The 135,005-nt window shown below is 33.5% G+C and overlaps 13 protein-coding genes, 4 long non-coding RNA genes and 1 pseudogene across 34 annotated transcripts; 5 read left to right on the forward strand and 13 right to left on the reverse strand.

Moving 5' to 3' along the window:
- Positions 1–3,217: 3,217 nt before the first annotated feature.
- Positions 3,218–5,713, forward strand: LOC148760572 (uncharacterized). 2 transcript variants are annotated; one of them, XR_016028864.1, is made up of 3 exons: positions 3,218–3,678; positions 3,787–4,280; positions 5,462–5,713. It is a non-coding gene; the product is annotated as an uncharacterized LOC148760572 (long non-coding RNA). The 2 variants fall into 2 exon arrangements; XR_016028863.1 differs by lacking the exons at positions 3,218–3,678; positions 3,787–4,280 and adding an exon at positions 4,298–4,698.
- Positions 5,714–6,059: 346 nt separating this feature from the next.
- LOC18587377 (uncharacterized) lies at positions 6,060–8,719 on the reverse strand. The gene is made up of 5 exons (XM_088810542.1): positions 8,586–8,719; positions 8,023–8,173; positions 7,762–7,890; positions 6,407–7,516; positions 6,060–6,098 (listed from the first exon to the last, which is right to left on the reverse strand). Coding segments are annotated over exons 1-5 (1,431 nt in total). The 5' UTR covers positions 8,588–8,719.
- LOC18587378 (protein trichome birefringence-like 4) lies at positions 8,703–17,217 on the reverse strand. Of its 6 annotated transcripts, none has more exons than XR_016028862.1 (8): positions 16,331–17,217; positions 15,861–16,053; positions 15,532–15,725; positions 15,289–15,447; positions 14,830–15,205; positions 13,019–13,243; positions 12,463–12,532; positions 8,705–8,821 (listed from the first exon to the last, which is right to left on the reverse strand). XR_016028862.1 is itself a non-coding variant. In XM_088810675.1 (6 exons), exons 1-5 carry the CDS (start codon positions 17,215–17,217, stop codon positions 14,830–14,832), a joined length of 1,809 nt encoding a protein of 602 aa, XP_088666801.1. In that variant the 3' UTR covers positions 8,703–8,821. The 6 variants fall into 6 exon arrangements, 2 of the variants coding, with proteins under 2 accessions (XP_088666801.1, XP_017984633.2); XR_016028860.1 differs by lacking the exon at positions 8,705–8,821 and adding an exon at positions 11,204–11,422 and having other exon boundaries at positions 13,019–13,173; XR_016028859.1 differs by lacking the exon at positions 8,705–8,821 and adding an exon at positions 11,204–11,422.
- Positions 17,080–23,136, forward strand: LOC18587376 (serine/threonine-protein kinase GRIK1-like). The gene is made up of 12 exons (XM_088810676.1): positions 17,080–17,309; positions 19,102–19,274; positions 19,535–19,609; positions 19,694–19,738; positions 20,333–20,407; positions 20,588–20,675; positions 20,821–20,945; positions 21,833–21,928; positions 22,214–22,280; positions 22,460–22,575; positions 22,658–22,736; positions 22,826–23,136. Exons 2-12 carry the CDS (start codon positions 19,104–19,106, stop codon positions 22,933–22,935), a joined length of 1,047 nt encoding a protein of 348 aa, XP_088666802.1. The 5' UTR covers positions 17,080–17,309; positions 19,102–19,103; the 3' UTR covers positions 22,936–23,136.
- Positions 23,137–24,040: 904 nt separating this feature from the next.
- LOC18587379 (Translation elongation factor EF1B/ribosomal protein S6 family protein) lies at positions 24,041–25,914 on the forward strand. Its single transcript, XM_007011122.3, has 3 exons — positions 24,041–24,244; positions 24,373–24,563; positions 25,360–25,914. The coding sequence occupies exons 2-3, from the start codon at positions 24,381–24,383 to the stop codon at positions 25,657–25,659; spliced, it is 483 nt and encodes a 160-aa protein (XP_007011184.3). The 5' UTR covers positions 24,041–24,244; positions 24,373–24,380; the 3' UTR covers positions 25,660–25,914.
- Positions 25,915–27,165: 1,251 nt separating this feature from the next.
- Positions 27,166–27,770, reverse strand: LOC18587380 (uncharacterized). The gene has a single exon (XM_007011124.3). The coding sequence runs from the start codon at positions 27,565–27,567 to the stop codon at positions 27,289–27,291; it is 279 nt and encodes a 92-aa protein (XP_007011186.1). The 5' UTR covers positions 27,568–27,770; the 3' UTR covers positions 27,166–27,288.
- Positions 27,771–31,946: 4,176 nt separating this feature from the next.
- On the forward strand, positions 31,947–35,762 carry LOC18587381 (E3 ubiquitin-protein ligase SINAT2-like). 4 transcript variants are annotated; one of them, XM_018129461.2, is made up of 5 exons: positions 31,947–32,272; positions 32,704–33,259; positions 33,507–33,880; positions 34,416–34,802; positions 35,255–35,762. In XM_018129461.2, the coding sequence occupies exons 3-5, from the start codon at positions 33,662–33,664 to the stop codon at positions 35,573–35,575; spliced, it is 927 nt and encodes a 308-aa protein (XP_017984950.1). In that variant the 5' UTR covers positions 31,947–32,272; positions 32,704–33,259; positions 33,507–33,661; the 3' UTR covers positions 35,576–35,762. The 4 variants fall into 4 exon arrangements, with proteins under 4 accessions (XP_017984950.1, XP_017984951.1, XP_088658590.1 ...); XM_018129462.2 differs by having other exon boundaries at positions 32,724–33,259; XM_088802464.1 differs by lacking the exon at positions 32,704–33,259 and having other exon boundaries at positions 31,947–32,282.
- Positions 35,763–36,605: 843 nt separating this feature from the next.
- LOC18587382 (uncharacterized) lies at positions 36,606–37,425 on the reverse strand. Its single transcript, XR_001929726.2, has 3 exons — positions 37,299–37,425; positions 37,140–37,206; positions 36,606–37,004 (listed from the first exon to the last, which is right to left on the reverse strand). It is a non-coding gene; the product is annotated as an uncharacterized LOC18587382 (long non-coding RNA).
- A 4,406-nt stretch (positions 37,426–41,831) lies between these two features.
- Positions 41,832–43,938, reverse strand: LOC108663812 (uncharacterized). Of its 2 annotated transcripts, XR_016023162.1 has the most exons (4): positions 43,782–43,938; positions 43,634–43,700; positions 43,414–43,541; positions 41,832–42,088 (listed from the first exon to the last, which is right to left on the reverse strand). It is a non-coding gene; the product is annotated as an uncharacterized LOC108663812 (long non-coding RNA). The 2 variants fall into 2 exon arrangements; XR_001929913.2 differs by lacking the exon at positions 41,832–42,088 and having other exon boundaries at positions 43,246–43,541; positions 43,782–43,937.
- Positions 43,939–44,300: 362 nt separating this feature from the next.
- Positions 44,301–52,175, reverse strand: LOC148760573 (BTB/POZ domain-containing protein At3g56230-like). The gene is made up of 6 exons (XM_088810543.1): positions 52,118–52,175; positions 47,511–47,747; positions 46,902–46,980; positions 46,200–46,233; positions 45,112–45,285; positions 44,301–45,035 (listed from the first exon to the last, which is right to left on the reverse strand). Exons 1-6 carry the CDS (start codon positions 52,173–52,175, stop codon positions 44,586–44,588), a joined length of 1,032 nt encoding a protein of 343 aa, XP_088666669.1. The 3' UTR covers positions 44,301–44,585.
- Positions 52,176–56,030: 3,855 nt separating this feature from the next.
- Positions 56,031–56,688, reverse strand: LOC18587383 (uncharacterized). The gene is made up of 3 exons (XR_001929724.2): positions 56,552–56,688; positions 56,404–56,470; positions 56,031–56,311 (listed from the first exon to the last, which is right to left on the reverse strand). It is a non-coding gene; the product is annotated as an uncharacterized LOC18587383 (long non-coding RNA).
- A 382-nt stretch (positions 56,689–57,070) lies between these two features.
- LOC108663811 (BTB/POZ domain-containing protein At1g01640-like) lies at positions 57,071–60,706 on the reverse strand. Its single transcript, XM_018129441.2, has 5 exons — positions 60,502–60,706; positions 59,677–59,755; positions 58,975–59,008; positions 57,882–58,055; positions 57,071–57,805 (listed from the first exon to the last, which is right to left on the reverse strand). Exons 1-5 carry the CDS (start codon positions 60,668–60,670, stop codon positions 57,356–57,358), a joined length of 906 nt encoding a protein of 301 aa, XP_017984930.2. The 5' UTR covers positions 60,671–60,706; the 3' UTR covers positions 57,071–57,355.
- An 11,663-nt stretch (positions 60,707–72,369) lies between these two features.
- Positions 72,370–76,717, reverse strand: LOC18587384 (BTB/POZ domain-containing protein At1g01640-like). Of its 2 annotated transcripts, XM_018129440.2 has the most exons (6): positions 76,514–76,717; positions 76,216–76,260; positions 75,492–75,570; positions 74,790–74,823; positions 73,701–73,874; positions 72,370–73,624 (listed from the first exon to the last, which is right to left on the reverse strand). In XM_018129440.2, the coding sequence occupies exons 1-6, from the start codon at positions 76,680–76,682 to the stop codon at positions 73,175–73,177; spliced, it is 951 nt and encodes a 316-aa protein (XP_017984929.2). In that variant the 5' UTR covers positions 76,683–76,717; the 3' UTR covers positions 72,370–73,174. The 2 variants fall into 2 exon arrangements, with proteins under 2 accessions (XP_017984929.2, XP_088658754.1); XM_088802628.1 differs by lacking the exon at positions 76,216–76,260 and having other exon boundaries at positions 72,371–73,624.
- A 1,378-nt stretch (positions 76,718–78,095) lies between these two features.
- Positions 78,096–80,631, reverse strand: LOC18587385 (BTB/POZ domain-containing protein At3g56230-like). 4 transcript variants are annotated; one of them, XM_007011136.3, is made up of 4 exons: positions 80,461–80,631; positions 80,131–80,350; positions 78,910–79,086; positions 78,096–78,823 (listed from the first exon to the last, which is right to left on the reverse strand). In XM_007011136.3, the coding sequence occupies exons 1-4, from the start codon at positions 80,487–80,489 to the stop codon at positions 78,362–78,364; spliced, it is 888 nt and encodes a 295-aa protein (XP_007011198.3). In that variant the 5' UTR covers positions 80,490–80,631; the 3' UTR covers positions 78,096–78,361. The 4 variants fall into 4 exon arrangements, with proteins under 4 accessions (XP_007011198.3, XP_007011197.3, XP_088658889.1 ...); XM_007011135.3 differs by having other exon boundaries at positions 78,910–79,092; XM_088802763.1 differs by lacking the exon at positions 80,461–80,631 and having other exon boundaries at positions 80,136–80,334.
- Positions 80,632–80,866: 235 nt separating this feature from the next.
- LOC18587386 (putative disease resistance RPP13-like protein 1) lies at positions 80,867–86,985 on the reverse strand. Of its 4 annotated transcripts, none has more exons than XM_018129152.2 (3): positions 82,034–86,985; positions 81,871–81,923; positions 80,867–80,954 (listed from the first exon to the last, which is right to left on the reverse strand). In XM_018129152.2, the coding sequence occupies exons 1-2, from the start codon at positions 86,840–86,842 to the stop codon at positions 81,912–81,914; spliced, it is 4,821 nt and encodes a 1,606-aa protein (XP_017984641.2). In that variant the 5' UTR covers positions 86,843–86,985; the 3' UTR covers positions 80,867–80,954; positions 81,871–81,911. The 4 variants fall into 4 exon arrangements, with proteins under 4 accessions (XP_017984641.2, XP_007011200.3, XP_088658888.1 ...); XM_007011138.3 differs by lacking the exon at positions 80,867–80,954 and adding an exon at positions 81,260–81,533; XM_088802762.1 differs by lacking the exon at positions 80,867–80,954 and adding an exon at positions 81,260–81,657.
- Positions 86,986–94,177: 7,192 nt separating this feature from the next.
- Positions 94,178–97,829, reverse strand: LOC108663793 (putative disease resistance RPP13-like protein 1 pseudogene; annotated as a pseudogene).
- Positions 97,830–118,492: 20,663 nt separating this feature from the next.
- LOC18587389 (putative disease resistance RPP13-like protein 1) lies at positions 118,493–121,310 on the forward strand. The gene is made up of 2 exons (XM_018128923.2): positions 118,493–120,768; positions 120,887–121,310. Exon 1 carries the CDS (start codon positions 118,493–118,495, stop codon positions 120,467–120,469), a length of 1,977 nt encoding a protein of 658 aa, XP_017984412.2. The 3' UTR covers positions 120,470–120,768; positions 120,887–121,310.
- Positions 121,311–123,927: 2,617 nt separating this feature from the next.
- LOC18587391 (putative disease resistance protein At3g14460) lies at positions 123,928–128,559 on the reverse strand. The gene is given in 4 exon segments (XM_088810544.1): positions 123,928–124,269; positions 124,494–126,545; positions 126,548–128,119; positions 128,223–128,559. Coding segments are annotated over 3 exon segments (3,960 nt in total). The 3' UTR covers positions 123,928–124,269; position 124,494.
- Positions 128,560–135,005: the final 6,446 nt, after the last annotated feature.

Raw genomic sequence — 135,005 nt, forward strand, 5'->3', positions numbered from 1 at the left:
ATTGTTGATGGCTCTTTTCTAAGGATTCTTGGCAAGGGGACGGTAGCAGTTGAGACTCAGCAAGGCAAGAAGTTTATTTCAAATGTCTACTTTGTACTTGATGCCAATCAAAATTGATTGAGTGTTGGACAATTGACTCAAAATAATTATGCTATTTTGTTCAAAGATAAATTTTGCACAATCTTTGATCCTAAAGGAGAAGAAATACTTACTGTGGAAATAAGGAACAAGTGTTATCCTATAGATTGGCAACAATCTGATCATGCTTTCTTTAGCTGTGTTAATGATTCTGAGCTGTGGCATAACAGATTTGGACACGTGAACTTTAGTTCTCTTCAAACCATGGTAACTAAAGAATTGGTCACTGGATTACCCAAGATAGCTAAACCGGATACAGTGTGCAAGATCTGTTAATATGGGAAGCAATGTAGGGTACCTTTTCCAAAGCAGAGAAGCTGGAAAGCTACAGCTATGTTGGAGCTTATTCACACAGATTTAGGGGGTCCTATGAAGACTCATTCTCTTGGAGGCAGTAAGTATTATCTGTTTTTTATTAATGATCTGACTAGGTATTGTTAGGTTTATTTTTTGAAGGCCAAGTTTGAAGTCTTGAGCAACTTTGTGAAATTCAGAAATACAGTAGAGAATTAGGCAACTGAAACTATCAAGATACTAAGGAGTGATACTAGTGCAGAATTTGAGAAGTATCTGACACACTTTGGTATTGCTCACCAATTAACTGTCCCACATAGCCCACAGCAAAATGGGATTTCTGAAAAGAAGAATAGAACACTGTTGGAAATGGCTAGATGCCTTTTATTTCAGAAGAAGCTACCTAAAAATTTTTGGGCAAAAGCAATTAACACTACTAACTATATTTTGAATATATCTTAGACAAGAGTCTTAATGTAGACAACTCCCTATGAGAGTTGGTTTGGAAGAAAACCATTTGTAGAACACTTAAAGATCTTTGGATCTGTCTGTTATGCAAAAATTCCTGATGAGAAGAGATCAAAACTTGATGAAAAGAGTGTTATTGCTATTCTGATCAGTTATAGTGACCTTATCAAAGGTTACAAACTATATAATGTTGAAACCAAAGGAATTTTCCTCAGCAGGGATACACGGTTTAATGAACGAGCAATTTGGGATTGGGAGAAATCTATGGTAGAAAACACTGGGAATTATAATCTGCTGCAGGATGGAGTGCCAGAAGAATTTGATGAAGAAACTAATATAGAAGATGAAAGCCTAGCAGTGAGAGGAACTAGATCTTTGCAAGAAATATATGCTAGATGTAGTGTGGCTATTATTGAGCTGGCAAGCTTCACTGAAGCTGTGAAAGATGACAGATGGGTCCAAGCTATGAATCAAGAGATGGAAATGATTAAAAAGAATGGGACTTGGATGTTAGTTAATAAACCAACAGATCAACATATTATTGGAGTGAAATGGATTTATAAAACTAAACTCAATGCAGATGGTTCGATTAATAAACTGAAAGCTAGACTTGTGGTGAAAGGCTATTAACAGATCTATGGTGTTGACTACTTGGAAACTTTTGCCCCAGTAACCAAACTTGATATAATCAGATTGTTAACAGCACTAGTTGCCAAAGAAGGGTGGAAGATTTAGCATCTTGATGTGAAGTCAACATTCCTTAATGGATATCTCATTGAAGATATTTATGTTCATCAGCCTGAAGGTTTTATTGAACCTGGTAATGAAGAGTAGGTCTGTAAACTAATCAAAGCTCTGTATGGCTTAAAATAGGTTCCTAGAGCCTAGTATGCTCGGATATACAATTTTCTTACTTTAAAAGGGTATTGCAAGAGTGCAAGTGAGCCTACTTTTATGTTTATAATCCTATTGAATCAGTGAAGGTAATAATTTCTTTATATGTTGATGATCTGTTGCTTACTGGGACAGATGAGTCAACTTTAATGAACTGTAAAGAGAAGCTGAAAAAAGAATTTAAGATGTCTGATCTGGGAAAGATGAACTACTTTCTGGGGTTGCAATTTATACAAGATTCAGACTATATTTGCCTTCACCAGAGCAAGTATACTTTAGAATTATTGAAGAAATTCCATATGGAAAATTGTAAGGCAGTGGAATCTCCCTTGGCTACAAACTGTAAGTTGAGCAAAGATGATGGGGCTCCAGATGCTGCAGGCACATCTTACAGAAGCTTGATTGTTAGTTTATTATATTTAACTACCTCAAGACCAGATATCATGTTCTCAATAAGTTTGTTGTCTTGCCTTATGCAGAAGCCATCTCAGATTCACTATACAACTGCCAAATGAGTACTTAGATATGTCAAGAATACAGTAGATTATGGATTGAAGTTTGACAAGGCAAACGACAATGAACTTGTTGATTATTGTGATAGTGATTGGGCAGGGAGCATTGATGACTCAAAGAGTACTGGAGGCTATTGTTTTTTGTTTGGAAGTGGGGTTTTTTCATGGATCTCCAAGAAGCAAAAGGTAGTTGCTCAATCCTCTACTGAGGCTAAGTATATATCTGCAGCAGCAACAGCTAATCAAGCTATTTGGCTTAGAAAAATTCTGTGTGATTTGGGATTCAAGCAGGAAAAGGGGACTACCTTGTTCATAGACAATCAATCTACAATTTCAATTGCCAGAAATCCAGTAAATCATGGGAGAACCAAGCACATCAAGGTGCAGTTTCACACAATTTGTGAAGCTGTAAAGGATGAGGAGATTCAGCTTAAACACTGTGGATCTGATGCTTAGCTTGTTGACATATTTACTAAGAATTTAAACAAAGAAAGATTCTTGTGGTTGAGGAAGGAAATTGGAGTTTGCAAAACAAAATCCAAGGGGGGTGTGTTGAAATATTGGCTTTTGTTTCTGGTAGGAAGGTACTGCACTAGTTTTGTAGCTGAGGTTCATAGAAGAAGAAAAGCACGTGATTTACAAATGTCTCATTTAAATGCCTTGCCGTTTAGTATATTACTAATGTCGTTTTTCATATCTCTAAATGATTCTTCAAATTAGCAAAACTATGTCATATCAATTTTTCCTCTGATTTCGTGAGCTGTCAGAAAGAAATATTTTGCACTCTCCAACGCAAAATATTTTTGGTAATTTTGGTATAGCCAGTTGTTTTTATTTTTTGTCATTTTCTCTTTCTCTCCTTTGTGTATAAAAACAAAAGGCACATGATTTAATAGAATGTGTGGGCGTCTTTTGTCCTTTAGTGCCTGATAGTTTTTCTCTCACATCTCTCTCGATTTCTTTCTTCTTCTTCCTCTATAATTGTTCATCTATTTTTTCCCAGAAAATTGCTATTTTCTTGACAACTAATAATGTTATTTTTTCCCATTTTATAGATATTAAAAAAATTGTCGATTTTTTGATCGATTTCGGGGCAAGGTTTCCTCGCAGAGAATCGAGCTGATCAATCGTGTTTACTGACTAAAGAAACTGAGGAGATAACCAGCACCAACCACCTGGTTGAGAACCGTTGGCACCGATCGGTTCCTCGATTTCCGCCGACCGATACTCAGTCCACTGTCAATGTCACTAGGAAGAACAAAGAAACACGAAAATGATTTCTTCAAAAAGACAGTTGTACAAACATTTCCTGATTTGCAGATACCCAGTTGGGAAATTTTGGTGGCGGCACAAGATCTTTTCTCACAACAAAGTATTAAATTCATGCCTAAAATTAGTCTAGATGTTTATCTAACTGATTTTTATAGGATATTCCTACCAACTTCTGATTAGTTTCAACTTTGTTAATTACTCATTTCAGATTTTTCAAGCCCTCTATAAAGCATACTGAAAGCTGTGGTTGGTTTCTGTCATTTCTTTAGGTTGCGTGTCCCATTGTCTAATTGGTTATCCCCATTGAAGGAGTTTGTACATCTAGCATCACTGTCTCTCTGCTACATAAGTATTTGAAACCCTCTTCAGAAGTGTTAATTTTTGCAACCTGTGTCGAATTGGTTTTCCTCTCAAGTGTAATGATTAATATGAACATTGATAAATAACTGCAATTCGCTTATGGTTTGCCGGTATCCCAAGGAGCCATTGTTATTGATTACTCCAACATCCAATTGCTTCTCTCTAGAACATATGGACAATGGTGTGCTAGACAATACAGATGATATTTCCAATGAGCAGGTTTGGTCTAGAAGTTTATTTGCTGGAGCAGACAGAAAGCAATCAATCCCAAACGTGCCAAGGAAGAATCAAACTTGTAAGAAGATTCCTGTCAAAGAAACTACTTCCATCAAAATTTTCAAGGTAATTCTTTTGAAAGATCTTTTCTTTTCCCATGTGAAATAATGCTGATAATATAGCAATGTTGCAGGATTGTTTTTCTTTCATTCAGAGTTACATAAAAAAATCACCAAATTTGCCTACTACATCATAGTATTTAGAATTGTCTTATTATTATTTAGAGACTTTTCGACATTCTTTTACCTTTGAGCACTTTGTATTTTGGCCAATTGTAGCAAAGTTAGGTTTGAATACTCACCATATTCTGTATTTTGAAATGTGGCCTGTGAATGGGAAGAAGATGATCAATGATTTTGTAAAAGAGCAAAAGATTAGTCAGGGAAGTTATGGAAAAGTGGTATGCAAGTATCATACTCGTTTTTGGCCTGGTTAGATGCTTTTCTGCATAAGCAGTGACAATCAATCTGTTGACTCAGTGCAGGTATTGTATCCAAACAAAAATGATGGAACCGCATATGCTATTAAGATAGCTGTCGTTTTCATATACTCCATAAGATACCTTATCCAGTATTAATCTGTTCAATATCTTTTCAAGCTGAATTTCTTCTCTAGTATTAGAAAGTTATGTGATATACAAGTAAGTTTTAGAAATCTTATTGAACATCATGCTATGTAAATCTACTTATCTGTTAGTAGTAGTTACATTGTTCTTATGTAGCCATGGAATCAAGATTTGCGGCATGGGACTAAATGAAATATCACTCCTCATTGATATCTGATACAAGAAATGTATAGCACTATCTAAATTAAACTATAATCTTTGATTAACATTAAGAATGCATCAAATGACTTCTGGTCTTAATGATATAGCCAGGTTCCACAACCATGGCTCTAAAACATGGTGTGGGGATCAGTTGCTTTAGATGACAAAAAGAGTTTTGTATTTTATTTTACCAGTCTTTCAAGGCTTGATGTGGTTTCTTTTCCCAATAGCTTGAACATATTGATGTCAAAATAGATTGCCTTTGTGATTATGTAATAATCTTATCAGTTCCAAACACTGTTGAATATTTGCTAGTTATCCTACTAAGGACGTGGTGTTTGAATTTTGAAGGCTGTCATGCATAATATCTTTATCTTTAGTATTACTATATATAAATTGCTTGATCAAACTGGAGATTTTATTAATCCAAACGAGATACAACGCAACTTAAACGAGTAACAACATAACTTTCCACCAACAGAAACGAACAGCAGCAGCATAGCCATTCACAGCGGACGAAACTCATGGCTTAAAACCAATCTCCACAATCAGGGCAACAGGATTGGTCAGAAGAAGAGAACAACCCCTCCATACAACATTCTTTCTGCTCCTTCAATCTCTGTGTAAGGAGCTTCTGATACTTTGCCTTTGCCTTTTCAATTCTCTTATTTTTCTCAGCAATTCTTTCTGTCTTCCTCTGCAACGTTAATGGAGTGATCAAAAGATTTCTCTACTTTCACCAATAATTCAATAACAAAAGATTTTTACCTAAACAATCATTATAAATTATAGATACTGAAGCAATTTAAATAAGAATTTTAATTTAGGAATTTTAAATTTGAATATTAAAAAGAGAAGTGAAAGACGAGGTTTATAGGATGAGAGATAGCAGGTAACATTCATTAATCATCTCTATATAGATATTTATTTATTTTTAAAGGCAATTTTTTTTATCATTATTAAGGTGGTTCAATTTCTTTTTTCACAAATTGCTGTTAAGATTAAAACAAAACTAATTCATATGAGAATTAAAATTATTATTACCTGGGCAGAGTTCTTCTCAAAGTCTAACTCCAAACCTATTGGGATTGCATAAGTACTGTTGTATAATCTTCAACCTGCTAAAACAAATTAAGATATTAGTCTCACAACGAGGACTTAACTAATTATGTTATATCATCTCAAAATGGTTACACTAATAAATTCCTTTATTAACAATATGAATGGATGTGCATATTTTTATATGCACTTGTATGGAGCATGAAAATAATTAATTTCATTATATTTTGCTTTGAAAACTTGAAATCATATTCATATTCATAGATTTTGATTATTCGATTCTAAAGTTTCCAAATAAGTTTAGAGCTATGTTTGAGCAAAAAGTATTAAATGTTTCAATTTAAAAAAGTTATAGATGTAAACTTACCTTAGTAAGCACGCATTCTACATGAACGGCAAATAAACCGTTGCATTCTTCACAATAATATACATGATCATTTGGACATCTTTCTTTCTCACAAATATCGCAGTAAAACTCTCCTGAATCATCTTCAAGAAATGAATCCTTCATACTTAAATGATGAACATGGCGTTTGGAGTGAACAATACGAGGTATGGGTACACAATCCAAGTGAAAATTGATGGCACATTCTAGACAACGAATAAAGGCTCCTGTACAAGGTTTCTCACATACACGACAAAAGGGACGCTCACTATATGTTCCAAAGTGTAGCTGAAAATTTGTCCCAAAATAATAAAGATTGTGCGCGTGGGATACACAGTTTAGAGGCCGCCTTAATGAATTGGCACATGAAGGATGGAGTTTAAGGCCACATTGTTCACAACTATATATATAAAAGTGCATGCTCATGCTCAAATGGCAAGCATAGCAGTCATATGATTTCTCTGGTCTGAAAAAAGTCAACATGTGTTCCAAATGAAATGGGACTTGAATCTTTTGTGGTAATTCAAGACAAGATTTATGAGCTTGATAGGTGCAGTTGCTGTTGGGGCACAAATAGACTGGACCAAAGATTCGCGCGCCGCAAACGAGACAATTTGCTGTCCATGAAGGGTCAATAAAATTGACAAGGACAAGCTTATGTGGGTGTGTGAAATGGTGTAACTCGACCACTTTCTCCATCTCTTTAAGTTGCGAAACACCAGTTTTATGAGCTGTTAGAGCAGCACATTTCACATCGAGCTTGAAATCACACTCATTACAACTATAAAAGAAGCCAAAACATACCTCTCTACACTCATCACATATAATGTTAGGGAAATGAGAATTATAGAGGCCAAGACGATGGCTGGAATGAAAAGGGAATTGTATCTCAAGTGGTAATGTAGCGCATTTTTCATGTAGGTAGTACCTTGTTTTTGGAAATTGAAATGTGACTGTATCATCTGAGCATGTTTCACACATGTAATAAGGACCACTAATTACCATACGACAAGCTTCGCAGTATTGATTTTTCTTTAACTTTTCAGTAACTTCATAGAATCTCATGGAGTGTTCATGAAAGATAAATTTATTCTGCATTTACAGAGAAATGTGAATAATCAAATAATGAATAAGCTCCTTTCTTAAAGATTATATATATATATATTTCTCTACATAACAGGTACAATGTATATAAATTGTAACATATCTATCTAATTTTAAATAAAAATTAATATTGAATTTAATTTAAGTTGAAATTCTTTTTGTGGAGTCTAAACTCTTCCTAATTTTAATGAAGTTAGCAAAATATATTCAATGAAAGTTGCAAATTAACAAACCAGAAGTTGCCGAGGAGTGTGGATGGCATCAATCACTTCATTATGCTCCATTTCGTCCACTAACAAAGTGTTACTATAAATGGATTGAGGAACCGAGGATGAGACGTCCTTCTCAGATGAAATTTTATCCTATTGAAACATGCATTTATCACTATCACATCAAGACGTATCAAATAGACAAAAACATATGTATGTTGTTAAACATGAGAAAGGGGAAGGGTGTGGCAAGTAACTAGGCAAAGTAATGCAAACAATTATTACCTCATTGAGGACACAATCAGCATGAGCAGTAAATGTGCATTCTTCACAACAATAAACATGATCCATTGGATTCCTTTCATTCTCACAAACATCACAATAATATTCTCCAGAATCATCTTCATTAATCTTGTCCATATGAGTGAGTGGATGCCTGTGATATCTATGTTTAATTGAAGATGGTATTGGAACACAAAAAAGATGGACGCTGAAATCGCATTGCACACAACGGTAGAAATTATCATCGCAAAACCCTTTACAGACATGACAACGAAAACGACTTCTCCATTCGTATCTCATGATATTGAAATAAGTGAGAGGGTGGTCGTGACACTTTGCTCTAAGGGTGGGTAAGAGTTTAGCACAGTGAAAATGAAGGAAAAAGCTGCATATTAGGCAGCAATAGTTAGCAGTCCCATAATCTTCTGTACCATAAAAATATTTTCCACAAGCATTGCAACGGCTGCCGAATATGGAGTGCAAGCGAAGAGGGTGCGAAGGATGAAAAGGATGATAAAGTGTTCTCTGTACCTTATCCCTACACAACTCATGAAGGAAGAACTTACATTTTACACAGCCATAGCACACTTCTGATAGACGCTTTCCACACCAACTACAATTGTAGTCATCTGCTCCTATCTTCCTATATTTGAAGATGGCCAGCTTGTGAAGGTGGCAGTAATGTTGAATTTCCTTTTTCTTGCCGTCTTTAAGTCTCTGCCACTTCTCTTCAAGTAATAGATCATTAGTTGAAGAAGCGCATGCTAAATCCAGATTGAAATTGCATTCATCGCACGAGTATCTGGAGAAAGCAGAAATATACCAACATTTATCACAAATGAAACTTTTCTCGTCTGCCGAGAATTTTAGTTGAAGATGGTGCTGCGAGTGGAGAGGGTGAATAATCTCAAGAGGCAGATGTTGCAATTCTTTCACGCATGATTCATGGAACAGATACTCAAACCCGTCAAGTCCATAAGTATTGGCTGTATTCGAGATTTCCTTTAAACATGCATTACAGTATTTTTTCAAAGCATTATTCTTCAGATTGCGGAAGTACAAGTGATGGCCATGAAAATCAAGTTTGATATCCATATCAAAGAAGATAGAAAATGGATAAACAAAGCGATGGATAGAAAGATAGAACAAAGATTATTGTATAACAATTTAGCCTATATGTAAAGGCAATCAAGATTAGTAAGAGGATTGAGATCCAAGGATGGAATCTCAACTCCCTTACTTCTCATATTAAAGGAACAATCCCTTTCTTGATTAGTGATGGAAACACAATATTATAAAGAATATTATAAATAATCCCTTTCTTGATCAAATCAAGAATTTGAATTAAATCCCATGACTTTCCATTGAAAAGGCAAGCAGACCATGGATTTCATGTTACATTCTTTTGAGTACAATAATATAATCTAAAGTTAAGAAGCATTCTAAAATAATGCTTATTCCAAATTAAAAACTTAGATGAATCTTATTAATATTTATTACAATAACATTTTTAATGATAGTCATTTGATGCAATAGAATTCTTATCACAAATTAGAAAATCGTATTAATATTTAATAATAAAAATTAAAAATTTTAACATATCAATTTAAAAATATAATAAATACAAATATCAATTTTCATCCTTCCAAAGATTTTTCAAGAAGCATACTTTTATATATATAATATCATAAATTAAAAGTAAAGTTGCAATCCAAATAAAGGAAAAGAATAATGATTTCTTAGTAACTGGGGCTCCACTTAGGATTTGTTTTCCTCTTTAATTAAAAGGATTGAGATCCAAGGATGGAATCTCAACTCCCCTTACTTCTCATACTATTATGTAAAAGAACAACCCCTTTTTTGAGTGATAGAAACAGACAAGGTATATATTTGCTTTTCATTAAATTAATAAATTAGTGCTTGAGTTTGCTTTTTCTCTAATTAAAGAATGTTCTTTTTGAATGAAAGTAAAGAAACAATTCCAATTTTAATGCTAGAGAATGACTTCTTTTTGCCCAAAGAAGTCACTTTTAAGTTTCCTTAAGCTGCCTCGTCAATGAATATTTTATTATTTCTTATTTAAAAAATATGTAAATTAATTAAAGAAGGAAAAGAAGAGAGGATAAAGGAAAAGTATGTCATCAAGAAACAACATTGGTTTTCCCTAATAAAGCATAAAGTTATTTAATAATAATACTTCTTTTACGATTTTACACATCTTTTAGAAACGTTTAATTTAAATTTGTTAATATCGAATATAAATTAGTCTTTAAATTATAATAAAGTGGTGAATTTAGTTCTTCTACAATAATTTATGAAAATTAAATCTTTATACTTTTTAAAATTGATAATGTCAGTCCAATATGTTAAATTTTTTTATTATCCATGCTGATATGATAGTTTTTTGCTAATATAACATTTAATCTAATGGCATAATAATGATGATGGAACATTTCACAAATGATGCAATAGTAATACTGAAATGACATGACCAAACACTGATATAGATTTTATAAGTACGAACATGAAATTATTCAAAGTGAACTACGAGTTTTAAACAAGATTGGACAAGAAATAGATAAAAAATACAACGAAGTTTTAAACAAGATTTAGAAAAAGAGTGTTGTGAGATAAAAAAAATTAAATTTTTATAATTATAATTTAAAGCTGTGAAAATAATGTTGTGAAATAAAAAAAAATGTCATGTCAACATTAACACATAATTATATATATTCAATATCACATGAACAAGAAAATGTCATATGAGCATAAATAACAAAAAATTGTAACATATTGGATTAACATTGTCGATTTTGAAAAATACATGATTCAATTTTTACAAATTATTGTATAAAGATTAAATCTACCACTTTGTTAGAATACAGAGACTAATTGTATACTTTAATCTATAAATAAACATATGAATATATGAAGCAACGTTTTATGTTTAATGATGAGTACAATTTTCTTCGACCCTTTTCCATTTCTTGAAAGACAAAGAGAACAATATTTCCTTAAAAACGTATGTCTTAATTAAATTATTTTAACGTACGAAAGATTAGTAAAATCATTAAAACAGTATTTACTGTCATATTCTCACAATAATTAAACAATTTCTTTTTCTAAATAATGTTTTTATTACAACTCAATTATTAATTAATTTAAAGATAAAGCTTATATTGTGATTTACGCTTATAAACCACTCAACAGAAACAAGCCTTTTTGTGTATTAAAAGAGAAAATACAAATATTATTTTGTGTTACATTCTTTTGGATACAAATACAAAGTGATTTGCTATTTTCTTAAACAAATATTACAATCGAAAGTTATGTGAATTCTCCTTAATTATTCCATAGATCAAAGCAAGCATCCCACAACTAGCAGCAGCACAAGGCATAGAGACTGCACATATAGTTGAAGGCCAAATATAATTAATTTGGTTTTGAATTAGTTACAAAATCAATTATCAATCAATTATGGTTAACAGGACTAATGGTAACTACACAAGGTAATCTTCAATAAATATGTATCTGAATCTTTTAATTTTAGTAGTGACCATTTACTAATTTTTATTATCATGTTTTTTTACATGGAAAAAATAGAAAATGTTGCATTTTAATTTAAATGAAATAGGTATAATGTTTGAAAAAAAGGTACTTAAACTACTCAAAAAATTTTAAATAAACATTTATTCATCTATTACGTTCAATCAAGTTCTTATATTTTTATTTTTGATCAAATAAGTCCTTATTACTAACGATTGACTAATTAACATTAATTAAAATGTCATTTGTCAATTTTATACTCACTTAGTGTTGACATGGAAAATGAAAATATCATATAGTCATGTCATGATGTCATTTTATCATAACACGTTATAATCGATTATGATATGTCAATACCATATGATTTAAAATGAGAAATGATATTTTAACTAACAATAGTAGTCAACCATTAATCATAAGGTGCACTTAAGCATTTGGCTCATTGATTGGTGCATAATCTCTACTTAAAAAGTAAAGTTCGAATCTCCTTCTCTCAATTAAAAAAAAAACCATTAATCATAAAGTTTTATTTAACTTAAAATAAAAATATAAAAACTTGATTGAACCTAATAAAGAATGAAAATTTATTTAAAATTTTCTAAATATTTCAACTACTTTTTAAAGTGTTACGTTAACAAATAATAAGTCGAATCCTAAAATGAGCCTTTAATAAAAATTTATTGGTAATTTTGAAGAAAAGTTAAGAGAGAATTGTTTAATATTACAGTGTGTATATACATAATAGTTTGAAAAAAACATGTTTAGGAAATATGGTTGTTGATTTTGAAAGAAAAGCTAGAAGAAGTTATACACATTACACAAAATTGGTTTGAAGACCTGGGGTTGAGTTGATGTGGACACATAAATTCGGCAGTAATTATAAAAGACTAGACTTACCATCGTGTAAGAAATCTTCTTGTCCTGGATTCTTCATGAGGGGAATTCCTTCCTTGCACTTTCAATTGTTCTGTTTAGATATGTCAGAAACGGAAATGTTTCAACTAAGTCTACAACTAGCCACTAGCCTGGGAAAAGCATAAAACAAAGGGGACTGGTGCAAACAAGAACAAAGCAGAAAGACCATGGAAGGAAAGATAGGGCAGCCACTATTAAAGCTGTAACAGTATTAGCCCACTACACCCTTTACCCTTAACATATTCGTGTTCGGTTTATCTTGAATCACCTAAATTTTTTTTAAAAAAATTCTTGAATCAGTTAAATTGATATGAATATATAATGCTTGGATTCTCAAAATTTCGGTAAAAATTGGTTAAAAATTAACATTATGTACTCGTATCCAACCCTCTATCCTGAGTCCATGTAACATAGCACTATATCCAAAAAAATGTAAGAAAACAATGAGGTATAGAATTAAATTAACCACCAAAACGATGAGCCAAGAGCAAAATAACAGATAAAACAGAAAGAAAAAAGTTTGAGATTGTGGAGAAACCTGTTGGTCTAGGTGCATGACAGTTTTTATCCATTTTCAAGAAGCAATTGCGGCTCTGGCCATGAGTTGATGTATATTGCTCCTTCACTGCTGAGTTTGCATTAACATTCTTATACCAGCAAGGAGCTACTCGCTACTCTGGCTAGCCTAATTTCCTAGAGTGTAAATGCGTTAGGGAATTGGATTCGAAATAACTTTTCTGTCAGATTAGAAGATTCCATGTTCCTGCAGCCAGATGCCAAATTTGTACATTGCTTATAAAATTGATATTAAGGGAGAATCACTTTAAATATTTATTGCTTTTGGGTAAATCAATGGTGAAAAGGGAAGATGGAGGGAATAAGGGCAAATGATATGACACAAAGTGCTAAGGAAAATGGAAAAGGAACGAGCAACCAGAACAAGTTAGTGGAGAAGAAAGAGCACAGACAACCCTAGAGAGCTCTAGATAGCTTACTACTGACGATGACCAACGACAATGTAGTTTGAGGAGCTGATGACAATTAGTTGGAAAAGTAAAACTGAATTCTAGTCCATGAATAGTAAAGAATGATGCATTAATCTCTGAGGTGACAACTTGAAGGGATGACAAATTTGTTTACCCATTTAAGCTTTACTTAATCCATAAAGTGAGCTCATGTTTTCCTCCTCATAAGAGCTGAAATATCCAAGGCAAGCAACTGAAATTATAGTAAGATTTAAAAGATGGGCCTCTTTTCCCCATACTTCCTTTGGTTGACAGATAATGCAGTACATTGTGGTGATACAAATCAGAACAATTTGTTTCGTGTCTCTAACCTGTTTACTCATGCAGATTGTTTGATCATATTTGATCATACCTACCCTTTTCCCCTTTAAATCTGAAATTAGTCTTTGCATATCCCAAAATGATAAAAAAGTCTAGCACAATACAGATGTTTTTAACTTATAACACAAAGAAACTCAGTTTCTTGACAAATAATTCATATTCAACACTTCAACCTCAGTCCAATTTCACCTCTAGTGAACTGAAATCTGAGGTGTCGGCCATTGGCCTCAAGAACAGTACTGATCTGTTAGCTCTATATGGTATTGGTCATCATTCTCTAGCTCAGTTTAATTATCAAGAAACCAAAGAAAACAGAAACAAGATAACAAACAAGCAGAAACTTCTTCAAATCTCACCAAAACCATATAGAGCCTGGATGATTCATATTACATTAGAGTGACATTAAGGAGGCTGATAGAACAAGGTGTAAACCCACCTTTGGGATCGAATTCACTATATTAAAAGAGCATAATCTCAACTGATATCCATCTCTAGCATTGTAATTCCAAACTGTTAAAAGATCTTTAACACAAATCCAGAAGCATACAGATCAAATAGATATCACTTTCCAAATAAAATACAGGCCCAATTTATTCAGACCTCTGTTCTAGCAGCGAAATTCATAAAGAATCAGGCAAAGATTCATTAACGATTTGTGTACTGTAAGTAAACATATTTTTTATAAGAGATACAAACTGATTGCAGCTCATATTATAAAAGATAACTAACCATAATATTACTTTCAATAACAAAATCATGAGAGCCTTATAGGCTGCTAGCAAATAGAGGCTAAATGAGTGTAATTGGGTAGGAAGAACCTTACAGCCAACTATTGACAAAAGCTTTTATGTATTCTTACCTTTTTTTCATCCAAAGAATAGTATCATTTTACACTTCTCCCTTGGAAGTAAACTTTTCACTGAGAAATAAACATATACTAATCGATCTAGATAAATTTAGTGAATAAACAAGAATTTACAAACTTAAATTGCATTAATTTTACCTATGCCCTTCTCTGTTGTAGTTCTTGATGCAGAAGTTGTTCCTGATGTTGATTATGTTTGACAAAGAGTTGAGCATAAACCAGTTCATTCCAAGTATCCGGAACACCAGGGAGACACCAGTGGCTACAATCCTGGATTCTTGTTGGTGAACTTCTCTCCTCCTCTGTTAAGTTCTGCTTCCTGTATATTGATGGATGTGCATCCTTCCGGAAACCAGTCATTCTCGAAACATTAAGATACAATACTGGTTTATTCATACCCTTTATCACTGACTCAAAAATTCGCATTTTTGATGGATATTTCTTCAAGTACTTCTCATTTGTAATAGGTTCTGTTTCACCATCACATTGACCACCAGAATTCCATCTTCCACCCCTGTGAACAAGCAAAATGAATTAAAAGGTACTCTGTTTCCCTATCTTAGGGGTTTAACTTGACATATTTTGCATTCAATTTACCTGAAGTGTGATGCAGAAAAGCCCCTAAAGAAAACAAGGGTCTTCATAGGATCTATATTGGTATCTATCCATCTTGCCCATGTAGTCAAAGCTTTTCGAAATGCCTCTTTAACATTTAATCGGTCATAGATAGTGGTACCCTCTTGATAGTAACCCTTCCTGCAAATTTTTAAACTGTTAGGAGCTTCTCCACTTAAGATTATTTTATCAACAACATGGACAAATAGGTGGCATCAACATTACCCTTTGGAAGTTTTTTCATGAGTCCACCAATGTCCTGTGTTGAAGATGAGAACATCTGCCTTTTTGTACTTATAAGATAATTTATCCATCATATCAAGTCGGAGTGTTTCCCTCTTTGATCCATTTTTCTCAAGTGATTTCCATTCTTGAACTAGAAATGGCGATCGGAAGTACTCGATAGAGCAATTATAATCCTGTTCATCCATCCATCCAAAATTAGTAACAAATTAAATGCAAGAAAAAGAGTTCTCTATCTCTTTAAGCAGGAAAGAAAAGCATCTGACTGCAAGTAGCATACATCAAAAGAGAAGGATAAAGGACAAACATACATTGAATAAAATGGAGTAAGAACCCTCTGTTTGCAATTCATGCCTATCAGAGTCTTCAAAAACATTGCTTTTCTCCTCAGCTGAATTTTGAAGGACACAAACCAGAGATTCCCACATATTTCTACCAAGTGAGTCACCAACAAAAACTACACGCTTCCCTCTCAATAATTCCAGCATATGCTTGCCATTCAACCTGCAACACAAGTCCACCCAAAACCAATCTGACTACAGTAAAAGCCAAAAATAAATAAAATAGACATGTACAAAAAACGATCACATCCACCAAATATTGTTTATAATTACATATGAATATGAAGACACCCTGCACAGCTTTTGCACTCCTTAACATGGTCAAGAAACCAAGTCTCAATATGTAACTACTACCAAAATAGATAGAAATTAGCACGATTTCATTTACATATAAACGTATACACAAATGTAAATCTAAATACCAGCACTTGGTAAATTACCTTGGCATGTTGCATCCGCTGGGTTGCCATCTGTATTTCTCATACCCCCTATCAGGCCTACCATTAAGAAAGCAATTGAAAGACTCATCAATATGAGGACAAGAACCTGGGGCATAAAGAGGGTAAGAATCATCTCTCACCCATTTACCATCAAATATTCTACAATGACTCATTATATCCACAAAATTCCCCTTTCTCAACTTCTCAAGAAATTCATCACTGCTTCCATCCAGTGTCACATTGCTAGACACCCTCCCCTTCTCTAAAATCCCTTCCTTTAATTCTTTTCCGCTTTCTATAATATCCAAAGTCTGAGAAGAACTGCCAGGACTGTTGGTTGCATTAGCATTGAAACTTTGTGACGTGTGATTGGGTTCTTGGGAGAAAGTAACAGTATGAGTGTTAAAAGCATTACCCTCGAAAGGAATCTTTGACCCTCCACTGTTGACTTCACTGGAAAAAGACTCATCGTTTCCACCAAAATCCTCGCTTTCGGGAGAAATCTGAAACGGGCCTCCACTGTTATTTTCACTTGATAAAGACCAATCTTTTTTTCCACGAAATCTTTCATTTTCCTGCGAAATCTGAATAGGGTTGTCTCGGAGTTGAGAAGCAGGAAGGGGGTAGTAATTGGATTGGGAAGAGTTGGGAAGAAAGTGAGAGAAAAGAGAGGAAAAGTGGGATCTGTAAGAGGAAGTTTGGAGGAAAGTTTTGAGCCAAGGAGAGGAGTAAGAAGAAGGGTTGAGGAGTAACAAAGTGGTGAAACCAACAACAAATACAGAAGTGAAAGTAAAAGCAAAAGTCACTGTTTTCCTTGTGGCGAAAAGTGAAAATGTTGTTCTCTTTGTTTCTGTTTTAGTTGATGAAGGGTACTTTGCATCAGCCATTGCAAGGACCAGAAGAGGAAAGAGACAGGGTGAAAGGCCTTCAGCTTTGCATCAAGATCAGTGTCTTTTATTTTGCATAATCCAGTGCTACAGTAAGTAAAAACCTGGTAAGAACTTGATCTAATACTTGTAATTGCAACATGGAAATCTGGAAAAAAATTACCTGACGTGGGACCAGGTGTAGGACTCTTGTTCTGATAGAGTAATAGTTCAACTGTATATGCTCTCCTTCCGCCACCTCTATTATTGCCTTCCGTGTCTAAAAATGCAGTTAGACTTATTACTTAATGTCCGGATGATCCCAGGAGCTTAAACCTGCCAGATGGTATATTCTACAGTTGAATGTACAAAGTGCCAGATGGTATATCCCCGGAAGGTAAGCCTGCCACACTATTAACTGTATAAAGTGCAAGAGCGAATGATCCTACAATTGTAAAACCTAGAGTTAGACCATGAAAAAGTAGAGGCAAGCTGAGTCAAAGCCAAGCCTCAACCAGAAAAGGGGGACAGCCATGCCAGGTTCCCTTAGTTATAGTTGAACTGCTAATAATAATTTGGTTAACAAATTAGGCAAGATTCCATGGATTTCATTGAAAAAACTTCAAACAACATACTTCTGAAATACTTTCTACTATTATATTCAACATGGGTGACATAGGTAAACCACTTCGGGATCCCAAGTGAAATACTTGGTATAATTAATCTTTGACCTTTGTGATTTGTATGCAGCAACACAAGACATTCTTTCCTTGAAAAATCTGAGTTGGATCCAACATCCAAGTCTATAGAAAACAGTTATAATTCCCTTTCCTGCCTTGGTTTCTACATATTAAAAGAGGTTTTGAAAAATGTTTGTACTCTGTAATATTGCAACAGATGAGCTTTACTGTACAAGGAAGGATCTAATCTAATAAACCCAAAACTGATCTCCTATCAGTGTTTAGTTGGTTAGCTATAAATTATTGTAATTGTTTAGTTACATGTAAATTGTTCTGCCCTTTCATTAATATATATATTTCTTTAATCTCCTTGCACACAAATAAATTAATTGCATCTAGATTCGTGTTTGGCAGGCTCTAGGATTTAGTTTCTTAGTGCAGATGAAGCTGAAAAGATCATCTAGTTAATAAAACCACTAGGAAGAACAAAGAAACACGAAAAAGATTTCTTCAATGAGACGGTTGTACAATCATTTCCTGATTTGCAGATAACTAAGTTGGGAAAATTTGGTGGTGGCCCATGATTTTTACTAACAAGAAAGTATTAAATTCATGGCTAAAATTAGTCCAGATGTTTAGCTACCAGTCAAACACTCAATCACAATGTTGAAAGTATGGTTTATACTGTTTTCTTTTTTTTTTTTTTTGATTGGCAACCCATCCATGGAGGGTGGGGTAACTACGGTTTGTCCTGTTTCATCCTTTAAACTTTATTAATTTTTATTGAGCTTCTTAGACCTGTTTTTAGTTCCCCAATGAGGGATCTTGACCATATATCTAACTGATTTTTTTACTATATTCCTACCAACTTCTGATTTGTTTCAACTTTGTTAATTTACTCATTTTAGATTTTTCAAGTCCTCTATGAAGCATATTGAGAGCGGCGGTAGGTTTTTGTCATTTCTTTAGGTTGTTTATCCCAATGTCTAATTGGTTATCCCCATTGAAAGAGTTTGTTCATCTAGCATCATTGTCTCTCCGATACATAAGTACTTGAAACCCTCTTCAGAAAAGTTAACTTCTACAACCTGTGTCGAATTGGTTTTTCTCTCAAGTATATGATTAATATGAACATTGATAAATAACTGCAATTTGCTTGTGATTCACCGGAATCCCAAGGAGCCATTGTTATTGATCACTCCAACATCCGGTTGCTTCTCTCTAGATATGGACAATGGTGTGCAACGCAATGCAGAAGATATTTCCAATGAGCAGGTCTGGTCTAGAAGTTTATTTGCTGGTAGAGACAGAAAGCAACCAATCACAAACATGCCAAGGAAGAATCAAACTTGTAAGAAGATCCCTGTAACAGAAACTACTTCCATCAAAATTTCCAAGGTAATTCTTCTGAAACATCTTTTCTTTTAACATGTAAAATAGTTCTGATAATATAGCAGTGATGCAGGATTGTTTTTCTTTCATTCAGAGTTACATAAAAAAAATCACCAAATTTGCCTACTACATCATTGTATTTAGAATTGTCTTATTATTATTTAGAGATTTTTGGACATTCTTTTACCTTTAAGCACTTTGTATTTTAGCCAATTGTAGCAAAGTTAGGTTTGAATACTCACCATATTCTGTCTTTTGAAATGTAGCATGTGAATGGGAAGAAGATGATCAATGACTTTGTAAAAGAGCAAAAGATTAGTCATGGAAGTTATGGAAAAGTGGTATGAATGTATCATAATGGTTTTTGGCTTGGTTAGATGCTTTTTTGCATAAGCAGTGATAATCAATCTGCTGACTCGGTGCAGGTATTGTATCGAAACAAAAATGATGGAACCCCATATGCTATTAAGGTAGCTATCATTCTTATCTACTCCATAAGATACCTTATCCAGTATTAATCTGTTCATTATTGCTTAAAATTGTAAGTTACTTTTCAAGCTGAATTTCGTCTCTAGTATTAAAAAATTATCTGATATACATACAAGTAAGTTTTAGAAATCTTATTGAACATCATGCTATGTAAATCTACTTGTCTGTTAGCAGTAGTTACATTGTTCTTATGTAGCCATGGACAGTTAATATCAAGATTTGCAGCATGGGACTAATGAAATATCACTTCTCATTGATATCTGATAGAAGAAATGCATAGCACTATCTAAATTTAACTATAATCTTCGATTAACATTAAGAATGCATCAAATGACTTCTGGTCTTAATGATATAGCCAGGTTCCACAACGATGGCTCTAAAATATGGTGTGGGGATCAGTTGCTATAGATGACAGAAAAGAGTTTGTGTTTTATTTTACCAGCCTTTCAAGGCTTGATGTGGTTTCTTTTCCCCATTTCTTGAACATGTTGATGTCAAAAATAGATTGCCTATGTGATTATGTAATTATCTTATCAGTTCCAGACAATGCTGATATACTTTGTTGTTTATTGCAGAAAATCTGCAAGTCTAGATTGTGCAAGGTGCGTGTGACACTGTCTGAAACAGCTATGACCAATGTTTTTAGAGAGGTAAGGTGCATTTTTACATGCAACAAACAAGTTTGCGCCTAATTATCTTTGCTTTACAGGCTTAATCTTTGTTCTGAACTCCCTATTGCACTTTTCTATCTTAAAGTTGTGATAACCTTTGAAATTCCAATATTTGCTCCATTTTGAACTTGCCAGTGATGAAACTAAATCCTTTTACAGGTTTCAATAATGAAGATGTTGGATCATCCAAACATAGTGAACCTTGTTGAAGTAATAGATGACCCCAAATCTGATTATCTCTATATGGGTATCAACATCCCTTTGCACTTCTAGGTTTTACAGAAGAAGTTCTATCCAGAACAAAAAATATGCATGGTGGAGTTTTTTTTTTTTTTTTGGATTCTGGTTTTGTTCTTTATTCTTGATATATATGAATCTTTGTAATTTTGCAGTGCTTGAGTATGTCGAAGGTAATGGCATAAGAAACCTTTCTGAAATACAAGGACACCTTGATGAGACAACTGCAAGAGGGTACTTCAAAGATATAATCGCAGGCCTCACTTATTTGCATAGTCATGTAAGTTTTTTCTAGGCGAACCAACTACCAAGCAACATAGTTTTAAGACATCTTCCATCTGAAAATGGAAAAAGTACTAAAGTTTAGTGCCAGTGGTGACTTATGAAACTGGCTAAACAGTTAGATGTTCAAGGCAATTTGTGATGCTATGCTTTGTGCTTGGGAAAAGATGATACCTGAAGTGGTGAATGTTACAAGTAACCCAAGAAATTAACAAATACAGCTTCCTATTTCGTGATGATCATAGAAAACTACTGGTTTTATGACTTAATCAAAATGAAACAATTTGGACTCAAGGATTGTTTCTGCAGATTGCATTAAACTATGGTCTATGAAAAACTGACTCAACACTGAGGTTCTTACTGTTAAAAGTTTTTCTTTTTCCCTTTTAAACAACTTGGAGACAGGTAAGCATGAATTTCTTGATGGATTGTAACTCATTCTAATGGACATAATAGTTCTCATAGAATCTGTTATATTTTCTTAGCTTGTTTATAATTAGCATGTATCAATAATTTGTTCCGGTCTCATATTATTATATCTAGTGAAACTATAAACTGGATATCATGCCATAGATAATGGTGTGTGTCACAGACTCTTCATTGTCTCATGTTCAAAGCTCTTTCAAAGTCATTAGAGCTTTGCAAGCATGGGCTGTGACAGTCTCACAAATGCAGTCTCACCAGATATGACAACCCGATTATCTGTCTTAAATTCTTGTCATTAGTACTTTCAGCTCAGTGACTATTATACGATCAAGTTCAGTCAAAAGTTAAGGTATAATACAAAGCTAATGTATTGATTATCTTTTCTTAAACTTTAATGTCTTTTATTGCTCCTACATATGTGACTTCAGCTAAAAACTTTTACCTTGCTTACTGTGACAGAATATCATTCATGGTGATATCAAGCCCGAAAATCTTCTGCTCACTAGAAGTGGGAGGGTGAAAATTGGTGATTTCAGTGTGAGCCAGGCTTTTGAGGTAAATTAGATGCTCATTTTTGAGAATAGAAGATATTAAGCATACCCTTAGACTACAACCAATATGGTCCTTCACTACTGAAAATGATTCAGAATTGAAAGCTATAATATAATCCTCAGATAATCTTATATGTACATGTTATGAACAGAAAAGGAATGTTGACAGGTCAACAACATTGTTCAACCAGCATATGTTTACGCAGTGAGAAGCTGTATCACAGATGGAAATGTTTCTGTTTTTATCTAGGAAAGAGATTCATTCTTCTAACAAGCTGTCATTTTGCAGGATGACAATGATGAGCTCTGGAGATGCCCTGGAACTCCTGCTTTTACTCCACCTGAGTGCTGCTTTGGTATGTTTAATGTACATTAATATGGTTCAAAATTGTTCACTGAAACTCCTTCAAAAGAGACTTTATGCAAGAAACTTCACCACGGACAACCAAAAGAATTTTTTAAGAGATAAATATGGGATAAATTTCAAGGATGAACTTTATTACACTTTTGAAATCTTTGTTACAATTGGTAACAGGTACAGTTTATCATGGAAAAGCAGCAGACATATGGGCTACAGGTGTTACCCTGCACTACATGGTGGTAGGCTGCTACCCCTTTCTTGCTGATAGTTTACCTGAGACTTACAACAATGTAAAAATCTTTTCCCACCACTTTCCTGCTTATATTACCTTGCTCCACTTCTGCAGCATTTCTAACTTCATCATTGTTGCAGATTGTAAACAGCCCTTTATTACTCCCAAAGGAACTAGATCCAATGCTCAAAGATCTGCTCCAAGACCTTTTCTGCAAAGGTCATTTATGTTTCTCCATGCTTTTTTTATTTCTTACAATGTCCAAAAACAGTAGGTCTCATTGGTAGAATTTTGTTTCTGATATGCAGACCCTAAGCTGCGAATAACCTTAGACATTGTTGCTGAGCATCCTTGGGTGGTCAAAGAGGGTGCTATGGTCCTTCCAAGGTGCCCCTGCTGCTGCAGGCTTGGTGTTTGATACCTTTTCCATGTTTAATTAATTAATAATACATTTTGTTCTTGAACTATAGTGAAATATATAAATTGAAATAGTGTTAAACTCAAATTCTAACACCATTAATTCTCGTCGGCTTGTCTTGTGACACCCGACGGCGGACTAATATGTTCTTGTAGGTTGTACCATTTTTCTTTTTCAATACCAGATACGTAATTAACTTTATTTTTATAAATTTATATAATATAAATATATGGAAAAGATATTTAAAATGTATATGATTATGTTGAACTAAATTAAATATTACATTAATTATTTTCGACGAGAGTAATTAGGATTGTCAATGGAGAAGGTAATTAGTAATTTTGAAATACTTTACTCCAAACTTATAGTATTTGAACTCTATAACTATGCAGTTATTTTTGAAATTTTTTTACCCAAATTCATACCCGAATTCCTTATCCTTGAATCCATTTAAATATTCGATTGTGCAAAAAAAATTTTATTAACCTCTTAATATGTACTTAATTATTCGAAATTATACCCATAATAATTATATTTCATAATTCACATTCATATAATTCATTAATAATTGAATCTATAAATGCAAAGAACATTAAAATTAAAATTAAAATAATAAATTATTATAAAAATATCTCAAACAATAATTTTAAATTATAAAAAAATAAATAAATATTCATGATTAGATTTGGATATGGAATAACTAAGAGGTGATACCTTTATCCTAACTAAATCCAAAACGAGTATAAATTTTAATATTTGAATTTATTTCAAAATTCAATGTAAAATACTCATCTTATATATATAATCAAATTAAATACTCGTGAATATCGATTAAAGAATACTCATTTTCATTACTAAGAACAATGAATAACAAATTTCTTGAAGAGTACAATGCCCAAAAGATTAAAAAAAAAAATGTTTTGCTCAATCACAAAATAGCTAACATATTTGATCTAAGCACTTGAACATGAGAATTACTTGTAAGTTTCATGTTCTTGAGTTGGTGACCTTGAGCTCCATGACAATGGTGATTTCCTAATTGTATGAGGGTAATAAGGTAATAATGTAATAAAAAAATTTATTTCTTTAATTATTATTCCCCTGAAAAACCCAGAAACCTCACCTTCCCAACGTTGTCTTCTCCTCCAAGCGGCGGCGCACTCATCAGTCACCCCGCCCACCTTCTTCGTCTTATTCTTCGCCGATCACAGCCGTCCATCACTGCTGCATCACGGTCGTCTTCCTCTCTCTCTGTCACGAGCTTGGGTCCGGTTCCCTCTCTGTCACGTGTCCTTGATTGGTTTCGAAGGTAAAAAGACCATACTCTAATCATTCAATGATTCAGATTCGATATCTTATTTTGCATTTCTGTTAGTGTTATTGGTATCTAGGGGGAAAATGGTTTATTGGGTTTGTTTGGTTTTTTTAATTTGACAGAGAAAGAAATGCCTCTGTATGATTGTGTGCTTCTATTTAAGCCCCATGTGCAAAAGGAGCTTTCGATGGACTTGATAAGACGAGTAGGAAAACATGTTTGTAGCAGAAATGGGGTTCTCACTGAGATGAAATCGTTTGGGACAGTTCAGTTGGGGTATGGCATCAGGAAGCTTGATGGAAGATACTATCAGGTCACAAAATCTTAACTCTCACATTTCTTTTTTGCTTTTTAAATAAAAAGAGTATAGACTTATGCTTTTAAAGAATGAAGCTTCAACCAAGCTAAAAATTGTGTATTTATTGTTTGATTTTTTGCCTTTTTCCTTTTGAAGTTTATCTTGCTTTGCTGGTCTGTAACCAGCCTGTGACCATAAGCAGATTGTGCATTGTTGAAACATAGTTGCAATTTAGAAACAAATGAAGGGTGCAACTCCAACAGATATAGTTGCAATGAAATATGGAACATGTTGAAAGACTGTTAGATAGACTGAAAGGCATGGGGTACTAAAATGCTTGATATGGTGGTGCTCTGTTCTACATATCATGATATATGGACTTGTTTTGTTGAAGTCCATCTTCATATGGGAAATACTAACCAATTTTGTTTCTTGTTTCAATGATTGTGAGTAGTGTTCGGTTGTAGAGGGAGAGAGTCTTCTCTAATGAAACTTAATAATAAAAAATTTACTGATTTATGTCAGTAATGAAGGAGAATTGATTGATTTACATGATTTTTGGTCTTGATATAAAATATTTTACCTAAAGCAACCCACATGAAAATACTCATTGATCATCATTATTTAAGCCGAAAACTTCTGTGGTTTTTGAGCTGATGATGTTTGTGATTTTGTGTTGAAAATTTCTTGCTGTTTTTGCAAGTTACTGAATGAGCTAGAACTGTCTAGATGGATTGGTCATTTTGGACTAGAAATTTATTAATGAAATGATCAATTGAACAAACTGCTGTTCCTGTTGTGTACGGTACAGGGTCAACTCATGCAGATGACAATGATGGCGACACCCAATTTTAACAAGGAGTTGCACTACTTGAACAAGGAAGACAGGCTGTTGCGTTGGCTTTTAGTTAAGCATCGTGACACAAAACATGGGCTGGAGTTCCTTAGTGAAGAGGATGGGAACTTGGAGCTCAGCAAACTCCCTCGAGGCAATATATTTAATGACGTCGACGAGGAAGAGGACGATGATGAGGATGAGGATGAGGATGATGATGATGATGATGATGATGATGAATATGATGAGAACCAAGAGAATAGTGGAGAACACTGATGGGTAAAAGAATTTGATTGTCTGAGGATAAGGCAGAACATTGATAGACAATAGAAGTTCATAGTTTATGTTCTTTGTCATTGTAGTTTGCTGTGACTTATGTTCTGCTTGGGTCTTAAGCAGCCAGAAGAGTTACATTTCACTAACTTAGCCTGTCCATGTATTTTCTGCATTTTCCCAGTAGCCTTCAAAGTATTTTGTATTTTTTATCAGCAGGCACATTTCTTGAAAAATAAAAATTCAGCCTATTACATCTGTGATGCTCAACAGGAAATTGACATGCTAATGAATGTTTGTGACAAGAATTTGTAAATTTAGGATGAGGAGCAAGAGGCATTTGGCTCAAGGCAATGTTTAGCTTTGGGCCTGTTTATTAAACCAGTTCTTGGTGAACTCAGATACAAAGTTATGTTTCCAGCCTATTCCCATCCAAAACTGCCTCAAGAAGTCCTTTCTCAGTTGAGGCAGCAAAGAACAGGGTAGGTTGGAATGTCTATGGAGGTGCAGTTTTTGTTGGCAGTTAAAAGGTAGCCTGCTTGTTGTTTGTCCAGGGTATAGAGAAATTAGACTGAGATAAATTTGGTACGAGAACAAAACCAAAATCAACTTAGCATACAATAAGATCTACATTTACGTGTGTTAAAATGAAATACTAAGCTGTCACAAGTCTTTCTTTGAGAACCATTATTTATCGTTTATTTAAACAGCTTGGCACTGGTTCATCCTGCTGCTGCTGTAGTCCTTCCAATATGCTCCTGCTGCTGCAGACATGGTATCTGGTACTTCTTGTCTATGTTACTCGAACTCAGGATGAGTGTTACATAAGGATATATGTCCAACATGAATTTGTTCAAATTTTTTTGAGCTTTTCTATATATTTGAGGGTCGGATCTTTATATCATATCCGTTGGATACATGTTGAACATATGATATTTCAAAAAAACGAAAAAAAAGAAATGAAGAGTCGGAATTTCTTAAGTTCTTATAAATGTACGAAGTTTCATAAGTTCTTATAAATTTTTATGTTTTTTAGTTTTGTCTTTGTTATTCTGGGTAATTTTCATGACAAGTCTTTCCATATTTCTTTGAGAACCATTATTTATCATTTACTTTAGCAGCTTTGATTTGGCTCATTCTGTTGCTGCTGTAGTCTTACCAAAGTGCTCCTGCTAGCTGCTGCAGACAAGGTATCTGATAGTTCTTAGCTATAGCTATGTGACTCGAACTCAAAGTGATTGTTGGATACAGGTATGTGTTTAACATGAATACATCCAAATATTTTTGAGTATTTTTATATATTTAAAAGGTCGAATCTTTATATTCATGTATGTTGGATATACATCGGACATCATATTTCAGAGAAAATGAAGACTCGGAGTATCATAAATTCTTTAAATGTACATAGTATCTGCTTCCTAGCCTACATATACATGGAAAAGGTATTTAATGTGTATATGATTACAGAAACCATATGCAATGGAACTAAAGTACTTGATGCATTAAGTCTTTACAATCAGAACAAACGAATAGTAAATTTCTTTCATTAGACAGTACCCAAAGAATAAAAAAATGGTTTCACACACAAGCACAATAGCTAACTAATTTGATCCTAGTACCATAACATGAGAATCAGTAACTTTCATATTCTTCAATTGTGGGATATTCCTGAGCTGGTGACCTCAAACTCCTCGATGGTGGTGATGGCTCGACACCTTGGGGTAAGTCAGAGATGGAAGCCAGGATCCTGCGAATGCTTAAAGAACGAGCACGTTTGAAGCTCAATGATCTCATCTTGTTCTTGGAGAAAATATCAGATGACTTAGAAAGGATGAGATAAACCAGTCCTTGAACAATCAGGAACATAAGCACCTTCATCAAGGAATCTGCCAGGGACATCTCTACTTCCATTTTCTTCAACAAATTAACAAGAATTCGGATGATCAGAGGGTTACCAAGTATTTTGTAGGCAAGCTTTTGCAAAGTTGGGAAGATGGGGATTACAGGAAAATATGAAGAAGCAAACCCTAGGGAAGCTGCTTATATAGAGGGGGAAGATGTTTGCCAGATTGGAGAAGACTTGGCACATGAAACCGCCTGTTTGACTTGTAGCCGAAGCCTGGAAGTTATATATTGACTACACGCAATTGGATTAGGAGAAAAGCCTAAGTAGAATAAGACATGGGAAATGGCTGCGGGTTTCTTGAAAGAAAAAAATATTTCTAGTAACCATTTTCACGTGCTTGTTTTTGCTTTACCTTAATCATTTCTCAAATCTTGATACCCTTTTGTCTGATTAGAGCTAGCTATGTCTTCTAAAAAGATAGCCAAAGCTGACCAGTACTGTAAACCCAAGATGGTCAAATCTCAAATTCAACACTTGTTTATGTTCTTACCTTTGCTTGCTTCAATAGCAGAATTCTTCCATTTAACTTCCTGTCTCCATTTCGATGGGCTTATCTATGTTGTTCCAACTCAGGGTAACTACTAAAAGGTTGTTAGCAACTTGAAAACGGGTTAGTTTGAAAAGATTAGTTTCTGAATAATTTTGAATCTCGTGGAGGAAAAGAAGAGGAAATTATTGTCCCAAAAATTGTAAAACATGATCAAAACATGAAGAAGTTTTCAATGTCTATACCCTTAATGACATGACTCTTATATTCTGCAGTTATCATCCTGATTGATTTTTTATATTAAAAGCCTCATAAAATTGATTATAAACCACAATATTACTTCAGAATAAGTGTTGTAGCAGATTTACCATAACCATGTTGCAAAAAAAAAAACATTTGAAGATCAAAAGGACTAGAATACCTTAATCTATTTACTTGTCCACATTGTTCCTTGATGTCACCATCGACTCTGTTACTTGGACCATTGTCCTTGAATGAAATGGTCCTGGCTGATGCTGGCTTGGCTAGGTATATCGACCCAAAAAATTTAATACTGTGGATGGAGTTTTGTCAGCTTACCTCCACAAAAACATGGTTCAAAGTGGAATTTGACCATGCTTGGACGGCTAAGGGATTAGATGCATGATTATGAAAGGAAAATGCCACCAAGGAAAGCAAAAGTGGGCCCCTGCTGCTTGATTAGGATGGGGAAAATAATGTGAACCCTATTGAAGATAAAGCTTGTTTGTTAGGCTGAGTTGGCTCCATGACGTGTACGGTTTTTGTTGGAAAGCTAAAAAGGAAACAAGTCATCATTTTTCCTCTTCAATGTGATTATGTATTAGGTAATAATGCAAAGCTTTATCCCAACGTGGCTTAATTAATTTGTTTATGTTATGTCATATTGGAATTCCTACAAGATTCCCAATCAGCATACTTGCTTGGGGATGTTGCCCTTTTGAGTTTTGAGCTAATAATTTTTTTTTCTCATTCAAATAAAAATTTATTAGTATCAAAAACGAAATAAAATCATTTCAAATTACCATTGCGTATAAAATTTATCAACTTGATCAATATCAAAGCTAACAAGGAGTTAATGAAAACATATGCATAAAAACAACATTATTGATAATTTTTCTCGCGTTGTGAATTTTAATTATCATTTGTCCCACGATCTAAGCAATTTTATAATTAATACACCTTTTTTGAGCTAATAATTAAAGCACCCTTTTTATGATTTTGATTTCTACCTAAATCCCATCATTCCCTTTCTCTCCCTATCTCAATCCCTTTTTTTTTTGTTTTCTAAATGATAAGCTTGTCCTGGAAATAACAATGAATTATGCCCTAGACTTTCAATTTCTAGGGTCAAGGTAAATCATTAAAGAAATACTACTAGCCTTTATGTCTTAAAGTTTCAACTTTTTGGTGCCATTAAGGAAATAGAATTTGAAGTGGAACTAGAATAGATTTAAATGTATATTCTTATCCTCTTACAAGACTATTAAGAGAGTGTAGAAGGGATTTTTAGATCAGTTTGAAAAATTATAAGTAAAATTTTTATCATATTTTAATTTATCGATAAGTAAAAACTATTTTACAGACGTTATTGAATCAAATAAATTTATATATTTTTTGTTTATTTAATTTCTATGAAGTTATCGTTTTTCCAGCAATTTCACAACAGTTTTGACTGTAACAAGTATAGCATTCAGAACTCATCTTATCATATTATTAAGGGAAGTCCTTTCTTTTAGCTATCTTGAACTTCCTTGCCACATTTAAACCTAATTTTCAAGGCTTTGGCATGTTTTCAAGACGATTTTCTCACTGAGTATGCCGAACCATTCTAAGTTTTAACTAGTTTGAGTGGCTGAAGGGGGTATCACACTGGGAAAAAGTTGCAGAGGTTACTTGATAACCCATTAATAGAAATTTGGTTCAAGGGGTAGGAGTTTTTTCTTTTCTTCTCTTTTATTTTTTATGGCAAAGCTAGATAGTGTGAGGTTCATTGTTTCTAGATTAGGCAGAGTTGGATTTAAATTTGACACAAATGGAAATCCCACTTCCATGATCCATGATGAAATTTCGTAAATTTTCGAATTTACGGAAGTATTAGATATGAAGATATCATAGATGTAAAGTCTAACTATAATATCAAAATTTAAGTAATTTAAATTTGAACCTTATTTTCACATCTAGAAGTATGAAATCAATACTATAATTGAAACGTAGATACGAAGATTGTACCTGATCTAATTTGCTCTTAAGCTTGCTGGGAATCTAATAATTATCATAACAAACAATCTAGGCCCCTGAAGAAAAATCTCTCAAATTCCCTTTTGATCACTCAAAATTTTCCCCTACTTGAAATGTTCTTGATTGGCCTTTAATGAAGGAAAAGTTTTGGGGCCAAAGATGCTAAAACATTGCAAAGTGGGGGTCACCTAATGTACTTAACAATTTTAAGCCACTACTAAAGGAAACCTACTTGAATACTAAAATAAAGATGCTTCCAAGAGTCTATGGATAACTTCTCTTTATGCAGGGGACTAATTAATTTTGAGAGTATTTCAATCTTCGATTCAATAATAAGTATATATTTAGCTGATTAGACATGATAGTTTATATTTTTTTATATACTTGACATATGATATATCTTGATAATACGATCATATGATTTTTGTTATACGAACAAAAAATAATAAATAATATTAAGTTTGACTATTGTTAATTTTATATTATAATTAAAAATTTATGTAAATACAAATCAAAATATAAAAATTTATTTAAATATAATAAAAAAAATTAATTACATGAATTTATCGAACAGCATATTTTTGTGCTTGAAAGGGTCACCTCAACCATGCAAAAGGACCATATCAATGTTCAACTTGAAGGGCTTGAACCCTTCAACCTGAACATGACCCATCAACTTGGGCCATGCCAGGTATGACCCAATCGACCTGAGCATGATAGTTAAACTGCCATGTACCTTACTCTGAAGCCTCTCTATCTCCATGAACAACACAATAGTAAAAATCTTCTGCTTGACTTGTATGATCTTCATTGGATTTCCTTTGCATAACAAAACCCAATTGACCTGAACAAGATACCTACAAATGCCATGTGCCTTGCCTCATCTTGCTCTAAACCTCCCCTATCTTTAAGAACTAACGGTCTGATTGACTGTAAAATCAAATCAAATTGGAAATTTTAAAACGTTGCGTGCTGGAAATGTCACCCTCAGGTTGAAAATCTCGAAGCTCAGGCAAATCAAATCACCTTTTCTATGCTTTTTTTATGTTGAAAATGACGACTCCTACGCCATTAGATTTGTTCAAATTATTGACTTACGAATGCCCACGAGCATGCTCTTTTATCTTATCATTTAAACATTGCTAAAATCGATCATTTGTTTTGTCAGGCTGCAACAATTTGAACCCAAAGAATGATTCTAGATTCAAAGCTTTATAATGGGTTTTTTACTAGCATTCATGTCAAATATTACATCAGTATCATTTTGTAAATGTATAAATGTAAAAATCTAATGGCTTTTTTTATGAAAAAGGGTTATAATTCGTTGAAATTCAAATGTAATACGGGTTTTGCATTAACTAAAAGTTGATTTGAAGGGTTAAAATTCTTTCAATCTTTTAACATTGAATGATCTCGAAATTTGAATGAACAACTCTATCCTGAATTAAATATCATTCTTGAATGCATTATTAATGGTGAAACATGGTGTGTTTTGTCTTGTTTTAAAGCAGTGGACAATCTATTTATTTCATGTTTCATTATAAAAATAAAAATAAAATCTTTTTTTTATTTTTTAAAGAAAAGGAGAGCCATTCAATAACTCATAAGCCAACAACATATGTAGTTTAGTTTGGTTTTGTCCAAGTGCAAAGTTGTATAGTTAGATGTCAGTATGCGAATAGAGGGGAGATCCCAAATCCAAAAATCTTTTGACTCTGGTTAAGGTTTTAAGGCACGCAATTTGCGGAGCCAACTTTCACGGTCTTTCCTCCACGTTTACCCTATCTTACCTTTCTCTCTTTCTTTCTTGTCTGAAATGATTCAATTATTTTAGTGGGGGCTTAGAAAAGGGAACTGAATTGAATATTCCTATGCAATTGTAAACTGGGTTTGGTCTGGCTGTTACCGTTATTTAGTCAGCTGCAACTGGATGACCTGAGTACAAAAAAAAAAATTCAATCTTGGTAAGCTTTGGTGAGTTTGTTTTTGTTGATTGATTTGAGCTGTTGAGCTTGGATTCTGATCTGGGTATTGCTCTTTTTGATTGGATTTTTTGATCTATTTTGATTTTTTGGTTGCATACTTGAACTGGGTTTTGGTTCATTGGCCTGGAAAAGAAGGGGGTAACATGGGGGGAAATGATTTTCCATATTCAAAAGTTTGATTTGCTGGTAAATTTACCATTTTTGGGCTGTTTCAGTTAATTGAGCCTCATGAGTATCCCCTAAACACCATTTATGGTGTTTTCTTTTTTCTTTTAAATAATTATGTTTTATTTTGGTTTTCTTTTCTTTCCTTTGTTGGTTGCTTGCTGCAAGTTGTCTTTTAAAATATGCTCTTTGACAAGTAGTTGGATCCCTTAATGGTTTATACTCTTCTTGATTTATGTATTGAGGTGTTCCATTCCTAAGATAGGTAGATCACTAGTGGAAAGAGGAAAGGAGGAAAACAGGAATCCTGCCATTGGGTTTGAGCTTGAGAAACAGCATGCATCAAACTGCAATTTCATTCTGATGCTAAACCAATATGTTGCCTTGGTTAATTGGAAGTTGAGATCTTTAGTCTGTCGGTGACAGAACTGTTGTTTCCAATGCGTTGTATTGGCCTTCCAATGGTGGTTGTAATAGCACAGATTTAAAACTGGATCGTTTGAAGGAAACATCTTTTCACTTTTGAGCTTGATTACTGTTTTGAGCTTTATCCATCTTGTTCACTTTAATGTTTACTGGTAGCATTCCAGTATGTGAAGAGTTTTGGCTGCTTCTAAGACAAGAAGCTGGAACCTCTTCCTCATCTTCCTATGTAAGAACCTAGTTAAATAGTAGTCTTGGGAGACTTGAATGCCAATCAAGATTTTCCTCGAGCATTGCAGGCGTCATCTTGAACTTATAACATATTACATACTTGTACCGCTGGAAATTTGGCACTTCTTAAGCTACTATAATGACAAGGTTGGTGCTTCATTATTAACCACTGTACTTATATGTGTTAAATAAGAGTATGGCTATCATGTATCTAATAACAGTGTTCAATGCATCTTCGTGGTCTAATTCACTGGTTCATCACTCTTCTCCTATCTTTATCTTGAACTCTCTGTCAAGATGAATTCTAAAGTGCATGGCTGCCCTTTAACTTTTTGCTGGTTGTCCTTGATTCAGATAGATTGAACTTCTAATGTCTAATGTTATTTTTTGGCAGGCAAGTGAGAGAATTGCAGAAAAGGTTATGAAACTTTTGCAGATGGGGAGTTAAGAGTGAAGGCCCAACTCATCTTCCGTCCTCCCCTCCATGGTTATCAATAAACTAGATCTAACAAAGAGTGTGTGCTGGCATTAACATTCAAAGTTACAATTATGGCGCCTGGTGGTGGTATCTGCAAAGATGTGATCGAGTCTCGCGTTGCATTTGCTGATTATGATATGGCAACTTCAAGTATGGAGTTAAGAGGTTCCCCTTTAAGAAAAGCTGCAACTGGTTTAGGGGGAAATCTGGGAGCAACATCAACAAACGATGTGCATGAACTACTTGAGTGTCCTGTTTGCGTAAATTTGATGTATCCTCCAATTTACCAGGTACGTTTACTTTCCATGCCGAAAATAAAAATTCAGAAAGCATTTCGAATTGCATTCTCCTTGAGATTTTATACTTGTATCATTGTCAAACCAAACAACATTGGCATTTGACATTGTATATCATGCAAAATGAAATAAATTATATATTTCTTGATCAATCAAGATTGAAGAAATTGGCATCATGGATAATTTGTAATACCACCGAGGCAGAAACTTTTTCCCAAATCTTTAAGCAGAAGAAAGTGGGATTATCGTCTAACATTGTAAAAGTAATTGAGAAGATGGCAATATTTTAAATGCTATTCTGGTGTATGCACATTGTGATTATGATACTCCTTAATTGAACTATTTTGGATGCTTAAAGGCTAGGCAGCTGACAGATATATGGACACCATAATACTTCAGTATGCATGTGTAAAAGTGTCTTAGGGAAGAAGTTTTGCATTTGCATCTCCTGCATCAATGCTTTACAATCATAACATAAAGTTTCTACTTAAACATTCTTTTAATGACAGCTTTTAATCTCTATGTTTAGTGTCCGAATGGCCACACTGTATGTTCAATTTGCAAGGCCAGAGTTCACAACTCTTGTCCAACTTGCCGCAATGAGCTTGGAAATATAAGGTGTTTGGCTCTGGAGAAAGTAGCTGAGTCACTGGAACTTCCTTGCAGATACCAGACTCTGGGTTGTCATGATATTTTTCCATACTACAGCAAGCTCAAGCATGAAAAAAACTGTAGATATCGCCCATATAATTGCCCTTATGCTGGAGCTGAATGCTCTGTCACTGGTAATATATCATTTCTTGTCATGCATCTCAAGAACGATCACAAGGTTGACATGCATGATGGGTGTACATTCAACCACAGATATGTCAAATCCAATCCCCATGAAGTGGAAAATGCCACATGGATGTTAACTGTAAGATCTCTTGCCCTCTCTTTCCCTCCTCCTTCTCTCTGTGACATAGACATACTTGCAACAAGTTCGCAAACTTTTGTAAATCTTCTCACATGGGTGTCTTGTCTGATCCTTTCCACAAATGATTAATGTAGTGACAGATGTTGAGAATGAGATTTCTAAGAAACCTTAATGATTGCATTCTTTATTTCACTTCTAACATGTTCTGCTTCTTTGATCAATTAATTCTTGAACCTTGCAAATCACTTGATACTTTCAACTAATTAATTATATTAATGCTTAGATGACATATGAACATCAGAAATCTTGACTATTACCAAACAAAAAATGCTCTAAAATGCTAGAACACATTTTCGTTTTCCAGGATAATGAGTAGTATAGTATGTATTTATGAAACTCCATTCAGTTTGATCCATACTTAAAGGCATTGATGATTTTCCTATACGCTGCAGGTTTTCAACTGTTTTGGTCGACAATTTTGCTTGCACTTTGAGGCTTTTCACATAGGAATGGCACCAGTTTACATGGCCTTCCTGCGATTCATGGGCGATGAAGACGAGGCGAGGCAATTCAGTTACAGTCTAGAAGTTGGCGGCAATGGCAGGAAGTTTATATGGCAAGGAGTTCCTAGAAGCATCCGTGATAGTCATAGGAAAGTTCGAGATAGTCAAGACGGACTAATCATTCAGAGAAATCTGGCACTCTTCTTCTCTGGCGGTGATAGACAGGAACTGAAGCTGAAAGTGGCCGGCCGAATTTGGAAAGAACAATGAGATTAAGTCCGGATTGAAATCTATGATATTGTAGTTTAAATTTGCAGGGGAAATGATATTTAATATATATAAAATAAAAGGTTGCAAGAGAATTTATGCATTTTTCTGTAAATTTTGTAGATAAAGATGCCACATTGTGAGGAAAACTGTGATTTGCAATGGAGTTTACTATTAATTTTTATTGAAATTTCAGCACTATGCAAATTTGCAGCAATTGATAGGCATAAATTGCTTTGTTGATTGCCCCTGACTCATCCTGCTAAGCAGCCATGAGCAATCCTTTCTGCACAGGTCCTCAAATGAAGCCTATGCTGTCCATTGCAATGAGATCAACAATATTTGGTCAATAGCAAACATTTTAAAGCTTGTCAACCCCATTTAATAAGAATTTAAGTTTCACGGTTAAGCATTTGATTTAATAATTGATAAGCATTCGTTTCAATGATAAGTGTACGATTTTTTCTTTAAATAACAAAAAATAATTTGGAATCTCGACTTTTTCAAATGAATATTAGGTTTTAATTGCTTTGAAACCCAGCTTTACGAGACTTCCAAAAATTAACGCAAGCTTTTTATATATTATTATTAACTCTTCAAAAATATATTTACTTATGTCCAAAATGGATTTTTTTTATAAAAGTTAAATTTAAATAATTAGTTATAAAAATAATAATCAAAAGAAATTTTAACTTTTCCTTAGGATAGGATGAGAAAAATAGTAACAAAGGCATTACATTTGGAATAAAAATCTTCCATACTTATTTAGTACTCTGTTTGATGTCTCTTTTCATAATTTTACGTCACATATTTAATTTAATATTATTAATACAAAATTTTAAATTCTTAATCCTAAATTATCAAATTTAAATTTTAATAAAAAAAATTTTAAAAACATGTGACATAAAATTATGAAAGATTACACTAAACAAGACATTGAGTAAATATAATTTCTATTTCTCCATTCATGCCTTTCCCCCTTTCTCTTTTAGTATTATAAAAGCCATCAATTTTGGAACTAGAATATGTACTCTTTGTGCCATCAAAACCCACTTTCTTCTTTTGAAATGAGAGATTTTGTCTTAAAAAAGGTGGATTTAAATAATATATATGGTACTGCAAGCTTCCCAACAATCTTGCTTCATTCTATGACTTCCAATATTCTTAAATTTGACAGTATTTTGAGGACCCCAAGAATATAGTATATGTCTTCCATGGAAGACAAGGTTACTACATGCACTTGCTCATAGTAGTCTCCCTCATTACATAAATTTGTTAGAGAAATAGACATAATTTTGGGATGTTCTTTCCTCACACCATTGAATGCCAGCAGATGAGAACAGATCATGCAATTGCCTTTGTGCATTCGGTCTGAGATGTTTGAGGCTCATGGCAAGCTGAAAAGAGTCCACAGCAGCCCAAAGCTTTGCAGCTGAATGAACTTGTTAGCAGAAATATTAATTTCTTGATTATATAAAAGAAAAAAAAATTCATTTAGAAGTATGGGTAAACAATTTCAGGTTAAAACTAAATGAACCAAATTAATCAAAAACAAGGTTAGACTTACAACATATTCATGAAGCCTCCTTCCCCTTCCCTTGTTGTACTTGGGCAACATTTTGTCTTCCTTTCTCCTGTTGGAAACTAATTTTTCCATCATATAATCCAACTTAAAAAGCCCAAAGAAATTACCAGAAATGAAACAAAACATAAAATCAAAACAGACCTGATGGCTTGTCCACCTGAGGCTTATCATTTGCATCGACAATTGCCTTTACTTCCATAAGAGCAATTTCGTTCCTTTCTAACTCTTTTTGTGGTCAAGGAATGATTTCTTTTGGCTTCAGTTTTCATGTCTTTGCATGTATTTATAAGCACGGTAATGGATGAAAGGGAATATAAAGGTGGGCTGTCTTACTTTAACTTTTAATCTCTTAATTATTAGTCCAAACTTGATCATGGAATAAGATTCTTAGGTAATTCTCCATCAAGGGAAACAGCTAATAATGGCAGCAAAATCAGTGTCAACATCTAAGCATAAAAAGAATATTACATATCATCCATTATATTAATTTGGTTTAGATTCCTGGCAAAAGAAGAGGAGGAAAAAAAAAAAAGAAGTGAACAAATGTGCAACACGAATGTGCTTCATTTAGATTAAAAGTTCATATGTCAGGTTGCTAAGTCAGCATTGTTAAGATAGTGAACGTTAGTGAAGTTACATGATATTCCATCTCATATCTGATATGAACACGAATAATAGATACATATGAAATTTTAAACCGATAGACTTTTATCAATATTTACATATGTATATACATATATATAAATAAAATACGTAAATATACATATATAAATCAAAGCAGGAAGTAGCCAAACAGATAAAAGCAAAACAAAACACAATATTGACATATACATACTTGCAATAAGTTCACAAACTTTGATATGCTTAACATGGTAGTACCCGTTTTCCCTTTCCAAAATAATGATTAGTATAGTATGTATCCATGAAATTCCATTCAGTTTGATCCATACTTAAAGCTAGTGGCGGAGCTAGGATTTTGCGTTTAGGGGCGAAGACAATGTCTATAAAAAAGTTATATTAGAAATTCAATGTTTGACAAAAATATAAAGTAACTTAAATGGAAAAAGTTCATATGAAAATTACAAAAGTAATTTTAATTTTGTATCAAGTACAAAATAAAGATATTTTTTAACAACTTTTGCATGCTAAGATTGAATATCTTTAATTGAGCTCAACGGTCTTTTATAGAATTGAGGGCATTTATCATTGAATAATCATTATCAAAGCCTCGAATGATTTCCTTTTCGATGAAAATAATCAACGAATTTTTAAGGGAATCATCTGATATTCTTTTATGAGTCTTGTTCTTAACGAGTTTCATAACAAAAATTACACGTTCTAATATTACAGTGAAATCTGGAAGAGTTAAAACAAGCCGGATTGTACTCCACAGGAGCAGTTTTCACTGCTTTCTTATTGCTTTAAGTAGATTTTAATGAAATACACTTTTATTGGCCGAGCAAAAAAAAAAAAAAAAGACAAGCTGGATAATTCTATCAATAAGGAAGTAAGCTTTTGATATTTTCGTCTTTTCCAACACTAGACATAGATCAGAAAGTGTAGATACATTTTTCAGAGCCTAATTATGAAGAACGTTAAGCTTGAATAGACCCAATTAATAGCTTAAGTGCATTTTATCATACTTAGTAAAGTCATCTAGGTAATATTTATTTGCAATGTTGCAAATACTTTCAACATCAAATGATTTGAAATCATTCCGAGAGTCCAAAAATGTGCCAAAAGTGAGCAACTCTACTAAATTCTTATTAAATTTAGAATCCAATTCTTACAATAGTAAGTCTATTAAAATTAGTTGTTAATTAATTGTTATAGGGCATCTCACCAAACAAAAAATTATTGTAGGTGCAAAATTATAAAATTTCAAAAAATAAAAGCATATAAGAAAATTTTTAAAATTCTTGTAAGGGTAAAATTATAAAATTTCAAAAAATAAAAGTAAATTATAAAAATTTTAAAATTGTTTGGAGATAGGGCCCTACTAACCCTCACTCCCTTTCGTCTCTGTTTAAAGCCATTGATGATGAAGATGGCCTTTGCTTGCACTTTGAAGCTTTTCACATAGGAATGACATGGGTTCACATGGCCTTCCTGTGATTCAGGGGTAAAGAAGATGAGGCAAGGCAATTCAGTTACAATCTAAGTAGTTAGTGGCAATGACAGAAGGTTTATGTTTGGTACTTAACTATTTAATTTAACGGTTGATGCATGATTTTTTCTTTAAATAGTAAGATTTGGAATCTCACCTTTTTTATTAGGTTTTAATTGCTTTAAAACCCAAAATTGTAATACTTACAAAAATTAACCCAAATATTTTTCTATATTATTATTAATTATTCAAAACTATATTTATTTTTATATCCAAGATGGATTTTTATTTTTTTTCTTGGAAAAGGTTGAATTTAACTAATTAATAATAAAAAATAATATCAAAAGAAGTTTTAACTTTTACTTTGAATGGGATTTAAAAAATAGTAGAGAAATTTCAAAAAAAGACTGTCAAAGTAACAAAGCATCAATCAAATTCGGAACAAAAATTCTTGTGTCTCAATTTGGTGTTTTCTTCCATATATATAGTGGATCAAACACACACCTCAAGACCAAATGGTATAAGAACCATTCTAACTCTCATCTAGTCAAGCTAACTTTTTCTGGTTAAAATGTTATTAAAGCTAAGGTCACAAGTTTGATCCCCGTGAAATCCTTGGGCCTTCAAGGGAGGGAGGCCATGTGAAGACTGTAATACTACCAAGATGGGTGACCTTAGTGGGGTGGGATCCATTAGTAATGTGTTGTCCTTTGGAGAGCATAGTGGGGGATTGGGGACACTCCTTGAGACCAAACAGTATAAAGATAATTTTGAGTCTCATCCAGACAAGTTAACTTTTCTGGTTGAAATATATATATATATATTATGTTTTTCTATTCTTCTTTTTGTACTACAATGGGGAAAGGACGAGAAAAGAGAGAGCAGAAAATTCAAAGGGGAGAAAGGAAAAGTCTTGAACCATGGCAGTAGGAAAAGATGAAAATGCCTTGGCCATTTTATGAAAGTCCAAGAATAACCTCTTTTTAAAGAACAAAGTTAGGATAAAAAGACCAAAACAGCCCTTAATTTCCAAAATACCTTGAAGAAGTGAAAAGAAAAGGCAAGAAAATCAATGAGGAAGAGAGGAGGAATCTAGAAGCATGGCAGGAGGAAAAGACTAATATGCCATAGTACATATATACTCTTACTCTTTAATGACAACCCAAAATTACCCTCATCAATTTTAATAGTATAAATTGAAATATCAGAAAATTAACCTCATCAATTTCCAAAATTCCTTAATGGGGTGGGTGCATTTTACCCTATTTAATAGTAATTACCCCCCAACAATGTTTATGTTGAAAGTTGCAGTTAATTTAAACGGAAAATTTTCTGCACTTGGATTGGAAAAAATGTTGGATTTATATAAAGAAAATGACAAGTCCTCTTGGCATATTAGCGAAGAATAATGAATGAATGACATATTTATCTTATGCATTGATACGCAAGAGACTTGGATCCAGATTCCTTGAGAAACGATTAACCTAGAGTTGTTTCTTCATTCTCGAGGGAAAAGGAAATGTATATGTGCATTGCACAGCTAGGTTAAGAAGAGCTCTTGCAGTGGCTATGGCCTATTGTTAGAAAAGGGTATTGATATAGCAGTAGTAACAACACAAAATAAAGCCTTTCTTGCTTGAAAGAACTTGTAAGGAGCAAATATCCAACCAACAAAAAATATTTTAGATAACAGATATAATTATAAATGTATAAAATAAAATCACAAGAGAATACACAATTTTTAATGTAAAAAATATTTTCAACGTGAGAGGTAGAAACCACATGACCTAATCCAAAAAAATAATTCACTATAAAAAATCAATAAGTACAACAAAAAGTCATTTAACAATTCTAAAACTCATGACAGTCCCTATTCACTGTCAACAAAATGGAAATCATCACACAACAATGCATAAGACCCAATTAAAGGGTATCATAACCAACAAATAGAGAAGAGAAAAATACAATTTGACTGAAAAGATTGAAGCTCACAATGTGAAAAATAACATATTGAAATTTCATAAAAAATGAACCACAAATCACATTTTGGTCGATGCCACAAAACAAGCCAAAAATTTTCCCCCTTCTTATTCTTTTGTCAACACTTTTTCTCTCTTTTTAAAAACAGTTCCTTAACCCTAAAATGCAGAAGCTCTTTTTTTTTCTTTTACTTATTATTATTATTATTATTGATTTAAGTTATGGGTTTTACTTGAGGAGGACTCACAACAAACTCTCTCTCGAATCAAGTGAAGGCAACTGCCAAACTGGTAACCAAACGACAAGCTTCGAACTTTCCCTCGGTGTTCTTGCTTCTTTCTCCGTTGTCACTTGTGCTTTAGATTATTGCAAGAATTGGGTTTTGTATGATAGTTGCTTTGGCTTCTATAGGATTTGTATTAGAATACTACTAGATTGTAATACAATGTAATTCCATCTCATCTTATAAACTTGGTTATAAGATAGGTTTGTCTATCTTGTGTGGTAATTTGGTTTCACTTTATGATTTTAATTAACAATAATTTTCTATGTTGAATGAAAATTTACCCAGTTTGTATTTCTTTTTTATTACTTATCAAGTGCATAAATTTCAACAGGGACACAGGCAGCATAAAGTATCATAATTACATGAATGAAAAACACTTGGAGCTGACACTGACAAAACAGGAAAGGTGGCAACTCTTTTAACAGAATTTTAAGAGCCCCTTCCCATTTTATGGTATTTCTATAAGTTCCTCTCTTATTGTACATTCTTCCATCTTGGTGATGCTGGAAAATGAGTTCCTGCCAAATGGTTGCCACTACTGTAGTCTTTTATGGGTACCTGAAATAGAAATGAAACAAAAAGGGTCAATTCAGAGAATGATAAAAGTGAAAGTTTTATGCTTCTTTTGCTCACCACTCGCAGGCATTTTTATATCTTGCTATTTCCTTTATTCATTAGTATTGTTATTAAACACTAAGGGTACGTTTAGTTTGTGAAATAGAATAGATATTATATGAGAATATAATAAGATAAGAATAAAATTGAAAATATTAGTATATAATTTGATTGACGTAATAGAATAAGGTAAGAATTGTTATTATAATTTATTGTAATATTTGGTTGATAAAAATAATTGACAAAAAGACAACAATACCTTTTATTATAATATCTGATTATTTATTTTTATTCTATTTTATTTTTTAAAAATATTAATAATTTGTAATTTATATAGAATATTAATATTTTATTATAATTTGAATATTATTATGATTAAAATTTTGATAATTTTAATTAATTTTGAAATTTAAAATATTATTTTTTATAATATATAATTAAAAACTTAAACTCTTTATTATAATAAGATTTATTTCCATCAAAAACAAAAATACTCTTTACATAATTTAGTAACAAAAAACAAAATTAAGTCAATTTTTTCTTTTTCAATCATTTAATTTTTATTTTCATTAAAACTTTAAAGTTTTAGTAATTTAATAATTTATTATTAAAGTATTAGTATAATTTTTTATTTTTTAATCTTTCAATATTTTCATTTTTTTAATTTATATTTTCACTTAATAATTTAAACATATTAATATTTAATTTATCAGTTAAATATTATTATAATTAAAATATTAAAATATTAATAATTTTTAAATTTTCTAATTTAAATTATTAATTTTGTAAGTCTATGTTTGTAATTTCTAAAAGTAAATAAGGACATTTTAGTCCAAAATATTTTAGACTCTATTTCTATGGATGTGGAATAGTTAATATTATGGAGAGATGATATGTAACTATTCTAAGATTTTGTAAGGTTTTGAGAAATAGTCATTCTTCCTCCAAAAAGCAACCAAATAACAAGGGAGAATTTTTTAAGAAATAGAGACCATTCCCCCACCCAAACATGCCGTGTCCAATTATCCACACTAATCTTTCAAAACTTAAAAAGAAGTTCTTAAGTTGTCCCTTTATTGTAAAAACCATCAGTTTTTGGATTAGAATAAGTACTCTTTATGCCATCAAAACCCAAGAATTATATTAATTTTCCATGGAAGATAAAGTATTTACATAAACTTGCTCATGTAGATGCCAAGTAGTCTCCCTTATTACATAAATTTGTTTAAAGAGAATAAAGATAATGTTGGGATGTTCTTTTTTCACACCATTGAATACCAACAGATGGAGAGCAGATCATGTAATTGCCTTTGTGCAAAATCCCTATCATCAGGGCTGAGATGTCTTAGGTTCATAGCAAGCTGAAAGGAGTCCACAGCAGCCCAAGGCCCTCCAGCTGAATATGAAATTAAATTTGACAGTCAATTTAGGATGCAGAAAGTATAAATTAAAGGCTTGTGAGGAAGATTGAAGAAAGGTTAGACTTACAACATATTCATGAAGCCTCCTTCCCCTTTCTTTGTTGTCCTTGGACAACATTTTGTCTTCCTTTCTCCTGTTGGAAACTAATCTTTCCATCATATAATCCAACACAAAAAGCCAAAGAAATCAAACAAAAAGTAAAATCAAGACAGACCTGATGAGTTGTACCCAGGCTTGTCCTCCTGAGACTTGTGTTCTTTCTGGCATACTGCATCCCATTCGGCCATGAGAGCTATTTAGGTTCCGCTCAAAATCTTTGTGGTTAAGGAATGATTTCTTTCTTGGTTTCACTTTTCATGTCCATTTATAAGCAAGCTAATGGATGAAGGGAATATAAAGGTGGGGGCTTACTTTAACTTTTAATCTCTTAATTATTAATCCAAACTTGGTCATGGAATAAGATTCTTAGGCAATTCTCCATTAAAGGGAAACAGCTAATAATGGCAGTACAACCAGTGTCAACATCGAAGCAAAAAAAAATTACATATCATCCATATAATATTAATTTGGTTTAGATTCCTGGCAAAAGAAGAGGAGAAAGAAGATAAGAAGTGAACAAACGTGAAACATGAATGTTCTTCCTTTACATTAAAAGTTAATATGCCAGGTTGCTAAATCAGCACTGTTGAGGTGGTGAGAGTCAGACAACTGACATCAGCAAATTGGCGCAACATTCTATCTCAAATCTGATATGAATATGAGCAATATCTAATTATGTACATACACACATACATACATACGGTATGAAAGCAAAACAAAGCACAATATTATGATCTGTTCACACAGGGACTAGTTGTAGTGATTCATTCAAAGGACAAATTTGTTCTAAAAAGTCATATTTACAATGATCTTTACATATTAACTAACCATTGGTTGCATTGCATCAGCATCCCAAATTTTTTTACTCCTAAAACCCCATTTCTTCCATCATTGGTATAGTCAAATTCAACTAGCTAACTCAGTTCCTTTTCGCATCAACAAACGCCCTTGTAATCTGCATGCAAAGAGGCGGGTTACTGGAAGCGAACACTTCATACTTTGTCGTGGAAACTATATCCTTCATGTTTCTGATAATGAAGTACAAAGTAGTTTCCTTCAGTGTCTTGTTTGACTGAGCATCTGCAATCTCTAAAATGTCAATAGCATTCGATGCAATCAAGGAATTCAGCATGTAACGCTCACAGGACTCTTGTAAGTATGGAATCTCATACTTATCAGCTGCAACATATAGAGAGTAAACATGCTTCTCCAACTTATCTAAGGGCAAGTTCCCAGTATAAAGAAACTCTAGGAGAGACTCAAGCTCTTCGTTGTTTAACTCAGACAGAGTGATGGTATCAGTATCACTTGGTGGAGCCTTGCAGCCATCTGAGTCCAGCAAATTCTTAAAGACTTCAGATCTTGCAGCCTACACAATAGGTAAATGTGTGAGTGTAATCAATGCTTAAACAGAAACAAATACAAACATAGCTAAGGAGTGTTACCAGTAAAGCTTTGTGTGCAGGTATGCAGGGCCCATTGTTAGGCTTAAGCTGTATATCAGTGTGGGTTTGTTCTTTGAATGCCACAACAAATCCGCTTAAGAAACTTATTTTCTTTTTCAAATCATCCTCTGTATCCTTTAAGCCAGACATTGCTTTGTTGACATTTGCATGTGGCTGGGGATAGCACATGGAAAGACACAGACTTCAATATCCAGCAATTTAGAGAATACTCTTATAATACTTCCCCCACCCCGATTCAGAGAAAAGGAACCGCCTCAGGCAGATTGATTCTTTTTCTTCTTTCAGGAGCTAAGATATCCTCAACTCAGTTGCCACATATACGACGTGGCCAAAAAGAGGTTGAGATTACACATCAGCATACCCCAAAAAAAGAGCTATTTTAGCAGAATTTCAAATTTATAAAGGAGTTTTTGAATGATATAATTTTTCAATCAATGTTTAAAGATACAAAAACAAGAAAACTATGAGAAAAATGACTTTTACTTGGGCATTTGAAAAATAAGTGTCTTCACAACAGGAAGTGTAACTTTTATTTTGTCCCACAAGGTTTAAACTTTATGAAGTTACTTCATCAACCGTAAACTGCTTAGTAGAGGTGGAGAAATGAATCTGAACCCAAAAACCAGCCCAAAAAACCTTGAACTCCAACCTGACCAAACTTCACTTCACCAGAGAGTCAACGACCTGACCTTAAAAATTCAAATCCAAGACCAATGTGATCCAAAACCATAATACCCTAAACTTAACACTAAAAATGCAAAATTTAATAATCAGTTTCCTTCTAACTCAAACTAAACCCAGTCCAATCCCGAAACGATCCAAATCGGAAGCAACATGAACCTGTCATCCGAACCCAAAATGACTTGACCAAACCTGCCTGTTTGGCACTCTACTGCTTATTTTCAACTTGCTAGCTGCTGGTTTGTTAAAAGAAATTAACTAGCCCCTTACTATATAGCATGATTACTATAATTGCCAATATAGGTAGAAGCAGGTTGAAACAAGATTAACAACGACAGAAATGAGAAGGTTATTATGTCACAAAAATTTTCGGAAAACATAATTACCTCGTTCCTTGAAGTAGGGGCAGTTGAATTTGTCCTGATACAAGCAGAGAAATAAAAAGGACATGAGACCGAACTCAAGGAGGATGTTATACAGTTAGTGCGAATATTTTGCACACTTTTATGTAAGCTATAAAGTGCACAGGATAGCAGCTGAGATATAGCTCCCAGCTTATAAATTATCAAAGTTATAAAAGACAGACCATTTTAATTAATGCTTGAAAGCAATACAATCGTCTCCCCCAACAAACTCCACCACCAAAAAGGCACCCTCTACAACAGAGTTTTAGCCCTCTCCATAGTGCCACTAACGAGTCATATCCAAATAACTTCAGTTTTCCATTTTCCTTTTCCCGATGACGAAATTTGCTTTAGCCAATGTCAAAGCGGGAAACCCCACAAAGTCTGCTATAATACAGCAGAACAAAGAAAACAAATGACAAACCTAAAAGCAACAATAAAGTTACCAGCTTGTAAGAATTATATAAAGTAAATATTGTGTCAAGCGATGAAAATGAGGAGGCAGAAGATGGGTTTTGTAAATAAGAAACTCATGATAACTATGGATTTATTGACAGAAAAATCGCAGAAACAAAGGCATCAGAGTTTAGCATTCACATAAAATTGGGAAAGGGCGATTTTAAACACAGCAAAGAGTTCTAAAATGCACTATAAAGTTAGCAACAAGAAGGAACCTATAAGTACCTCCTACTGGGTGATCTTTGGGCAGTAGCGGCACTGAAACTTGAAGTTGCCGAAGCAGCATTACTTGAAGCATGGTTACCTACAACACAGACAGCCTTAGCTAGAAACAATCCTACATCATTAACGCTTTTGTTATTCCCTATTTGCTAAACACTTTTCAGTAACCAAAACTAAACCTTTAAGCTTCATGAATTTATTTTCTATTTTTTTTTCACTTTAAATGGGCTTCTGGTTAATATCCTAAAATCCAGATGGGTGACGCGACTATTGTAAATGGGTTTTTGATTAATAACAGGCAAAATTTTGAAAAGAGACACCATACGAGACGCTAAATAGAGACAAAAGATTTCTGTTCAGAATAAAGAATCTATCTATCTCGGATTTTTTTATAAAAACAAAGCGCTATCTAATTAAAGCTTTTCAAATGTATTGTCAAAATTAAAACATTTTAGTTTCTAAGAAAGGCTGATTTTTTTCCTTTTTTTTTTTCAATTTAAATGGGTTTTTGGTTAATCCCATAAAATCTAGACACGTGATGCAACTACTTTAAATGGGTTTTTGATCAATAGCATACAATCTAGACTAAACACATGACATAAAGTTATGAACCTGAATTACACCGACAGGAGAGAAACTGAAGGTGGAAGGACCGGTGTTGGAAGGAGGTGAAGCAAATGAACCGAATGGAGACGAGAAGCCCGAGGCAGAGGTGGTACCGTTGCTTGAGAATACTCCGAAAGGAGTAGGTGAAGGTCTGTCGAAATGAAAACCCAACATTGTTCTTCTCTGTTTCCGATCGTCTTGGAACTAGAAGAAACAGCACTCGTTGCCGTAGACGAGGGGCTCCTTATAAACAAGAAGGTTTCGGGTTTGAAAGCGGACCGACCCGGTTCAGCCAATGTCAAGTGCTCACGTGCTTCCCACGTGTATGGCAACTTTTCCTTCTTTACTAGGAAAAGTTAGAAAATGGGGAGAAAAAAGTGAATAAATAATTGAATTAGCAAAGCTGATTTATAGGGTTAAAGTTCAAATTTTCACCTTAAGTATATATTTTAATTTTTTTAATATGAAATTTTGGTATTTTCTCTCTTTTTTATACTCCTCTGTTCGGGTTTTTTTTTATCTCTCTTTGATTTTTACAAAAATTAAAATAAAATTTTTTGATTTGGTGCATTTTATATTAAAATTTAAAGTTTTTTATAATATAAACGTTTAATTTTGTAATATAAAAATTTTAAAAAATTATGAAAAATAAATTTGATATATGGAAAAAGTAAGGTAATTATATACCTAAAAAGAAAAAATTACATCATTCCAAAATATATATATATATAAAAAAGATGGGATAAAAAAAAAGAACGAAGGAGTATTACATATTAGGTATTATAATTTTTTAAGTTTAATAGTGTATGAATTCAAAAAAAAAAAAGAAATTGAAAAGGGAACTTTAAATGTTGAAAAATGTGTAAAGAATTGCTTTATTAAAAAGATTAAAGCCATGCACTAGTACTTGTTTGCATTTTTTCCATTTAAAAAAGGTGATAATTTATTAGAGGGTACGTCTAGGAAAAAAAATGAAAAATAAAAAAAATGCATAAAGAAAAGTAAAGTATTAAAGTATCAAAGGATTCAAAGCCAAAGGCCATGTGGTGAGTGGAGGCCGCTTTACCAAAAGGAAAGGACTCTCCTGGCTTTGTGAATATGAGAAAAGGAGCTTTTGAAAATGGAAATTTATGTTAATAATACATACTCATAGGCACTTAATATATGAATTCATTGATAGTTTATGATTGCAATAAAAATGCTGATATTTGATGTATTTGATAAAATTCAATGTTTGACAAAAATATAAAGTAACTTAAATGGAAAAAGTTCATATGAAAATTACAAAAGTAATTTTAATTTTGTATCAAGTACAAAATAAAGATATTTTTTAACAACTTTTGCATGCTAAGATTGAATATCTTTAATTGAGCTCAACGGTCTTTATAGAATTGAGGGCATTTATCATTGAATAATCATTATCAAAGCCTCGAATGATTTCCTTTTCGATGAAAATAATCAACGAATTTTTAAGGAAATCATCTGATATTCTTTTATGAGTCTTGTTCTTAACGAGTTTCATAACAAAAAGTACACGTTCTAATATTACAGTGAAATCTGGAAGAGTTAAGACAAGCCAGATTGTACTCCACAGGAGTAGTTTTCACTGCTTTCTTATTGCTTTAAGTAGATTTTAATGAAATACACTTTTATTGGGCGAGCACAAAAAAAAAAAAAGACAAGTTGGATAAATCTATCAATAAGGAAGTAAGCTTTTGATATTTTCATCTTTTCCAACACTAGACATAGATCAGAAAGTGTAGATACATTTTTCAAAGCCTAATTATGAAGAACGGTAAGCTTGAATAGATCCAATTAATAGCTTAAGTGCATTTTATCATACTTAGTAAAGTCATCTAGGTAATATTTATTTGCAAGGTTGCAAATACTTTCAACATCAAATGATTTGAAATCATTTCGAGAGTCCAAAAATGTGCCAAAAGTGAGCCACTCTACTAAATTCTTATTAAATTTAGAATCCAATTCTTACAATAGTAAGTCTATTAAAATTAGTTGTTAATTAATTGTTATAGGGCATCTCACCAAACAAAAAATTATTGTAGGTGCAAAATTATAAAATTTCAAAAAATAAAAGCATATAAGAAAAATTTTAAAATTCTTGTGGGGGTAAAATTATAAAATTTCAAAAAATAAAAATAAATTATAAAAATTTTAAAATTGTTTGGAGATAGGGCCCTACTAACCCTCACTCCCTTCAGTCTCTGTTTAAAGCCATTGATGATGAAGATGGCCTTTGCTTGCACTTTGAAGCTTTTCACATAGGAATGACATGGGTTCACATGGCCTTCCTGTGATTCAGGGGTAAAGAAGATGAGGCAAGGCAATTCAGTTACAATCTAGTAGTTGGTGGTAATGATAGAAAGTTTACGTTTGGTACTTGAATATTTGATTTATCGATTGGTGCATGATTTTTTCTCTAAATAACAAGATTTGAAATCTCACCTTTTTTTTTTAGGTTTTAATTGCTTTAAAACCCAAAATTGTAATACTTATAAAAATTAATCCAAATATTTTTCTATATTATTATTAATTATTCAAAAGTATATTTATTTTTATATCCAAGATGGATTTTTATTTTTTTTCCTGGAAAAGGTTGAATTTAACTAATTAATAATAAAAAATAATATCAAAAGAAGTTTTAACTTTTACTTTGAATGGGATTTAAAAAATTGTAGAGAAATTTCAAAAAAGGACTTTCACAGTAACAAAGCATCAATCAAATTTGGAACAAAAAATCCTGTCTCAATTTGGTGTTTTCTTCCATATATATAGTGGATCAAACACACACCTCAAGACCAAATGGTATAAGAACCATTCTAACTCTCATCTAGTCAAGCTAACTTTTTCTGGTTAAAATGTTATTAAAGCTAAGGTCACAAGTTTGATCCCTGTGAAATCCTTGGGCCTTCAAGGGAGGGAGGCCATGTGACGATTGTAATACTACCAAGATGGGTGACCTTAGTGTGGTGGGATCCATTAGTAATGTGTTGTCCTTTCGAGAGCATAGTAGGGGATTGGGGACACTCCTTGAGACCAAATGGTATAAAGATAATTTTGAGTCTCATCCAGACAAGTTAACTTTTCTGGTTGAAATATATATATATATATATATATATATATATATGTTATGTTTCTCTATTCTTCTTTTTGTACTACGATAGGGAAAGGAAGAGAAAAGGAAGAGCGAAAAATCCAAGGGGGAAGAAGGGAAAAGTCCAGAGCCATGGTAGTAGGAAAAGATGAAAATGTCCGACCATTTTATGAAAGTCCAAGAATAACCTCTTTTTAAATAACAAAGTTAGGATAAAAAGACCAAAACAGCCCCTTAATTTCCAAAATACCTTGAAGAAGTGAAAAGAAAAGGCAAGAAAATCAATGAGGAGAGAGGAAGAATCTAGAAGCATGGCAGGGGGAAAAGACCAATATGCCATGGTACATATATCTCTTTCTCTTTAATGACAACCCAAAATTACCCTCAGCAATTTTAATAGCAGAAATTGAAATATCAAAAAATACCCTCATGATATTGAAATATCAGAAAATTAACCTCATCAATTTCCAAAATTCCTTAATGGGGTGGAGGCATTTTACTCTATTTAATAGTAATTATTCCCCAACAATGTTTATGTTGAAATTGCAGTTAATTTAAACGGAAAATTTTCTGCACTTGGATTGGAAAAAATGTTGGATTTATATAAAGAAAATGACAAGTCCTCCTGGCATATTAGCGAAGAATAATGAATGAATAGCATATTTATCTTATGCATTGGTACGCAAGAGACTTGGATCCAGATTCCTTGAGAAACGATTAACCTAGAGTTGTTTCTTCATTCTCGAGGGAAATGGAAATGTATATGTGCATTGCACAGCTAGGTTAAGAAGAGCTCTTGCAGTGGCTATGGCCTATTGTTAGAAAAGGGTATTCATATAGCACAAGTAACAATACAAAATAAAGCTTTTCCTACTTGAAAGAACTTGTGAGGAGCAAATATCCAACCAACAAAAAATATGTTAGACAACAGATATAGTTATAAATACATAAAATAAAATCACAAGAGAACACACAATTTTTAATGTGAAAAACCGTTTCAATGTGAGAGGTCGAAACCACATGACCTAATTTAAAAAAATAATCCATTATAAAAAATCAATAAGTACAACAAAGAGTGATCTAACAATTCTAAAACTCATGGCAGTCTCTGCTCACTGTCAACAAAATGGAAATCATCAAACAACAATGCATAAGATCCAATTAAAGGGTATCCTAGCCCATCAAATAGAGAAGAGAAAAATACAATTTGATCTTAAAGATTGAAGCTCACAATGTGAAAAACAACATATTGAAATTTCATCAAAAACGAACTACAAATCACCTTTCGATCGATGTCACAAAACAAGCCGAAAATTTTTCTCCCTTCTTATTCTTTTGTCAATACTTTTTCTCTCCTTTTAAAAACAAATCCTTAATCCTAAAATGCAGTAGCTCGGTTTTTTTAAACTTATTATTATTATTATTATTGATTTAAGTTATGGGTTTTACTTGAGGAGGACTCACAACAAACCCTCGAGTCAAGTGAAAGCAACTGCCAAACCGATAACCAATCGACAAGCTTCGAACTTTCCCCTTGGTGTTCTTGCTTCTTTCTCCATTTTCACTTATGCTTTAGATTATTGCAAGGATTGGTTTCTGTATGATAGTTGCTTTGGCTTCAATAGGATTTGTATCAAAATACTACTAGATTGTAGCACAATGTAATTCCATCTCATCTTATAAACTTGGTTATAAGATAGGTACATCTATCTTGTTTGGTAATTTGGTTTCACTTTGTGATTTTAATTACCAATAATTTTCTAATACTACCAAGATGGATGACCTTAGTGTGGTGGGATCCATTAGTAATGTGCTATCCTTTCGAGAGCATAGTAGGGGATTGGGGACACTCTTTAAGACCAAACGGTATAAAGACAATTTTGAGTCTCATCCAGACAAGTTAACTTTTCTGATTGAAATATATATATATATATATATATATATATTATTTCTCTATTCTTCTTTTTGTACTACAATGGGGAAAGGACGAGAAAAGAGAGAGCAGAAAATCCAAGGGGGAGAAAGGAAAAGTCTTGAACCATGGCAGTAGGAAAAGATGAAAATGCCTTGGCCATTTTATGAAAGTCCAAGAATAACCTCTTTTTAAAGAACAAAGTTAGGATAAAAAGACCAAAACAACCCCTTAATTTCCAAAATACCTTGAAGAAGTGAAAAGAAAAGACTAGAAAATCAATGAGGAAGAGAGCAGGAATCTAGAAGCATGGCAGGAGGAAAAGACCAATATGCCATAGTACATATATACTCTTACTCTTTAATGACAACCCAAAATTACCCTCATCAATTTTAATAGCAGCAATTGAAATATCAGAAAATTAACCTCATCAATTTCCAAAATTCCTTAATGGGGTGGGTGCATTTTACCCTATTTAATAGTAATTACTCCCCAACAATGTTTATGTTGAAAGTTGCAGTTAATTTAAACGGAAAATTTTCTGCACTTGGATTGGAAAAAATGTTGGATTTATATAAAGAAAATGACAAGTCCTCTTGGCATATTAGCGAAGAATAATGAATGAATGACATATTTATCTTATGCATTGGTACGCAAGAGACTTGGATCCAGATTCCTTGAGAAACGATTAACCTAGAGTTGTTTCTTCATTCTCGAGGGAAAAGGAAATGTATATGTGCATTGCACAGCTAGGTTAAGAAGAGCTCTTGCAGTGGCTATGGCCTATTGTTAGAAAAGGGTATTGATATAGCAGAAGTAACAACACAAAATGAAGCCTTTCTTGCTTGAAAGAACTTGTAAGGAGCAAATATCCAACCAACAAAAAATATTTTAGACAACAGATATAATTATAAATGTATAAAATAAAATCACAAGAAAACATATAATTTTTAATGTGAAAAACCTTTTCAATGTGAGAGGTAAACATCACATGACCTAATCCAAAAAAATAATTCATTATAAAAAATCAATAAGTACAACAAAGAGTCATTTAACAATTCTAAAACTCATGGCAGTCCCTACTCACTGTCAACAAAATGGAAATCATCACACAACAATGCATAAGACCCAATTAAAGGGTATCATAGCCCAACAAATAGAGAAGAGAAAAATACAATTTGACTGCAAAGATTGAAGCTCACAATGTGAAAAATAACATATTGAAATTTCATAAAAAATGAACCACAAATCACCTTTCGGTCGATGCCACAAAACAAGCCAAAAATTTTCCCCCTTTTCATTCTTTTGTCAACACTTTTTCTCTCTTTTTAAGAACAAATCCTTAATCCTAAAATGCAGAAGCTCTTTTTTTTTTTTACTTATTATTATTATTATTATTGATTTAAGTTATGGGTTTTACTTGAGGAGGACTCACAACAAACTCTCTCTCGTATCAAGTGAAGGCAACTGCCAAACTGGTAACCAAACGACAAGCTTCGAACTTTCCCTCGGTGTTCTTGCTTCTTTCTCCGTTGTCACTTGTGCTTTAGATTATTGCAAGGATTGGTTTTTGTATGATAGTTGCTTTGGCTTCTATAGGATTTGTATTAGAATACTACTAGATTGTAATACAATGTAATTCCATCTCATCTTATAAACTTGGTTATAAGATAGGTTTGTCTGTCTTGTGTGGTAATTTGGTTTCACTTTATGATTTTAATTAACAATAATTTTCTAAGTGGAAGAATGCCATGTTTCTATGTTGAATGAAAATTTACCCAGTTTGTATTTCTTTTTTATTACTTATCAAGTGCATAAATTTCAACAGGGACACACAGGCAGCATAAAGTATCATAATTACATGAATGAAAAACACTTGGAGCTGACACTGACAAAACAGGAAAGGTGGCAACTCTTTTAACAGAATTTTAAGAGCCCCTTCCCATTTTATGGTATTTCTATATGTTCCTCTCTTATTGTACATTCTTCCATCTTGGTGATGCTGGAAAATGAGTTCCTGCCAAATGGTTGCCACTACTGTAGTCTTTTATGGGTACCTGAAATAGAAATGAAACAAAAAGGGTCAATTCAGAGAATGATAAAAGTGAAAGTTTGATGCTTCTTTTGCTCACCACTCACAGACATTATTATATCTTGCTATTTCCTTTATTCATTAGTATTGTTATTAAACACTAAGGGCACGTTTATCTTGTGAAATAGAGTGAAATAGAATAGATATTATATGATAATAGAATAAGGTAAGAATATAATTGAAAATATTAGTATATAATTTGATTGACGTAATAGAATAAGGTAAGAATTGTTATTATAATTTATTATAGTATTTGGTTGATAAAAATAATTGACAAAAAGACAACAATACCTTTTATTATAATATCTGATTATTTATTTTTATTCTATTTTATTTTTTAAAAATATTAATAATTTGTAATTTATATAGAATATTAATATTTTATTATAACTTGAATATTATTATGATTAAAATTTTAATAATTTTAATTAATTTTGAAATTTAAAATATTATTTTTTATAATATATAATTAAAAACTTAAACTCTTTATTATAATAAGATTTATTTCCATCAAAAACAAAAATACTCTTTATATAATTTAGTAACAAAAAACAAAATTAAGTCAATTTTTTCTTTTTCAATCATTTAATTTTTGTTTTCATTAAAACTTTAAAGTTTTAGTAATTTAATAATTTATTATTAAAGTATTAGTATAATTTTTTATTTTTTAATCTTTCAATATTTTCATTTTTTTAATTTATATTTTCACTTCATAATAAAAGGCGACCGGTGTAACAAAACGCCGATCTGGCGCACCATGTGGCCAGATCTGGCCACTACGGCTCCAGATTGGCGCTTCCCCGCGGCTGGATCTGGCTGTGGAGTGCCAGATCCAACTGTGGGATCTGGTCGGGAAGCACTAGATCCGGTGCTTCCCGCTGCCAGATCTGGCCGTTGAGTGCCAGATCTGGCTAAATCTCCGGCGTAACCTGGTCCGACCATATTCGGTCATAAAATCGCCGTCACAGCCGCTTCCGTCGCAGTAGCCGTCGCTTTCGCTGCCGTCGCCGCCGCCACTAACATCATCTCCGACGTTGATGCCACTTTAGAGAGAGAATAAGAGAGGAAAGAAAATGAGAAGAGAGAGAAAGAAAAAGGGAAAATGAGAAAAATATATATATATAGGTCTAAGATTGTAATATTTTTAAATAATAAGGGGCATTTTAGTCATATCATAATTCAGAGCTATTCCCACGGTCACGGAATAGCAAAAACCATGGGAAACCTCGGGTTTAACTATGCCTGAGTTTTACCCCTTTTGAAAGAATAGCTATTACTAAGTAATAGCTATTCTTTGTAATATTGTCATACCAAACGGAAGTAAGCTATTCCCTTGGGAATAGACAAGGAATAGCTTAGCTATTCCCTGTACCACACGTGCAGTCAGTTTTTGGATTAGAATAAGTACTCTTTATGCCATCAAAACCCAAGAATTATATTAATTTTCCATGGAAGATAAAGTATTTACATAAACTTGCTCATGTAGATGCCAAGTAGTCTCCCTTATTACATAAATTTGTTTAAAGAGAATAAAGATAATGTTGGGATGTTCTTTTCTCACACCATTGAATACCAACAGATGGAGAGCAGATGATGTAATTGCCTTTGTGCAAATTCCCTATCATCAGGGCTGAGATGTCTTAGGTTCATAGCAAGCTGAAAGGAGTCCACAGCAGCCCAAAGCCCTCCAGCTGAATATGAAATTAAATTTGACAGTCAATTTAGGATGCAGAAAGTATAAATTAAAGGCTTGTGAGGAAGATTGAAGAAAGGTTAGACTTACAACATATTCATGAAGCCTCCTTCCCCTTTCTTTGTTGTCCTTGGACAACAATTTGTCTTCCTTTCTCCTGTTGGAAACTAATCTTTCCATCATATAATCCAACACAGAAAGCCAAAGAAATAAAACAAAAAGTAAAATCAAGACAGACCTGATGAGTTGTACCCAGGCTTGTCCTCCTGAGACTTGTGTTCTTTCTGGCATACTGCATCCCATTCTGCCATGAGAGCTATTTAGGTTCCCCTCAAAATCTTTGTGGTTAAGGAATGATTTCTTTTTTGGTTTCACTTTTCATGTCCATTTATAAGCAAGCTAATGGATGAAGGGAATATAAAGGTGGGGGCTTACTTTAACTTTTAATCTCTTAATTATTAATCCAAACTTGGACATGGAATAAGATTCTTAGGCAATTCTCCATTAAAGGGAAACAGCTAATAATGGCAGTACAACCAGTGTCAACATCGAAGCAAAAAAAAATTACATATCATCCATATAATATTAATTTTGTTTAGATTCCTGGCAAAAGAAGAGGAGAAAGAAGATAAGAAGTGAACAAACGTGAAACATGAATGTTCTTCATTTACATTAAAAGTTAATATGCCAGGTTGCTAAATCAGCACTGTTGAGGTGGTGAGAGTCAGACAACTGACATCAGCAAATTGGCGCAACATTCTATCTCAAATCTGATATGAATATGAGCAATATCTAATTATGTACATACACACATACATACATACGGTATGAAAGCAAAACAAAGCACAATATTATGATCTGTTCACACAGGGACTAGTTGTGGTGATTCATTCAAAGGACAAATTTGTTCTAAAAAGTCATATTTACAATGATCTTTACATAGTAACTAACCACTGGTTGCATTGCATCAGCATCCCAAATTTTTTTACTCCTAAAACCCCATTTCTTCCATCATTGGTATAGTCAAATTCAACTAGCTAACTCAGTTGCTTTTCGCATCAACAAACGCCCTAGTAATCTGCATGCAAAGAGCCGGGTTACTGGAAGCGAACACTTCATACTTTGTCGTGGAAACTATATCCTTCATGTTTCTGATAATGAAGTTCAAAGTAGTCTCCTTCAGTGTCTTGTTTGACTGAGCATCTGCGATCTCTAAAATGTCAATAGCATTCGATGCATTCAAGGAATTCAGCATGTAACTCTCACAGCACTCTTGTAAGTATGGAATCTCATACTTATCAGCTGCAACATATAGAGAGTAAACATGCTTCTCCAACTTATCTAAGGGCAAGTTCCCAGTATAAAGAAACTCTAGGAGAGACTCAAGCTCTTCGTTGTTTAACTCAGACAGAGTGATGGTATCAGTATCACTTGGTGGAGCCTTGCAGCCATCTGAGTCCAGCATATTTTTAAAGATTTCAGATCTTGCAGCCTACACAATAGGTAAATGTGTGAGTGTAATCAATGCTTAAACAGAAACAAATACAAACATAGCTAAGGAGTGTTACCAGTAAAGCTTTGTGTGCAGGTATGCAGGGCCCATTGTTAGGCTTAAGCAGTATATCAGTGTGGGTTTGTTCTTTGAATGCCACAACAAATCCGCTTAAGAAACTTATTTTCTTTTTCAAATCATCCTCTGTATCCTTTAAGCCAGACATTGCTTTGTTGACATTTGCATGTGGCTGGGGATAGCACATGGAAAGACACAGACTTCAATATCCAGCAATTTAGAGAATACTCTTATATATACTTCCCCCACCCCGATTCAGAAAAAAGGAACCGCCTCAGGCAGATTGATTCTTTTTCTTCTTTCAGGAGCTAAGATATCCTCAATTCAGGTGCCACATATACAATGTGGCCAAAAAGAGGTTGAGATTACACATCAGCATACCCAAAAAAAAAAAAGAGCTATTTTAGCAGAATTTCAAATTTATAAAGGAGTTTTTGAATGATATAATTTTTCAATCAATGTTTAAAGATACAAAAACAAGAAAACTATGGGAAAAATAACTTTTAGCTGGGCATTTGAAAAATAAGTGTCTTCACAACAGGAAGTGTAACTTTTATTTTGTCCCACAAGGTTTAAACTTTATGAAGTTACTTCATCAACCGTAAACTGCTTAATAGAGGTGGAGAAATGAATCCGAACCCAAAAACACGCCCAAAAAACCTTGAACTCCAACCTGACCAAACTTGACTTCACCAGAGAGTCAAAGACCTAACCTTAAAAATTCAAATCCAAGACCAATGTGATCCAAAACCATAATACCCTAAACTTAACACTAAAAATGCAAAATTTAATAATCAGTTTCCTTCTAACTCAAACTAAACCCAGTCCAATCCCGAAACGATCCAAATCGGAAGCAACATGAACCTGTCATCCGAACCCAAAATGACTTGACCAAACCTGCCCGTTTGGCACTCTACTGCTTATTTTCAACTTGCTAGCTGCTGGTTTGTTAAAAGAAATTAACTAGCCCCTTACTATATAGCATGATTACTATAATTGCCAATATAGGTAGAAGCAGGTTGAAACAAGATTAACAACGACAGAAATGAGAAGGATATTATGTCACAAAAATTTTCAGAAAACATAATTACCTCGTTCTTTGAAGTAGGGGCAGTTGAATTTGTCCTGATACAAGCAAAGAAATAAAAAGGACATGAGACCGAACTCAAGGAGGATGTTATATAGTTAGTGCGAATATTTTGCACACTTTTATGTAAGCTATAAAGTGCACAGGATAGCAGCTGAGATATAGCTCCCAGCTTATAAATTATCAAAGTTATAAAAGACAGACCATTTTAATTAATGCTTGAAAGCAATACAATCGTCTCTCCCAACAAACTCCACCACCAAAAAGGCACCCTCTACAACAGAGTTTTAGCCCTCTCCATATTGCCACTAACGAGTCATATCCAAATCACTTCAGTTTTTCATTTTCCTTTTCCCGATGACAAAATTTGCATTAGCCAATGTCAAAGAGGGAAACCCCACAAAGTCTGCTATAATACAGCAGAACAAACAAAACAAATGACAAACCTAAGAGCAACAATAAACTTACCAGCTTGTAAGAATTATATAAAGTAAATATTGGGTAAAGCCATGAAAATGAGGAGGCAGAAGATGGGTTTTGAAAATAAGAAACTCATGATAACTATGGATTTACTGACAGAAAAATCGCAGAAACAAAGGCATCAGAGTTTAACATTCACATAAAATTGGGAAAGGGCGATTTTAAATACAGCAAAGAGTTATAAAATGCACTATAAAGTTAGCAACAAGAAGGAACCTATAAGTACCTCCCACTTGGTGATCTTCGGGCAGTAGCGGCACCGAAAGTTGAAGTTGCCGAAGCAGCATTACTTGAAGCATGGTTACCTACAACACAGACAGCATTAGCTAGAAACAATCCTACATCATTAACACTTTTGTTATTCCCTATTTGCTAAACACTTTTCAGTAACCAAAACTAAACCTTTAAGCTTCATGAATTTATTTTCCATTTGTTTTTCACTTTAAATGGGCTTTTGGTTAATATCCTAAAATCCAGATGCGTGACGCCACTATTGTAAATGGGTTTTTGATTAATTACAGGCAAAATTTTGAAAAGAGACACCGTACTGAAGAGTATAAAATTTATTTATTTATTGTAAATAATTTGGTTTTACAGTTCTTTTACATTTTTAGCCTTATGTATTGTTTAGAATTACAAACTATACCAGCAATATAAAGAGCTGGCTTCTGACTATTTCATTTTGAGAAATATAGATGCAGAATATTTTCCCATTCTCTGTTCTTGGTTCTTCGATTCTATGAAATGGCAGATTCTTGACACATACGAGACACTAAATAGAGACAAAAGATTTCCGTTCAGAATAAAGAATCTATCTATCTCGGATTTTTTTATAAAAACAAAGCGCTATCTAATTAAAGCTTTTCAAATGTATTGTCAAAATTAAAACATTTTACTTTCTAAGAAAGGCTGATTTTTTTCCTTTTTTTTTCAATTTAAATGGGTTTTTGGTTAATCCCATAAAATCTAGACACGTGATGCAACTACTTTAAATGGGTTTTTGATCAATGGCATACAATCTAGACTAAACACATGACATAAAGTTATGAACCTGAATTTACACCGACAGGAGAGAAACTAAAGGTGGAAGGACCGGCGTTGGCAGGAGTTGAAGCAAATGAACCGAACGGAGACGAGAAGCCCGAGGCAGAGGTTGTACCATTGCTTGAGAATCCGAACAGAGGAGTAGGTGAAGGTCTTTCGAAAGGAAAACCCGACATTGTTCTTCTCTGTTTCCGATCGTCTTGGAACTAGAAGAAACAGCACTCGTTGCCGTAGACAAGGGGCTCCTTATAAACAGGAAGGTTTCGGGTTTGAAAGCGGACCGACCCGGTTCAGCCAACGTCAAGTGCTCACGTGCTTCCCACGTGTGTGGCCTCTTTTCCTTCTTTACTAGGAAAAGTTAGAAAATGGGGAGAAAAAAGTGAATGAATAATTGAATTGGCAAAGCTGATTTATAAGGTTAAAGTTGAAATTTTCACCTTAAGTATATATTTTAATTTTTTTAATATGAAATTTTGGTATTGTCTCTCTTTTTTATACTCCTCTGTTTGGGTTTTTTTTATCTCTCTTTGATTTTTACGAAAATTAAAATAAAAATTTTTGATTTGGTGCATTTTATATTAAAATTTAAATTTTTTTATAATATAAACGTTTAATTTTGTAATATAAAAATTTTAAAAAATTATGAAAAATAAATCTGATATATGGAAAAAGTAAGGTAATTATATACCTAAAAAGGAAAAATTACATCATTCCAAAATATATATATATATAAAAGATGGGATAAAAAAAAAGAACGAAGGAGTATTACATATTAGGTATTATAATTTTTTAAGTTTAATAGTGTATGAATTCAAAAAAAAAAAAGAAATTGAAAAGGGAACTTTAAATGTTGAAAAATGTGTAAAGAATTGCTTTATTAAAAAGATTAAAGCCATGCACTAGTACTTGTTTGCATTTTTTCCATTTAAAAAAGGTGATAATTTATTAGAGGGTATGTCTAGGAAAAAAACTGAAAAATAAAAAAAATGCATAAAAAAAAGTAAAGTACTAAAGTATCAAAGGATTCAAAGCCAAAGGCCATGTGGTGAGTGGAGGCCGCTTTACCAAAAGGAAAGGACTCTCCTGGCTTTGTGAATATGAGAAAAGGAGCTTTTGAAAATGGAAATTTATGTTAATAATACATACTCATAGGCACTTAATATATGAATTCATTGATAGTTTATGATTGCAATAAAAATGCTGATGTTTGATGTATTTGATAAAATTCAATGTTTGACAAAAATATAAAGAAACTTAAATGGAAAAAGTTCATATGAAAATTACAAAAGTAATTTTAATTTTGTATCAAGTACAAAATAAAGATATTTTTCAACAACTTTTGCATACTAAGATTGAATATCTTTAATTGAGCTCAACCGTCTTTTATAGAATTGAGGGCATTTATCATTAAATAATCATTATCAAAGCCTCGAATGATTTTCTTTTCGATGAAAATAATCAACGAATTTTTAAGGAAATCATCTGATATTCTTTTATGAGTCTTGTTCTTAACGAGCTTCATAACAAAAATTACACGTTCTAATATTGCAGTGAAATCTGGAAGAGTTAAGACAAGTCGGATTGTACTCCACAGGAGCAGTTTTCACTGCTTTCTTATTGCTTTAAGTAGATTTTAATGAAATACACTTTTATTGGGCGAGCACAAAAAAAAAAAAGACAAGCTGGATAAATCTATCAATAAGGAAGTAAGCTTTTGATATTTTCGTCTTTTCCAACACTAGACATAGATCAGAAAGTGTAGATACATTTTTCAAAGCCTAATTATGAAGAACGGTAAGCTTGAATAGATCCAACTAATAGCTTAAGTGCATTTTATCATACTTAGTAAAGTCATCTAGGTAATATTTATTTGCAAGGTTGCAAATACTTTCAACATCAAATGATTTGAAATCATTCCGAGAGTCCAAAAATGTGCCAAAAGTGAGCCACTCTACTAAATTCTTATTAAATTTAGAATCCAATTCTTACAATAGTAAGTCTATTAAAATTAGTTGTTAATTAATTGTTATAGGGCATCTCACCAAACAAAAAATTATTGAAGGTGCAAAATTATAAAATTTCAAAAAATAAAAGCATATAAGAAAAATTTTAAAATTCTTGTGGGGGTAAAATTATAAAATTTCAAAAAATAAAAATAAATTATAAAAATTTTAAAATTGTTTAGAGATAGGGCCTTACTAACCCTCACTCCCTTCAGTCTCTGTTTAAAGCCATTGATGATGAAGATGGCCTTTGCTTGCACTTTGAGGCTTTTCACATAGGAATGACATGGGTTCACATGGCCTTCCTGTGATTCAGGGGTAAAGAAGATGAGGCAAAGCAATTCAGTTACAATCTAGTAGTTGGTGGTAATGATAGAAAGTTTACGTTTGGTACTTGAATATTTGATTTATCGATTGGTGTATGATTTTTTCTCTAAATAACAAGATTTGGAATCTCACCTTTTTTTTTAGGTTTTAATTGCCTTAAAACCCAAAATTGTAATACTTACAAAAATTAATCCAAATATTTTTCTATATTATTATTAATTATTCAAAAGTATATTTATTTTTATATCCAAGATGGATTTTTATTTTTTTTCTTGGAAAAGGTTGAATTTAACTAATTAATAATAAAAAATAATATCAAAAGAAGTTTTAACTTTTACTTTGAATGAGATTTAAAAATAGTAGAGAAATTTCAAAAAAGGACTTTTAAAGTAACAAAGCATCAATCAAATTTGGAACAAAAATTCCTGTCTCAATTTGGTGTTTTCTTCCATATATATAGTGGATCAAACACACACCTCAAGACCAAATGGTATAAGAACCATTCTAACTCTCATCTAGTCAAGCTAACTTTTTCTGGTTAAAATGTTATTAAAGCTAAGGTCACAAGTTTGATCCCTGTGAAATCCTTGGGCCTTCAAGGGAGGGAGGCCATGTGAAGACTGTAATACTACCAAGATGGGTGACCTTAGTGTGGTGGGATCCATTAGTAATGTGCTGTCCTTTCGAGAGCATAGTAGGGGATTGGGGACACTCCTTGAGACGAAACGGTATAAAGACAATTTTGAGTCTCATCCAGACAAGTTAACTTTTCTGGTTGATATATATATATATATATATATATATATATATATTATGTTTCTCTATTCTTCTTTTTGTACTACGATGGGGAAAGGAAGAAAAAAGGGAGAGCGAAAAATCCAAGGGGGAAGAAGGGAAAGGTCCAGAGCCATGGTAGTAGGAAAAGATGAAAATGTCCAGCCATTTTATGAAAGTCCAAGAATAACCTCTTTTTAAATAACAAAGTTAGGATAAAAAGACCAAAACAGCCCCTTAATTTCCAAAATACCTTGAAGAAGTGAAAAGAAAAGGCAAGAAAATCAATGAGGAGAGAGGAAGAATCTAGAAGCATGGCAGGGGGAAAAGACCAATATGTCATGGTACATATATCTCTTTCTCTTTAATGACAACCCAAAATTACCCTCAGCAATTTTAATAGCAGAAATTGAAATATCAGAAAATACCCTCATTATATTGAAATATCAAAAAATTAACCTCATCAATTTCCAAAATTCCTTAATGGGGTGGGGGCATTTTACCCTATTTAATAGTAATTATTGCCCAACAATGTTTATGTTGAAAGTTGCAGTTAATTAAAACGGAAAATTTTCTGCACTTAGATTGGAAAAAATGTTGGATTTATATAAAGAAAATGACAAGTCCTCCTGGCATATTAGCGAAGAATAATGAATGAATAGCATATTTATCTTATGCATTGGTAAGCAAGAGACTTGGATCCAGATTCCTTGAGAAACGATTAACCTAGAGTTGTTTCTTCATTCTCGAGAGAAATGGAAATGTATATGTGCATTGCACAGCTAGGTTAAGAAGAGCTCTTGCAGTGGCTATGGCCTATTGTTAGAAAAGGGTATTCATATAGCACAAGTAACAATACAAAATAAAGCTTTTCCTACATGAAAGAACTTGTGAGGAACAAATATCCAACCAACAAAAAATATTTTAGACAACAGATATAATTATAAATATATAAAATAAAATCACAAGAGAATACACAATTTTTAATGTGAAAAACCGTTTTAATGTGAGAAATAGAAACCACATGACCTAATCCAAAAAAATAATTCATTATAAAAAATCAATAAGTACAACAAAGAATCATCTAACAATTCTAAAACTCATGGCAGTCCCTGCTCACTGTCAACAAAATAGAAATGATCAAACAACAATACATAAGATCCAATTAAAGGGTATCATAGCCCAACAAATAGAGAAAAGAAAAATACAATTTGATCTTAAAGATTGAAGCTCACAATGTGAAAAACAACATATTGAAATTTCATCAAAAACGAACTACAAATCACGTTTCGATCGATGTCACAAAACAAGCCAAAAATTTCTCTCCCTTCTTATTCTTTTGTCAATACTTTTTCTCTCCTTTTAAAAACAAATCCTTAATCCTAAAATGCGGAAGCTCAGTTTTTTTTAACTTATTATTATTATTATTGATTTAAGTTATGGGTTTTACTTGAGGAGGACTCACAACAAACCCTCCCTTGAGTCAAGTGAAGGCAACTGCCAAATCGATAACCAATCGACAAGCTTCGAACTTTCCCCTTGGTGTTCTTGCTTCTTTCTCCATTTTCACTTGTGCTTTAGATTATTGCAAGGATTGGTTTCTGTATGATAGTTGCTTTGGCTTCAATAGGATTTGTATCAAAATACTACTAGATTGTAGCACAATGTAATTCCATCTCATCTTATAAACTTGGTTGTAAGATAGGTACATCTATCTTGTTTGGTAATTTGGTTTCACTTTGTGATTTTAATTACTAATAATTTTCTAATACTACCAAGATGGGTGACCTTAGTGTGGTGGGATCCATTAGTAATGTGCTGTCCTTTCGAGAGCATAGTAGGGGATTGGGGACACTCCTTAAGACCAAACGGTATAAAGACAATTTTGAGTCTCATCCAGACAAGTTAACTTTTCTGATTGAAATATATATATATATATATATATATATATATATTATTTCTCTATTCTTCTTTTTGTACTACAATGGGGAAAGGACGAGAAAAGAGAGAGCGGAAAATCCAAGGGGGAGAAAGGAAAAGTCTTGAACCATGGTAGTAGGAAAAGATGAAAATGCATTGGCCATTTTATGAAAGTCCAAGAATAACCTCTTTTTAAAGAACAAAGTTAGGATAAAAATACCAAAACAACCCCTTAATTTCCAAAATACCTTGAAGAAGTGAAAAGAAAAGACTAGAAAATCAATGAGGAAGAGAGGAGGAATCTAGAAGCATGGCAGGAGGAAAAGACCAATATGCCATAGTACATATATACTCTTACTCTTTAATGACAACCCAAAATTACCCTCATCAATTTTAATAGCAGAAATTGAAATATCAGAAAATTAACCTCATCAATTTCCAAAATTCCTTAATGAGGTGGGTGCATTTTACCCTATTTAATAGTAATTACTCCCCAACAATGTTTATGTTGAAAGTTGCAGTTAATTTAAACGGAAAATTTTCTACACTTGGATTGGAAAAAATGTTGGATTTATATAAAGAAAATGACAAGTCCTCTTGGCATATTAGCGAAGAATAATGAATGAATGGCATATTTATCTTATGCATTGGTACGCAAGAGACTTGGATCCAGATTCCTTGAGAAACGATTAACCAAGAGTTGTTTCTTCATTCTCGAGGGAAAAGGAAATGTATATGTGCATTGCACAGCTAGGTTAAGAAGAGCTCTTGCAGTGGCTATGGCCTATTGTTAGAAAAGGGTATTGATATAGCACAAGTAACAACACAAAATAAAGCCTTTCTTGCTTGAAAGAACTTGTAAGGAGCAAATATCCAACCAACAAAAAATATTTTAGACAACAGATATAATTATAAATGTATAAAATAAAATCACAAGAAAACACACAATTTTTAATGTGAAAAACCTTTTCAATGTGAGAGGTAAAAATCACATGACCTAATCCAAAAAAATAATTCATTATAAAAAATTAATAAGTACAACAAAGAATCATTTAACAATTCTAAAACTCATGGCAGTCCCTACTCACTGTCAACAAAATGGAAATCATCACACAACAATGCATAAGACCCAATTAAAGGGTATCATAGCCCAACAAATAGAGAAGAGAAAAATACAATTTGACTGAAAAGATTGAAGCTCACAATGTGAAAAATAACATATTGAAATTTCATAAAAAATGAACCACAAATCACTTTTCGGTCGATGCCACAAAATAAGCCAAAAATTTTCCCCCTTCTCATTCTTTTGTCAACACTTTTTCTCTCTTTTTAAGAACAAATCCTTAATCCTAAAATGCAGAAGCTCTTTTTTTTTTTTACTTATTATTATTATTATTATTGATTTAAGTTATGGGTTTTACTTGAGGAGGACTCACAACAAACTCTCTCTCGTATCAAGTGAAGGCAACTGCCAAACTGGTAACCAAACGACAAGCTTCGAACTTTCCCTCGGTGTTCTTGCTTCTTTCTCCGTTGTCACTTGTGCTTTAGATTATTGCAAGGATTGGTTTTTGTATGATAGTTGCTTTGGCTTCTATAGGATTTGTATTAGAATACTACTAGATTGTAATACAATGTAATTCCATCTCATCTTATAAACTTGGTTATAAGATAGGTTTGTCTATCTTGTGTGGTAATTTGGTTTCACTTTATGATTTTAATTAACAATAATTTTCTAAGTGGAAGAATGCCATGTTTTTATGTTGAATGAAAATTTACCCAATTTGTATTTCTTTTTTATTACTTATCAAGTGCATAAATTTCAATAGGGACACACAGGCAACATAAAGTATCATAATTACATGAATGAAAAACACTTGGAGCTGACACTGACAAAACAGGAAAGGTGGCAACTCTTTTAACAGAATTTTAAGAGCCCCTTCCCATTTTATGGTATTTCTATATGTTCCTCTCTTATTGTACATTCTTCCATCTTGGTGATGTTGGAAAATGAGTTCCTGCCAAATGCTTGCCACTACTCTAGTCTTTTATGGGTACCTGAAATAGAAATGAAACAAAAAGGGTCAATTCAGAGAATGATAAAAGTGAAAGTTTGATGCTTCTTTTGCTCACCACTCGCAGGCATTTTTATATCTTGCTATTTCCTTTATTCATTAGTATTGTTATTAAACACTAAGGGCTCGTTTAGTTTGTGAAATAGAATATATATTGTATGAGAATAGAATAAGGTAAGAATAGAATTGAAAATATTAGTATATAATTTGATTGACATAATAGAATAAGGTAAGAATTGTTATTATAATTTATTATAATATTTGGTTGATAAAAATAATTGACAAAAAGACAACAATACCTTTTATTATAATATCTGATTATTTATTTTTATTCTATTTTATTTTTTAAAAATATTAATAATTTGTAATTTATATAGAATATTAATATTTTATTATAACTTGAATATTATTATGATTAAAATTTTGATAATTTTAATTAATTTTGAAATTTAAAATATTAATTTTTATAATATATAATTAAAAACTTAAACTCTTTATTATAATAAGATTTATTTCCATCAAAAACAAAAATACTCTTTATATAATTTAGTAACAAAAAACAAAATTAAGTCAATTTTTTCTTTTTCAATCATTTAATTTTTATTTTCATTAAAACTTTAAAGTTTTAGTAATTTAATAATTTATTATTAAAGTATTAGTATAATTTTTTATTTTTTAATCTTTCAATATTTTCATTTTTTTAATTTATATTTTCACTTAATAATTTAAACATATTAATATTTAATTTATCAGTTAAATATTATTAGAATGAAAATATTAAAATATTAATAATTTTTAAATTTTCTAATTTAAATTATTAATTTTATAAGTGTAAAACCCGACCCTATAAATACATGTGATTACATACATGCATTGAGTAGCATGTTATTATGCTAGGAAAGCACCTAAGAAAAGACGAAACCCGATATCGTACCTAACAGTACACTTGAGTTGATTTAACCTCGAACTAGTTCAAATAGGAATTTTAGGATGAAATTTAATATTTTATAGTCCAGGAATGACTAAAAATTATTGTTCGGAGTTCGAGGGTTCATTTGGGGTAAAATTGGAAATTTTGATGTTCAAGGGCAAAATCGTCATTTTACCACCTAAGATAATAATTTGATCATGGAGTGAAATTTTTTACCAAGATTAACTATTTAGAGTATAATTTAATGATAGGAAGTGAAAAAGTTTAATTCTGATGATTTTTGGAGTGTAGGGGCAAAATCGTAATTTTACCACCCACGAACAAAATTTGAGATTTTGAGAGAATTTAGATCAAATTTGACAAATTGGAGAATGGTATGAGTATAAGGGGTGAAAAATATGTCTATGGGTAATTTTTCAATTTTTGGGCAAAAATGTAATTTTTGACTTTTACGGAGGCAAAAGTGTAAATTTCAAAAATTACTCCACCGAGACTTTGGATAAGTCTGAGAATTTTATCTAAGCTATGGATATGTGGGACAAGTGTATGGTGAAAATTTGAAAACAAATGGATGAAATTTTAAAAATGTGCCAATGGGAAAGTGACACGTGGTATTTTTTTAATGAAATAATATTATTTTAACGAAAAGTCAGCCCATTTAAACCCAAATTTTGAGTGCTGGCCGGCCATAAGGAAGAACAAGAGAGGAAATAGAGAGGAAAGGAAGAAAAAAAGAAAAACCAAAGAGAAACAAGAAAATTCAAAGGGAAATTCACGGTTTTCGACCGTTTACGCGTCTAACGGTAAGATTTTTCGATTTTAGCTTGATTTCTACCTTTCCTATGCCTTTATTTCCATTTAGCATGCTTGAGGAGAGAGATCAAAAAGTGATATCAAGGGCTGGACGAAATTCTAGGGGAGAGAAATTGAAATTTTTAGGTTTTGATTTTTAGTTAAATTGATAGTTTTAGTTAGTTAAATGTGTTTAGAAATTAAATTGGGCAAGAAATCATTGAATTTTCACAATACCCACTCTTGGCTGGATGCTCAATGCTGTACAATGATGATGAATTGATTTTATTCTAAGGAAAATGAAGAGAAAATGATGAAAAACGATTAAACGTGATAGAAAAACAAAGTAGAAAATTAACCGAGTTAATGTCCCATTTTTGGCCGAATTTTTCAAGGAAGGGAGTGAGCTGATTTTGTTGTTTTTAGAAGGTTATTGGCTGATATTTAATGGTTAGAAATGTTGGAGAGAGAATGTGATGATTTAGAGCTAAAATGGAGCGCGTTAGCAATTTATCGGGCAAAGTGCCAAAAATAGGTTAATACCGTGTTTAAGCCGTTTTAGGCTATTGCATTTCATACCATGCATTAGTATAGGATTTAAGTTAATTATATAGTGATTTAGCATCAATATGATGAATTGTGTAAATTTTTGTAATATGTCTAGGAGGAGAGCCTTTCGGAAAAGGCAAAGAAGTCGTACCCGACGAGTAGTGATCGGGGCGCTTAGAAAGCTTTTAGTTTGTACAAACGGTGAGTAAACTTATTATTAGTGTAAATTATCTAGAGTTTATTTTTAAATGCCCTTTATGTATTTTATGAAATAAAAACGAGATTTTTGATGTTTTAGGAATAAATGTGATAAATAAAAATATATTGTATTGATTATGAAATTGAGTAATTGGAGGCTGCAAACTGACTTGAAAAATATATATTTTCCTAGGAATGACTTATGAGAAATGAGTATATGTGGCTATATTTTGTGAGTGCATTTGAAAAATTTATGTAAGTTGATTTTACTATGCAGGCTGGATAAATAAATAAAAGCCACGTTATACTGTCGAAATTTTATTAAAATTGGTGGGTTAGTCACTGCAGTGACGGGTTTTCGTGGACTGCCTATTAGAGGGGCACGGTAAACCCAGTTATATAGTTACTCCGGTTGTAGAGGCGAGAAGGGTAACTCTTGGGGTAGTATTAGAGCTCACTTCACGTCGAACCCCCACGTGAATGTGTAACTCGGTCAACGCCAAAGAACGACTGGTTTTTAAAAATAAAAATGTGTTTCACGTGTGAATATTTTAACACCTTTGGCGGACTCGGTTAGATGCCTCGGCCAAGGTATCCCCGAGGATTAGTTTTGGCTTGAGCCTTATTTTAATAAAAGACATAAGCCTTAACAATTGTTTTGGTAAATTACAAATATTTTATGGTTTAAGAAATAAATTGAAAACATTATGAAATGAGTTGAAATTTGTTGTTTAAACTTGCCTCCTTTTTACTCGCCTTTAGATATTTATGATAATGTCTGTTTACTCATTGGGATTTTATAATCTCACCACCCTCCTTTCCACCCATTTCAGGTTCAGTATAGACTGTAGATAGCTGATCTCATCGAGGACTACCATTGGATCTGCATTTTCCAAACCGTAGGTTCACAGTCCTCTTTACTTTTATTTATTCGGGGGCCCTCTTGTTATTGTAAATTAAATTAAATATTTTGGCTTACTGTATTTCAGTATGTATAAATTTATTTAGCTTTTACGTTATAAAAATTATTCACGTATAACTTTATAAATATTGTTTTATAAGAAAATAGAATATTTCCCTTAATATTTCTTTTATTTTCTTATTATATTCAAATAATCGTAATTTCATTTTAAATGAAGATTTTAGACTTTTAAACTCATTTTGAATATGAATTATGTGTTTTTTACTTGTATATTACGTTTTAGCCAGTTTCGAAATTTTTGAAAAAAAATGACCAAAATACCCCTGTGTGGCGAAAATTTTATTTTGATTGTTTTTGATCTAAAATAATATATATTCTCTAAAAACTCGATATTTAACAATGATTGCTCACAGGAAAGGAAAGAAACTGATATGTAAGCCTTGCGGGGTTCCGGTTGGCATTCCGGATAATTAGTGTCAATCGGGGACGTCGCGGCGATTGTCATGGGCTTGAGGGAGGTTCCGGGTCGTGACAATAAGTCTATGTTTGTAATTTTTAAAAGTAAATAAGGACATTTTAGTCCAAAATATTTTAGACTCTATTTCTATGGATGTGGAATAGTTAATATTATGGAGAGATGATATGTAACTATTCTAAGATTTTGTAAGGTTTTGAGAAATAGTCATTCTTCCTCCAAAAAGCAACCAAATAACAAGGGAGAATTTTTTAAGAAATAGAGACCATTCCCCCACCCAAACATGCCGTGTCCAATTATCCACACTAATCTTTCAAAACTTAAAAAGAAGTTCTTAAGTTGTCCCTTTATTGTAAAAACCATCAGTTTTTGGATTAGAATAAGTACTCTTTATGCCATCAAAACCCAAGAATTATATTAATTTTCCATGGAAGATAAAGTATTTACATAAACTTGCTCATGTAGATGCCAAGTAGTCTCCCTTATTACATAAATTTGTTTAAAGAGAATAAAGATAATGTTGGGATGTTCTTTTTTCACACCATTGAATACCAACAGATGGAGAGCAGATCATGTAATTGCCTTTGTGCAAATTCCCTATCATCAGGGCTGAGATGTCTTAGGTTCATAGCAAGCTGAGAGGAGTCCACAGCAGCCCAAGGCCCTCCAGCTGAATATGAAATTAAATTTGACAGTCAATTTAGGATGCAGAAAGTATAAATTAAAGGCTTGTGAGGAAAATTGAAGAAAGGTTAGACTTACAACATATTCATGAAGCCTCCTTCCCCTTTCTTTGTTGTCCTTGGACAACATTTTGTCTTCCTTTCTCCTGTTGGAAACTAATCTTTCCATCATATAATCCAACACAAAAAGCCAAAGAAATCAAACAAAAAGTAAAATCAAGACAGACCTGATGAGTTGTACCCAGGCTTGTCCTCCTGAGACTTGTGTTCTTTCTGGCATACTGCATCCCATTCGGCCATGAGAGCTATTTAGGTTCCGCTCAAAATCTTTGTGGTTAAGGAATGATTTCTTTCTTGGTTTCACTTTTCATGTCCATTTATAAGCAAGCTAATGGATGAAGGGAATATAAAGGTGGGGGCTTACTTTAACTTTTAATCTCTTAATTATTAATCCAAACTTGGTCATGGAATAAGATTCTTAGGCAATTCTCCATTAAAGGGAAACAGCTAATAATGGCAGTACAACCAGTGTCAACATCGAAGCAAAAAAAAATTACATATCATCCATATAATATTAATTTGGTTTAGATTCCTGGCAAAAGAAGAGGAGAAAGAAGATAAGAAGTGAACAAACGTGAAACATGAATGTTCTTCATTTACATTAAAAGTTAATATGCCAGGTTGCTAAATCAGCACTGTTGAGGTGGTGAGAGTCAGACAACTGACATCAGCAAATTGGCGCAACATTCTATCTCAAATCTGATATGAATATGAGCAATATCTAATTATGTACATACACACATACATACATACGGTATGAAAGCAAAACAAAGCACAATATTATGATCTGTTCACACAGGGACTAGTTGTAGTGATTCATTCAAAGGACAAATTTGTTCTAAAAAGTCATATTTACAATGATCTTTACATATTAACTAACCATTGGTTGCATTGCATCAGCATCCCAAATTTTTTTACTCCTAAAACCCCATTTCTTCCATCATTGGTATAGTCAAATTCAACTAGCTAACTCAGTTCCTTTTCGCATCAACAAACGCCCTTGTAATCTGCATGCAAAGAGGCGGGTTACTGGAAGCGAACACTTCATACTTTGTCGTGGAAACTATATCCTTCATGTTTCTGATAATGAAGTACAAAGTAGTTTCCTTCAGTGTCTTGTTTGACTGAGCATCTGCAATCTCTAAAATGTCAATAGCATTCGATGCAATCAAGGAATTCAGCATGTAACGCTCACAGGACTCTTGTAAGTATGGAATCTCATACTTATCAGCTGCAACATATAGAGAGTAAACATGCTTCTCCAACTTATCTAAGGGCAAGTTCCCAGTATAAAGAAACTCTAGGAGAGACTCAAGCTCTTCGTTGTTTAACTCAGACAGAGTGACGGTATCAGTATCACTTGGTGGAGCCTTGCAGCCATCTGAGTCCAGCATATTCTTAAAGATTTCAGATCTTGCAGCCTACACAATAGGTAAATGTGTGAGTGTAATCAATGCTTAAACAGAAACAAATACAAACATAGCTAAGGAGTGTTACCAGTAAAGCTTTGTGTGCAGGTATGCAGGGCCCATTGTTAGGCTTAAGCTGTATATCAGTGTGGGTTTGTTCTTTGAATGCCACAACAAATCCGCTTAAGAAACTTATTTTCTTTTTCAAATCATCCTCTGTATCCTTTAAGCAAGACATTGCTTTGTTGACATTTGCATGTGGCTGGGGATAGCACATGGAAAGACACAGACTTCAATATCCAGCAATTTAGAGAATACTCTTATAAATACTTCCCCCACCCCGATTCAGAAAAAAGGAACCACCTCAGGCAGATTGATTCTTTTTCTTCTTTCAGGAGCTAAGATATCCTCAATTCAGTTGCCACATATACGACGTGGCCAAAAAGAGGTTGAGATTACACATCAGCATACCCCAAAAAAAGAGCTATTTTAGCAGAATTTCAAATTTATAAAGGAGTTTTTGAATGATATAATTTTTCAATCAATGTTTAAAGATACAAAAACAAGAAAACTATGAGAAAAATAACTTTTAGCTGGGCATTTGAAAAATAAGTGCCTTCACAACAGGAAGTGTAACTTTTATTTTGTCCCACAAGGTTTAAACTTTATGAAGTAACTTCATCAACCGTAAACTGCTTAGTAGAGGTGGAGAAATGAATCCGAACCCAAAAACCCGCCCAAAAAACCTTGAACTCCAACCTGACCAAACTTGACTTCACCAGAGAGTCAAAGACGTAACCTTAAAAATTCAAATCCAAGACCAATGTGATCCAAAACCATAATACCCTAAACTTAACACTAAAAATGCAAAATTTAATAATCAGTTTCCTTCTAACTCAAACTAAACCCAGTCCAATCCCGAAACGATCCAAATCGGAAGCAACATGAACCTGTCATCCGAATCCAAAATGACTTGACCAAACCTGCCCGTTTGGCACTCTATTGCTTATTTTCAACTTGCTAGCTGCTGGTTTGTTAAAAGAAATTAACTAGCCCCTGACTATATAGCATGATTACTATAATTGCCAATATAGGTAGAAGCAGGTTGAAACAAGATTAACAACGACAGAAATGAGAAGGTTATTATGTCACAAAAATTTTCAGAAAACATAATTACCTCGTTCTTTGAAGTAGGGGCAGTTGAATTTGTCCTGATACAAGCAGAGAAATAAAAAGGACATGAGACCGAACTCAAGGAGGATGTTATACAGTTAGTGCAAATATTTTGCACACTTTTATGTAAGCTATAAAGCGCACAGGATAGCAGCTGAGATATAGCTCCCAGCTTATAAATTATCAAAGTTATGAAACACAGACCATTTTAATTAATGCTTGAAAGCAATACAATCGTCTCCCCCAACAAACTCCACCACCAAAAAGGCACCCTCTACAACAGAGTTTTAGCCCTCTCCATAGTGCCACTAACGAGTCATATCCAAATAACTTCAGTTTTTCATTTTCCTTTTCCCGATGACGAAATTTGCATTAGCCAATGTCAAAGCGGGAAACCCCACAAAGTCTGCTACAATACAGCAGAACAAAGAAAACAAATGACAAACCTAAAAGCAACAATAAACTTACCAGCTTGTAAGAATTATATAAAATAAATATTGTGTCAAGCGATGAAAATGAGGAGGCAGAAGATGGGTTTTGTAAATAAGAAACTCATGATAACTATGGATTCATTGACAAAAAAATCGCAGAAACAAAGGCATCAGAGTTTAGCATTCACATAAAATTGGGAAAGGGCGATTTTAAACCCAGCAAAGAGTTCTAAAATGCACTATAAAGTTAGCAACAAGAAGGAACCTATAAGTACCTCCTACTGGGTAATCTTTGGGGAGTAGCGGCACTGACACTTGAAGTTGCCGAAGCAGCATTACTTGAAGCATGGTTACCTACAACACAGACAGCATTAGCTAGAAACAATCCTACATCATTAACGCTTTTGTTATTCCCTATTTGCTAAACACTTTTCAGTAACCAAAACTAAACCTTTAAGCTTCATTAATCTATTTTCTATATTTTTTTTCACTTTAAATGGGCTTCTGGTTAATATCCTAAAATCCAGATGCGTGACGCGACTATTGTAAATGGGTTTTTGATTAATAACAGGCAAAATTTTGAAAAGAGACACCATACGAGACACTAAATAGAGACAAAAGATTTCCGTTCAGAATAAAGAATCTATCTATCTCAGATTTTTTTATAAAAACAAAGCCCTATTTAATTAAAGCTTTTCAAATGTATTGTCAAAATTAAAACATTTTACTTTCTAAGAAAGGCTGAAACTTAACTTCCCACTTTTAGTTTCGAAAAAAATACTTTTTTTGGAAATCCCCTTGTTGTAGAAGTCAAGACAAACAAACACCTACTCATTTTAACCACATGTTACAACGCAATAACCATCTTACTTACATTATGAAGCAAATTTTGAATAATTAAAAGGAAAGTAATAAGAATCCTTTTCTCAAAATGAAGCTAACCCATAGTTTTTTTTTTTTTTTTTTAAGAAAAACAAAGTGAGAGAGAAAACTATGAACCTGTACTTACACCAAAGAGGGAAGAACCGCTTGAAGCATGGTTACCTACAACGCAGACAAGAGACAGCAGCATTATCTAGAAATAATTCTACATCATTAGCACCTTTGTCATTCCCTATATGCTAAACACTTTTCAGTAACTAAAAGCCAAATCATTTAAGCTTCTTGCTTTTTTTTTCCAATTTAAGTGGGTTTTTGGTTAATCCCATAAAATCTAGACCCGTGATGCAACTACTTTAAATGGGTTTTGATCAATAGCATACAATCTAGACTAAACACATGACATAAAGTTATGAACCTGAATTTACACCGACAGGAGAGAAACCGAAGGTGGAAGGACCGGTGTTGGCAGGAGGTGAAGCAAATGAACCGAACGGAGACGAGAAGCCCGAGGCAGAGGTGGTACCGCTGCTTGAGAATGCTCCGAAATGAATAGATGAAGGTCTTTCGAAATGAAAACCCGACATTGTTCTTCTCTGTTTCCGATCGTCTTGGAACTAGAAGAGACAGCACTCGTTGCCGTAGACGAGGGGCTCCTTATAAACAGGAAGGTTTCGGGTTTGAAAGCGGACCGACCCGGTTCAGCCAATGTCAAGTGCTCACGTGCTTCCCACGTGTATGGCAACTTTTCATTCTTTATAGGAAAAAGTTAGAAAATGGGGAGAAAAAAGTGAATGAATAATTGAATTAGCAAAGCTGATTTATAAGGTTAAAGTTGAAATTTTCACCTTAAGTATATATTTTAATTTTTTTAATATGAAATTTTGGTATTTTCTCTCTTTTTTATACTCCTCTGTTTGGGTTTTTTATCTCTCTTTGATTTTTACGAAAATTAAAATAAAAATTTTGATTTGGTGTATTTCATATTAAAATTTAAAATTTTTTTTACAATATAAATGTTCAATTTTTTTAATATAAAAAGTTTAAAAAATTATGAAAATAAATTTGATATATGGAAAAAGTAAGAGAATTATATAAAAGAAAAATGACATCATTCCGAAATATCTCAAAAAAAAAAAAAGATGGAGTAAAAAAAAGAATGACAAGTATTACAATAACGTATTGTAATTTTTTAAGTTTAATAGTGTATGAATTCAAAAAAAAAAAGAAATTGAAAAGGGAACTTTAAATGTTGATAAATGTGTAAAGAATTGCTTTATTGAAAAGATTAAAGCCCTGCACTAGTACTTGTTTGCATTTTTTCCATTTAAAAAAGGTGATAACTTATTAGAGGGTATGTCTAGGAAAAAAACGAAAAATAAAAAAAATTCATAAAGAAAAGTAAAGTATTAAAGTATCAAAGCCAAAGGCCATGTGGTGAGTGGAGGCCACTTTATCAAAAGGAGAGGACTCTCTTGGCTTTGTGAATATGAGAAAAGGAGCTTTTGAAAATGGAAATTTATGTTAATAATACATTCTCATAGGCACTTAATATATGAATTCATTGATAGTTTATAATTGCAATAAATATGCTGATATTTGATGATATAAGGGTCGGACCAGAGTAAGGGTTCATTTCTTCTATGGGTAAACAACTAATGCAATGAGGACATTGCATAATTGTGTAATTAGGTAAAGTAAAATGTTACGAATTTTATATTATTAAGAGATGAGATAAGTCTTTATAATTAAGCACTTTCTTTGATCTAACAAACATGTCTTTTGAGTTGAAAATATAAATTAGTAATCTTTAATAACTGCTTAAAATAAACTACTTCCTTTGTCTCTAAATTTTTATTTTTTTTTATTTTCATGGATATTAAGATAAAAAAATAATTTTGATGTATTTTATATTAAATTTTGGATTTTTTTAATAATATAGATGGAAAATGAGTATTGAGTACTTAAATAAGGAAAAAATAGATGAAAATAAGTAGGAATTAGTCTCTAAATCATGGAATTTTATATAATTTAAACCCATAATATGTTTTTTTTACATTAATGCAAAGTAGTATACATTCCTCACCCTATTTGTTGGATGAGCTTCAGCAAGGTATTTTAATGGAATTATGATTTGTTATAACAAATCATAAATTTTTATTGCTTTTGCATCTTTCCATGTAAAAATGTCTCTATACATTCTTGGTGGTTTCCCCTTAATTGTGTTTTTTCTTTTGCCTGAACATATCATCAAATGGCAATGGTATCAAACCCCATTTATTCTTTTGCTTTTGGAATCCATTAAAAATGCCCTGGTAATCTGCACACCAAGGTGAGGGTTCTTGGGTGCAAAAACCTCATACTTGGCTGAGAAAACTACATCCTCCATGTTTCTAACAATGAAGTTCAATGCAGTTTCCTTTAATGTCTTGTTTGAACAAACATCTGAGATCTCTAGGATCTCAAGAACATTGGAGGCATTCAAGGAACTCAACAGGAACCTCTCACAGAACTCCTGCAAGTATGGGATCTCATACTTGTCTGCTGCAACAAACAATGAATAGACATGCTTCTCTAGCTTGTCAAAGGGCAGGTTCCCACTGTAAAGAAACTCCAAGAGAGACTCCAGCTCTTCAGTGTTCAACTCTGGGAGAGTAATGGTATCACTTGGTGGAGCCTTGCAGCCATCTGAGTCTAACATGTTCCTGAAGATCTCTGATCTTGCTGCCTGTAGATTCATTAAATGAATAATTGATTTCAGTTTACAGGAAAGAGAATAAAAGCATAAGGCCTGGGAGGTTGGTAGAGAATTACTAGTAAAGCTCTGTGTGCCGGTATGCAAGGTCCATGGTTGCCAGGCTTGAGCTGAATGTCAGTGTGAATTTGATCTCTGAAAGCCACAACAAGCCCACTCAAGAAGCTTATTTTCTTATTCAGATCATCTTCTATATCCTTCATGCTTGCTATCCATTTGGTAAGATTTGCAAGTGGCTGTGGCTAACACAAGGAAGAACACCTACTTTAGCCTACATTCTGGAATGTGGAACAATATTGACTTTTACTACCAAGACAATTTCTTCAAGAGGAAACAACAATGGTAGATGAATTGGAATCTGTTTCTGTACATTTCAATATTTCCCTGAAATTTTTAATCATAGATATCCTACAATGAATGAAACTGGGTTTGGACCAGTGCATCACTTTCAGTGGGCTTAGCCGCCACAAGAATAGAAAGGGGACATAGCTGTAGCTTTGTTTCTATTGTGGCCCAGGCTCAATTTAAACTGGGCTGTGTGTACCAGGACAGGAGCTGCTTTATAAAGATTAAAACAAAAACTTTGGTTTTCATGCATTTTATATTCTAATTTAAATTTTTTTTATAACATATATGTTTTATGTCTTTTAGTATTAAAAAGTACAAAAAGAATTATAAAAAATAAATTCATAATATAAAAAAGTAAAAGTTTCGGGTGTCTGAAAAAAAAAAACCCGTATATTTTGAAACATTCCGAAAAGGAAAGATGGATAAAGAAGAAAAAAATGAAGTGAGTAGAATTCAAAATTAAAATTTTTGGAAAAGAAAAAATGGGTCAACCTTGTTCAAACTCAACCATCTTTTGTATTATAATATAGCTTTGTCAATGGCCATGAAAAGTAAATTTGTAATATAGAATAAATAAGAATATTAGGTCTTGAAAGGTATATTATAACAATCTTATGTATTATAATAATGGACATGAGAGGTGTTGTGATTCAAGGTCTGAACTTCGAAGGAATTACACCATAAATCAAGAGCAAAATGATGTGCTAAACAAAAATTCTGTTGCTTTCATATCCAATAAATAAATCTAATGCCAGTCATGAACGTAGCTAGCCATCATATTCCATGCTGTAATCAACCCAATGTAGCCAGGCATCATATTGATACAAACAGATAATTCAACAGGAAAACATGAAGTTATTGGTTCTGAAAATGATTGACTGCAGGCCACCCGAAAAAAGGCAAGAAGAAAAACATGAAAAAGCAGAGCTTGCCTTACACGAATTTTGTGAAGATGAAACAGGGACATTACTGGCTTTATCGCTTCCTTTACCATCATTTTGATCAAGCTTGTTCATCAAGGTGATTACATTCCTTGCTCCTTCATAGCATGCTCCACAGATGGTATTCCTTGGGGGCCTCAGAATGAACGGCATCGAACTGCAGATAGAACAATCCATTTCTTGCCTTGATTTCCTCGACTTTCTGCAGAAACTAAGATGGAAGAACAGAGAGTAGGAGGATGAATATTGAGGAAGGTGAATGGTATTTCTTGTTCTGAACTCAAATTAAATAATTGTAATAATGATGGAAGTTTGTTAAACCTTATTCTATTCATGATGATGGCCTGCATGTTTTAATCCAAATGAAATGACCAATTCATCCTTCAAAAGATGCTCTGCGTACATATGTACAAGGATTATGAGGGGTAGAAGAGACAATGGACGAAGGTATCCCAAAAGCAAAGTAGAAGAATGTTGTTGTCAGTCAAGGAAAGATGGAAGTTGGTTGGACAATGTGTTTTGAGTGAGTTTCAAAGAAGCCCTGGAAGGGCTTAAACAATGGAGGGAGGGAGGGAATGGGTTTGATTAGAAAAATGAAAATCAGAAAGTTAGGAAGAAGAAAAAGACTTTCCAACTTCACAACAGCCAGGATGTGCAAGGCTAGCACCTCCAACCTTTAACCACTTTCCTAACATTTCCAAAATATTAATTGGCTTTCCTAGGCCAGCCTGCCTGGCCAGCTCCTGCCTCCTCTCCTGGTCCCATCTTTGCATGATTAACAGTATATCATTCCATGTCTTTGCATGAACAAACTGCTGAAATTTGCAACAGATGAATCATTGACAAAAATTGCAACTTCAAGAACATATGATAAGCTAAACAAACACGAAACAGTAAGTGTTGCTTCTAAATCAAAGTTTAGAAATCCAGACTCGGAGAAGATTGAGCTGAGAAAAAATTTATTTGACTGGGAATTAGAGCAGTGGAACCACTTAAGCCAGGCTTTGGAGGATTTTCATCTCGGAATGGTTTTGGAAGACAAAGTAGTATGGAAAGGCTCATCGAATCCAATTGAAGCAAACAAATTTTAAGTGATACATCAAACTGATAGAAACACACATCAGAAATATATATTCTATGTATTTATACACCGTAAGAGTGATTTATTTCAGATGTCACTCAAAGATACAAAATTTCATACTTGATACCAGCAGTAGCTAGTCACTGTACAAAGGAACACAGCTGCAAAAGACAAATACAAGGGGGAAAATTTAAAGCCCTTAAATCCCCTAAAGCAAAAGTAACAGATGGGTAAGCAGAGAAACGCAGCATTGATACTAAGCAAGTCTAGCACCAAACCACAAACAATCTGCTTTCCAATTCTGCTCCCAACTCTGCACATGTTGATACATTTTGTTAACAATCTTTAAAAGCCTCCAGACACCTTGACTTAAAGGAGCTAGTGACAGAGAGCACAAGGAGATGGCACTCCCTAACCTGTGTCAACTGCCAAACCACCTAAAAATGAAATGAATGAAAAATATTTTGGGCATAAACAAATTTTTAATATTGAATGATTTGTATTAATTCATCTTTTTCATTGCACATTATAAGCCTGAAAAAAGGTGGAAAATTTTATGCAGAATCTTGGTAAATGTTAGATGAAAGAAGTGTGTTAATCACTGATAGATGAAAGAAACTAAAGCTGACTAAAAATCTAAGATTACAAACCTGTAGAAGTGTGCTCGGTTTGATATCGACAAGCAATTGTATTAATCACTGACCTGAAAATGAAGACAATATCAGGCTTCAAGAAACAGATTAACAAAGTATTGTTCACTGTATTTCACATACATATTAAAGAAATCTTCTAGAGTTGTTCGTGAGATTTTACCTCATCAAGATGGATGGATGGAACACGAGCTATCTTAAACCACTCCCTTCCTTTCCTATTTTGAAGCTTCGGATTCAGCAGAGAACAGTCTGTGATACTTAGAGAATACAAGGAGGAAGGCAGCCCGTGTTCTGGCAAGGAATCAAGCTTGTCACAGCAATTTATTTCAAGTGTTTGAAGAGAGGTGAGTTTTTGAAGCCCCTCTCTGTCCAGGAACTTAAGATCCGCAAGCCTGCTGATGCGTAGAGAGTTAAGATTTGTTGGCAGCAACCCCTCCTCTGGAAATGACTCCAACTCATGGCATCCACCTTCAATCTCAAAATGACTTAGAGAATGAAGATTTTCTAACTTCCACCCTTTTTGGGGGGTGATTTTGTCACAAAAAGAGATGCAAAGTATGATTAGACTGGATGGCAAGCCTTCCACGGGAAATGACTCCAGTGCTGGACATTTGTTTATATACAGTGACTGAAGAGATTTGATGCTTTGCATCCCTGGCAGTGACTTGAGACTCCCGCAATTGAAGAAAACCAGTGATGTCAGGTTTGGAGCTTGAAATTCCTCTTCAAGAAAGGACCTCAATTTAGGACAATCTTTGATTTCCAAGGAATCAAGTGAAGTAAGTTCATTCTGCAATCCCTTCTCAATTGAGAGATGCTCCAGATTTCTGCAGTCCCACAGACTAAGAGATTTAAGTTTTGGGAAGTAATTCAACGGAAAAATTTTGAGAGAATCACAGCTACTCCCTAAACATAAATCTTCTAGCCCTACATCTTGGTTCATCACTTTGTTTGGTTGCGGAAATTTTAACTTTTGGCAGTTATGGACATAGAGTGTTTTTAGTGAAGGGGACTGGGGAAAGGACTGGAGGGAAATACAATCAATGATATATAAATGCTGAAGCGAAGATCTCCCCAATATTTCTTTAGGTAGCTTATCCGAAGCATATCCCTCAATTCTGAGGCTGTGCAAGTCAGTTGGCAGTTCCATTAACTGCTGATTTCCATCTTCACTTGGTGAAGGTGTTGGCTGATTATGATCTTGCTCTTGATGAATCAGACTTGGCGAGAACTCTGGTGTAATTTCACCATCACTTTTTGAAGGCTCTTCCAACTTTCTAGACGGCTCTGGATACTCCTGCACTGCTTTCTCCTTTGCTGGATTTTTGTTGTTTCTACTCTCTTCCAACTGTAGTTCATTGTCTGGAATCTCAGTCATACTTGAAGAGAACTGTGATGCAATTTCTCCATCACTTTTCGATAGTGTCTTATCTTGAGTTTTCTTCTGCACCTTGTAACAGTTGTCTAACTTCAGTATACAACGCTCGGAAGTCTGTGGAAGTGAAGCCTCAAGCTGTTCACATTCACAGATCTCCAGTTTTACCAAAGTTGGAAGCCTCTTTGGTATATCCCCTTTCAATAGTGGACAGTTTATAAGGTAAAACTCTTCTAGGCAGGGAAATTCTTCGCCATCTACTTCAAGTAGTGTCCATTCTTCCCATTGTGACATTTCCCCAAATTTTAAAGTCTTAAGAGACTGAAAAGGTTTCCGACAAGTTAAATCTATCCTACAAAATTCAGGGCCAATGCTTCTTACTCCTCCAATCCTTTGAATTATGAAATTTTCAAGAAATGGCAGCTGCCCAAATGGTGGCAATGACGAGCAATTATTGTAGTCACTGATACATAGAAATCTTATTGTGGAAAGTGCAGAAACTTCCGACCAGCGCACTGCCCTCTCCTTTGCTAGATTTTCGTTATTTCTACTCCATTCCAACTGTAGTTCATTGCCTGGAACCTTAGTCATCCTTGAAGAGAACTCTGATGCAATTTCACCATCAATTTTTGACAGTGTCTTATCTTGAGTAGTCTTCTCCGACTCTAGTTCGTCAAGATATGGCATAGCTTTCAAATTCGCTTCTGATGCATCAGAAGCAGAAGATACATCCTGAAATTTTGACTTGGACAATGATCCACGAAGATCTAGAGGTTCCCTCAGTTTTTTATTGCTACTCGAGGGGGAAGAAAACTGCTGATTTCGATCTTCACTTGATGAAGGTGCTGTCTGATTATCATTACTTATCTTCTCCACCTTGTCACAGTTGTCTAACTTCGGTACACAACATTCTGAAGTCTGTGGAAGTGAAGCCTCGAGCTGTTCACAATTACAAATCTCCAGTTTTACCAAAGTTGGAAGGCTCTTTGGTAAATCCCTTTTCAATAGTGAACAGTTTATAACACAAAACTCTTCCAGCCAGGGAAATTCTTGGCCATCCACTTCAAGTAGTATCCATTCTTCCCATTGTGACATTTCCACAAATTTTAAAGTCTTAAGAGACTGAAAAGGTTTACAACCAGCTACATCTACCCCATAGAATTCATGGCCAATGCTCTTTATTCTTCCAATCCTCTCAATAATGAGATGTTCAAGCGATGACAGCCGCCCAAGTGGAGGCAATGACTTGCAGTTAATACAGTCGCTGAGATGTAAAGAAATTATCTTCGAGAACGAAGAATCTCCCAACCACCTTGGAAACTCTTTACCACCATAAAATCGAATTGAAAGCTTTTTCAACTCCACAGAAGGCTTTAGCTTCTCTAGCACCTTTTTCTGATCTGTTGCTGGATCTTCATTGTTACAGCTCCATTCCAACTCTAGGTCATCAAGATATCGCATAGCTTTCAAATTGGCTGCCGATGCATCAGAAGGAGAAGATACATTCTGCAACCCTGAAACAGACAGCGATCCATGGAGATATGGAAGTGCCCCCAGTTCTTTAATGCTAGACCCACCATGGCCCACAATAAAATTAGTCAAACTCTGAAGGCTTGTTAATCTGCTCATTTTTTCTGGCATCTGCTTCAAGCCAGCTCCCTTAATGCTGAGCTTTCGCAAGTTAACCAGCTTGACTATGCCTTGGGGTAGCATGAGAAGAGAATAGCAGTTTGTCAATATCAATGTTTGTAGAAAGTAGAGAATACACAAGTATTCAGGCAAACTTGTTAATGCACTGTGAGAGACATCTAGGTAATGTAGATATTTCAATTTTCCTATTGAAGGGGGCAATTCAGCATGTTGAAAATGAGGTAAGGATAGGACTCGTAATCTTTGTAGTCCTGGAAAAATGGCCTCCAGTGCTGTGGGACTTAATTGACAAGATCGACAATCAATCAAATAGAAGGTCCTTAAGCTCTTCATTTCAAGAATGACACGTAATTGATAATGGCATAGCAATGATAGATGGCGAATCCTTTTAGCTACTGCTGATCGGATTATTGTGTAAGGTTCCCATCTGAGACAAACTCCTCGAGATACAGCCTTAGCTAAATCATGCATATAATGATGAATTTTAAAATGTGAGTTGTCGACTGGTATAAAGAATGACCTCTTCAGTAAACCGTCAACGCATTCAGCACCTACCATTTCCATTGATGGGCCACTAGACTTTTGTAGAAAGCCTTCCGCCATCCACAAGAGAACCAGTTCTTCCTTGTCAAACTCATGATCTCTGGGAAACAACGAGCAATAAGCAAAACAGCGCTTTAGCAGTGCAGGAAGGTGATAATAGCTCAACAGGAGAATTGATGAGATTGAATCATGGTTATTAGCTTTTTGCAGGTCCTCCAGGACATGGCACCACTCTTCACGGGTCTTTTTGAAACGCAAGAGCCCTCCAATTACATTTACACACAAAGGTATTCCGCGGCAGCTCTCCATAATTTTCCTGCCAATATCCTCTAGCGTTATAACCTCACGTCTATCCCTCCCCGCATATGCGGACTTTGCCAACATGTACCAGCAAAAATCCTCTGTCAATGGATTTAGATGATAAAGAGTGGAACAGCCCATAACAAATGCCACTTCTTCCTTGGGTGTAGTAACAATGATCTTGCTTCCCCTTGCACCAGAATTGAGAGAAGTTCGTAGGGCGTACCATACATTATTATTCAAATACTGAACATCGTCTAACACAAGTAGAAATCTTTTCCCATCTAAGCTTGCACTTAATTTATCTAGGAGCTCAAGTGACATGAGATCCTCAATACTGCACAAAGTGGTGGCCTCAAGAATTGTCCTGGTGATTTTATAAAGGTCAAAGGCCATGGGAACAGCTACCCATGCTTTTAGTTCGAAATGCGCACTCACTTTTTCATCGTTGTATACGAGCTGCGCAAGGGTGGTCTTACCCAACCCACCCTTGTCAACTAAGGCAATCCCATCAAGATTTTCATCCCCTTGAAGTAAAAAGCGGAGGATGTTAATCCTGTCTTCTTCTCTGCCATAGATTGCGGCTTCATCTAGCAAAGAAATAGCAGGCAAGCTGTCCGATAATTGCAATTCATCATGCGCTTCTCGTTTCCTGATGCCGTATTCATTCATTGCTTTAGCAATGGCATCAGTAGTTTCCACAAGGTTTCTGATATTCCATCTTGGCCTCCTATCTTGTGATAAAACTAAATTCTTGATAGAAGCACGGACGTCCCTTAGTTCCAGGGATTCGAGGTTCCGAGCTTTAGCTTCCACTTTGAGTCTTGCGACTTCAAATAAAATATCATCCACAAAATCCTCTGCGTTGAAGACAGCATATAGCAGTTGGTGAAGCCAATCATACATGCCGTGACTGTTGCGCCGTGGCCCCACTGCGTCGTGAATCACATCGCTAATACTCGCCAGTGACGATTTCAAGCGTTTCAAAAGTGAAGCAAATGTTGTATCTTCTATGATGGCAGCTAATGGTAGAACAGAGTGGATCTTGTCTAACAGCAACGCAATGGAACCCGGCAAACCATCAAAACGCAGAGCAACCATTTCAAACTCAAGGCAACGGCAAGAAAGAGGTTGCTTTTGGTTGATCTAATGGGATTTCGGAGGAACACAAACGGCAACAAAAGGACTTGGGACTTTTCGCTTGCTTAAACAATTGAGCCAAGGAGGAATCTCGATTAGGTGTAATGGAAATTACGAGTTAGTGTATGGCAGAAAAAATAATTGATTTTGGATGTAATTACTTATTGTATTCTCCTTTAAGCGTTATACTAATATGGTAATTTTTTTTAGGAAATATAATTTTATTCTCTAGTCATACAAGTGAAGCAAACTCCCCACATATCACTCCACAGTATCGATGTAACTTCATATGGAGAACTATCATACAATTGGAAATCAACCTTTAACCCAAACCTTTTGTTAGCCATGAGGTTAGCTAGTTGATTACCTTCCCAATAAATGTGATTTACTGAGACTTCCTATTGTGGATGTAACATTTCTCTAATTGCTCGTATTAGATCCAAATTAGCACAAGGATGATTAAAGAAGAAGTAACAGCTTGCACTACCATTTATTATCAACTTGTAATTTAATCATATGAAAATCTAACTCTCGAACATTTGATTCATTGGTTGATGCATGATCTTCTTGCCTAAAAAGTAAGGTTTGAATCCCCTCTCTTTTAATTTAAAAAAAAAAAACCATAGGAAAACCTTTCTCCCAAGCTAATTAGAGCCAATGGTTGATGCCTCATAATTTTGCATGATAAATAGTGCACACAGCCAACTTGCAAGCAAGCCTCCAAGCCATATGGCATCTGGTCCTCTAAGAACTCCACCAGCAGCAACTTTATGAATCGAACCACGGAAAGCTCCATTTGAATTAATTGCAATCCAACCCAATGGTGGCATTAACCAACCCAATAAAACCTCATCCTTTTTATTGAGGTTTCCTCCAAGTACTGACGGTATAGCCATGGCATCCTTTATTGCACAAACCATGTTTTTCACTATATTCAAAATGACTCCTAGCTAGTAGTAAGCGACCTACAAAAGTTGTAAGATTTCTCCACTTCCACAATTGCCAACAAGCAACACCAAACATAGTTCTTCGGGGTACTCCATGATTAGACATCATAGATAAAATAACTGTTGTGAAAATTACAGAATAATCTTTAAAAAGTTACTCAAGATCGTACCCAATCAATAGAATAAATAAAGAAAGAAATTAAGCACACCTACAAAAACACAAGAATTTATGTGGTGTAGTCTTTTGATGACTTACGTCCGCTAGCACAGCAATAGAGAACCTTATCCCATGTACACTCAAATCACTCTCTTTAAATTTAGGTATTTACTATTCTGTAACCTCATAGAGTCCTTTTATAAAGCCAAATACAATAATCTTATCCTAATACAATTAGGATATGTTATCTTAATATAGCTAGATTTAAAGACTTGCTTAACAAGGTATACAAGTTTAACTAGAATTAAACTATCCTAGTCAAAACACAATTCAAGACTATCATAACAAGTCTCCACCTTAGGCTTGAATTCACTAAGCTCCACTTTACGAACCAATCTTTATCGACATTGCCAATGCCCTAAAAAGGCCTCAAGCACTACGAACACCAATCAAGTCCAAACAATGCTTGAACTTTATCTTAGAAACTAACTTAGTCACCATATCTGTTGGATTTTCAACTGTAGCTATTCTCTTCACTATAATCTCACGTCTAGAAACAATTTCTCAAACAAAGTTACATTTGACTTGGATGTGTTTGGTTTTCTCATGAAACATCTGATTTTTAGTCAAGTGTATGACACTTTGACTATCATAAAACACAATTACATATGCTTGTCCAAAACCAAGATCACTAACTAATCCTTGAAGCCATAAAGCCTCTTTCACTACCTCGATCACAGCCATATATTCAACTTCAGTTGTATACAAAGCAATAGTTGATAGAAAAACTGCTTTCTAACTGATTACAGACCCTAAGAGAGTAAACACATACCTTGTTTGAGATCTTCTACTATCAAAATCACCAACAAAATCTGAATTGGAGAAGCCAACCACATTGCAACTAATGTTTGCACTTCCTTCACACATTGAGCTAACATCAATAGTACCTTTCAATGGTTTTACAAGCTCCCATGTTTAATCCTAGTGTAGAGACTCAATCTTTTTAGAAGACTTTGCACATGTAATTGCCTCACGATAAAAGTAAGACTCATCAATCTCTACTTTTATAAATAAAACATAAAAATCAAAATCATCATTGATACAAGTAATGCTTCGTTGTTGTATATGAGATAACAATTCTTGTACTTATTGCGATTCATTTTGGATTTTACTACTATCCCACACTATCACAAGAGCATTGATTTCAAGCCTCACTTTCTTGCCAACTTCTTGGTCCAATGTTATTGCAATTATAAACTTTAACCCATGAAGTAATGTAGACTTGTCAAAGGTAACATCTTAACTCACCATAAACTTGGGGGATTGACAATCAATACACCACGATTAATAACGCTTCACCCTATATGCATAGTTTAGGAATATGCACTCCGTCGCCTTTGGTTTAAGTTTACCATCATTCATATGAGCATAAACAGGACAACCAAATACTCTTAATATAGAGCAATCAGCGGGCTTTCCAAACCAAACTTCCTTGGGAGTCTTAAATCAGTTGTAGTTGATAGAGATTGATTTGTCGAGTAACAAGCCTTGTTGATAACTTCTATTTAGAAAACTTCAAGTAGACCACATTAGAAAGCATGCATCTTGCTTTCTCCAAAAGTGTTCTCTTCATCTGCTCTGCAATACTGATGTCTAAGGATTCTCTCTTTCTTTCAAAACAAACCAAACTCACTTACAAAATTCCAAACCATTATTTGTTTGGACGCTCTTAATCCTTTTTCCAGTCTACTTCTCAACAATGCTTTTCAATGTAAAAAGGTGGTTAACACTTCACTCATAACCTTCAAAAATACATCCACACTTTTCTTGAAAAAATATCAAAAAAGGTCCACATGTATAATGATCCTCTTTTTGATGCCACCGAAGAGGGACCCCACAAATCTGAATGAACGTAGTTTACTTGACTCTTGGTTTGATAAGTTGCAATGCTAAATTTCACTCTATGTTGTTTGACATAGATGCAATGCTCATAGGAATCTAGCTTTTCAATTTTTTGACTACACCATAAACCACACTTACTCAGTTTTGTCATCCTTCTCTCGTTTATATGACCCAATCTCATATGCCATAAATATAAAACATCATAATTAGGATCATTGAATGAGACTACGAAAACAGTTCCAATGACTGTGTTTCTCACTAGACGATAAAGGTCACTGGATAACTTGTCCTTCATAATAGTTAAGGCTTCTTTAGATACCTTAGAGACATTATGTTGGCAACCCCATTTGTAGCCTTTCTTATCTAACAAACTCAAGTATATGAAATTCTTTTTCATGTCAAGTATATGTCTTACCTCAAGTGTCCTTACTATATCATCAAACATCTTGATCCGAATTGCGTCAATCCTAATAATTGAGAGAGAGAAATCATATCCTAATTGTATAGTTGCTATATCAACAGATTGATAAATAGTAAACCAATCATGCTAGGGACATAAGTGGAAGCAACAAGCAAAATTTAACATCCATGTATCCATCAGGTTACCGTTGGTAATTGTAAGAACACTATAAGCTTCCTCAAAAGTATCAAAGTTATCTTCAACCATGTTTGTAGTACTTTCAAACTTGTTGATATTTTCATCATCCTTGAATTTGGTACAGTCTTGTTGAAAGAGCCATTTTTTATCACAATTTCAACAAGTCTTCCCATTTGCTTTAGATTTACCTTTTCTGTTTATGCCATTCTTTCTATGTTTTCCTTTATTCACAATTAGGCTTTTATTTGATTTTCATTCCGAATACTACCAACTTTCTTCTTCAATTTCTTGAAATTTAAAGATGTCCTTACATCCTTCAAAGTGAGTGTTTCTCGATCATATAACATAGTATCCACGAAGTTTTCATACGATGAAGGCAAAAAATATAAAAAAAATTAAAGCTAGGTCTTCATCCCCAATTTTAACATCGATATTTTTTAAATAAAAAATAATTCTATTAAATTCATCAATGTGGGTATTAACGGATGTACCTTCATATATCTTGAGAGTTAACAATCATTGCTTCATATAAAGCTGATTCATCAGGGATTTGGTTATATAAATACTCTCGAGTTTAAGTCATACTGCAATAATAGATTCTTCATTCATGACTTATCTTTGCACCTCATCAAACAAAGCTAGGAGAATAGCACTTGGTGCCTTTTTCATAAGGTCATCTTTCTCATCATCAGATAAATTTAAGGGAAAATGGTCTTTTCCTTCCAACACCTTCAACAATTCTTGTTGTACTAGCAATGCGTGCATCTTAACGCGCCACAAGCTGAAATCATTTCTTCCATTAAACTTTTCAATTTCATACTTAGTTGACGAAGTTGCTAAAGCAAGATTCAGATTAACTCAAGACCTTGAAGTTCCAATACCAATTTATTGTGAAAATTACGAAATAATCTCTAAAGGGTTGCTCAAAATCTTACTCAATCAATAGAATAAAGAAAAAAGAAATCAAACACACCCACAAGAATATAAGAATTTACGTGGTTTGGTCTTTTGATGACCTACATCCACAAGCATATCAATAGAGAATGATTGACTAAGAGATAAATTCGGAGATTAAAAAAATAGTTTTAAACTCACAACCTTTATCCCACGTACACCTAAATCACTCTCTCTAAATCTAAGTGTTCACTATTCTTTAACCACGAAGGGTTTTTTTATAAGGCCAAGTACAATAATCTTATCCTAATATAATTAGGATATATTATCCTAGTATAAGTAGATCTAAAGATTTGCTTAACTAGGTATAAAAGTTTAATTAGAATTAAGCTATCCTAATCAAAACACAATTCAAGACAATCATAAAAATAATCCATTCATAAATAATAAAAAATAAAATTGAAAAACTACATAATATAATCATTCAAAATTTTAAATTCAATGTAATTGCATATTCAAAAATAGGACAGTTAGTAATATTTTAAAATATTAGTTAATGTTTTGTTATTTAAAAAAATTATATTAGTAATATTTTAATAATTTTAAAATTATTTTAAAATCAAAATTAAATAAAAATATATTAGATATTTGTAAATTACTAATTTTGAACTGATAGTTTCAAAACCATCATTAATATTATCTTTCTCTCAAGTTTTTAATTTTTTTAACTAATTAAGCATATTCTATAGTCTATCTATTTTGAAAAAATCACGCAACATGCAAATATATAACTAGTTGTAATTAAATCATAATCAATTCTTTTATGCGTACACACTAGTATTTAGTAAAAGGACTATATAGGAGCATAAACTTAATTAAATCAGTGCTATACTTTTCACCATTACTATGTCATTTCACCATAGAAAAACAAATAAATAGTTTTAAGACGAGGCAAAAAAATTGGTGCAATTTTAAATTTGATCTCAGTATGTAGACATCTCAATTTGTCTGAGTGTAGTAAATTTAAGAAGATAAATAAAAAATATGAAAATTAAGAAAATATAAAAAAGAGGGAGAGATAAATATGAAAAGATAAGATATGTTTGCACCAATCTTACTTCTAGATTAAGCCTAAAAAAGATTAAGTTAGATTGAATCAAAATTCAAAAACTAATTCAAATAGAAATACAACAAATTGGCTATAAATATAGCCAAGCCATGGATCAAAATAAGGAGAGAAAAAAAGAAAAGAAAAAGAGAGATCGAAAAAAGAAAAATGGTGTTTGTGTTTCTTGAGTTTTTTTGGTTTTTGGGTTTCGATTTTTCTAGATCTAGGAAGATCCATTTAATTTCTAAAGAAACTATTCCGATTAAAGGGACAAGAGCATTGAGAGGATTTTTTTTTTGAGAAAATTTGGTAAAATTCAGTCATTGGTGAATGGTAGCCAACAATGGTGGACGATGATTGACACAGTGGCTAGTGACTGGAATTTGAAAAAAGAAGAGGTTTTTTTTCTTTTAGAGGGGAAAGCTCTCACTTAGAGAGAGAAAAAGAAGTAGGAAATAAAGAGAAAGAGGGAAAATGGAGCTTTTATACCACAAGCAAAACGGCATAGTTTTGCTTCAACTAGAAGGAGGAGGTTTTGTGGGCTGAATTTCACTAGTTTGGCCCACTCTTGTTATTTTGGCCCACTTCAATTTATTGTTGTTGCAACAAACTTCATAACCTTTAACAAAATCATAAGTGGTTTCTCAAGAATTTTTAGGTGAGAGAATTTTCTAAATTTTACCATAAGATTTTGAAAATTTTGAAAAAGTTTCAATACAAAGGATTTACATAAGTGTTTAAATAAAATAAAAAGATAAAATTATATAATTAAATAAATAATTTCTCCAACGATGAAATCTCAAGAAAATAAAAAATGATTTCTTGAAAATTTCTAGATGAGAAAATTTTCCAAATTTTACCATAAGTGTTTGGGGATTTTCAACATAAAAAATTTTTATTTATTTACGTAAAAAGAAAACTAATAAAAGAAAGTAGCAAGGAAAATAGGGAAAGGAATTAAATATTGTACTAGATTAAGTAAGGCTTAAAAACATGTAATTAATAGGGTACTAATTAAATGGGTGTTGTGAGGGTGCTAATATTTTCCTCATACGTAAACAAACTTCCTTTTGAACCCAAATTTGTTTCGTAGACCAAACCTGTTCTTCATAATGAACCTAAGTCAAGTCTAAGACCTCATTAGAAATATAAATTCACTTAAGTGATCAATCACACATAACAAAAAAGATTTATGCTAGAACTCATCACACTATGACACTGTATTTTATCAAAATGTTGAATTTAATCCATATACTTTAATTCATATAAATCAAATTCTTATATTTTCAAAATTTGTTAATGTCAGTCAAATCATTAACATAATCAAATTTTCTCATTTAAAGTTCTGACGTGACGCATACGTGGTTAATTACTAGTGTTGACGTGAAATTTTGGAAGATTTTAATGGCCAAATTTTGAATGATCAAATTGTTTGATTTAGCCCCTATAATCTATCAAAATGTTAAATTTAATTGCTCTATTATAATTTTTATAAATCAAGTCCAACTTTTAAAATTTGTTAACCAATCAATCAAGCTTTTTCCGTTAAAGTTGTTGATGTGGATAACCCCTAACATGACATGACATTGATGAATGCTTACGTAGAATTTCTACACACTAATAGGACCACATATAGTAATAACCAAATAAAAATCCAAAAAAGTTAATAACAATTTTTATACTGCTCGAATTTATTTTACAATACTCAGCAAATTAAAACTTGTGTTTGGTGAGACTTTGCCACTGCAAATAACCAATGTAAACCTGATAAATCAAGTCAAACATTACAAAGATTCATCAATGTAGGACCGCATGGTATCACAATGCATAAAGTCATACAAGCGAACAAACTGTAACTCAAGTTCGTACAGTCAACTTCAACCGATTCAAAACGAGTTTGTTCCGCCAACACAGTTGTTCTCAATGGACAATCAGACAATTAGGTATGCTTCCATTTTTTGAGATGAACAAACAATACTAGACAATGGGTCAAAGAAATCATTTAAAATGACTGGTTGGAGAATCTCACAGCTTGCTATATTGCAATTGCTAAAGAGGAGACTACTGCTTTGTGGCACCTTGACATACATTTAATCTGTCACAATCATCGATTTGCATTGCCGAAGTGGGAAGCTGGACGGGAAGATTCCCCGTTAGTTTCCTACACCCAATCATTAGGAGTTTGCCAAGGGACGGGAATCCTCGTTCATTTGTGAAAGGTAACCATTGCTCCCAATTTTCCATATTCTCGAACCATAACATTTCCAGGGATTTAAAGGCCACGACACCACTACCGTAGAATTCGAAACCCACGATTTTTACTCCAGCCAGGTGGTGTATGGTGAGTTCTTTGAGAGAGGGTAGTTGCCCAAGTGGTGGCAGTGAGTTGCATTTTTGGCAATTATCAAGAGTTAGGCTCTTCATTTTGGAGAATGAAGCATTCCCTAACCATTTTGGTAAACTCATACCAAAGTACTTTCGAATCTCGAGCCTCTCCAAATTCTCGCCAGGCATTAGCTTGTCAAGTACATTAGCTACATGCTTCGCACTACGATTCTGAGGATCATCCCCTCCACTCTGTCCATTACGGTTCTGAGGATTATCCATTGGATTCTGTGTAGTACCATTATGAGGACTGAGTGCTGCAATCTCTGCATCACGGCAATGAGGATCATCTGCTGCACTCTGTGCATTACCATTAGGAGGATCATCCACCGCATTCTGTGCATTATCATTGTCATGAGGATCCTTGGCTACATTCTCTATACTTCCGTTATGAGGATTATATGCTGCAATTTGTGCATTGCCATCACGCGGATCACCATCCCATTCCAAAATTAACTCACGAAGGTATTTCTTATCCTTTAGATTGGCCTTTTCTGCATCTGCTGTTTGAGAGACATTCTGTAGCTGTAAAATGGAAAGAGCGCCATGAAGACGAAGATCCTTTAGCGCACTAACAGTTGACCCACTATTGTCGCCCACAACAAAATTAGTCAACAGCAGAAGACGTTTCAAATTACCCAACTTTGGAGGCATTTGCAGGATAGGCGTCCCCTTGATATCAAGATGCTTCAATTTGGTAAGATTCTCCATGTATGTTGGCAAACAAGTGAGGTGAGGACAACGTGACAAATTCAGCGTCTGCAAGTTATATAAAGAACATACTCCTTCAGGCAAAAAATGAATTTTAGTGCCAGAAAGGTCCAAGTAGCCGAGTTCTTTTAAGTTGCCAATTGAATCAAGCAACTCCAAGATAGGTGTTCCACTGATGTCAAGATGCTCTAATTTGGTAAGATTCCACAGGTTTGCTGGCAACAGAGTGAGACGATGACAACCTGACAACTTCAGTGTCTCCAAGTTATGCAAACAGCCTACTCTTTCAGGCAAACATCGAAGAGCAGCGCCAGAAAGGTCCAAGTAGCGTAGCTGTTTTACGTTGCAAACTGAATCAGGGAACTTAGTGATATTGTAAGATGACAATGACAATACCCGTAGGCAACTGGGCGCTGGAAACAATTTGTTGAAGACTCCAGAATCGAAAGGAGTCTTCCCATCACCTGGTGATCTGAGCGGAAGGAAGGTCCGCAAAAACTTATTTTTTCCATAGAAGGCCTCAAATTTATAAGGCTTGTCACTTGGCTTCAATATGCATGACAAATGGCGAACCCTTGCAGGGTTTTGGGGAGGGCTACCATTCTCAAACCTGAAGCAAAATTCTCCTGCTGTATATTGAGCTAGATCGTTGACAAGGTCATGCATTATGAAACGTGATTCATCATGACTTTGTTGAAAAATTGACCTAGATAACAGTTCATGAAAGTACTGCTCGCCTACTTCCTCCGTTCTTCTTCTACTGTTTGGCTGCTGCACTAGGCCTTCAGCTATCCACATTCGAACCAAATCCCTTCTCTCAAATTTGTGGCCCTTAGGAAATAGGGAACAATATGCAAAGCAGCGCTTTAGATGAGAAGGAAGATAGTGATAACTCAATCTTAAGGCAGGTAAAATGTCACTCTTGTGAGCAGGTAGATCCCATATTCTACTATTCAGTACATTGTCCCACTCCTGAGCTTCTACTTGTGAATGCAGCAGACTCCCGAGTGTTTTAATAGCCAAAGGCAAGCCTCTGCATTTTTCCACAATTTTCTCACCAATGCCTTTCAGGGTAGAATCTTCATTCGGGTTTTTATTTCCAAATGCATGCTTTGAAAATAATGCCCAGCAATCTCCTTTAGATAACCTCTTCAAATCATGAACAAGCGCATTACGCATCGTGGATGAAACAGTTTGGCTACGTGTAGTTACAATGATCTTACTTCCAGGGACACCAACTTGTAAGGGTCTAAGCAGTAGATCCCATGCTCTATAACTCTCATTCCAAACATTGTCCAAGACAAGTAGAAATTTTCTGCCCATCAATGTCCTCTCCAATGTAACTTGAAGCACGTTTAAGTCATTAATATCAGAACTCGACAATGTGGCAGACTCATAAATTGTTTTCGTGACCTTGAAAACATCAAATTCTTCCGAGACATACACCCATGCTCTCAAGTTAAAATAGTTCTTCACCCTGTCATCATTGTACAAAAACTGAGCAAGGGTGGTCTTTCCGATCCCACCCATTCCTACAATTGTAATCACAGGTATCTTCTGCCCATTCAATCCATCAGACAACAAAATATCAAGAATATGCTTTTTATCATTGTTTCTGAGGCATACTTCAGATTCATCGACCAGGGAAGTTGTGGGTAATCTTGGGATTGATTTCCCTCCTTGGTCTTCTTTCAAATTAAGGATGTCTTTTTCCTCAGCAATTAGTTGCAGTTTTAGAACAATTTTGTCAAGGCGAGTATTAAAGTCTTTTACCTGCTCCTCCTGAACCTGATCTTCAATTGCCATCGCATCCAGTAGATCCTCAGCATCGTAGGCAGCGTCTTTAAGCTTGTCCACCCACTTTTTCACAGAAGGGTTCAGAATTTGCTTCTCCTCGGCATCACCAAAAACTTTCTCCACCGTTAGCAGTAATATCTCCATTTTCTGCAAGAGATCGTCTCTCAACTTCGTACCCCGGAAGAGGCTGATCATCGGCTTGAGGGCCTGCACAGTAGCCAATCTGTCAAACAGTACATTCAGAGTGGACGAGAGAAATGCCCCTCCCACGGCCAATACCACAGCTTCTGTAACCATTTTCTCCTCTTGAGCTAGAAGGATTGAACCAGGAAAAACTAGATTGGAGGAAGACTTGAGAGTGAAGAGTAACTTCTGTGGATATTTCCTTGTTAATTGTGGCGTTGCCTTGACTAAGGTTGACTTGGTTTGCTTTGTTAGCAATTTCTTCTCAGTTTTAGAAGAATTCGCGAGAGACACGTTCTACCATACCATTGCATCCAACTAAAAAGGGGGAAAGGTAAAAGCTGTCAGTTGATCCGGTAATTGTAGATTGTTGATTTTAGCTACTAATTTATTCTCTTCAAGAATTGGTTTACAGTTTAGAACTTTATACAGAATAATAAGAATTACTAGAATGAATGAAGTATTATTTTATACAGAATAATTGAAATAAGTGAAGTACTATTTTATGCAGAATAATTAGAGCAAGTAGAGTACAATTTTATACAGAATAATTAATACAAATAAAACAACTATTTCGTATAGAATAATCAATTCGCATGGATAACAGTGAAAATAATCTAAAATAAGTAGTAAACTTTTATTTCCAAAAAGTTTGTCTTGGAGGCTCAAATATGGGGTAATTAAGAGGTATTCCTCTTAATCTTTTCTTAGAGTACAAGTTTTTTCTTCTCTTACCATGTTCTTTTGTACTTGTTTATGTACACTTTTTTTTCTTGTACTTGTTCATGTATACTTTTTTCTCTTAACTTGTTATCCTATAGCTTTTCATATATACCTCTCTTTTAATACCTTCTATTCGAGAACAAATCTTATTACACCTAATTACTTTGATTGTCATATAATGAGTTTTTAACTGTTACTCATTATATGTAATAAAATCACCATTTCAATATCCATATAATGGGTTACTGTACTGATTTCTCACATTAAAACCCTTCATAATAATATCACTTATTATGCGCATTAAAGCCTATTTTTAAATAATCATCACTTCTAGCACTATGTATAAATGTTCACAATTCATTTGAGGGATTTCACTTTCTTAGTGCTTCTCTCTAACTTTCTCTAATTCTCTTCTTATTTTCTTCCACCTCCCATGATATTTAGTACTTTAAGAACTGCTCCAATCTTCTTTTTCATCGCTTTCCGTATATCTTTTTTACTTATTTGTAACGCTTCCTCTCCCTATCACAAGAACTGACCGTTTACATTAATAAATTTGTAAAATAAAATCAAAAGTTAAAAACAAAAAACTAATCCGCAATATATTTTTTTAAACACCGGTAGTTTTACTGCTCTAAGATGTGTCTCAATAGAGACTTACAGAGAGAAGGTCGCATTGCGACTGGCAGAATACGAAAAAGTTCCCAAGGTAGGGACGGGCAGCAATTAAGGGAGTCCTGATGTGTTAATAATCATAACAACCATAAAGTCACAATCAACCATCTAGCGTCAAGACACAGCGGATCATTTGTTCTTGTTACAACAATTTAAAAGCAAAACACATCAAACCAAGAAAGTCATGAATTGAGAAAGACAGAAGCTAGATGGCTTCACCCCTGCTCGAGTCCGTGAAGTAGGCACTAAAATTATTTGTTCTTGTAACTCCCACTTTAGCTAATCCATCTGCCACAGTGTTTGCCTCACGTAGGATGTGTTTGAATGAGATTCCAGTGCAGCTTTGTGAATAAGCTTCAATGGCATTGGAGATGGCTTTCATGCCCCATGGGACCTTGCCATTGTCTTTTGTCAAAATATTAACATATATTATTAGATGAAAAATATAATTCCATACAAATGAATAAAATGTTAAGGTAAAAGAAAAAATTAAATTTTTTCAAATATTACGGTAAACATGTAAGAATAAAAATAAAAATACATCTCTTTTGATGTAAGATAAATAAAATGTATTATTAAGATATGATAATTATAACTGTAATAAAGAATAAGAACAAACATAACCTCATAATAGTTTAACGTAAATAAGTAAAATTTTAACATAATTATTTAGTTGAAATTAACATTTCTAAAATCTTAATGTAAATGTTTATAAAAATGATATAAAAACATAAACGCAAATTAGAAAAGATTAATATTTAGTTTTTCTTTTTTAAGAGAGTTTAAAGTAATTTGTTTTCCTCAAAAAGTAGTTATCAAGTATTTTTAAATGAAAAGCATAATTCCACACAAATGAATTAAATGTTAATGTAACAAAAAAAAAACCCTTCTGAAAATATTAATGTAAATTTATAAAAATAAAGATAAAAATATGTAATATTTAATATAAAGTGAGTAAAAAGTATCATAATCAAGTTAAAATTTAAGTTATGATAATTATGACTGTAACATAGAGTAAGAATATAAGCATAAATTTATAATAATTAAACGAAAATCAGTAAGATTCCAACATAAGTTAAAACTATATAACTTTCCGAAAATCTTAACAAAAATATGTAAAAATAATTGTTAAGAAAAATATTGGACTCAATGAGTTATATGCTCCATTGAGATCTCGGCTGGTGTTGATGAAGCCTTTTCCTACTCTTGATGAGGCCTACAAACCTTGTCCTTAGAGAAGAAACTCAGAGATCAATCCTTTATAGACAGCCTTTTCATGAGGCATCGGCTATGGCTAGTGTAACAGGTGGAAGGAAGAAAGAGAAATCCAATCTGGTTTGTTCATATTGTGGTAAATCTGGTCATGTCAGGGATAAGTGCTACACACTTTTTGGTTTCCCATCGAATTTTAAGTTTACAAAGGGAAAGAGCAAATAAGAAAAATGCCAAGAACAATTTTCAATGTCAATAATACCGTGGCAACCTTGCAACCAGATCAGTGTGAAGAAGTTTCAAATGCTATTTCAAACATGTCTCTAATAAGAAATCAATATAAAAAACTCATGGTCCTCCTCAATAAGCAAGGAACTGCTTCAATTGATAATCCACCCTCAAACAACTCCAATAACAACCTTGGTATGGATTCTTACCAACATAATCCTTCAATTATTAATTTGGCACTCGCTAGTATGATATCCAATTCATTTTGTTCACAAACTAGACTATCCGCTGAGCCTGCATTCAAGTTTGACTGTCATACTTGGATAATTGATTCTGGTGCTATTAATCATATAGCATGTTTTAAAATCTTTCATATCATCAAGGATAATTAAGAATGTTTATGTTCAAATGCCTGATTATAGAAAAGCAATTGTATCTCATATAGGCACTATTTGGATAGTCTCTATGCATGTTTTATTTTGGATATTGGCTATATATTTTTTTATCTATATATGGTTCTATTTTTTTCATCTCAATACTAATCACTTTCAAGTATTTCCTTGTTGTCTTATTTGATTATAATTCTATATATATGCTTAAATGTCATATCATTTTGGTACTTTAACAATTGAAACATGATTTTGAAATGACATTTTTCTTTGATATTACAAAAAGGGGAAGAAGTATTGAGCAAGTTTGCACATGTTATTTTGGTTTTTAAACTTGGACTTAAATGAAGTCTTGAACTTTGACATTGCATTTAAATGAAATTTTGATCCAAAATTCAATTTCCAAACTTAGCATAAAGTGAGGGGGAGTTTTTCAAAATCAATCCTGGAAAAATCAACAAAGTTTCAACTTAAAAATTTAAGGGGAGTTTTCAAAAGGTTTTTAACAAATTTTGCTCATTGATTTTGTCATATAAAAAAATATAAGATTGTCAGCTTTAACAATTGATCTTATATTTTAAAATGACTTAAACGAATGATCAAAATTGCAAAAACAAATTCTTAAAATTCATCCAAAGTCCCCATGAACCTTCAAGAAAAATGGCCAAGTGTTTGGACATGCTTTAATGCTAAAAAAGCTCAAAATCATGCAGTTTAAGTCAAGAGTATCAATATCTCACTATGTAAACCATTCTATCTAAAAAGTATCAATAAGGTTTGGTTCTTCCTCTCAACAACCCCATTTTGTTGAGATGTTATGGGTGTAGAATAACTATGATCTAACCTTTTTTCATTACAAAAGTTTTCAAAATCATCTCCTTCAAAATCACCTCCATGATCATTGATAATGCTAACAATTACAAGTCCTTTTTCATTTTGAACTTTCTTACAATGATTTGCAAATACAGGTAATGCGTCGTTTTTTAGAGCAAGGAAGTAGACCCAAGTGTACCTAGAGTAGTCATCAACTATCACAAAGCCATATGATTTACCTCATAAGCTAGTTATGTTGATTGGACCAAATAAATCAATATGCAACAATTCAAGAGGTTTAGAGGTTGAAACAATCTTCTTGGATTTGAAGGATGTTCTAACTTGTTTACCTAGTTGACAAGCATCACAAATTTGATCACTCTCAAATTTAAGTTTAGGCAATCCAAAAACAAGATTTTTTTCTCATAAATTTTGAGATGGTATGCATGCTTACATGTCCAAGTCTTTTATACCATAACCAACTATCATTTCATCATTTGCCAAAAGACATGTTTCGCAATTTAATTCAAGATCTTTGAGAAATATGACATACATGTTTTTTATTCTTTTTCCTATGAATGAAATTTTGTTGGTACTCATATCAATGACTTCACATTTGTTTGAATCAAAACATACCTTAAACTTTTTGTCACATAGTTGACTGATGCTTAAGAGATTGTGCTTTAATCCTTTAACAAACAACACATGACTAATTTGAGCATGAGAGTTCTTACCAACAATTCCTATACCATAAATTTTACCTTTTGAATCATCTCCGAATGACACCGTACCTCCTTTTTTCTTGTCTAGTTGAGCAAACAACATTTCATTTCTAATCATATGTCTCGAGTAGCCACTATCCATGTACCATGGTTGCTTTTGCTTTAGTTGTGCTTTTTGACATATGTCTTCTCGGTTTGGCTCAACCTGTAATATAAATTTTCATTTCTTTTTAACAGGTACCCATACGTTGATGGGTCTTTGAAGGTTAGTTGCAACATAGGATCCTTTTGGAACCCAAATCATTTTTGTTTTCTGTGTGCTTCGTCTTTTATAGCAGTTATAAGATAAATGACAAAGTTCATCATAAACATAATATCTAGAAGAGAAATCATTAGCATTTCTTTTGAAATTTGTGTTTTTTCTTGCTGATTCTTTTTTCAAACTCTTAAGAGTAGTATTTTCATCAATTGCTTTTTGTAAAGCTTCAGTTATGTTATCTAATTCAATTTTTAGAACTTCAAAATCTATTTTTGAATGTTCTAATTCAGTTTGAAGATAACTTCTTTGCTCAAAAATAGAGTTGAAATCATGTCTTATCTTTTGCAAATCAATCTCAAGACATGCAGTTTTCCTTTTCAAATTTTTATATTTTGATGCTAGTTTTTCAAACTCATCGTAAAGACATTCATACTCTTTTTGTAGTTCATCAATTGAGATATTACAAAGAGTAGAAGATACCTTAGATTCATCATCTTTGGCCATCAAACATAAGTTTGCTCTTTTTTCCACTTTCTCTTCTTTAACATCAGAACTTGAAACATCACTATCAGACCACATTGTAGCCACAGTAGCCTTTTTTGATTTTTTAGTTTTCTTGGAAGTTTTTCCCTTCAGCAGGGGGCATTATGATATGAAATGTCCAAGCTTCTTGCACTCATAACAAATGACATCTTTTTTCTTATTGGATTCATTTTTATTTTTGTTTTTCCATGAAGAGCTTTGTTCTCTACTATAACCTTTCTTAGCCAACCTCCTATCTCTTTGTCCCATAAGTTTTCTGAATTTTCTTGCTACCATTGCCAATTCTTCATCATCATCACAAGACAGATTATCCAATTCTTCTTCAAGTGTGCTTACTTTTAAGGCAATGTTTTTTCTTCTTTCTTTTGCTTCTCTCTTGTCTTCTTTTTCTTCTTTTTTAAGCTCTAGCTCATGAGTAAGAAGAGACCCACATTTTTTATCAAGAGTGATGATATTTAAATCCTTGGCTTACCTAATGGCAGTCACTTTTGGCTTTCAAGTTTTAGATAGGCTTCTAAGAAGTCTTTTCACTAGTTCATGTTCAGAGATAGGCTTTCCTAATTGACTGAGTTTATTTGTAATATTAGTGAACTTATCCAGCATGTTGGTGATGTTTTCATCAAGTTCCATCTTGAACATTTAGTAATTGTGAGTTAGAAGAACAATTTTGGACTCCTTGACTTGTGAAGTCCCTTCATGGATGACCCTAAGTTTGTCCCAAACTTGTTTAGCTGTGGTATAACTTGACACCTTGTTAAACTTAATGGGAGTTAAGGCATAATCTAAAGTGTTTATAGCCTTGAAGTTTGTCTGAACCTTTTTGGTTTCAGCTTCAGTCCATTCAGCCCTTGGCTTAGGAATTATTTTGTTTGTCACTACATTTATGGTCGAGGGAATGAAGGGTCCATTAGTGATGGCATCCCACATCTCATAATCTATTTCCCTTATATAGATTGACATTCTAGTGCTCCAATAGGGGTAGTTAGGGCCATCAAACAAAGGTAGTCATTCCCTCAGCAACTATTGATTTTTGAAGAGCCATTTGGATCTACCCTATGGATGTTAAGCTTTAAATATGAGGGTTAGGCTTTGATACCATTTATTGGTCCCAAATAACTATGCTAGAGGGGGTGAATAACACTTTTTGGCTCTTATAAAACTTGACTTTTAATCGGGGACAAATTGAAGATCAATGATGAGAAATTTGATACAAGATGAAGGAATGATTTAAGAAAGAATGAAACTGAAAAATAAAACAGAGCAGATAATATATAAAGATTTATAGTGGTTTGGTCAAAGATCTACATCCACTACCTTGATTGTTCAACCAAGGATTTTTCAAACCAAATCACTATGAATGGTGGAATTCTCAAGCTTCCACCAAGCTTTTACAATGGTTTTTCACAGGCTCGGCTACAACCTTTAACAATGGTTTTTCCCGAGATCAATCAAAACCCAAAACTAATTTTTCTAGGCTGAGTTAGAACCTATGCAATCAATCAAGCAACCTAAGCTTGATCAATCCCCTTAAAGTGTCTCGCACACTCTAAGTAATCAAGGAGAAAATAAATAAAGATGTACCTATGATCATTAACCTGATCTGAATGGTACAAGTTGAAGTGCTTAACTCAATTACAAGGATTTAAGTGAAGTGTAGAAAGTGTACAGAGAACTTTTGCTATTTTTTGAGCTCTTTTTGATCTTGGAAGCCTTCGATATGTTTCTTAGCTGTTGGGAGTGCCTTAAATACTTGGAAAATCAACTCTGATGGATGTTTGATAGATTTCGTCCGTTAGAAACAGTTTGGAGTTGGTTCTAGTTGTTAATCTGTCTTCTAGTATTCAAATTCAAATTTTCAGATAGAGAGCTCTTAATTGAGTAATATACTTCTTAGTTGATTAAGTTGTTTCTGTCTTCTGATCCCAGTTTTTGGTAGTAAGCTGTTAGTCGACTAGCAACAACTCTTAGTCGATTAAATCATCTCTGTCTCTGAACCCAATTTCTAGTAGTAAGCTCTTAGTCAACTAACAATACCTCTTAGTCGATTAAGTCATCTCTGTCTCTAAACCAGCCATCATCACTTTTTAGTTTTAGTAGACTAACTCCCTTGATTATTCGACTAAGTGGCTTCTATTTTGTGGTTCAATTGTAGCTTTTCATTCTTATGAGTTTTGATATTCCCCTTTTTGCTGATTAATTTATTATTGGCATCCATTTTCCATCCTGCACACTCAAGTAGCATAGTTAGACATAAATGAGTGGGAATGTTTTATTATCATCAAAAACTAATGGAGCCAACACTGATGAAGGCTATTGATGAGAAATTTGAGTCTTTAGATAAAGCATTGGCTAGCTACCTAATGAGCAAGTTGACATCAATGAACCTTGCTAGTGTTAAAGGTGTTCGTGAGCACATTATGCGAATGAGGGATATAGTTGTTCAATCAAAGTCCTTAAAGGTGGAGATTTCTGATGATTTCCTAGTGCACTTTGTTTTTTATTCTCTTCTATCTCAATATAATGCTTTCAAAATCTCTTGTAACACATGTATATTTAAGAGGAAATAAGATTGATTCAGGAAATGGATGAAAGTGCACATTTTGTAATAGGAGTTGATAAAAAAGCTTCTAACAAGAAAGGGAAGGGAAAATCAAATGCAACTGGCAAATTTAATGGACCTACCCATACTAGAATGAAAGACAAATCCAAGTGTTTCTTTTGTAAAACGAAAGGATACATGAGGAAGTATTGTCCTAAAATGAAGGCTTGGCTTGAAAAGAAAAGTAATCTCATATCTTGTGTGTGTTATGAATTTAATATGGTTTATGTTTCCCATAACACTTGGTGGGTTAATTTTGATTCTAGAATCCATATTTCTAATATGATGCAGGGTTTTCTAAACCTAAGGAAATTGACAAAGAGTGAATACAACATCTACTCTGAAAACTAGATGCCTTCTTGTGTGGAAGCAGTTGGAATGTATAGACTAGTTTTAAAAACTAGTTTTGTTTTGGATTTAGAATGAACATTTTACATTCCAAGTTTTTTTTATAAATTTAATTTTTGTTTTAAGACTTATACCTTTGTATTATTCCTTCAAATTTTTTGGAACATTTTTTAATTTATTAAAAAATGCAACTATTGTTGTAAATGGTACAATGGATGATGGTTTATTCAAAATTCATTTAAATGATAGTGTTCCTTATAGTTTGATGGCTTCACACGATAATACTAGTAGTAAACATTGTGTTATGAATGAGAAATCTTCCATATTGTGACATATCTCCATTGAGAGAATCAAAAGGTTAGTAAATGATGGAGTTTTGGAAACTCTTGTCTTTATGGATTTTGATATTTGTGTAGATTGCATTAAAGAAAAACAGACTAACAAGACTAAGAAAGGTGCCATGAAAAGCTCTGAAATATTAGAAATCATACGCACTGACATTTGTTGCTCTATTATGTGGTTAAGTGGTCAAAAATATTTCATCACTTTCATTAATGATTGCTCATGATTTATATATCTATCCTTGCTTCATAAAAAGAACGAAGCTTTAGATGTTTTTAAGATATATGAAGTAGAGGTAGATAAACAATGTGAAAAACAAATTAAAATTGTGAGGTCAGATAGAGGTGGTGATTTCTATAAAAGGTACACAGGAATTGGACAAGCACCTGGTTCATTTGTTGATTTTGTCAAGAGTAAGGTATTGTAGCTCACCATCTCAAAACGGTGTAGCAAAAAGAAGAATCAAACATTAATGGATATGATAAGGAGTATGCTTAACAACTCCAAACTTCTTTTATCTTTATGGAGTGAAGCCCTTAAAACAACAACGTATATATTAAATAGAGTTCTAACTAAGGTGGTTCCTAAAATGCCATTTGAATCATGGAAAGGTTAGAAACTAAGTTTGAGACATTTACATATTTAGGGTTGTCCAACTGAAGCTAGATTTTACAATCCAAAAAAAAAAAAGTTAGGCATAAGAACTATAAGTGGATATTTTATTGGATACGTTGTAAAAGTCCAAGGGTTACAAGTTTTATTGTCTAGATCATACAAGTAGAATTGTTGAATCAAATAATGTTAAGTTTCTTGAGAATCACGCAGTTAATGGGAGTGATCAACTTCGTAACTTAGTTTTTGAGGAAGATTGTGTTTTTTATATATCTCTCACATCAAGTAGTGGGTTGGTTGTTCATCCAAATATGATGGACATTAAGGAACCAATTATACAAGCTGCATCTACTGAAAATGCTTTAGAAGATCTTATTGAGCAATTACCATAAGAGGAATAACCTGTTGTGGAACAATCTCCACAAGAGGTTGTTGACACAACATTAAGAAAGATCTATTAGAGCAAGAAAATTAGCAATTTTTACTGATTATGTCATGTATCTACAAGAATTTGACTAGGACGTTTGTATCGAAAATGACCTAGAGATGTTTTCACAAGTAATGGAAGGTGATAAATCTAAATTTGGTATGATGCCATGAAGGATGAGATGAGTTCTATGGTAAATTATCGAATCTAGGATCTTGTTGAGTTGCCTAACTAGGGGAAAGCCATTGGTTGTAAATAGGTATGTTAAACCAGGAAAGACTCATTAGGCAACATTGATAGACATAAGGCCAATCTTGTTGCTAAAGGATTCTCAGAAAAAGAAGGAATTGATTATTGAGAGACATTCTCTCTTGTTTCGAAAAAGGATTCTTCCCATATCATCATGGCATAGTTCCACATTTGGACTTAAATTTACATCAAATGGATGTGAAAACAACATTCGTCATTGGAGATTTAGAGAACGAGGTTTATATGAAACAACTTGAAGGGTTCATTTCAAATAAAGGTAAGCATTTGGTTTGAAAGCTTAGAAAGTCCATATATAGATTGATGCAAGCCTTTCGTCAGTGGTATTTAAAGTTCCATAATGTTATCTCTTCATTTGGTTTCATAGAGAATGTTATGATCAATGTATATACCACAAGGTTAGTCAGAGTAAAATCATTTTTCTGGTTCTATATGTTGATGATATTTTGCTTGTAACCAATGATATGGAATTGCTACATGAGGTAAAACAATTTTTGTCTCAACATTTTGACATAAAAGAAATGGGTAAAGCGTTTTATGTCATTGGCATTAAGATTCATAAAGATAGATCTTATGGTATCTTAGGTTTGTCTCAAAAAGCCTATATCAATAAGGTTTTAGAGAGATTTCAGATGAAAAAATGTTCACCTAGTGCTGCACTTATTATGAAAGGTGACTAGTCTAATTTGAACCAATGTCCTAAGAATGAACTTGAGAGGGAACAAATGAAAAACATTCCATATGCTTCGGCTGTTGGAAGGTTAATGTATGCTCAAGTCTATACTAGACTGGACATTGCATTTGTAGTAGCAATGTTGGGAAAATATCAAAGTAATCTAGGCTTAGATCATTGAAGTGTTGCAAAAAAGGTCATAAGGTACCTTCAAAGGACTGGAGATTTCATGCTTACATATAAAAGATTTGACATCTTAGAAGTTGTTGAATATTTGAATTCAAACTTTGCTGGATGTTTTTATTCTCAAAAGTCAACATTTGGATATATCTTTGTTGTTCATTTTTCTACTCATGCAAATGTACGTATCCCTTAATACTAATAATGAAAACTAAAACTAATCTAAAATCTATTAGCAAATTTACTTTATTAAATGTGAATGACTACCAGACCTAAGATTACGACATCCCTCAATACTTCATTTGATTATTGTCTTTCTTTCTTAACTTAGTTTAATAGATTAAGTTGCTAACCTAGAGTCCTAAATTATTTACAAGTCTTTGTCGAGTTTCTTATAAAAATACCTCTCCTAATTAATTTACTATATGTCTATGCAAATTAAATTAAAGAAAAATTCATTAAGTTTGTGCTCTAATTTTGGCTACGTATGGCTTATAAGTGTATGTCTACCCTATATGCAAATCAAACCACCAACTCAACTAAGTGTATTCGCTCATATGCTATCTTATTGAAGGTCCACTTAAATCTTCTTCGTCAAGGTTTAACCTAGGTTTTCAATTTAATCTAATTGGTGGCCAGTCAACTAGAAGCATTAAGAACAGAATAAAATAAACAACTTAAATCCCTCAAACATAAGTAAAAGAGAGATAAATAATTCAGACTATATATTGAGTTTAATCATAATCTTAGATTAAAAATTTAGTTCCCCATCTAGTCATACATCATCATTGAATAAAATCTAAACATGAAAAACAAAACCAAGAAAATAAGAGAATAAAAGAAAATATAGAAAAACTCAAGAATTGTATTCTTGATCTCCAAATCTCCTTGAATCCTTCAAATTCTACTTAGCTTCAATGACTTTATAGCTTGACTCTCAACTGTTAATCTGGTGTTTCTTCGTCTTTCGTCCTCCTATTAAGTCATCTGAAAGGTTGTTTTTATAGGCTTTAAAGTTAGGCCAAGTTGGGTGAAAAATAAGTTAATTTTAGCTGGGATTTCCTCATCAAACTATCCAAGTCGCAGCCTTGCCCAATTAATTAACAAAAATCATAATTGCCGTAGGACTACTACAGTGTGTCAATTTTGACATGATTTTTGACCATCTTCTAGATCGAATTGGATAAAGTGGTAAACATGAAAGTTGTATTTTTTTCTCTTATCTTTCCAATGGTCTAAGAATCACTTCATTTTAAGCTTAAGTAAAATTTATCGTTGCACTCGAGCATTTGGCTCATTTATTGGTGCATGATCCCTTGTCTATAGAACAGGGTTTGAATTCCCATTCCACAAATTAAAAAAATGTGAAATTTATCCTTATATACAATTATAATATCCTTGTGATAATTCTGAAGTTAAAAAAGTCATACCTTTATACGGTGGAAAAACACAAATAATTTCATTCCTCCATGAACAGGGAATGGTAGCATTATTATGAGGGGGTTAAATCTTTTATTTATTATATGTTTTTTCTTTTAAGGTCCATTCAAAATAATTTATTTATTTAATGATTAATACAAATAAAGAATAATAAATGATCTCATAAGCTTCACTCAGCTTTATCGTAACTCTTAAGTTTTTCCACAACCCTTTCTCTCTTTATTTTTTTTTCTTTCTCTTTTCTTTTGTCCTTTCATTTTTACTTTACTTTTTTCTTTGTAACTCTCCACTAAGACACAATTCATTCTTCAAGAGAGATTTGTAAGTTTGGACAAGGAAGGACGAAACTTACTAACCATTATTGTGTGAAATTAAGAAATGGTAAAGTTTTCTTTTGTTTTATTCTTTCTATTTATATTATTATTATTTATATTTGTGTATCTTTTTCATTTCTATTCTATTTATTCATATATTTTAAGTTTCTATAGATTTTTTTCTCCAAATTTCTATGAACCATCAAACATGTTCTTCTTCTTTCTTTTTTGTTATATGGGTTCTGTGTTTTGTTTGTCATGTTCCTATTTTTTTCTTTTATCTATTATGTAAATTTTATTTTCTATGATTTTAGTATTTAAATTTAAAAAATTATTATTTAATTTTTAAATATAAGTTGTAGTGTTATACTATTGGTTGTTGCTTAAAATTTTAGCAATGTATCATTTTTTTGTTAATCTTGATTGATCGATTAATTCGCCTTGTTTTGACTCTTCCGATTTTTACATCCACTATAAAAAGAGTCTTTTTAGTAATGAAAGTTATGAAGACAAGATTTCGAAACAAAATAGATGATGAGTTTTTTGTAGATAATTTAGTTGTTTATATTGAGAAAGACATAGCTACCCTTTTGAATACAAAGTTAATAATGATAAATTTGAATCCAAGAAACATCATTGAGCACAACTTTTCTAAAGAACTATTGTAAGTCTTTCTTTTTTTATTACTTTTAATTTACATATTATATAAAATTATTATCTATTATAAATATTTTGATTGTTGGTTAAATTTAATATATTTGTTTTAGAAATTTTTAGCCCTTATTCCTCTTCGCCTTTGACCCTTTAATAAAAATTGATTAGCTTTGCCCCTCCATGAATCTGATATTGGTTGGAAATGATAATGAAAAATGTTGATAGCGGTATTCATGGTAAGATTACACTTGAGAAAGCAAGTTCTAGTTCCAGCCACCTCTTTATATGCTTTATCGCTTTAAATTTCCTTTCAGCTTATATCCAAACTAAAACTTGCCTTCAATAAGACTTCGTCACTGCAAATAACCAACATGAACCTAATAGGGAGTGTTATGAAATTTAACTTAAAATAATAACTATTAGAGAAGTACCAGAAAAAGTATTTAGAGAGAGATAAAGTATTTAGAAAAAATAAGAAGACCTTATTCAAGTGTGTATTTACAAATGAAGTTAGAGGCCTATTTATAAGCTAATAACCCCTTATTTAGATAGAATTTACAAGATAAAAGTAATACTAAGAGATTAGATGGATGGATTTAAATCCTAATCTTAATCCAATCTAATATGCTTCAAAATCTAGATATACATAACATAAATAGATATTCATAAACATATTCATAACACTCCCCATTGAATATCCATTGTATAAAGAATATACCTTGTTAACACCTTATTAGAAAAAAATCTTATGGAAAAAAATCTAAGTGAAGGAAAAAAAAAATATAATTCTTTTCAAAAATATATTTTTGGAATACTATCTCATTAAAAACCTTATCAAGAAAAACTCAATGAGAAAAACCTTGATGAAGAGTATTGTGCGTATTTTACTACCTCTAATGATTGCATTGTTTAAGATCTTTAAAATGATTTTCAATCTTTTATACAAACTTTTCAAATATTGCAATAAGAAAGGCTTTGATGAATAAATCTACTAGATCGTCATTTGAACGAATTTGTTGAACACTATTATCACATTTTCTTGGAAATCATGAGTGAAGAAGAATTTTGATGAAATATGTTTTGTACTATTGTTTTCTATGTAGCCTTCTTTTAATTGGGGTACGCAAGCAATATTATCTTCATTTAAAGTTATTAAAACGTCCTTGATTAACAAACCACATGTTCCTCAAATATGTTAAGTTATAGATCTTAATCAAACACATTCACGACTTGTCTCATGAATTGCTAAAATTTCTGCATGGTTATAAAAAGTAGCAACTATAGATTGTTTTACAAAATACAATAAAATAGTCATACCTCCATATGTGAATAAGTAACTTGTCTAGAATCAAGCTTTATTTGATTGAATAAATTTTCAGAGAATTCAAATTTTATGCTTCTGGCAACTTAAATCCTTCATGGATTTTCTTATAGATATCCATATTAAGTTAGCCATAAAAATAGGTTGTAGCTATATTCATTAAACACATTTCAATCTTCTTATATATTACTAGACTAATTAAATATAAAAATATAATTGCATCTACCACAAAAGAATTTATCTTTTCATAATCAATATCAGGTCTTTTGGATAAAATCTTGTGTGACAAGTTGTGCTTTATATCTTATAATCTTATTTTTTTCATTTTGTTTTCTCACAAATACCCATTTATATCTCATTGGTTTTATACCATTTAGTGCATGGACTATAGGTCCAAAAACTTCATATTTTGCAAGTGAATCAATTCCATCTTGATTACGTCTTTCTACATTGGCCAATTATTTCTATTTCTACATTCTTCAATATATGTAAGTTCAAGATCCTTATTTTCTTTTATAATATTAAATGCTATATAAAAATATCATCGATGTTTATTTAACTATAGTTCCATCTTTTCCCGTCATGACATAATTTATTGAGATACCTTTATTTTCAATTATTTCAGGTACTTGAAATTTTTCTGAAAATTTATCAATTATGTCAGGTGCCTTTTCTGGAGTTTCTACTTCATCTTTATGACCATCTTGTATATTTGTTCTTTTTTTTTGAAGATTTTATCTTTGGAACCCATTGGTTTCCCACACTTCTAGCATGCTTTGTCCTACAAGGATATTAATTTTAGTAGGAGCATTTGCAGCTGTAATATGAGATTTTATTTTTCTCTTTAAGTCAATAAATATATTGACAACTAATTTGCTATATTTTATAAATTAATTATTTTTGAACTTAAAGTTCATTTTGATTTGTGCAAGGATCAATATTAGATAATGATAATACATTCCAAAATATTTCTTTTTCTAGCTGCTTATTTTCTCCCTTTAGTGTTGGAAAAATTGTTTCATTAAAATGACAATCAACAAACCTTGCTGTGAATAAATCTCCTGTTAATAGTTCTAAATATCTAATTATGGATGGAGATTCGCATCCAACATATATTTCTAACCTCCTTTGAAGACCCATAATAGTGTGTTGTGGTGGAGCAATTGGGACATATATCGCACATCCAAAAATTTTTAGATGAGAAATATTTGGTTCCTAACCATAAACCAATTGCATGAGGGAGAATTTATTATAACTTGTTGGCCTGATGCATGCAAGTGTTGCTTCATGCAAAATGGCATGCCCCTAAGCAGAAATAAGGAGTTTAGTTTTCATAAGAAATGGCCTTACAATTAGTTGAAAATGTTTAATAAACGATTTCGCTGGACCATTTTGTATATAAACATGAGTAACAAGCTGTTCAATAGTTATTTCAACTAAAATGCAATATTCATTAAATACTTGAGATATAAATTCATCAATATTGTCAAGACGAATAGTCTTGATTGTATAAGTAGGAAAATGTACTCGCAAACGAATGATTTAGGTGAGTAATCTTGCAAATGTCAAATTGTAAGTTGATAATAAGCACACATGTGACTATCTAGTCGATGCATCGATTAAAACTATAAAATATATAAATGGTCTAAATGGTGGATGTATGAATCCACATATATCACCCTAAATACGTTTTAAAAATGTAAGAGATTCAGTCTCAAGTCTACATGGTGATAGCTTTATAATTAATTTACCTTGAAAGCAAGCAACACGTGAGAATTCATCAGATTAAAAAATCTTTTGATTTTTCAATGGATGACCACATGAGTTTTTAATAATTTTTTGCATCATTATTGATCCCGGATGATCCAACGGGTCATGCCAAACATTAAAATCATTAGTAAATTTTTGGATTTATTATAGCATGAATTTCAATCATTCTAATATTTGTGTAGTACAATCTAGAGAACAAAGTGAGTAATTTTTCCAACACACACTTCTTTCTCGAGATAATAGATGTAATATAAAGATATTAAGTCTCTATTTATTTGTTGTCTTATATGATATCCATTTAGCTGAATATCTTTAAAATTTAATAAATTTCTATGAAATTAAGTAGAAAATAATGCACCTTCCTCTATTATGAACTTTGTTCCTCTGAGTAGTAAAATATTGGTTTTTCTAGAGCCTTCAATTAATCTTGCACTACCAAATATTATATTGACATTGGTTTTTTTCACTATCAGGTGAAAAAAAAAATTTCTTGTCTTTAAATATAGTGTGCGTTGTACTAGTGTCTACTAGACATATATTTACATTATGAATCTTGGATCCAATAAGATGAATATCTATATTTTTCTTCAATAAAAACAAAATATATACAATAAGAAACTTATAAGTTCACATATAAGAACATTGAATATAGAATTAAAACACATAATAAGAACATATCATTTAAATATAATGAGAACATATAAAAGCATCTTTATAATAGAGTTATACTAAAATATACCAACAAATTATTAAGAAATTTCATTCTTGAATATTTCTCATTATCAATCAAATTATAATACCTTTCTCAAGGTGGACAAGAAAATCAACAACATCTTGATGTGTTATATCAACTTGGCCATGATTAAAATCATCAAAATATGTTGTAGCTTTCAATCATGCTTGATAAAATTCAAAACATACAACAAGTATGTTACCAACGGTCTTTCATGCCATATCGATGACAATATATTTTCTATATTCTTTTTATTCTGTCTATTTTTGTCTTTTCATATTATTCATCCACTTTTTGTGAGTTAAAGTATTCATCCACTTTTGGTGAGTTAAAGTATTCATCTATTTTTAGTGGGTTAAAGGTATTCATCCAGTTTTGGTGGGTTATCCACTTCGGTGAATTAGAGGGTTAAGGTATCTATCCACATTCTAGTGGGTAAAATTATCCATCCACTTATAGTAGATAAAGTTATCCATCTACTTCTAGTGGACAAAGTTATCTTTAGAATTAGAATAGTGATTGGTATAAATTATTATGGTAACTTCTTCCATGTACATGACAATAATTATTAAATAATATTGCATTCACTTCAAAGAATAAAGGGATTCATGATTTTCTATTAGTATCTCATTATTTTATTGAGTGCCAGAAAGGTCCAAGTAGCCTAGTTGTTTTAAGTTGCCAATTGATTCAAGCAACTCCCTGATAGGCGTCCCCTTGATGTCAAGATGCTCTAATTTGGTAAGATTCCTTAGTTTTGCTGGCAAGCACGTGAGACAATGACAACTTGACAACTTCAAGGTCTCCAAGTTATGCAAATAGCCTACTCTTTCAGGCAAGCGTCCAATATCAGCGCCAGAAAGGTCCAAATAATGTAGTTCTTTTAAGTTGGCAACTGAATCAGGGAACTCAATGATATTGTAAGATGATAATGACAACATGCGCAAGCAACTGGGCGCTGGAAACAATTTGTTGAAAACTCGAGAATTGAAATGAGTCTTACCATCATTTGGTGATTTGAGTGCAAGGAAGGTCCACAAAAGCTTATATTTTTCATAGAAGGCCACAAATCTATTAGGCTTGTCACTTGGCTTCAATATGCATGACAAATGGCGAACCTTTGGAGGGTTTTAAAAAGGGCTATCATGCTCGAACTTGAAGCAAAATTCTCCTGCTATATATTGAGCTAGATCGTTGACAAGGTCATGCATTACGAAACGTGATCGATCATGACTTTGTTGAAAATTGACCTTGACAACAGTTCATCAAAGTACTGCTCGCCTACTTCCTTCTTTCTTCTTTTACTTTTGGTTGCTGCACTAGGCCTTCAGCTATCCACATTCGAACCAAATCCCTTTTCTCAAATTTGTGGCCCTTAGGAAATATGGAACAATATGCAAAGCAGCGCTTTAGTTGAAAAGGAAGATACTGGTAACTCAATCTTAAGGCTAGTAAGATGTCACTCTTATGATCAGGTAGATCCCATATTCTACTATTCAGTACATAGTCCCACTCCTCAATACTAAGCTTAAGTGCCACACAATCATTCTTGTCTCAATTTCCATACACCACACAAACTTTGAAACAATCAACTATACGACGTCCTCTAGGAATTCCTTCTCCTTTAAAACCATACCACATAAACGATGGAAGGGCTCGAGAAATATTTATAATAAAAAGACTTTTGCTCGCAATAGGTTTACATTTCAAAAATATTTTTTTTCTAAAACACATACGATAACCTCGTGGATGGGATTTATTCATCAAATTTGCGAAAGTCAATTTCTCGAATAATTCTCTAGGTGAGAGAATATCCCCGAGTCCTACCAATATGATGGGCGGATCCAGGAAATATCTTCAATAAAAGGTTATTCATCCAACATTATTTGAATTTTATACTATACATTTCATGAATACATCATGTACACATCACACCCATAAAGTCAAATAAAATATTTTAATAGAAGATAAAATAAATGAATAATAATTAAGGAAACATAATAAATTTAAGAATTAAGACTCTAATAGAATAATCTATAGTCAAAAGGTATCGTTCGTAGAACAGACGTCACAGGGAGTACTAATCCTTCCTCGGGCGTAACTGTACTCCTGAACCCAATCTTAAAAATCGCAAACCAGTTTAAAATTCTCTCGATAGATTTAAAATCAATTTAAGACCTCGTCGATTACAACCGAGTTAATAAGTGACTAATCACACATAAAAAAAGGATTGGTGGCGACTCTCAAAATGTTTCTCGAGTCTAGCGGTCGAATTTTCAGACCCACACGTTACTACGCCTTTCAAACACTTAGAGGTCTGGTAGCCTTAGCTTGCATCATTACTTTCACTAATGTTGGGCATCAAAACAAATCTTCAATTGTTTTCGTATATATTCTGGCCACTTTTCTTTGGACCAAACAACAACTCGTAACTTAATTAAATTGTATAACTGTAGAATATCTTATACCTTTCCATTGAATACAATATCATTTTAATATATCCACAGAGATCATGTAATTGCATAGAAGGCAAGTACCCAAATCCTCTTCCTATCCTCTATGTTGCACATTGTTCTCCAAGCCAAGAAAAAGTTATTTGTGTTCTTATTAGTGTCTAAAAATTGGTGTGAGTATCGATCAATATCGTGTCAGCGTTGTTTACTGCTACATCACTAATTTTAACAGAAAAAATTTGACAATATTAACAATAGGATGGACATTAACAAAGTTTAAAAATTGGACTAGGATTTTACGAATTATAATAAAGGGATGAAATTTGACATTTAAATAGAGTAAGGGGATTAAGTTAATTATTTTGATTGAATAGAGAATAAAATTGAACATTTTAACAAAATACAAAATTTAAATTCAAAATTTAACCATTAAAATCTATAAAAACTTAACATAAGCAATGATCAATGCTACGTCAGCATAGTGGATGGCATGTAACGGCGCAAAACCTTATGTGAATAATTTAAAGAAAAAGGTTTGACAGAATTATTAATTGGGTTGAAATTAATAAATTTTAAACATATAAAACTCAATTATAACAAATATGATCGAAGAATTAAATTCAATATTTCGAAAAACTGCAAGCAGTAAATTCAAAATTTGACCAATATTTCCAGTGAAAGATACAGACCCGGGGGACTTTCTAAAGCAAACAATGCAAATCATTGTAGAAAATGGGTCGGAACCATTTGGTCATCCACTGATGAAATATATTTTAATTTATGTTTGGAATAAACATTCCTTTTTTTTTATGAAAATCTATTCTTAAATATTGATTTAGAGTGAAAATTTCATATTTCTCTGTCCTTGTTTTATTTAATTTATCTAATGCCTCCACAACTAATTAATTAGTTGAGTTAATAGAGGTTATGTGAATAATTTCTCTTTCATACAGGTTATACAACTAATTAGTTGTGTTAATTAGTGTTGCCTCCACCATGCTTCCTGCGCTTGTTCACGATTTGAAGAGGTTATCTAAAGAAGATTGCTGGTCATTATTTTCAAAGCATGCATTTGGAAATAGAGACCCGAATGAAGATTCTACTCTGAAAGCAATTGGTGGGAAAATTGTGGAAAAATGCAAAGGTTTGCCTTAGGCTATTCAAACACTTGGGAGTCTGCTGCATTCTCAAATAGAAGCTGAGGAGTGGGACAATGTACTGAATAGTAGAATATGGGTCTACCTGATCACAAGAGTAACGTTCTACCTGACTTAAGATTGAGTTACCACTATCTTCCTTCTCAACTAAAGCGCTGCTTTGCATATTGTTCCATATTTCCTAAGGGCCACAAATTTGAGAAAGGGGATTTGGTTCGAATGTGGATAGCTGAAGGTCTAGTTCAGCAGCTAAACTTTAGAAGAAAGGAGGAAGTAGGCGAGCAGTGTTTTCATGAACTGTTATCAAGGTCAATTTTTCAACGAAGTCGTGATGAATCACTTTTCATAATGCACGACCTTGTCAACGATCTAGCTCAACATATAGCAGGAGAATTTTCTTTCAAGTTTGAGCAAGAGGTCCCTCCCCAAAACCCAGCAAGGGTTCGCATTTTGTCATGCATATTGAAGCCAAGTGACAGGCCTGATAAATTTGAGGCCTTCTATGAAAAAAATAAGTTTTTGCGGACCTTCCTTCCGCTCAGATCCCCAGGTGATGGTAAAACTCAATTTGATTCTGGAGTCTTCAACAAATTGTTTCCAGCGCCCAGTTGCCTGCGGGTATTGTCATTATCATCTTACAGTATCAATGAGTTCCCTGATTCGATTTGCAACCTAAAACAGCTACGCTACTTGACCCTTTCTTGCACTGCTCTTCGATGTTTGCCTGCAAGCGTAAGCTGTTTGCATAACTTGGAGACACTGAAGTTGTCAGGTTGTCATCGTCTCACTGTGTTGCCAGTAAACCTGTGGAATCTTACCAAATTAGAGCATCTTGACATCAAGGGGACACCTATCTTGGTATTGCTTGATTCAATTGGCGAGTTAAAAGAACTAGGCTGCTTGGACCTTTCTGGCACTAAAATTCGATTTTTGCCTGAAGGAGTATGCTCTTTGTATAACCTGCAGACGCTGAATTTATCACATTGTCCTGACCTCACTTGTTTGCCAACAAGCATGGAAAATCTTACCAAGTTGAAGCATCTTGACATCAAGGGGACGCCTATCTCGCAAATGCCTCCAAATTTCGATAATTTGAAACGTCTTCATCTGTTGACTAATTTTGTTGTGGGCAACAATATTGGGTCAACTATTAGTGAGGTAAAGGATCTTTCTCTTCTACATGGCAACCTTTCCATCTTGCGACTACAGAATGTCTCTCAAACAGCAGATGCAGAAAAGGCCAATTTAAAGGATAAGAAATACCTTCGTGAGTTAATTTTGGAATGGGATGTTGATCCGCGTGATGGCAATGCACAAATTGCAGCACGTAATCCTCGTAATGGAAATATAGAGAATGCAGCGGATAATCCTCATAATGGCCATGCAGAGAATGCAGAAGATGAACCTCTTAATGGTCGTGCACAGAATGCAGTAGGTGATCCATCTAATGGTAATGTGAGGAATGCCGCAAATGATCCTCAAAACCGTGATGCAGAGATTGCAGCAGGCAGTCCTCGTATTAATGGTAATACACAGAATGCAGTGGATGATTCTCAGAATCGTAGTGCGGAGCATGCAGTGAATGTACTTGACAAGCTACAGCCTGCCCAGTATTTGGAGAGCCTCCAGATTAAAAACTTCTTCGGTATGAGTTTACCAAGATGGCTAGGGAATGCTTTATTCTCAAAAATGAAGAGCATAACCCTTGAAAATTGCCAAAATTGCAACTCACTGCCACCACTTGGGCAACTACCCTCGCTCAAAGAACTCGCCATATACGGCATGGCGGGAGTAAAAATCGTGGGCCCCGAATTCTACGGTGGTGGTGTCATCGCCTTCAAGTCCCTGGAAACGATATGGTTCGAAAATATGGAAAATTGGGAGCAATGTTTATCTTTCTGCAATGAACCAAGATTCCCGTCCCTTCACACTCTCATTTTGTTTAGATGTAGGAAACTGACTGGGGATCTTCCCACCCAACATCTCACTTTGGAAGAACATATCCAAGAGTGTGACAATTTAAAAAGATGTCAAGGTCCGACAAACGAATAACCTCTTCTCTAGCAATTGCAATATGGCAAGCTGCGAAAATCTTCAACCAGCCAGTTTAACTGATTTCTTGACCCAACTTGAAGATGTCGAAGTAAGTCCAGTATTGTTTGTTTGTTCATCTCTTCGGTTTTCTAGAATGACACGCTCAATACATAGAAGCATACCTTGAGGAAGTTGGTTTCCCACCTTTGAATCACTTTCAATTAACAATTGCGCTGGCCTCACCCCCGATCAAGCAACGGTGGAGATTTGAAGATTAAGAGACCTGGCTGAACAAACTTGTTTCCAACTGGTTGAAGGTGAGCGTACAAACTTGAGTTACAGTTTGTTTGCCTTGTGTGTCTTTACGCATTAACTACGTGAAAAACAAAACACACAAAATTAACTCCCTATCATGTTTACATTGGTTATTTGCAGTGGCAAAGTCTCAACGAACACAAATTTAATTTGGAGATAAGCCGAAATATGGGTTCTTGAAGAATTTGAAAGTGGCTGAGTATTCTAAAATAAATTTCGAGCGGTAGAGCATATGAAGAGGTGGCTGGAACTGGAACGTGCTATATATACTGCTATATGTTCTCTTACAGGTGTAATCTTGCTATATAAACTGCTATCAACAGTTCTTTACCCCCTCTCCAACCAATATCAGATTCATGGAGTGAAATTATTTGTATCTTTCCACCATCTAATGGTGAGATTTTTTTTAGCATCAGAATTGTCACAGGGACATTGTCTTAAGTGTTTGTTTATATCATTTTTGAATAATTGCAGTTGTATTCATGTCATCCAAAGAAAAATTGAATGCTAAAGGTAAAACATTATCGGTTAATTATTGAAATCCATTAAATACTCAATTACGTTGAAATATACCCAAATACGTGTTATACCCTAATTAAAGAGATGCAGTGAGGTGCAGGCTTCATGGATTGCAGAATACTGCAGGAGATAGCATCAACAAGAGTTTATGTCCAAGTTGGGGCTTAGAGGAGGACATGTTTGCATATTTTTTGTGTAGTTTAAGACAATTCTTTCTGCATTTGATGCACAGTGTAATGTTTGTAGCAGGCATGCCTGCTTTTACTGAAGAGAAACTGATGGAAGATCAACAAGTGTGACATGTAGACAAAAGGTTCTCTTAAGAAAAGAAGCTGCTTGCACAATATCATTACAGCTAAATCATTAATTCCACCATTTTCATCATCATCAAACCATTCAATCATCACCAAACTATTTTCATTCATAACTTTTACATAATATAAGTAGTCTGAATCTCTTTTAGGCATTGGCAACCTTCTCTTCCTTGCTGCTACTCTTCTCATATTAACGGTAAGCTGCTGCATCAGACAGCACCGCCAGGGTTAAGGCTTGTGCGTGCATCCTATCAAAATCAAAAGCATCTTATAAGTAATTTCAAACACAAAATTGCTGATGAAAAATATGCAATTTGAGCAGGTTAATTATGCTTGAAAGAGAGAAGGTACCTGGCATGAATAAGCCTCAGACTTGGGTTAAGAGGAGCTCTTGCTCGAGTATTATAAGCCAGTGATGCCCGAATTGCTGATGCCCATATGGTTCCTGTTACACCCATTGCACCCTATCAATAATTAAGAAAAATTTCTGAATTATTTAAAAAAATTTAAATAAATTTTTATTCTTTTATCGTATTTAATTAAATTTTTATATTTTTATTTTAGGTTAAATAAACTCTTATAACTAGTTATTCAATAATTATTATTAGTCAAATACCACTTATCATTTTATTTATATTCATGTAATATTGACATGAAAGATGAAAACATCACATGATATGTTATCATTAGGGATGTCAACGGGTAGGGTACCCTATAATTTCGAGATACCCGAATCTTAATCCTATAAAAAATTAACTATCTTAACCCTATTAACTGTCCGAATAATTTTAAAATTACTATCTTAATCTTAACCCTATTACATTTTTACTATTCTAAAATTACCTTAAATCGTTTAAAAACCCGATTAATTTAAAAAAATTATTAAAATCTTCCTCCTAAGTCTAATAATTTTTTTATTTATATATATATATTAATGCCATCACATTAATAATTTAACTAACTATTTTTTTAATATTTTTGTCAACATTTAACAAAAGAAACTGTTGGTTAAGATGGTATAGACTTTGACTGTCTTCCTTCTTTATCTGGGTTTGAATCTAATTAGTATCAATTTTATTCAATTATTTGAATAATAAAAAAAATATAAACAGGTAGTTGTAAACGGGTTCGAGGTGGGTACCCGTCAAACCCGAATATAACATAATCGGGCTCGGGTAACGAGTACCCTAAGAGTGATACCCGAACCCTACCTGAACCAGATTCGAGTAATGAAATCACTACTCGAACCCTATTCAAATCCATTTATTGGGTACCCGATTTAATCGGATCAGATACCCCGTGGATACCCTATAATAGGGTATCCGTTAACATCCCTAGTTATCATATCATATCATCATTTATTATGATAAATCTATATGCCACATTAACTCACGTGATATAAACTGATAAATCAACCATTAATCATAAAAATTTATTTGATTTAAACTAAAGTATAAAAGTTTGATTAAACTAATAAAAGAATAAAAATTTATTTAAATTTTTTAAAAATAATTTAGTAACTTTTTAAAGTATTTTACCTTTTATTTGGAAAGATATTACATTTCCGTAAACTAGTAAGAAAGCCTGCAATTAATTAAATTGGGGGTTGGATCGGTGCATCACTTTTGGTGGGCTTTGCCCCACAACTAGAAGAGAGGAGATGGCATTGTTTCTACTGTAGCCTAGGCTCAATTAAAACTGGGCTCAATTTTATATATATACACACATATATATATATATATATATATATATAGGCATCATATTCCATAGTGAAATGATCCTAATGTCAGAATTCTGACAACAATTATGGAATCATAGGAGTACAAAACATACATAACTGCATTGATACAAACAGATAATGCAACAGGAAAACATGGAGTTAGGTTCTAAAAGTGATTGACTGCATGAACCAGGCCACCAGAAAAAGCAAGAGGAGAACATGAAGAGCAGAGCTTGCCTTGCAATCTGCCATTTTATGAATTGCATGAACAAACTGCTAAATTCTTAGCAGACGAATGAGCTAAACAAACATTTTAATGGAGTGCTCAAAATTAACTTATAAATGTCTTTTAAGTCTCAAGTTGGATGATATGATAAAGAAATAAACACCTCTGTTTTTATCAGAAAAAAAAAGGGGAATTTTTTGTTTTCTCAAATCTGAGGTCCAACTGTAAGAAATTGCTCAGCTTGGGTCATTTGGAGGATGATTATGTGTTTGATTGCCTTTTTTGTTTCCAATGGCAGCAAACCAGTTTAAAGCATACAAATGTTAAGTGATATAAAAGGATTAGAAACACACACCAGAAATTCAGAAATATATTCTGCATATTTATATTCAAGAGTGATTCATTCAAAAGTAACGAGAAGATACAAGAGTTTATACACACTTCTTGCCAGCGGTAGCTAGTCACAGTACAAAATAATAGAGCTCCAAATCAGCCATTATTGCACAACAGCATAGAAAGAGTTCACATAATTTAGCAACCAGAAAAACACAGCATTAACACTCAGCAATTCAAGCACCAACATCTACTTCCTTGCCTCTCCACAGGCACCCTGCATTATTTGAATACTTTTGGATGATCTTTCAAAGCCTCCAGGCGCCTTGACATTTAGGAGCCAAGCAGCAATGGGCTCCCGCAAGAGAAAGTGTGTTTAACCTGTTGTCATCTGTAAAATATCATAATTAAAAAAATCCTAATTTAAGCTTTGTTTTAATTAGAAAATTTAATTGATTTCTATTTTATTAATCACTGACCTGAAAATGCAAGATATATCAAGCATTAAGTAAACAATGACAAAGTTTTGTCACTATTTTTCACATAAAAATTAAAGGCAATTAGTTGATACTCAGGTATGATATTCTCATCTAGAGATGTTTATGAGATTCTTACCTCACCCAAGGTGGATCGAAGGAATATGAGCTATCTTGAACCACTCCCTTCCTTTCCTCTTTTCAAGCTTCGAATTCAATGAAGAACAGTCCGTGATACTAAGATGACACAAGGAGGAAGGTAACCCCTCTTCTGGCAAGGAACGCAGCTCGTTACACCCGTTTATTTCTAGAGATTGAAGCGAGGTGAGTTGCTGAAGTCCATTTTTATCCAGGGATTTGAGACTCAAAAGGCTGCTGATGCGTAAAGAATTGAGATTAGTTGGCAGCAGCCCGTCCTCTGGAAATGACAACATGTCTTGGCATCCACCTTCAATCTCAAAATTACAAAGAGAATGAAGTTTATGTAATTCCCACGCTGTCTGAGGAGTGATTTTGTCACAGAAAGAGATGCAGAGTATATTTATGCCGGAAGGCAGGGGCCACGGTGGAAGTGGCTGCAATTCCCTGCATTTGTTTATGTGCAGTGATTGAAGAGATGTGAGGTTTTGCATCCATTGTGGCAGTGACTTGAGGTTGTTGCAGTTGGACAAAACAAGTGATGTCAGGTTTGGCGCTTTCAATCCCTCTTCAGGAAAAGTTGTCAAATTAGGACAATCCCTGATTTCCAAAACCTCAAGTGACTTTAGATCGTTTTGCGAACCCTTCTCCATCGAAAGATATTCAAGTTTTTTGCAGTCCCAGAGACTAAGAGTTTTAAGGTTTGGGAAGGAATCCAAGCGGAAGGACCCGAGAGAATCACAGCTGCTTCCTAAACATAAATGTTCAAGGAGAATAACCTGATTCGCTATTTCATTATGTTGGGGAAACTCTAAGTTTCTGCAGTTGTGAATGTAAAGTCGTTTCAATGAACTTGGTTGATGAAGTTGAGGAAAGGTCTTGAGTGAATCACAATCAATGATATACAGACGTTGAAGAAGAGGTCTGTCCAGTATTCCTGCAGGTAGGGACTCTAAGGCATCACACCTCTCAATTTTGAGGCTGGGCAACCGGGCTGGTAATTCCATTAATTTTGTGATACTTGACACTTTGAATGTCACAGAAGAAGAAGATGAGAAAGAATCATCCAGTTTCTTACTTGGTATGAAGTGCTCTGGAAAGAGAAAAGAATCATCCAGTCTCTCATCACTTGGTATGGAGTACTGTAGAAAGCCAAAAACTTCATCCGGTTCCTTACTTGGTATGGAGTGCTCTGGAAAGAGAAAAGAATCATCCACTTTCTCATCTCTTGGTTTGGAGTACTCTGGAAAGCCAAAAGAATCATCCACTTTCTTACTTGGTATGGAGTGTTCTGGAATGCCAAAAGAAACATGGCCTGAAATCTCAAACATGCTTAAAGGAAAAGGAGATGCTTCTTCACCATCATTTCTAGACAGATTACCACCCTTACTTCTTAGGCGCACCTTATCACAATTGGATAACTCCAATTCACAATTATATGGAACCCTTGGAAGTGAATCTGCAAGCTGCTGACATTCGGAGATCCTCAGTTCTACCAAATAAGGAAGGCTCTTTGGTAAACCACCCTTCAAATTTGGACAGTTTGTTAGATTAAGCTTCTGCAGGCAGGGAAATTCTTCACCTTGAAGTGATACCCACTGTTCCCATCGTAGCATTCCTTCAAATGTTAAAGTCTTCAGAGACTGAAAAGGTTTAGAAATGGATTCATCCACCCTATAGAATTCATGGCCAATGCTACTGACACTGATGATCCTTTCAATTATGAGATGTTCTAGAGATGGGAGCTGTCCAAGTGGTGGCAAAGAGGAGCAATTATTGCAGTCACGGAGACACAGAAACACTATATTTGAGAATGAAGAGTCTCCCAACCAAGACGGGAACTTTGTGCCCCCATAAAATCGAATTGTAAGTTTTTTCAACCCTGTAGGAGGCTCTAGATTCTCCAACACTGCCGTGTCCTTGACTGGGTCACTTTCACTGCCGCTCCACTCCAAATGCAGTTCATTGAGATATTTCTTAGCTTTCAACTTGGCATCTGATGCATCAGATGATGAGGATATATTCTGCAACTTTGAAACGGACAGTGTTCCATAAGATCTATAAGCGCCCCCAACTCTTTAATATTCAGCCCAATGCCCACAATAAAATTAGTCAAGGTCTGAAGGCGTTTTAATCTGCTCATTTCTTCTGGCATCTGCTGCAAACCAGTTCCCTTAATGTGGAGATGTCTTAAATTAAACAGCTTTACAATGTTTCTCGGTAACATAATAAGATTTACACAGTTTGTCAGTATCAGTGTTTCTAGAAAGTACAGAGTACACGACGATTCAGGCAAACTTTGTAATGCACTTTCTGAGAGGTCGAGGTAACGTAGATGTTTCAATTTGCCTATTGAATCAGGGAATTGAGCTTCTTGAAATTGAGACAACGATAGGACTCGCAATCTTTGTTGTCTGGTCAAAATATCCTCCACTGCATAAGTACTTAATTGAGAAGATCCATGATCTGAAGGAGAATTAATCAGAAAGAAGGATCTTAATCTGTTAGCTTCATCAGTGCCCTGGAGTTTCCCAGGGGTATCATATTGGCCAGTTAAAATGGATAGATGGCGCATTCCCTTAGGTATTGGACGATTGCGTTCTAATCTAGAACATACTCCTTCAGATGCAAAACTAGCCAAATCATGTATAAGATCATGCATTTTAAAGTACGAGCCACCAACTTGTGTAAAAAATGACCGATTTAATAAACCGTCAAAGTAATCAGCACCTACCTGTTCCATTGATAGGCCACCAAGCGCAGACGGTACTAGAAGTCCTGCTGCCATCCACAAGAGGATCAGTTTTTCCTTCTCAAACTCATAATCCGAGGGAAATAACGAACAATAAGCAAAACATGGCTTTAGATGAGCGGGAAGGTGATCATAGCTCAATCTTAGAATTGGAAAAAATGATTCGTCTTGTCTGAATTGCAATGATATGCTCTTCAGGACATGATACCATTCCAGACGGGACCTTCTCAAAAGCAAGAGGCTCCCAATTGATTTTGCAGCCAGAGGCACGCCATGGCATTTCTTCACAATCTCCTTGCCAACATCCTCCAGATCTTTTGCATCAATTTCACTCATCTTAGCAAATGCAGACTTATAAAATACATGCCAGCAATCCTGGTCTGTTAATAGTCTTAGCTGATAACGAGTAGAACACCCCACAACATCCGCAACTTCTGCGTTGCGTGTGGTAATGAGGATCTTGCTTCCCCATCCACCATCTTTTAGAGGAGTTCGTAGGAGGTCCCATTTTTTAATATCTTCATTCCAAACATCGTCTAAGACAAGTAGAAATCTCTTCCCCGCTAAGCTTTCACGCAGTCTACTTTGAAGCAGATTTAGGTCACAGCCCTCAGGAATATGGCGACTGATGACCTCAAGTATCATCCTGGTGATTTTCATAACATCGAAGTCAAAGGAAACACTTATCCATGCTGTGAGATCAAAATGCCTCCGAACTGCTACATCGTCGTATACAAGCTGCGCAAGAGTGGTCTTTCCACACCCACCCATGCCGATTATGGCAATCCCATCAAGATCTGCATCCCCTGATAGCAACAAGTCAATGATTTGGCTCCTGTCTTCGTCTCTACCAACGACTTCGGTTGCACCTACAACTGTGTGATACGCTTTGCTTTGGAAAGTTAAAGTTGGATATTTCCATAACAAGGAAATCAATAAGTTCCAAAATTTGCTTGATCTTTGATTGCATCCCCTTGCCATATCGTTCCCCAAAAGAAGGGTTGAAGGTGCGTGCCCAAAGTCCTAGTTTTTGAGACTCAGATTCCCGTTTGCGTCGCGTGACTTCGTATAAAACCTCATCCGCCAGGTCGTCTGCGTCGTACACAACATCTTCGAGGTTCTGAAGCACGTTCCTCAGGCCTTCATCTTGTTGAATCTCCTCTGCGTCCCTAATCAGATGGCTAATTCTCATCAGCGTTGAGTAAAGCGTTTGCAAGTATGCAGCATATTTCTTATGTTTGTCTGCGAATTCTGATTCTAGAACTGAGCGAAGCTTCCCTAATAGCACCGCAATGGAAGTAGACAGAGCAGCCATGTTAGAGGCAAGAAAGGACTGCTTGTGCTAGATCTGATGAGATTCCAAAGGTGGATCCGCGGTCGGAAACTAGTTGTGGAGTCTCCGTTGATTTTTAGAGGCTTTTGGTTTGGGGACTAATATAAGGAAGGGCGAATATTTTCAGTTAGGTGCAATGATAATAAACTTATAGTGATTGGGGGATATTAGTTTAAGATATACAACAACCATGTTATTTTTGCATTCTATACGTATCTTCATGTATAATTGCTCCAATCATAAAAATATATAAAAAAAATAAATACTTGAATTTAGCACTTTTTACATTTAATGAAAAATGTGATTTAAAATATTATCTTATATGCATCCGGTTGAAATTTTAAATTTCACATGCAAGAAGAGTCAACACATGTCTAATGAAGTTATGTTTAAAATTTTTAAATATTAATTTAGTAATTAAATGGAAATGTGACAATATTCTAAACTTTCATTTCACTTATTTTAAAACTAAACTTATTTATCCTTTATTTGTAAACATTTTAAAATTTATACAATTGTTCAACATATTTTTTATTTATTTGTGCAACTTATAATTTTAAAACAATTAGTAATCAACCACTAAACATGAGATGCACCAAACCATATAGTTCATTAATTTGTGCATGATCTCTTTACTTAAATATTAGAGTTCGAATTCTGTTTCTTTCAAATTCAAAAAATACAAAAAAAAAACTTTTTTAAATTAAATCAAAACATGTTTTGCCGCATCCACGTGTCAAACAGTTGTCCCATTTAGAGACAACTTTTATTTATTAAAAAAATAGGAATGAGATAAGTTAGAATTTGGGTCAGTGTGGATTTGAAGAGAATAAGACTAATTGGGGAGGTTGCCCTCGCTGTCCTGTATCAAAAAATTACTTTCAGATCATATGTTTCTCTACAATAAAAAAAATTGACAAACAATAACGATGAGCATATAATGATTCTTATAAATTAATGATTTCTTATGTTTGAAATATTCAAAGTGTTGAATTTTAATTATCTTAAGCTCATAAATTAAATTAAATCGAAAGAACATGCTAACCATTACACATAATTTAAATAATTATTACATAATTTCAATAATTATTACTAATTAATTATATACTATATTCAGAGAACATGTACTAATTGTTGAGTCAACTATTCAAGTATAACTCAACTTTTAATTTGAAGAGAAGAATTCATTATATTTCCTTTATTCCAACCATTCTACCAGAACGTAGCCTCCCTCGATATTCCTTCTTGCTTTCAATAATTTTATTTGGAAGTTGATGTGCCATCTCACGATTTAATTAAATAATTAGTACATAATTTCAATGGTTGGTTGGCTGGCATATCTCTTTTTCCTATGGACGGAGGTTAGAATCAAAAATGAAGGAGAGCCTATTTATATTAACTAGTAAGTTTAGGGTTAAAGGAAGTTAACATGCAATGATTGCAAGTCTTGATTGAATTAACCAGCAAAGAACACATACAAAGACACTTGTTGAACACATAGACCATGCAACCATTATTCTCAACACTAGGGATGTCAACGGGTACCTTATTATAAGGTACCCAATAAACAGGTTCGGGTAGGATTCGGGTAGTGATTTCACTACCCGAATCGGGTTTGAATAAGGTTCGGGTATCACTCTTAGGGTACTCATTACCCAAACCCGATTATGTTATATTCGGGTTTGGCGAGTACCCGCCCTGAACCTATTTACAACTACCCATTTATATATATTTTTATTGTTTAAATAATTGAATAAAATTAATGCTGATTGGATTCAAACCCTAGTAAAAAAGGAAGACACTCAAAGTTTATACTATCTTGACCAACAGTTTCTTTTGTTAAATATTGACAAAAATATTAAAAATACAGTTAGTTAAATTATTAATGTGATGACATTAATATATATAAATAAAAAAATTATTAGATTACCTAGGAAGAAGATTTTAATAATTTTTTAATTTAATCGGGTTTTTAAACAGGTTAGGGTAATTATAGGGTAATAAAAATATAATAGGGTTAGGGTTAGCGTAGTAATTTTAAAATTATTCATGTAATTAATAGGATTAGGATAGTTGATTTTTTATAGGGTTAAGGTTCAGGTACCTCGAAATTGTAGGGTACCCGACCCGTTGACATCCCTACTCAACACCCCTCAATGCTATCTTTTTTCACCATCAGCATTTTTCAATTATGTTCAAACTTAGCAGTGGAGAAAGGCTTAGTCATAATGTCAACAGTTTGATCATCAAATGAGCAATATCATATGAGAATTTCACCTTTCTTTGTTGTATCCCTCAAGGCATGATATTTTACAAGAATGTGTTTAGTTCTCCCATGAATGACTAGATTTTGAGCTATTGATATTGCAGATTTATTGTCAACAAATGCCTTGGAAGGATTCATCAACAACATTCCAAGTTCAAATAGAAATTTTTTCAACCATATCCCTTGATTTGCAATTGCAACAACTATTACAAACTCTGCTTCTGCTGAGGATTATGCCACTTATTCTTACTTGTGTGAATTCCATGAAAGCACTCATTTCTTGAGAGTAAATACATATCTAGAGGTACTTTTGACATCATCAATGCTACTTCCCTAATCACTACAAAAAAATCCCACAAGTTCAACTATTTCAGCTCGCATGAATGGGACACCATAGCTTGCCATACCTTTTAGATACCTCAAAATCCTTTTGACTACTATAAGATGCAATTGACATGGCTGTTGCATGAATCATGACAAGTAACTGATTGCAAACATAAGTTCTGGTCTAGTTGAACACATATAAAGAAGGTAACTTATTAGACTTCTATATTCACTGGAATTGTAGAGCTTGTTACTTGAGTCATTTGAAAGTTTCTCATTTGCATTCAAAGGAGTTTTAGTTGTCTTACAATTGCACATGTTGAATCATTTCCAAACCTTTGCTATATAGTCTTGTTGAGTCAAGTGAATATTGCTCCCAGTTTGTGACACTTCAAGTCCCAGAAAGTAAGTCATCAGGCCTAAATCTAATATGTTAAATTCTTTCTCCATTGTTGCCATAAGTTTAGCAATACCATTTGTGTTTGCACATGTTATCAAGAGATCATCGACATATAATGATACAATTAAAGAATTGGCAATACCTATTTCCATCACATATAATGTGGCCTCATTTAAACTTTTGTGGGACCTTTGATTTTGCAAATAAGAGTCAATCTTACTGTACCATGCACGTGGTGCTTGCTTCAACCTATATAAGGCTTTATGTAGCCTACACACCTTGCCTTTATCAGCTTCCACTTCAAATCCCACAGGTTGTTCTACATATATATCTTCATTCAATCTACCATTTAAAAATGCAAACTTAACATGAAAGGCTTTCTAACCATGAGCTAGTGACTTGACAAAATAAGCCTAATAGTATCCAATCTTGCTACAGGAGCAAAAGTATCAAAATAATCCACTTTTAGCATTTGAGAAAAACCTTTTGTAATGAGTCTCGCTTTGAATTTACTCAGAGAACCATCTGCATTCATCTTCTTCTTGAAAATCCATTTCATGTCGATCATTTGTTTGTGTTTTGGTTGATCTAAAGAGCCCAAGTCTTGTTTTTCTCAATCATTGCAACTTCTTCTCTCATGGCTGATCTCCATTCACTATAAAGTGCAACTTCATCAAATAAGGCAGGTTCTGTTATTGCAACTTGACATATGTTGTATATGTCTTGAATACATCGAGAACCTCGTACAAGAGTTTTATCAATAACCTCATCAAGATCAAGTTCACCACTGTCATCATTTTGATCCCAGATTCTTGTTTAACTTTAACCTTGAACTTTGGAAAGTGATTAAACACTTCAGATTTATGTTTCATAAAATAAATTCAAGACATTATGGAAGCATCATCAATGAAGATTAGGAAGAACTTATTTCCATTTAAAGATTCTTCAGCCATAAAGCCTTCTACATCAGTTTGTACCAATTCAAGCTTCTTGGTTGCTTTACTTGATCAAGTAAATGGAAAAGGCTTCCTAGTAGATTTCCTAAACTAACATGTACTACAAACTTGGTTTGATTCAATTAAGGAAGGCAGATTCTCCATTAGGCTTGACTTGTTAACCTGTACGAAGGAACCAAGATTACAATGCCCAAACTGTTTATGCCAAAGGGTTGTCATATTCGATTTTACCTTAGAAACTAAATAACAAATATCTTTCAAACTCACAGGATAGCATTTCCATTTCATGGGAACATTCATAACAAACTCACCCGATGGGTCATACATAGTACATGATTTATCCTTAAAAAGCAAGACATAACCATCATCCACCATTTGGCTTACGCTTAAGAGATTTTAAGCAATATCAAGAACAATCAACACTTTTCTGACATACCTGATTCCATTTTAATGTTCATTGTGCCTATCCCTATTGCATATAAATACTTGTCATCACTTATTTCAATACTGGATTGATGTAGAGTATCAAGTTAAGAAAAGAGTTCTTTGTCTACAACCTTGGGCGGTGTCAAGGTCATAAACCATTGCTCTTCAACAACATAAGCCTTTTCATTTGCCTACTGTACCTTATCATGCTTCTCTGGTTTATTTTTACATACCTTTTCAATGTGACCTAATTGTTTACATGCATGACACCTTACACTCAATCTGAACCAACAGTAGGCCTCTGAATGATTCCTTATCTTACAATGAGAACATATCTGGAACTTGCTCCTCTTTTCGTGAGTTTTTATACTAAACATTTCCTTATTCTCTCATTTTAATCACCTAAGCCTTTTTTTATGCTTGACTCACCTCCTGCATTTCCTTTCATCTTTGTAAATAAAGCATTTTTAGTTGTATTATCAACTCGCATTACTCTTTTTTGCTCTGCAACTTGGAGTTCATTCACTATATCAGTAAGAGTTAAGGTTGCAAGGTCCTTTGACCTTTTTGATGATGAAATCAGGGGTTCAAATCTTTCTAGTAGAAACACAATGACCTTTTGGACTACACGGCTTTCAAAAAGATTCTCTACCAATAATTGCACCTGGTTCACCACTCACATGATATTGTTAATGTATTCTTTAACATTTTCGATATCTTTCATTCTCAAGGTCTCAAACTCCCTCAATAAATTCATCACTTGTATTTGTTTTGTCCTTTTTGAGCCTTGGAATTCCTCCCTAAGTTTGTCTCGTGCATCCTTTGCTAATGTGGATCCCAATATCCTTATAAATATGCCATCCGAAACAACTCCATGGATGCGTGTGTAGAAGGAGAAAAATTATCAACCAATTGCATGCCGCCACATGGATTTAATAACCATGTAATTAATTATAAAATAATTAATTTATTGGTTGGATTATTTTAAAGACATATAGTTAAATCAATCCACCTATTAGTAGATAATATTTATATATTTTTTTTACCAATCAAAAATTAGTAATTGGTCATTCAATTTATCTCTAAATAAATCAAAATAATTTAGAGATAATATTTATATTTTTGACCAATTAAAAATTAGTTATTGGTCATCCAATTTATCTCTAAATAAATCAAAATAATTTAGAGATAATTTTTATATTTTTTACCAATCATAAATTAGTTATTGGTCATCCGATTTATCTCTAAATAAATCAAAATAATTTAGAGATAATATTCATATTTTTGACCAATCAAAATTTAACTATTGATCAATTAATTTATCTCTAATAATTATATTAATTTAGAGATAAAAGTCAAATTAGATTATTTAATTTATCCCTAAATAAATTGAGATAATTTAGAGATAATATCTAACTTTGGCCAATCAAAATTCAAGGACTCAAGGTCTGGCCAATCAAAAGACTTTTAATGAGTCATCATAATTTTTCTCTAAATAAATTAAAATAATTTAGAGATAATTCAAAGAGATTACACTCTTATCAAAGTCTCCCACCAAACATTATAAATAGGGGGATCCTCAAATCCATTTGATTCATTCGGAGGCATTCAAAGATTATAAGCATTTAAAGCATTTGAAGATTGAGAGCATTTCAGAGATCAAGAAGAATAGAAGATTTCTGAAGTGAAGATCAAGTAACAACGATGTTCATGATCAAGTAGCAACGAAGTTCGTGATCAAGCAACAACGAAGTTCGTGATCAAGATATCAAGCAAAGTTCGTGATCAAGATACTGTGTTCGTTATCAAGATTAAGTCGTGAAGACCCTTGAAGTGAAGATCAAGTGTTCGTGATCAAGATTAAGTTGTCAAGACCCTTGAAGCGAAGGTCAAGTGTTCGTGATCAAGATTAAGTCGTCAAACCTTCAAAGAAAAGATCAAGTGTTCGTGATCAAGATTAAGTCGTCAAGTCCCTTAAAGCGAAGATAAAGTGTTTGTGATCAAGATTAAGTCATCAAGACCTTTAAAGCGAAGATCAAGTGTTCATGATTAAGAT

Source organism: Theobroma cacao, chromosome 10 (assembly GCF_053813885.1).
Source record: "Theobroma cacao isolate CCN51 chromosome 10, ASM5381388v1, whole genome shotgun sequence".
NCBI lineage: Eukaryota > Viridiplantae > Streptophyta > Magnoliopsida > Malvales > Malvaceae > Theobroma > Theobroma cacao.

Coding starts and splice junctions, on each gene's coding strand:
- LOC18587377 (XM_088810542.1), bottom strand. Junction 7,517..7,761: donor ACACTCCTCGGCAACTTCTG/GTTTGTTAATTT, acceptor CTGTAAATGCAG/AATAAATTTATCTTTCATGA. Junction 6,099..6,406: donor TAGAATGCGTGCTTACTAAG/GTAAGTTTACAT, acceptor TTGTTTTAGCAG/GTTGAAGATTATACAACAGT.
- LOC18587378 (XM_088810675.1), bottom strand. CDS start 17,217: ATGGCTGATGCAAAGTACCCTTCATCAACTAAAACAGAAACAAAGAGA. Junction 16,054..16,330: donor AGCGGATGCAACATGCCAAG/GTAATTTACCAA, acceptor CTTGTGTTGCAG/GTTGAATGGCAAGCATATGC. Junction 15,726..15,860: donor CTTACTCCATTTTATTCAAT/GTATGTTTGTCC, acceptor ATGGATGAACAG/GATTATAATTGCTCTATCGA.
- LOC18587376 (XM_088810676.1), top strand. CDS start 19,104: ATGGACAATGGTGTGCAACGCAATGCAGAAGATATTTCCAATGAGCAG. Junction 19,275..19,534: donor CTTCCATCAAAATTTCCAAG/GTAATTCTTCTG, acceptor TTTGAAATGTAG/CATGTGAATGGGAAGAAGAT. Junction 19,739..20,332: donor GAACCCCATATGCTATTAAG/GTAGCTATCATT, acceptor TGTTTATTGCAG/AAAATCTGCAAGTCTAGATT.
- LOC18587379 (XM_007011122.3), top strand. CDS start 24,381: ATGCCTCTGTATGATTGTGTGCTTCTATTTAAGCCCCATGTGCAAAAG. Junction 24,564..25,359: donor TTGATGGAAGATACTATCAG/GTCACAAAATCT, acceptor TGTACGGTACAG/GGTCAACTCATGCAGATGAC.
- LOC18587380 (XM_007011124.3), bottom strand. CDS start 27,567: ATGGAAGTAGAGATGTCCCTGGCAGATTCCTTGATGAAGGTGCTTATG.
- LOC18587381 (XM_088802464.1), top strand. CDS start 33,662: ATGGCGCCTGGTGGTGGTATCTGCAAAGATGTGATCGAGTCTCGCGTT. Junction 33,881..34,415: donor TGTATCCTCCAATTTACCAG/GTACGTTTACTT, acceptor CTCTATGTTTAG/TGTCCGAATGGCCACACTGT. Junction 34,803..35,254: donor ATGCCACATGGATGTTAACT/GTAAGATCTCTT, acceptor TATACGCTGCAG/GTTTTCAACTGTTTTGGTCG.
- LOC148760573 (XM_088810543.1), bottom strand. CDS start 52,175: ATGGAGAAAGAAGCAAGAACACCAAGGGGAAAGTTCGAAGCTTGTCGA. Junction 47,748..52,117: donor AGCTTGTCGATTGGTTATCG/GTTTGGCAGTTG, acceptor CTTGTTTATAAG/GAGCCCCTCGTCTACGGCAA. Junction 46,234..46,901: donor CAAAGATCACCCAGTAGGAG/GTACTTATAGGT, acceptor TGCTTGTATCAG/GACAAATTCAACTGCCCCTA.
- LOC108663811 (XM_018129441.2), bottom strand. CDS start 60,670: ATGTCGGGTTTTCCTTTCGAAAGACCTTCACCTACTCCTCTGTTCGGA. Junction 59,009..59,676: donor CGAAGATCACCAAGTGGGAG/GTACTTATAGGT, acceptor TGCTTGTATCAG/GACAAATTCAACTGCCCCTA. Junction 58,056..58,974: donor CCCCTACTTCAAAGAACGAG/GTAATTATGTTT, acceptor TGCTATCCCCAG/CCACATGCAAATGTCAACAA.
- LOC18587384 (XM_018129440.2), bottom strand. CDS start 76,682: ATGTCGGGTTTTCATTTCGAAAGACCTTCATCTATTCATTTCGGAGCA. Junction 75,571..76,215: donor CCTCTTTGGTGTAAGTACAG/GTTCATAGTTTT, acceptor TCTGTGTTGTAG/GTAACCATGCTTCAAGTAAT. Junction 74,824..75,491: donor CAAAGATTACCCAGTAGGAG/GTACTTATAGGT, acceptor TGCTTGTATCAG/GACAAATTCAACTGCCCCTA.
- LOC18587385 (XM_007011135.3), bottom strand. CDS start 80,489: ATGCAGGCCATCATCATGAATAGAATAAG. Junction 80,351..80,460: donor ATCATCATGAATAGAATAAG/GTTTAACAAACT, acceptor CTTCCATCTTAG/TTTCTGCAGAAAGTCGAGGA. Junction 79,093..80,130: donor CTTCACAAAATTCGTGTAAG/GCAAGCTCTGCT, acceptor TCCTTGTGTTAG/CCACAGCCACTTGCAAATCT.
- LOC18587386 (XM_018129152.2), bottom strand. CDS start 86,842: ATGGTTGCTCTGCGTTTTGATGGTTTGCCGGGTTCCATTGCGTTGCTG.
- LOC18587389 (XM_018128923.2), top strand. CDS start 118,493: ATGGGTCTACCTGATCACAAGAGTAACGTTCTACCTGACTTAAGATTG.